The 119,321-nt window shown below is 38.9% G+C and overlaps 4 protein-coding genes across 8 annotated transcripts; 2 read left to right on the forward strand and 2 right to left on the reverse strand.

Annotated features, from left to right (window-relative positions):
* The first annotated feature begins 5,513 nt into the window (after window positions 1-5,513).
* On the forward strand, window positions 5,514-14,425 carry lrrc38a (leucine rich repeat containing 38a). The gene is made up of 2 exons (XM_053483087.1): window positions 5,514-6,412; window positions 13,294-14,425. The coding sequence occupies exons 1-2, from the start codon at window positions 5,785-5,787 to the stop codon at window positions 13,536-13,538; spliced, it is 873 nt and encodes a 290-aa protein (XP_053339062.1). The 5' UTR covers window positions 5,514-5,784; the 3' UTR covers window positions 13,539-14,425.
* A 6,393-nt stretch (window positions 14,426-20,818) lies between these two features.
* vps13d (vacuolar protein sorting 13 homolog D) lies at window positions 20,819-82,122 on the forward strand. Of its 5 annotated transcripts, XM_053482081.1 has the most exons (70): window positions 20,819-21,330; window positions 24,252-24,431; window positions 24,518-24,595; window positions 25,322-25,512; window positions 25,620-25,700; window positions 25,794-25,910; window positions 25,994-26,098; window positions 26,265-26,435; window positions 26,572-26,672; window positions 26,766-26,934; window positions 29,158-29,259; window positions 29,406-29,607; window positions 30,217-30,399; window positions 30,500-30,630; window positions 30,723-30,789; window positions 33,932-34,111; window positions 34,199-34,329; window positions 34,418-34,550; window positions 34,672-36,861; window positions 37,116-37,267; window positions 37,366-38,445; window positions 38,540-38,630; window positions 38,712-38,838; window positions 38,914-39,094; window positions 39,314-39,538; window positions 45,263-45,422; window positions 45,529-45,742; window positions 47,075-47,246; window positions 47,604-47,719; window positions 47,802-48,014; window positions 48,134-48,405; window positions 48,499-48,632; window positions 48,852-49,007; window positions 49,094-49,292; window positions 49,386-49,460; window positions 49,571-49,768; window positions 49,874-49,963; window positions 50,639-50,779; window positions 50,903-51,028; window positions 51,498-51,572; window positions 51,971-52,076; window positions 52,166-52,318; window positions 52,487-52,622; window positions 52,770-52,817; window positions 52,901-53,051; window positions 53,197-53,413; window positions 53,535-53,782; window positions 54,216-54,407; window positions 54,512-54,638; window positions 54,749-54,891; window positions 55,004-55,134; window positions 55,224-55,399; window positions 55,517-55,640; window positions 55,823-56,058; window positions 56,159-56,261; window positions 56,348-56,505; window positions 57,166-57,274; window positions 57,389-57,559; window positions 57,664-57,768; window positions 59,346-59,495; window positions 59,636-59,785; window positions 59,930-60,026; window positions 60,106-60,254; window positions 60,921-61,055; window positions 61,202-61,369; window positions 71,161-71,293; window positions 72,024-72,219; window positions 76,062-76,193; window positions 78,520-78,760; window positions 78,885-82,122. In XM_053482081.1, the coding sequence occupies exons 2-70, from the start codon at window positions 24,335-24,337 to the stop codon at window positions 79,014-79,016; spliced, it is 13,143 nt and encodes a 4,380-aa protein (XP_053338056.1). In that variant the 5' UTR covers window positions 20,819-21,330; window positions 24,252-24,334; the 3' UTR covers window positions 79,017-82,122. The 5 variants fall into 5 exon arrangements, with proteins under 5 accessions (XP_053338056.1, XP_053338052.1, XP_053338053.1 ...); XM_053482077.1 differs by lacking the exon at window positions 51,498-51,572; XM_053482078.1 differs by lacking the exon at window positions 51,498-51,572 and having other exon boundaries at window positions 51,974-52,076.
* Window positions 82,123-84,012: 1,890 nt separating this feature from the next.
* On the reverse strand, window positions 84,013-89,859 carry dhrs3a (dehydrogenase/reductase (SDR family) member 3a). Its single transcript, XM_053483327.1, has 7 exons — window positions 89,772-89,859; window positions 89,416-89,682; window positions 86,512-86,655; window positions 86,039-86,158; window positions 84,940-85,178; window positions 84,706-84,831; window positions 84,013-84,605 (listed from the first exon to the last, which is right to left on the reverse strand). The coding sequence occupies exons 2-7, from the start codon at window positions 89,608-89,610 to the stop codon at window positions 84,521-84,523; spliced, it is 909 nt and encodes a 302-aa protein (XP_053339302.1). The 5' UTR covers window positions 89,611-89,682; window positions 89,772-89,859; the 3' UTR covers window positions 84,013-84,520.
* A 1,838-nt stretch (window positions 89,860-91,697) lies between these two features.
* On the reverse strand, window positions 91,698-117,544 carry igsf21b (immunoglobin superfamily, member 21b). The gene is made up of 10 exons (XM_053481844.1): window positions 117,249-117,544; window positions 107,889-108,001; window positions 107,234-107,355; window positions 107,024-107,142; window positions 105,252-105,367; window positions 99,162-99,645; window positions 98,423-98,523; window positions 96,420-96,612; window positions 92,344-92,382; window positions 91,698-92,223 (listed from the first exon to the last, which is right to left on the reverse strand). Exons 1-10 carry the CDS (start codon window positions 117,307-117,309, stop codon window positions 92,147-92,149), a joined length of 1,425 nt encoding a protein of 474 aa, XP_053337819.1. The 5' UTR covers window positions 117,310-117,544; the 3' UTR covers window positions 91,698-92,146.
* Window positions 117,545-119,321: the final 1,777 nt, after the last annotated feature.

The raw sequence follows: 119,321 nt of genomic DNA on the forward strand, positions 1-119,321 counted from the left end.
CCTTATGGGACTGACTGAGAGAATGCCAAGAGTGTACAAAGCTGTCAACTAAACAAAAGGTGGCTACTTTGAAAATTTGATGATATAAAGAATATTTGTTCTGGCATAAGTTCTCTTTAGTGTTAATATAAAATTTTAAAAACAATAAATAATTTTTATTTTAATAAAAACATTAAATGAGAAGGTGTGACACCTAAAGAGACCGCTGTAAGGGAGGAGAAAGAAGAGGAATTGTCTTCTGCAGAAATTAGTGAAATGTGCAAAACAAGGAAGAAATTGCCTAGTGTAAGTGAGAGATTTTAATGTTTAATGACTGTCATGGGCCATTAAAGGAAAGTGTTAAGACGCTGTGAAAAATAGCAAACTATAGATGGGATCATCGTCTGACTTTCCAGGAATGAATCACAACCAGCTCCTAGTGGCCTTGCCAAGCGCCCCAGAATGGAAAAAACCTTTGAACGTGTCTGCCAGGCATTAGAATGGAAGGACACACACCTTCCAAACAGTCACCCCTCTCTTCCTCTCCACCTCCTCATCATGTTTTATATGCCAAGAGGAATCAACATTTATGGGCAAGAGAAGTTTAATGCCTGTTTGTTTAGTTTTATTATTTCATATAATTTCATGTTTTTATATGCAAAAATACTTTATGATTTTCTAGAATCATATTTTTAATGGTACTCTTTCCATATGGGAAGAAGAAAGCACAATCATAAATAAAGGTTATATGTGGTCTATTTCATATTTTACATAATTTGCAAGTTTAGATTTTATATGCAAAATGTTTTTTAAAGGTTTTGTCTTTATATGGAAAAAAATGATTGAACTGTTGAAAATTGTATTAAAATGTTCGATTATCTGCATTTACATTACTTTCTATGGGAAATAATTATATGAAATGTTGCCTTAAGAACTGTAAAATTAAGCATTTGGATTAAATCTATTTGCTGAGGTACGACTGTATTGCCAAAAAACGCTACATGGACTACTGTATATTGCCAAGAATATAGCATTCGCTCTTATATACTTATACTGTTTATAGTACAAGTATTCGCTTGCTTGCCTATGTGCATATAAACTTGAGTATCATCCAATTCTTAATCTATTGGGTTTAATATAATGTTGCCCCAACTATAACATTTTTGACCATTTTTCCAGAAGTGCATTTGTGAGGTCAGACACTGATGTTGGACGAGAAGTTCTGGCTCACAGTTTCTGCTCTAACTCATCCCAAAGGTGTTTAATTAGGTTGTGCAGGCCAGTTAAGTTTTTGACTTAAGTCTTTGACTATCTTTAAACGACGACTCAAGACGCATCTGTTTCTCCAGTACTTGGACTAGCACACACACACAAAAAAAAAACTCTTCCCAGTTGTGTTGGACTAATGGCACTTAGTTATTAACCTAGTTAACCCAGTGTAAGTATGTATCCAATGATGTAAACTTTAAAGCATTTTTTGTAAGTCGCTCTGGATAAGAGCGTCTGCCAAATGCCTAAATGTAAATGTAAGTTCTTCCACACCAAACCCGTTCATCCATGTCTTTACGGACCGTGCTTTGTGCACTGGTGCGAAGTCATGTTGGAACAGGAAGGGGCCGTCCCCAAACTCTTCCCACTCTTCCACAAAGTGAGGAGCATGAAATTGTCCAAAATGTCTGCTGAAGCATTAAGAGTTCCTTTAAGTTGGCCGAGCCCAACTCCTGACCAGTTCCAACATGACTGCAACAGACAGACATGTAATGAATCATGTGAATAAGCATGACTCTCAGACTGCCACCCTCAAAAGGCATATCCTTATCTGCTCTAAATATCCTTTTTACTAGTAACATTAGATTAAATCTCATACATGACATAATGTTGTGTGTTGTCCCAGAGTTTATCTTCGAAACAAAACTCGCAGAGGCTTCCAGGCAGCCATTAGGATTAATTACATTTGCGTTCCTGTTCCCTGCAGATGCTCCTGCTTCACCCTCTTTTCAAGGCAGCAGCAATCAAGAACTCAATGTGCTTCTTACACCCTATAATCTGCTCCAGCTTGTTAGGAGGATATTTTCAGAAAGTGAGACTGCACATCGTCAAGCCTTCATAGTGTGGCCTCGCAGCAGCAAGGCCATGTGATGTCTAAATGCTGCTGCCTGTCCAAACTTGTCGATCTATATGACGTTCGAAAGACACAAAAGGGAAGCAATCAGGGAGGGAGGTGACGGGTTATTAGCGAGTAATCAGTCAGTGGAGAAAATAATTCGAGGATTATGCATGGAAAGGAGTAAGCAACACCTGCTCCATTTAAGGTTTGGATATAAAAATTCTATCGAGTACCAGTCATGGGGAACTGGTTTTACATGGCAGAGTTTAACTTACAAGACACTACTGTTTAAACAGGAACAGATCATTTATAGAGGGTAAAAGCAATGTCAAATAGAAAACAGGAGGGACAACAGACAGAGCCCATCTGATAAACCAAAACGTCACTACTGTATGTTACTACTATTACTATTACTAGTAAGCATATATTGGTGCTGTATGGTGTCATTTATTCTCTGACATAATATAATCAATACACCGCCAGCACTGCCCAACTTTTGATCTTTCGATCCTGCATTTGAGCTAGTGAGCTTAGTGAACGTGATCTTCTGTCAACATGGTGACTGGTTCATACTGTAACTCACTTTAGTACCACTTAAAAAAGCTAATGCAAGCTAGTGATGTGTCGTTCATAAACGAGTCTTTAACGTGACTCAGGAGAACGATTTGTCTCAGACAGTGACATGTTTATTTTCTACTTGGCGCACAAAGCAACGCTAAACCTCTGTACAGGAAACAGAAACGAGTAGTTACCTTTGAGTCTTTTGGACCGAATAGTTGGTTCTTTTGTCACGTGACCCCCATAGACGCTATCCAGTTTCTCATGAGAAGAACCGCTCAATTCTGTTTGAGAGGGGGGGGGGGGGGGGGGGTCACATGACAAAAGAACCAACTATTCGGTCCAGAATGATTAGAACGAGAAGCTCATTCTGTTTATCATATGTTCTTAATGCGTTGTAATATTTTCTTTTTTTTTTTTTTTTTTTATAAATTTAGTCCTGTCCAATTCTTTTTTCCCCGATTTTTCTCCCCAATCTAGTCGTGGCCAATTACTCCCCGTCATTAGGAAGCTCCCACATTAAGGCTACTACCACCACTCAGTCGGGAGGACGAAAGCTATCCCGTGTTTCCTCCGAACCACGTGACGCGAGCCGACCGCATCTTTTCGAACTGCTCGCTCACGCACCGTTAAGGGCGGAGTAACAGACTCGGAGGAAAGCGCTAGCCGCTCCTTCCGTGTGCGCGAGCTCACAGACGCCCCTGATTGGCTGTAGAGCCGTGATTAATGTGGGAGCACAAGTACCTCTCATCCCTCCCCCCTGAGAGAGCTCGGCCAATCAGCTCTCTCTGTGCCTCCGGCTGTGAGAGGAAAACAGCATCACCCGGGGTTCGAACCAGCGATCTCCGGATGATAGGGCGAGCGCTTTTACCACTGCGCCGCATTGTAATATTTTCATTACTGGAACTATTGACAAAGTTTGGGAGGGGCTGTTTAATGAAAATGTACCATTTTATTTCATTTCTGATCAATAGAACAAAATTAACTAAATGACCCGTTCATTATGATGAACGAGATTCAATTTCCCATCACCAAAACGAAGCGAACTAGCTTCTAGCACTAGGGTGAATCCCAAATCCCTTTCTCACCTTTAAACAAGGGCATTACTTAGCGTGTGAAACAAGGCCCACATGCACCCCACATTCTACACTCCCTTCTTTCCATTTAATGCTATTTGAAATTCAAACCTGGAGTAGTTAGTCAGCTAAGGCGATCCTAACGCAGAATAAATCAAGGCATACAGTACTGTATAGCGAAACCTTGCTACTCATGCTTTATAAAAGTCATTTAATTTAAATCTAAATTATCACAATGTTAACAAATTTTGTAACGTATATTCCGTTTCATATATACAAGTTATACAAATTGCATATTTTCGTACGGTCATTCAGAACGCTGTTCCTCTCTCTCTTGCTGTATCAGGTATAATTATAGCCGCATAGTCTCACTCTTAGCTGTGTTCCCAAGTATTAAGGTGTGAGCTATCACCTTCTATAAACTGTCTCAAGGTTTCTGACCCCCTGTGCTCTTTTGAAATATGCTGGCAGTCTGTTACCTCATACACACACACACACACACACACACATGCACCACTGCCCACAGGAAGGTCATCTCATGTTTCCGATCTCCAGCCAGCTTTTAGAGGTAGATTCCAGTCTGGCTGTGAAACCCAACGGGCGTGCCACAGCAGTCTTATATGTTGACTATTATTAGGCTGTTTAGTGTTTATTGTATTTTCCACCCTGGCACTTGCTTTCGACCGCCTGCCTACTGTAATGCCTACTGTTTGCAACAGCATGCCACCCCTGACATTCATCATTTATTCACACGCTGAACATTAATAGCATATGGCATGCCCACTGGCCGGATATCCTGCACTTGCTTCTCATTCATTAATAAAAATGTCATTTCCCCCTGTGTCTGTCAAATGGGCAAGGTCAAGGTCAATGCTACAGATTTTTCCAGGGTATTTTTTTTTTTAATTGTGTCTAGTTCGTGAGCCTCCAGCCTCCAGAGAAGCACCCTTTAGTCTCATAAAATGAGTGGGTGAGCGTGTGTATGCGGGTGTTGGGCTGTAAGATTTCAGCAGTATGCACTATATATATTAAAAAAAAAAATGTATATAAATCCAATGACAGAGAACGAAAAGACAAGTCGAGAGCAGAAAAGAAATGCCATAAGAGCCGGGAGAAATAGATAGTGTCAGTTTGAAATGTGTAAACAATAGTGACTGTTACTTCTTACAGTGTGATATAAGGATTGCATGATGTACAGCTCTAAAAAAAGGTTATCCTCCCCAGCGAGGCTCGTGGTCACGTTGACACTCACTATCTCACATTCCCAGACAGTAATCTGTATGCAGATGGCGCTGGGTTTGTGCTCATCACCATGGCAATGGAGCTGGAATATGTATTTGTATGCCGACTGCATGGGGACGACAGCAGAAAGGAAGCTAAGCGTCACTGTCCGCGAGCACGGCTGTCTTCTGTGAATCTTTTCCTTCCAACTGCCTATACTGGTCGAATATTTTATAGCCAACAAGCTGTGCATCGTTTGTGCTGAACAGTAGAAGTGGATGGAATAATGGAAACCTGCTCCAATAAAGCATCACCCACAGACAGTCTATGGCATCAGCACTGACTGAGGGTTAACCCAGACATGCACACCTCCCCCTTTGTCACATCCCCTCTTCTGCCCAACCCCCCTTCACACCCCCGGCTTGCTTCTATTTACCTCTCTCCTAATCCCTAGCATCCCTCGCTCTCTCTCTCTCTCTCTCTCTCTCTCTCTCTCTCTCACACACACCCTCTCTCTCCGCTCTATCCTCCTCCTTCACGCTCAGAGCGAGCAGGCTGCCACACGACCCACACTGCCTGCTATGTGATCTCTTGGAAAACATCGTTTCGTGTCTTTCTCTGCTCTTTGATGATGCTGAACCCTTATTTACATTGTGATCTAACAGGCGAGGAAAGATGCCTTCGCAACAACCCTGACTCCTTTTTCTTCCTTATGCTCCCCCCTCCCTTCACCTCATCATCTTCCCCCTGACCCTCTCTTGCCTCCCCTTTCCTTTGCCCCTTTTCCAGACTTCCCTTTCCTTCAACCCCCTGCTCTTCCTTTCATCTTTCACCCCCTTGACAATGTTCTCATGTGTTCGTTGGCTTCAGCCTTTCCTCGCCTTGCTCTCCTCTGCCTTAGTCACTTGGGGTCAAAACTGTCCTTCCAGCTGCATGTGTCCAGACCATCACACTGTGGACTGCACCGGTCGAGGGCTCACCCGGTTACCAGACTCCTTCCCACTGGATACACGGAGACTCATTTTGTCCAATAACTGGATACCTGGGATTCCCTCCGATTTCTTAGTTCTCTATAGTGACCTGGTGTACCTGGACCTGCGGAATAACTCACTGACCAGACTGGAGCCAGGGACACTGACCAGCTCCTCCAGGTTAGTCTACTTGGACCTGGGAAGCAACAATTTAACGGAGATCTCCTCTGGGACTTTTGGAGAATCGCGCAGCCTGATCAAGCTTCGACTGGGTAACAACCCCTATCTGAGCATGGTTAGCGAGGGTGCCTTTTCAGGCCTCACTTCTTTACGAGAGCTGGAGTTGGAGAGGAATGGACTTTCTGGCCTGGATGTCAGAGTGCTGAGCCAGCTGCCTTCCTTAAGAGTAATACATCTTGAGGGAAATCCCTGGGTGTGCAACTGTCATTTTGCCAAACTGTTCTTCTGGTTGAGTGAAAATCGTCACAAGCTCTCAACAGGTAAGCTTCATGTTAAGCTTATGTACTATGGGACTCAAGATCCAGTTTGAATTCTCAAAATAAATGTACAGCCTTAGTGCTGCACTTGCCTCGGAGAACATTAGACATCTAATTTACAAGAGGTCAACTGCATTTTGGTGATGTGCATTTACAGAAATAACAACGCACCAATTTTACTTTCTATTCCAGATTTTATATGTAATACTTTCAATTGCTTTTATATGGAACTGTGATGGCCAAAACATCTGTTATCAGCAACCCTAAGGCTACTTGATTTTCACTCATCAGATACTATATACGGTTCCGTTCGTGTTGACAGAGTTCCCAGTGAACATCTCTAAAAGATAAGACAACTGACATGACATACCACTGACTAGACGACTCTTGAATAATACATGAGAATGACAAAGAGACTAGCGCAGCAGACGATTACAACACGCTACATTTTCATTCATGTGTATATAGTCCTTAACAAAATATACGGTGTACATTAATACAAATGCTCATTGCTTTGTTCCCTATATACATAAAATATGTGGGAACGTCTGAACCTGATGCTGCCGCAGACATGAAATCCCAGTTTGTTGATCACCGGTTGCATCTAATTAAGGTCAGGCGATATCAGGTGTGGTTTCGAGATCTTTCTGTTTCTTAGAGATGACCTGACAAAGTAGACATTGTGTAAAGGGATGAAGAATGGCATTCACTTTCGTTCCTTTTTTCCCCCCTCGTGTTGGTTCTTTAACTCCCTGCATGGAAAGGATTACATAATCCAACTACTACAATCAAGTATGTGGAATCAGTGTTGGATACAGTTAAAAAGATCTGATTTTATATTGCAATAGTTTATAATGTGTACCTTGGCTATCTTTACATACAGTATTCACTTTATTACTTAGTTCATTTGTAATTTATTGTAAAGTATATATATATATTGTCTCAGTATAATCCAGACAAGTTGTTCTTTTATTTAATAAATCTTGATTTTTGTTAGATTGGTCTTCTAAAATTGTGTATTATCTTCTTATTCCATTGTTTACTTTTAACAGATCCATGGTTTCCATCTATTAATAGTATACGTGGCGTTCGGGTCAAACCGGGACTTTGGATTGTGCAGAATAACAGAACACAGTTATGAGTGTAAAAACTGCTTTTATTTCTCTATATACAGTAATCCAACCCCCAGCTACACTAATGCACGTACCCAGTGGTTCATATCATCCAGTAAAAAGTTTTCCCAGTGCTGCAGCCATGATTGGACTGCTTGTTAACGTCTGAAATGCTGGCCTTCCATGTTTAATGGCTCAAACATGGAAATCATTCTAGCGACTGTACGAGGGATGTGGCAATAACTCCCAGATGAGTTCCTGTAATGTGCGATCTGTGTTCTTCCTCAAGTTGGCAACAAGTTGTCCGTCAATTTCCAAAGACCAGGTGTTCTACCTGCTGAATATTCTTAGGAACAGCTGCAGTGGCATCCCAGAAACTGCTTTAATGGCCCAAACATGTGGGAATAGCTTGGCGTGAGATCAGGACTGTACAGGGATTGAGGCAATCACTCCTAGCTGAGTTCCTGTAATCTGCAAGTGGTGCAGCTAGCAGTATGAGGTCATGCATTGTTATGCGTTTTTTGGAATGCGTTCCACTCCCTGAATGCTCGCAAAAATAACTGCAGTGAGCTCTGAGTCACCTCGGCCGGGATCGTCATGCATGGACATACAGCCTTCTTTGAAAACGTTGGCATCATTCAGATGTTTTACTGCAGCTAAGTGTCTCATTACTGTACTGTCCTTGAAGTCTTCTGTAAATGTCACCAGTTTTACACCTTCACCCACGAGAGACTTCATTACTAGTTCCCTCATAAATGGTAATGAAAATGTCAGCTAAAATTAAGATAAAGATATCACTAGACAGAGAGGTAACACTCAGTAGATGTGTGAGTTTTTAGTGTTTAAGAAGCGGAGATACTGCTGTGTGTGGGAAAGTTGTTGTGGTACTGTAGTCCCTTTCCGTTACCAGGATTTCTATAAAGCACTGTATACTGTATGATCCGACGTCATGTGAAAGGACACTAAGGCGCATAAATGCTACAGTATAAGTAAACATTGATATTTAATGTTGATTTAGGGTCATTTCATCAACCCAGATGATTTAATTCACTATCACAATGTCATTTTAGCACAAATTGCTTGGTTAAAAGAAAAAGAAAGAAAAACCTTCAATTCTTTGTTAGGTACAGACAAATATTAGTAATTAACCACTGGGAGTTACATTCAGAGCTGAGTTATGCACTCAAAGTCAGGATTTAATCCGATCATTTGTTTTTTATTCATATCATAACTGTAACAGCAGATCTAAGCTCTGTTTAAAGGTTTCACCATGACTGTGCTTGTGCCTGGTGAATAGTATTTAATTAGTTTAAATTATAAAAAGCATAAAAAAATAACTAATAAAATATTTCCTAATTTGCATACTGATGTAAATGCATATTTGCACACTCTCTGGACATTTCTATTTAAATTCTATTTCAATTTCTACAAATAAAGTTTTCTATATTTGTACAGATAATTTTTTTATATTTTATATTCTGTTTTTATCTTCTATAGCGAAAGTTTTTCTGTATTTTTAATTTTTTTTATTTAATAATTTATTTGTTATTAATAATCTTTTTTTAAGGTCACGGGCGCTCATATAAGCACTTCACTGCATATCGTACTGTGTATGACTGTGTATGTGACAAATAAAATTGAATGAATTTAAATTGTTTATATAATAATAAATACAAATTATTATTATTTTGCATGCAGCCTTACAATGGATCCATACAGGAGGTTGCTTTTAGAAGTCATCAGGACTTCTAATTACATGTGAAAGTGTTTGTGTCTGGGAGAAAAGCATGAGGAAAAGCTCAAAGCCTTGTACCAGTATTGATAAGACTTAATTGGTTTGATTAGTGCTGGCTTGTCTGCACATCTTTCCTGGCCAGTCTTTAATTCAATGGCAGTATAAAACAAGTAAAGGACAGCGTAGAGGGTGAAAGGATTCTCACATACACTGTGTTATTTGTGTAATTACCTGAGACAGGTGTTCTTCTGGGTAATTAAGAATTGTAATTAACCCTGTTTCAAAGAAAGAAAAAAACAACAACAACATTGTATTGAATGTGATAGGGTTACATCAATAACCTTGAACTCTTTGTCTCCTAAGCCTCAATTCACCTGGTGCTGGTGTTAGTATTGTGGCTGATTTATGTATATACCGTAACACCATAAGGTCTATTTGTATGAATTGCATATATTTTGTTTAAGACACTTGCAATCTTCCATGAAATATATCTAAGACTGAAAGAGTGGAGCTGAGAGGATGGCCAAGTGATAAAAGAGACTAAGGTCACTAAGTCTCTTGTGTATGGAAAAGCCCTTCTTGTTGGACTGACTCACACAGTCACTGCACCACTCCATAATATTGCCTGACGTCTGTAAAAAGAAGTATGTCAATCACACTGCCATTCTGGGATGTCGTTTAAGGATGCTTAAGGCACAAAGACATATAATAAGACTTTTTGTCATTATCACTTCCATTGACTGGTACTAAAATATTTATCATTTATCACAAAATTATATGTACTTATGATATTTTCAGCGTAAAAATAAACAGGAAGTTATGTGTCGCTTTAACCAATATATATTTTTTATAAACATCGCATTACATCTGGCATACCTTCTTATACCATATGCTGGTTTTTGAAATGATCAGCACAATTAATTCATGAATCAAACACGTTTTTCTTTGCTGTTATAAGAAAATTATGAGAGTGGTCTGATTCAGCCCATTAATGTACCAGCATGAAGTTGATTATTTTCCTACAACAATACACCCCACAGTATTTCATTCATTTTAAACAACAACAACGGACCAATATTTCAAGAGAAATCTTTGCTTTAACCATTTATAGTTACATATCATTTTACAAAACATCGAGGTTATATTTTAATGTGTTAGTAGAGGTTTCCGTGTTCATGGGGTTTACATTAAAACATAGTTTTACATGTTTTGCCTCTAAAGCAGTAACACTGGAGAATTCTTATAAAAATGCTACTTTAACATCTATCCAAAGGAAGGTATACCGCTTTATTGTGTACAGGGTCGTGGGAGGCCTGGAGCCTATCTAAGGAGACACAAGGCAGGGTACGACCTGGATGGGGTGCCAATCCATCACAGGGCACATACATACTGTATACACACACTCACACACTACGAGCACTCCGAAAACGCCAGCTACACTAATCTACATATTTTTGGACTGTGGGAGGAAACCGGAGTACCTGGAGTGAAGCCACCAAGCACGGGGAGAACATGCAAACTCAATGCACACAGAGGCAGGAGTCGAATCTGGTCAGGGATTAAACCCAGACCCTGGAGGTGCGAGGTGACAGTGCTAACCACAAAGCCACTGTGCTGCCTCCACCACAGGTTGTCACTATAAACATGATGCCATATTTGAACAAGACCTTTAATTCAATGAGCAGTGCTGATTGTTCAGTCATTGTGATTGTGCAAAACTAGTTGGAAGGTTGTGAGTTCAAATTCCACCATTGCCAGTCTACCAATGTCAGGCTCTTGATCAAATGAGGATGGGTTCCCTGTTGAGTCTGGTTCCTCTCAAGGTTCCTTCTTATTGCCATCTCAGGGAGGTTTTCCTTGCCACCGTTGCCCTCGGCCGTCATAATTTTGATTTATACACATGCACATTCCATACAAACTTTGACAAATGACGATTGTTAAAAGCTTCATACAAATAAAATTGAATTGAGTTGAATTGAACAAAGTTCCTTAACCCTTTGCCTGCTTGGTTGTGTAAATGTGACAAATACTGTACAAGTCACTCTTCATAAGGACACCAGTCAAGCATGAACAAATCTGATTTGCCTTCCAGCCTGAATTAATGTCTTGTTGTGTCTTGTTATCGAAAATGAATCAGTGCCTGCTAAAGAACCTGATTTGAGAATCCAGGGCACTGATCCTCATCCTCCTAACGCTTAACAAGGCTGGAGACACTTATAGAGAATCGTGGTCTGCGGAACATTTCCTGCTCCTTTGTACTCTTTGTTCTGTGACTGTACACTGTTCTCATTCAATTCAGGGTTTCAACAAGGTTTCAAATCCTGCAGACTGAATTGGATATTGTACAACATGATTTTCTGTACCTCAGCCATTTGGTGTTCAGCACTGCATTCTGTGGGTTGCACTCACAAAGGATTTTATTACTGCTACCGTTCCTGCAAGAACTACTTGTTCTTCCTGAGGTGGTGGCTCACAGTTTTAAAATCCGCAACAATCATCTCAACTCTTTACCGCAGTAAAACTTTGGAATTCTTTGAGGCGTTCTTTGCTGCTCTTAGCATCCTCCACACTGTGTGGGGGCTCGGTATGCTCATGCATCCATTTCCTGCCAGATCTTCAACTGCTTTGGGAAAATGAAACTTTTTTCCTCATGGCGCTGATTAAATATGTTTTACTATAGATTAGCATTTGCAGAGATTTGACAGAAAAAGGTTTGTCTTGACAGGCTTTAAAACATGGAGAAGCCTGTATTGACAACACTCTTTAAACTCATCGCTGTATATTTTTTCCCCCCAGAGAGTGGATTTCAGTGTGAATGTGATTCATCAGTAAAATGTCTGGCAGTGTGGATATGTTACGCAGGAGATGCTCCACTTTAAATCAGCTGTTATTGTTGAAAGGAGATTAAAGTAATTTCCCTTGAAACAGAGTCCAACCAGGAAATTTTTGCAAATGACAACAGAATAAAAAACCCCCCACAAAATCTCACCCACATCTTACTGCTGTGTAATGTGGAACTGATTCATAGTGATATTATTTTAAATAATATCACTAAAAAAAACTTCATGTGCACTAGGCAATAATGATATACTGTAAGGTATTTATGGCATATTCTGCACTGTAATTATACTGTAAGGTTCTTTCTCACCTGAACTTAAAATAAATGTGTGAGAGCACATCAACTCTTCGTACAAAGCTGCTGTGATGAAGGATATTCCTCTGAATCAATCTGTGTATAATAAATACAGTGTTGAAACCTTTCCTATGTAATTAGACGGAATTTACCTAGTTCCAGTTGTTTATGCCTTTACATAATATTAATATATACCTGTACATATTTAAATGCCTTTTGTTTTCAGGGTTCTGTAATTATTTGTTTATTCGCTGAGAGAACTGAAAATAAAAAATACCTTTATTTCTGTATATAAAGAACCATTGTTAAATTATACAATATGACATTTTATTATAATATTGTATTATTATTATTATTATTATTATTATTATTATTACATTATTATTGTAATATCATAATTGTTAATGGTGGTATTCAAACTTACAACCTTATAATATGATATACTATAAAATACAATTTATACAGTACTGTAAATTATTATTATTATTATTATTATTATTATTATTATTATTAGTTTATTATTATTATTATTATTATTATTATTATTATTATGTGTTTTTGCTCCATTAAAATTTAATGAGTAATGTCACCATGTTCTGTTAGTAATAATAAACATTATTTATCTCAGTGACAAAGTCTTAATGTCAATGTATTTTGTATTGTATTTTATATTTTATATATTTTGTTGTCTTTATTTTGTTTCGGGAGACAGAATTATATATTAAATTATAAAAATATGAAATGGGATGAATTGTTTATTATTCTTTTCAGAAATCTTATTAATGTTCCTATTAAAGTATTTTTAACATCTGGCACAATTATTATGGGTCTCTCTCTCTCACACACACAAAAACACACACACACACATACACACACTTTCTAATGTTTCTCTGTGTCCCTGCAGGACTGGAGGGAATGGAATGTTCACTCCCAACGGACGGACGGCAGATCTCCCTAAACCTGCTTTCTGAAGAGAGCTTCCGGGAATGTCGAGGAGTATTGTCTCTTAAAGACTATCTCATCGTTATTTTCTCTGGGATCTGTATATCCGTAGCTGCCATCATTGCCAGCTTCTTTTTGGCCTCCATCATCCACTGCTTCCAGCGGCTTAAAGCCAAGAGGACAGATGAGGAGGAGGGGGACGAGTGAGCTTCAGCCGTTCGTCAGAGCCTTGTTTTTGACACATTCACCATTACTGCACCTCACTTTGGATGACAGATAGAGCACTATGTGTCCATATAAAAAGTCCCCAGAATAATATATTGGAGTGTGTGAGGTGAGGCAGAGTAAGCCACCATATGCCCAGTGACTCACAACCTCTTTGAATGATGCAAAATTTCGGAGCAGTTTTATACTTGAATACGAATTACTTAACTAAGCCTTAAAAACGTGAACTGTTCTAGTACATCACTGCATAAATGTGTTCCAGGTTCCTGTATGCAGGCTGTTAAATACTGACGTACTGAGCAAAATTATTCATAGCATATTGTCACAGACTTGCTATTTTTATGTAAATCAGCAAGGTAACAAACAATCATTATTATTATTATTATTATTATTATTATTATTATTTTATTTTTTGTAACATAGAATTGAGTCTCACTGAAAACTTGTAAGGTTTGTAAGATTGCACTTTAAGATAGATTATTGCACATAATCCCAGTAAGCCATAAAGTAGGCTGTCATATTGACTCAGGTCACCAAAGAATTTCCTAGAAATAAGTATTTTGCTACTGAGACTGGAATGAGTGGGTGAGGGATTGAGATATGCATAATAAAGCTCTAAACACTGATGTCGATAGATATTTACAAATTGCCCACAACTGCTTAGACGCCATGCTTCCCATTTACAAGATGATGTATTTATATTTCAAGCATAACCAGTGGACAAACAGCAACGTAGGCAAGATGTTGAAAATGAAACAATGGAATCAAATGTATTGCGGCATCTTTTTTTTTTTTTTTACTTTGTGTACGATGAAATAAACGGTGACGCCAAACTGTTAACAATTGAAATATTATTTTGATGAAGGTTATTTCATACTTATAAAGTATGAACTTACAAATGAATTTTACAAATTGTATTTTATTTATTATATGATCTTTTATTATGTGAATGTGGTGATTGCAATCCCACAGCGCCTAGCAAAAAGTTGTGGCAATTATTGAAGGTGACGCTCTCTCACAGTCCTAGGACAAGCTTATCAATGTGTAGGTTAAATTAACTCTAATTCTAAATGGGTGGAGCATCATAGTAAGGCCTACTTGAAGTCTACCCTAGGAACTAACTTGCATAGGACATCAGTCTGACACAGGGCATTCATTCATTCATTCATTCATTCATGCCCAGGGGATCAAACCTGACTATTAATTAATTAATAACCAGACTATTAATTATCAGTTACCCTCTGCACCACCATTATGGATGGAGCATAATGGTTGATATTGGTTCAAAATTAGCCACAAAATTTTGTACCTTTATTTAAAGCTCTAAATAATTTGCGTAACATGTATAATTTGAGCCACTCTTAAGTAGTGGGAAGAAGTATTATCTATAAATTAAGTTTTACTTCTCTATAACTTGCTTATTGTTTTTTCGCTTTGTTTTTGTGAAAAAAATAAGAATGTAGAAAACTTAGGAGTATAGGAAAACTAAAACAACAAGAGTTGTTTGTAGTGCAGTGCTTGGGCCCTAACATGGTTCCAATGCCTTCGGTGCTTGGACCCCAAACTATTGACTAATTAATAAAAATGGAATGGATGGATCAAGAGCATCATTTAAAGTGAATGGATCTGAGCAAAACCTTTTTTTTAGTGCTTTACATCAGCACTGTTCAGCTGGTTTACTGTTCAGCTCCTGTATGTTTTCACCTGTATAGAAAACTAACAGTGTTCAGTATTGTGTAAGTAAAACAGCTCAATAAGACATTGCAATACAGGAATTAAATATGACATCATTTTAGGCCATCAGTGAGATTCTCTTATTCACTTTATGCTTCCGTTTCAACAAAGATCAGTGTCAATACAAAATAAAAATAAAAAACGAATATGACATTTTTTTCCTGCTTTTTGTAGAAAGCTGCCTAGTGTTGTGGTTTTGCTTATGCTTACTTTTCTCAGACTTAAAAATATTCAATGTGTCATAAAAAAAACACACAACTCAGCTCAGTTTGACATAAATTGTTGGTTATCTGTTGCACACAAAAAAATACACTGTTGTTTTAGGTATTTTACAATTTATAAGTATAAATAGGCCTATTAGTGTAATACAAGACACATTTTCTGAGAGAAGACCAACAAAATGAGAGGTGTACATCTGCAGTGTGTGGGAGGAATACTCTTACAGCACATGTACTGTTGCAACAGAGATCTGGTTGTGAATCTTTTGATATAAAAAAAAGAGGAGTTTGAAAGTGAGAAATGAAAAGCACAATTTATATAGTACTTTTATCATTATGCTCAGAATCACAGCACTTTGCTTTCCTTTGTCATTCACTTGCCTGTTTGCATCATTCGTACATTTTACATGTCATCAAGTTATAAAAAAAAATACATTATGGTACACGTTTGAATAGGAACATCATTACAAATGATAATAATAATAATAATAATAAATCCCATGTGAAACACATGGCAAGCTCTAATAACAAAATGTAAAAATTACATGCATTCCTCATGATCACATGATTAGATTAGGCACATGAATGGGAGAAAGATTGAGTGGATGGAGGGTGACCCAGACTGCACAGTAGAGATTTATATGCTTCAAAGCAACCTGACAGTGCACACTTCCAGCTTCAGGGCATGGTGAAGAAAACAAGACAGAGATTCAGACAAAGGAGAGTCTGGATAGAGATTCTCGACAAGCGCCATGCTGATTGGAGATTTTAAAAAAAGCACACACACACACTTACATTATTATTATTATTATTATTATTATTATTATGATTATTAACTATTTCTTCCTGCCCTCACATCCTGAGGCAGGTAATGGGATAAATCAGGAAGGTATATACAGATATGAGGATCTTTATTGGATGAATTCTTGCTGTCGCCATGGTTACATGGTTGTGGGCCAAATGTGTTAGGGAAAGATGCAGTCACCGAGGCATGAGGATTGTAGATTTGCGTTGTCATGTGTCTCACTTTGCTTTGTCTGCCATGTCAGTCTAAAAGGAGATACATGCATTAAAAAACTATAAATAATAATAATAATAATAATAATAATAATAATAAATATGCATGCCTGTATCTCAATATATAGTATATTTTAAAGATAAGGATAGGGATGGCGGTTAGATTAAGATGTTTTATTTTTAAATGTATAATTCATTTTATTGTTTTATTATTATAAAAATAAGAGAGCTGAAATTTTAATACTATTTAAATTTTTAGTTATCGAAGACTCTTAAATTAACCAACCTGTTCATGAACCTGACTAACCAGTGACACCGGTGTAAATGGATACATCAGAAATTACTGTGAACATGGGGATTAGGTCACTGATCCGACTCATCTGACTCATTATCGACACCACGAGAAGGAAACCCTGATCCCTTTGAATAACAGCAATGTGACCTTGCTTCCTGTGTCCATCTCTCGTTACTGATACAGATGCTGCTGGACTTGACACAGGTTGTGACAGGACATTCCTCTGGTGCTACCTACGCAACATGAAAGTCAAATGCTTTATGATGATATTGAAAAAGTGTTGAATTTACACAGCATTTTACAAAAGACACCTTCCAGCCAAAAAAACAAAAACAAAATAAAATAAATATAGGTATTTGAAATTATTAGATTTGGGTTAAGACTCTACCAACATATTATTGCCCCATAAAGAAATTGTGGTTGAAAAAAACAAGAATTAATGGTAATAATTTAAATGCATAGTGAAGCAGGTTAAAAACAAATAAATATGAAGTTCAAGACTTTTTTTTTTAGTGAGACTAATCAGAATTGAGTTAAAGATTGGACTTTGGAGCAATAAAAAAAGGTAATGTAGAAGTGGAATTGGGACTAAACAGCTGTGTGGCCATAAGAAAACCACTTGTTATTGAGGCTAATCATTAAATTCTTTATATATATATATATATATATATATATATATATATATATATATATATATATATATTGTTTGTCTCCTATACTAAAAGCATGATAAAAAAGTTCCTAAAATGTATAAATATGGGGAAAAAAAAAAGGCAGGGGAGTGAATGGGGCACTGCTCTGCTCTTCTGTCCAGATGTGGATCTATAAGACTGTGAGGCGAACAGATGGCCCTCTATGCCTCTGAAGCTACAGTATACTGTAGGTTATCTGATGGCACGTGAACACTCAGTAAGATGTTGAGCTCCATGCTGGCTGGGTTTATTGCTAAGGATTCTGTCTAAGAGCTGTAAGATTTAATATATTATGAGGCAGATGTAATGCCTGTTTGCATTTAAAATGTACAGTATGGGGGCTGATGGAATAACTCTGGCCTCTGGTAGGTGTCTACACCCTGGGGCACGTGGAGGGATCAGTGTGTTTCAGTATTTAGCGTTATAAATTTAGATCACACTGTAAAGCGTGTAAGATGAGTCATGAGTGAAAGGTGGTGCTGAAAGTATAGATTCATATAAGAGACTGTGTAAAGAAACAAACAAATAGTACTGAGACAGTAACAGAGCAAATGTATTTTGTGTTATGATGCTTATTAAAATAGATTACACATACATATCAGCCTAATATTTCATAATGACTCAGTAGTTTTCCATCTGCCATATGTTCTTCATTTTTCCTAAAATAACATTTTCAGCACTCAAGGCCTGGTTTAAAGAAATAAATAACATTTCCCGTTTTAACTCATAACTTATTAAAAGACACACACACACACACAATTTTTTATATGCATACATGTGCACAAGAATCCTTTTTTTATTGCGCCACAGTATGTACAACACTGGGACTACATATCTACACAAAGATCTTTTTTACTGTAGTTTTTTGTGTACTGCATGGCCTTTTTTAAATCTGACACTAGTAATTTTTTTAAAGTCTCATTTATGAGGTGGCTCAGTGGTAGTTTTTTTTTTTGCCTGCCTGGGTTCTATTCCCTCCCAGTGCATAAACCCCAGCCACAGTGCAATTCCAGTCCCAGCCTAGATGATACAGCCTGTCATATGAGTTAGTTGGGGTGAGAGAAGAGGATGCAGAGGATAGGGTTAGATAGAAGCAGATGAAAGACAAAGAAGACTGAAATGAACGTCGCGTCCCCCCCTCCGCGATAATCTCTTTAAACTCCTGGGCCTGTATTCACAAAGCTTCTTAGAATTCTCTCAGAGAGCTCCTATCATAACTTAACAAAATCCTATCTGGGAGTCCTAGACTTAAAGCAATTTGGGAAACTTCTCAGAGCAACTCCGAGTAAGGAAAGTACAAAAACCTTTATCTTAGCGAGGAGGTGTGGTTGACCCTGTTGCTAGGGGTGATGCAGGAATTCAAGGACTGTGATTGGTTAATAAATAACCTCTGTAAAGGTTTTTGCAAATGTGCTCTTTGTGAAAATAGAATATATGATATTAGAAAAGACAGTAAAATCATTATGTTTGTATATAGAGAAATTGTATAATCATAACTACAGGCAACTTTATGCAAAGTTTCTACTAATTAAAACAGCCAAATGTTGAAAATGTGTTCGTTTTTGAAGCAACCGCAGTGGAATAGTTACTGTATTTAAGTTCTTACATTTATTTACCATACTGATTTTATTACTTGTAATCCATTTTGAGTGATGGGAGCAAAATGGCTCACCTTTTACCGAATAAATGATTGCAGGACAGTTTATTTAAGTTGCACTTTTGGATAGTATGTACTGTAGTCAACAATCCAAGAGCGATGAAAGGAAGTAAAACATCAAGACAACCAAATTGGACAGGAAAATGTTTACTTTTAGTGTTATTTTTAGTATATATTAAGAGGTTTCATGAATTTAGTCCTAAATTTGAGGAGAAATTCTAAAAAAATGTCATACACTTGCAATTAGAAATATTCAACCCCCTCACCTCAAAAGACAATATAGTGATGTTGATGAAAGATAATGAAAATAAATAAATAAAAAACTCGTGAAATAAACAATATTAATTGATAGATATATTAATTGAGTTATTTTGACAACAGAAGTTGATTTAACTTTAAAGTTCAAATGAAAATTGTAAGTGTTGTAACACATGAGCATGTGTAGTATTATTCAATCCCCAGCTTCAGTACCTCGTAGAGCGGCCTTTACTTTTTATAACTTCTAACAAGCGTTTTCGATAAGTGCTGACAAGCTTCTTGCACCTTTCGATTGGAATCTTTGCCCATTCTTCATGTGCAAAAGCCTCAAACTTAGTGATTTTTAATGGCTTCCGTGCTGCAACTGCCCTCTTCAAATTTCACCAGAGATTTTTAATTGGATTTAAATCTGGTGACTGAGAAGGCCTCTTTAGGACACTCCAGCATCTTTTACCCAACCAAGCTTTGGTTAATTTGGAGGTGTGCTTGGGATCATTGTCTTGCTGGAAGATCCAATGATCACCAAGGTTTAATTTGTCAACAGGAAGGCATCACGTTCTTCTTCAAAATGACCTGGTATTTCTGGGAATCCATGATGCCAGGTACACAATCAAGATTGCCCACTTTATTATTGACCCACCTCCGTGCTTGACCATAGGGGTGGTATTCTTCTGGGGGGGCTGGGCTGGTGGTGGTGGTGGGGGGGTGGGTTATATATGCATCACAGCTGAAGCGAATGAAGGATCGTTATAGAGTTTCCAAAGGCTTAATGATGTTTTGGCTCCACTTCAGGCCATAAAAACTGTGAGAAAGCTTTAAAAACAACAATATTATATAGGGGTTGAATAATTGTGACATCGCGATCTTAACAAAATATACTGTTACACACAAATACTACATCATACATTTTCTGTGTTGATTTCATGTATCACTAAACTCATTAAGAAGCCATGCAAAGCAGAATCCTGCACTTTGAAAAGATTTTTTTAATATATATAAATCCTTAAAACTATTCAGGGGTTGAATATTTCTGACTGCAAGTGTAATTCTAAGAATTTTCTTAGAATTTCATCACTAGGAGCAACTTTTAGTCTTAAGAATCCTTGTGAATTCGGGCTCTGGTGTATCCGTGTGTGTGGGGGGGGTTGTTTTATACATTATGTTAAAGTTAAGTAAGTCTTAGCAAAAGAATTTTAAATATACATGTCTCGACAACATGAGCAAAAAACAACAACCGTGAAATAAATAAAATAATCCCCGGTCGGTTTGAGCCTCCAGACGCTAGATGGCTACAGTGACACACGCGTGGTTGCCGATAGGGGGCGGTTTTGTTTTGGCACGTGACCGGAAGAGCACCGTTGGAACTTCGGTCATTCCAGGAAGTCAGAGACTCGCCTAGGTTTGACATGTAACTACAGCTCGATAAACAGACCTACACCAGGAGTGGTGAAGTTCGCGGACACGCGTTTCGTAGAAGTCAGTAGCCGACACTTGTGACGTTCACGCAAAGCACGTTATTAGCACGTCGTTTAAGCGAGTTTAATGTCACGGGTTAAAATGTTGCTGGCTAAAGAGCCATGCTAGTCAAGTTCAGCTCACCGTCTCTGTCTCTCAGCCCACTCTCTCTCTCTCTCTCTCTCCCTGTCTCAGGGTCACGGCTCTGTCGCCGTTATTTTACTTTCGTTTTCTGTCTCTGAAATAAATTGAAAACGTATAAAACTTGCTGTACAATATGTGAAAACAACACACACAAGGAGCTGTGTTTAAGGACACCTTGCGCTCAGTCCCTGAAGTTCTCTCTCATCACTGACACAGAGACAGTCGTCTGGATTAAACAATTCACTAAACTCTTTCCTTCTAAACTGCCTGCAGAGTTTTTGTCCACACGCGACTCAATACAATGGTAAGTTAAGATAACTTTCCTGTTTCCTTAGATCTATCTGTTTCCCCCTGTACAGACACCTTCACTTTGACACTTCTTAAAGTTACACACACACACACACACACACACACACAGTGCAGACTGCTGAGCCACACCTCTGTATAGAACAACAGAGATGCTTGTTTCTTCTTTTAAAGCTGTTCACATCCAGGAAGTTGCATTAACACCACCTATAAATCTCGCAGTCCCTCATCATTCCTGACCTCTAAAAGCAGATTTTCCAGTTCAGACTTCCTTTAAAAGGCCATTTAAATTATGCGTCCTTTCCTGATCAGTGACACCCCTTGCCCATTCTAACAGACTCTCAATATTATAAAGCAGAGGACCTCTGGTCTCCTTGGTATTTACTGATTGTTGGCATTTACTTTGTAATTTCCGCCACATTCTGTTCTTAATCGCTCTAATTTTCCCTTCAGTTTAAATCCTCTTTTCTAGTCCTGACATCGTTAGTCTTTCAGCTGATCCCATTGAGGGGTCGCCACAGCATACTATCCGATCTACACAAGTTTTTACGTATGCTCTTCCTGGCGCAACTTTCTCATTTTATCCAGGTTTAAGTCCAGTGGCTGGGGTTTGGGCATTTGGTTGGAATGAAATGGGATCAGACCTTCCGCATAGCAGATGAGAAACCTACCACTGAGCCACAAATGACCTGATACCCTTAAGAAACCCATCAAATCTTTTTTTCCATATACCAAAATACTTTTCACAATGTACCGAAGCTTTTAAAATTCATGGCCACTGCAACTAAAAAGCTTCCTTTTCTTTTTGTTGTTTAACATTGGTTGGAATCCAGTAGGTTTGTTAAATTACCGTCAACTGTAGGTGTCATCCTCTCTTGCCTCCCCGGTCTCTTAAAGGAAATTTTCCAGACCTGTCTTCCTCAAAACATTTAATGAATCCTACACTGATCTTGTCTTGACTTGTTCTGTATCTTAAACTTATCTCCTTTGTCCAGTACCTCCAGACACTCTTTCTTCTTGACACATTTCCCTCTTAATACCATTTAGCATCGTGTTGTGACTTTCCAGTCTAACTGTCTCAAAAACAACATTATTACTTTTTTTCCTGATCATTGACTCCCCATTCTAAAAGACTTTTAGCATTGGTTTCATCTTTACTAATACTTTCTTATACTTTTTTATATACAGCTAATACTTTCTCTTTTCAATTTTCCCCTCCTCTACTGTATATTACATTTACTTTGTCCTGTATTGAATGCAAATGTCTCACTTTTGGTTAATTATCCCACTTCTGTTTTCACTGTTGTTTTGCTCATCTCCACATTATACCTTTGCCCTCTAACTTTGACAATTTGATATTAACCTCAATATATTTACTTTTTTTTGCTTGTTTTGCCAAACTTCTGCTGTCTCACTTTCCCGGATAAACAAATGGGCTGGGATCAACAGGAATTTTTTTCCATGTCTAATTATTCTTAAGTATTCTTTAGCTATTTTTTTAGCTCTGGTTGTACCTGTACTAATGATTAATCTTTATTACATCACTTTAAAAAATGCACTTGTAAAAATGCAACTCAGTTATTGATTGTAATTGATATAATCGGTATTCATTTTGGTTAATCGTCGGCCTATATATCTATCTTAGAAGGTCTTTATTGTATAATCTAACATAAAGAACACAGTCTATTATAGAATACTAGAGGGTACCCGCAGCTCCATTTGCATGTAGATCCTGAGGCCCTTTTTTTTCTTTTTTTCTTTTTTTACCTGAGATTGAAGTGTGTGGTCAACTCATTGCCACTTCTCATGCTGCTCCAGTGTTTCAACAGATATATTATTAACCTACAGTATGACATAAAAGTAAATGAAGACGCTATCTACTGTTATATTTGGTTACACCGGCTACTCAACACAGTGAGGGATGCCCACTTGGCAGCCTGCTACACCAGCCAAACAGAAAACATATAGATAGATAGATAGATAGATAGATAGATAGATAGATAGATAGGTAGGCCATGATTTTAATGGAATCACACATAAACTGTTATAAATACTGTAACAGACTATGAGACTATAACTAGACTATAACTATAACTAACTATAACTTTATGTTACCCATATATGGTAAATGTGTTTTTAGTTTTTTCTTAATAAAAAATGGTCCATAAGCAGATTAAATGAATTCAGGAAAAATGCATTGATGGTATAACTCGTCATTCAATAAATTCATTTCTGGCTACATTTCATTTTATTTCCACATAACATTGCTGAATTTAGATCTGACTAAATCAAGCAAGTCAGAGCCTCCGGATGTTTGTCCCCTGGGCATTAAGCATCATGGGGTCAATCCGGTCTCATTACACTACATGAACTTTTTCTATTGCTCCAAAGTCCAGTGTTTGTGCTCCCTAAGCAAACTAATAGAGTCCCTGTGAGTTTTTGTCATTTTGTGTGTGGGAATGTTCTTACATGGCTGTAACTTCTACTGACAATTTTTTAACAATGCAACTTCGCCAAGTCTTTAACTGATCTTCAATCAAAGTCATTCATAATATTTTTCTGACCACATTTTTTTCCACAAACTTGAAGGTTCAGTGCTATCATTCATTCCATGAATAATGTGTTCCACAGTTTTTAACCAATTCCAGTAATTTTAGCAACCTTCTTAGTTGTTTTCTTTTCTTGATGCAGGCCAATAATTTGAGCCTACTAAAACATATCTTTGGCAATTCTTTTAGGGTTAAACGAATTGTTCCCATGCTAAAACATATTAATCACTGCAGTCATGAAATGTTCTTGAGTATTTGCTCATTTAAGTCCAAATGTTGAATATTTGACCAGACCGTGTACACATTGATCTTAAAATATCTAAGTGGTATGAGTCTAACTCACAATGACATTTTGTTTCCCTTTTGCTAGACTTCAAATGCCTGGAGCGAGCATTGGTTGTAAGGCTTTTATCTGTTGTCACCAAGGATCACCTGCCATTTCTCCCTCTCACCATGTTAGAGGGACTTGTTGCCTGGGTACTTAACACATACCTGGGCAGATATGTCAGCAACCTTAACACTGATCAGCTTTCTGTTGCTCTTCTCAAAGGTAGGAGTCCTGTACATCCCAAACTTGTGTGACATGGTGTATATGTCAGGTGTTGAAATAATTGCGTGTGTTTATTTAAAATCCAGGAGCAGTAGAGCTTGAGAACCTTCCTTTAAGGAAAGATGCACTTCGAGAGTTTGATCTGCCCTTTGAGGTCAAAGCAGGTGAGAGCTCCCTTAACACTGCATGTATGCCACATGGTCATGATGTGCATGGTACGAAACTAGTTACAAACTTAAAAGACGCTTTGAGAACCTGACAATGACATGGTTAGGAAGTTGAGTAGACTTTATTGTCATGGCTTTATAAACTGTATGTTTATATAAGCTAAGTTATGCGAAGACAAATCATGTGCTGGTTTGCTTTGCATTACCAACCTGTGGTGTCAGTAAAGAACAAAGGAAATATGAGGCAGGAAACATGAATGCACATTACACTGATTTTCAGATGATCAGGAATTTTGCATTCGTAAGAGTATTATTCTTAATAATAAAGAATACGTAGGCTACGTAGAGAGGTGTAGGTAGCAGGTAGGATTACAGTTTCACACCTCTAGTTCCTGAGATCAGGTTACTTTCTGGGTGCAGTTTGGCACATTTTTTCAGCTTGCATTGGTTTGCAATGAGTCCTTATTACCTCTCATTCTGTAAAAGCCCGCCAACAGCTGAATTGACTGCCTGCTTCCTTTAATACCCGTACTAAATTAATTTAGAATTAATGGGTGAGTGCGTATGCATGATCCCCAGTGAGAAACTGGCATGTTGGCTTGTGCACAAAGTTCCATGAGCTCCAGATCCACCACAGTTTTGCCCAGGAAGTTAATTATTAAATATAAAATGGCCTTATTCATATTTTCATAAAACTTTTTTTTTTTTACTCATTTTATTTAGGCTGCATTGGGAAGATTGTGCTCCAGATCCCCTTCTATCGCCCTCACAGTGATCCATGGGTCATTTCCATGTCCCAGCTGAACCTGATTATTGGCCCTGCACGACCCCCAGATTATGATGAGGAACGAGAAAGAGAAGCAGAGCGAGAGCAAAAGAAACGCTTGCTCAAAGCTTTAGAGGACAAATGGAAGGTAGTGAAAATTAAAAAGGGTTATACTACACATTTATAAATACAATGAAGCTCTCTTATCTGCCTTGTGGAGGAAAAGAGAATCTACAATTTTCCTTTGTCATACAGAGTGAAGTTGGGCAGAAGGGTGAGTCATACTGGTACTCCGCCACTGCATCTGTAGTCACCAGGATAGTAGAGAATATAGAGGTAATCTTTCCCCCTACCAATATCATACTTATTGATGAGCTTGTTGTTATTTAAATACAAATCCTAGATCTGTGGCTTTTCTCTGCTTTGTAGCTTAAGATTCAAGGTGTGCACCTAAGGTTTGAGGATGACTTCTCTAACCCAGAAAAGCCCTTTGCCTTTGGAGTTTGTATAAAGAATGTCTCAGCACATAACTCCTCCAAAGAACCAGTAAGATGAATAAATATTAATCGATGTATGAGCAATACCACAGCACCTTAGACCTGATTAATCTTGCCCTTCTCATCTGATAGACTCAGAAGCTTATGCGGCAGAAGCAGCTGGAGATTGAGGAGTTCAGTGTGTACTGGGACACGCAGTGCACCATGCTTGGGGATCTTCCTTTGGCCGAAATACAGGTAGGAGGCTTGGTTACATTACCAGGAATTATATGATGCTTTTATATATATAAAATATATTTTTTTACATATATATTTTGAGGTCATTACAAAAACATTGCTGATTTAAAGCTAGCTTTCTATAAACTTAATGCTTTTTTTTGACACTTTTGTAAAATCCAAATAGGAAACTATGACCACATGCATGCAGAGCAGGGAGCATCAGTATATATTTGAGCCAGTGTGTGCATCTGTCCTGCTGAGGAGAAATGCCTCTAAAGAACCGTTACGTTCTCGCAACACACCTAGAATTAAGGGCCAGGTGCAGCTGGAGCCCCTTTCGCTGCACCTTTCACAGGTAATGCATGACACACACACACATGCATTGTGCCACTTTTTATGGCTTTCATTTTGAAAGTGTTTCTAGAAAACCACTTCTTTAGCTCTTTGGTTAAAGGTCTGTATAAGTAATTTTGGTGAAATCTATTACTCAGGTTCAGTATCAGCAGATAATGGCTTTTCTCAAGGAGCTTGACAGACGAGAAAGAGAACTGCTTTACCGCAAATGGAGACCCAAAGTCCCTGTCTCAGAAAAGTAAGGCATATTACATTTAAGTGAATAAAAAAAAGAAGCAAGCTGTTTGTTATGTTAATTATATCATTGTAAATGGTGCTGTGTTTGCTGTAGTTGCCGGCAGTGGTGGATGTTTGCCATCCGTGCTAACCTGGAAGAGATCAAAGAAACGCAGAGGCGGAATAACTGGGATTTTGCACTTCAGCGAGCACGTGATGCCCAACTTTACACAAAACTATACCGCCAGCGGCTTAGGGGAGTTATCCTGAGTCCACAGGAAGAGGTAAAGTTTACTAGATAGCTGTAAGGGTTCGAGTGCTTGAAGAATATAACAACATGCAGTATATGGCAACAATTTTAAATCTTGGCTTCAACATGAATTTCTCCTAAATTGTGCTTTTAAATAAATGTTTTAATAAGTTTACTTAATAATAATGACCTTGATTGTTTAAAAACTATCTTTAAAGTTTTTAAATAATGTTTTTTTAATTTATTATGATTTGAAGCTATAAAAAAATATGCATCATTTCATTTCAATCATATATTTAATTAAAAAGATAATTTGTATAGCACATTGCCAGTGGTCATTGTTGCAGTGCAACTTTACAGAATAAAAAATTCTTTAAGGAGAAATAAAAATTAACAAAACATAAACCCCTCTAAGATGAAAAAAAACTTTAAGAGGAACCAGGCAAATTTTTGAATAAATGTATTAAATAAAACTAGAGACAGTTCTTGTAAGAATATATCACTTTTCCTGAACTGAAATGGTGAAAGAAGTTTTCTAGGCCAGATGTTTCCTAAGATATGGCCATTCACCTACTGTATCTTGGGTATGTGACTGTGTATGTATGTAAGTGGGACGGGCGGGGTTTCGACCATCTTAGTAACGCCTGTCTCATGCAAAGAATGTAACCTCACCTCATGCATAGAGACCATTAGGTAAATGACTTTGCTGCTTTTCATCCTGGTATCTTGGGAACCATTAGTGTTAGAGTGTTAAATTTTTAGATCCATTAGGAAACCCGGCTGAATGTTAATAATTTTTAATCAACATAAACTAGAGGTCTTGAGGTTTTTGACAGGTTGTGTTGTCTGGCCCATCTGTTAGTAATCTGTAAGTAATAGCGTACCCATACTAATTAATACAATTTACTAAGTAAATTGTTCTTATAAGCAGGGACGGGCTTTGAAGTTTTTTGTTATTTGCAGGAAAGTTAAAAAAGGTAGCTTTTACAGCAGCATTAATCTGAGAATTAAATTTTAAATTACTGTCAAAAATCATCTGTAACATTCTTGCAGCAGATTTGAACTGAGTAAAAAAAAGACACACAAATTGGCACTTCTAACGCCTCATAACGCCTCTAATCTGAGGTGCTGGCAATTGGTCATTTTTTAGGCTGAAAACTATAAATGAACTTCTCGTCTGCGGCAGAGGTAGGTTTTGGTCTCGCCCTCCTGGTACGGCCTTCATGAGAGCCAGTTTCATTATGGTGCTTGACGGATTTTGCAAATGCATTTGACAATACTGTTCTTGGAAGAACTTTTACAGAAAGGCTGACCTCTGTATCTTAAAATAACAACTAACTGTTGTTTTTATTGTTGTTACGTAATTACCTTATTCCATATGTGTTATTTTATAGTTTTGAAATCCCCAGTATTGTTGTAGAATGTAGAAAATAAATCACTAAACAAAAACAAAGAAATTTGCAAGTGACCCCAAACTTTTGAACTGTTAAATAATTTGCATAAAAATGAAAATAGAGATTTTGTTTTCTTGAAATCGAGCCCAATGGAAGCATATAGCCAAACACTCCACCTCCAAACACATACCCACACACACACACACACACACAACCACCCACACACACACACACACACACACACACACACACACAAACAAACTGTTCACGTGCAAAACGAAGTTTGAGTGATTCACAGTCTCAAATATAGGAGTAAGGTCAAAGATCACCAGTATAGCTGGGTTTTTGGCATTTTCAGATAACACAATATCATTCTCAACTTGCTGTCTCAGTAATATATCTAAACTTAAAACCAGATTGGAAAACTTCAAAGATAGAATTTTCTTCTTTAAAAAACGCCCTAGGTGATTAAAAACAAGTCTTTCTAAAACTTTGGAGAAAAAGGCGAATGGGAAATAGGGCTATAATTAGATAAAACTAAACAATCAAGATGAGGTTTTTAAGATGTGGAGTAACAGCAGCATGCTTAAAAGCTGTTGGAATACAGCATAAACTAAGGCAACTGTTCATAAGACCAAGACAGCAAGGCTCCACAGTATTGTATTAAAACCTCTTTAAATATCTTAACTGGAACTACATCAAGAGGTTTAGTAGGTTTTATGTGTTCCACTACTTCAGTAAGCCTTTCTTTAAATTTATATATTTAATATATATTTAATATATTAGTGCTGTCTTACGTACATTAAATCTAAATTGTCGTTAAACTACAGAATTAATGAGTGTCATCTGTCTCTCACAAACAGAGTGAGGTGGAAAGGATTGAAGATGAACAGACCCTGGAGGAATTGCAGATTCTTAGGGAAATTGTCCATGAATCCTTTCGAAAGCAGGAGGAAATTGTTGAGGTAAGGCCTTATGAATTATTTCAGTCATTAAAGTTGTTAACTTCTGGAAAATTTAAGTATGATAAGTAAAAAGTAAAAAAAAAAAAAGCAAAGTATTCTGAACTGTTTTCCAGCTACATTGTTGATTCCTGTATACCTTTTTTCAGAGTGTACGTGAGTCCATGTCAGAGCCAACAGCCTCTTCACCTTCTGGTTCCATTCCAAGAAGTGGCAGTTCTGGTATGATTCAGTACCTGCAGTCTTGGTTTCCGGGTTGGGGTGGTTGGTATGGAGGTGCTGAAAGAGGCCCCGATGGACAGTCAGTGACAGATGAACTCATGCCAGGAAGTAGCCAATGGGATATCTTGGGTAAGTTGTGATGCATTTCTATTTAAAGTACAGAGCAGGTAGTCCCCGACTTTTGAACGAGTTCTGTTCCGGGATCATGTTCTTAAGTCTGATTTGTTCTTAAGTCCGACAAATTGAGTCTTATACGCCTTTGACACCAATATACAATGCAAAGCATACCAAGCCACTTGACTAAATCTGTCCACTTTCCCCACACTGCCATCACAAGGAAAGGAATCTCAGTTGAAATATATCAGTGTTGTCTCTGCGCCTTTAAATCGTGAGGGGATTCACCATCAATATAGCTGTACAGGACAGTCCATTTTCTATTATCGTGCTTCCTGACTGATTAATTGAATCCATTGAGGCCGATGCATTTCTCCCGCACTCCCACACACGCGCAGATACAATACTTTAGACATTGGACATTTTATAGAATCACTTACACACTAAAAATATATATTGGTATCTGTTGCACTGCAGTGTCAGACTGTTTGTATCTGCGGAAATTCATAACTCAAATCTTCGTAAGTCGGAGACTAAAATAATATAATTGCTGTTATCATGACTGTTCCTCAGTAGCACAGTGCATAATGTAAACTGAATTGGAATCACCCCTTCCATCCCTAGCTGAAACAGACGACCTCTTTGACCCACTGGAAGACTCTCAAACCCTGAATACTTTCACTCGGAGGGATTATCTGTTTGCAAGACTGGATTTCTCCTTAGAGAAAGCAACCGTTACTCTTTTCCAGGAAGACAAGTTAAATCGTTTATCCAACGAGAGTGGTGTTATTCAGTTGGAGTTTTCAGGTGCAGTAATTTCCACATGCCATTTTAATTCTCTCAGCATTAAAAAGAATATCAAATGTTATCTTTCTCTAAAGCTGAATGCTTTATTTATGATTTGCAGAAGTGAAGATTGGTGTTGAGTCCCTGCCCCGCTCAGAGTCATCTTTACTTTCTGTAAAGCTTGGGGGGCTGTTTCTCAGAGACCTCACCACCCAGGGATCTATTTTCCCTGTCTTGGTGTCACCAAAATCAGTAAAGTTTGCTAAGTTCTGATTATAATTTTTTAAATTTAACAATTGACTTTTATGTGGTTCAGAGTTTAATTGTTCCTCTCTTCATTTTAGAACAAAATTGCTGTGACTATTATTCACCCATTTGGACAGAGTAGTAGCACAGACAAAGGCAGTACAGGTGAGTGTCCCTGCAAAGGAAAAAATCAACATGATTGTTTTTAACAAATCTGTGATTTTAAAAAAGGATGGCCATAAGGGGCAGCCTGCTACAATTTAAGAAAAACAATTTAGAGGCTCTATCTATGAAGAGTTTTGTGCCCTGTAAGCATTTTTTAAATATTCTGTTTGGCTATTAATTTGCTATATTACTATTCTAGTGGTCATATGTGATATTTGTGATCGGGACATATTATTTGACGTACATTAATACACCTACTAACCAGCTTAACATGATTGCCGGACTTGGAAAAAGGGACACCCATTTACACATGATGTGTCTAAATGTTCTCCCTGTTCATTGTCAGAGTTTTTATATGCTAAATAAATTAAGCCATTTTAGCATGTCCTGGTGAAATCTAGGAAAACAAAGAAAGTTAGGTTTTTATATTTTCTATATATTTCTCTTTGATATATATATATATATATATATATATTTTTTTTTTTTTTTATTTTTTTTTTTTTTTGTTCTATTTTCTTATAGTTTTAACTATTTATTTCTTATTTCTTGTTAATTGTGTCTAAATTTTTTAAAGTCACGGGCGGTCCTATAAGCATTTCACTGCATATCGTACTGTGTATGACTGTGTATGTGACAAATAAAATTTGAATTTTAAAATTTGAGTTAGTAGTATGGAGATCTGAAGACAGATGATTGGAAACACAGTAGTATGTTCTGGTTAGACAAAAGGGTTCTTGCGTAATATAAGTATTTCCATGAATATTTGTCTAGACACAGGGTATAGGAAGTACTACCATATAAGTATTGAGGAAACGCAACAAGTGGTTTGTTTTATAGACATATGACAGACCAAAAAGAGATGTAAGGGATAGGGACATGGGAACATTTAAAGAATATACATATATGTCCTTGCTGGCTAACCTAACTATCTGACTCTGTAGTTGTTTCTCCTTATCTGGTGTTGGATTTGACTCTCTGATATTGAAAAATACTTTAAAATAATTTGAAAATTAACTGTACACACATTAAGCTTTAAATAGTAGCATTATTTAAACTTAACCATAACATTATGTGATGAGCCAGCTTGCTCCTTAGATTCTGAAATAGCTATGCTGTCAGAGTAATTTGTAATAACGATAAAGTTATATCAATTATTTCTTAATTTAATATTTCCCTATTAAATATAATACATTTTAATATATTATACAGCCAGTTACGGCTGTATAACTGGCAGTGGGAGATGCCTTGCCGAGGCAACAACAGAAAAGGAATGATATTGCACGTTAGTACAAGATGTTATTACAGGAAGTGTAAAAATATTTTTGATCCACTGTGAAAATGACAGGATGAATTAGACTCTGGCAACTGGCCATAGTCTAGGTAATTAATGGGAAACACTACATGATTACAATCATGGGTAAATGCTAGTGCCCCCTCTTTTAATCCTGTGTGTTTTTTTGTGTAAAAACATAATTGAAATCATCAGATCATAGTAGGACAGTGGTGAGACCAGCGATGCTCTACGGCTTAAAGACAGTGGCGCTAAAGAAAAGACAGGAGGCAGAGTTGGAGGTAGCAGAGCTGAAGATGTTGAGGTTCTCTTTGGGAGTGACAAGGATGGATAGGATCAAGAATGAGTTTATCAGAGGGACAACCCAGGTTAGATGTTTTGGAGAAAAAGTTAGAGAGGCCAGATTGAGGTGGTTTGGACATGTTCAGAGGAGAGATTGTGAATATATCGGTAGAAGGATGCTGAGGTTGGAACTGCCAGGCAGGAGGTCTAGAGGAAGACCAAAGAGGAGATTTATGAATACAGTGAGAGAGGACATGAAGTTAGTTGGTGTGAGAGAAGAGGATGCAGAGGATAGGGTTAGATGGAGGCAGATGATTCGCTGTGGCGACCCCTGAAAGGGAACAGCCTAAAGACAAAGAAGAAGAAGAAGATAGCAGGTCTTTGTATTAGGCAAATACAACCTCAGATGAACAATATACAGCATAATAACAATTTTTTTCACAGTGCCTTTCTTTATTTACCAAAAAAAATTAGGCTCAAAAGAAAAGACATGTGGGCATTACTAAGTAACCTCTTACTGCTTGTAGTTTGTACTTAGTAGTTTGTACTTAGTAGTTTGTTGTTGGTCTGGAGCACTCAGCTGTGTGTTACAGTTACACAGTGCCAAGGGGTAAAGACATAAGCAGTGGTCTTAAAGAAGCAATTGTTGCTTCACTTTAATGTGAAAAAGGTTATAAAACACTTTCTACACAATTTGGAGTTTTATAGTGTGAAAGATTATCCACAAATGACAAGCATTCAGAAACCCAGTTGCCGATTTCCCCAGGAGTGGAGGTTCTAGCACATTCACCTCGAGGTGAGACCATGTAATGCACAGAGAAATAGAAAAAACCCAAGAGCTTCTCACACCCTACAGGCCTAAATAGTCTCACTGAGCATGTAAAATGTTAAAGTCCAGGACAGTCCAATTTGAAGAAGACTGAAAAGGTACAGGTTGCTTGGAAGGAGAAAGTCGCGTCTTTCTAAAAAGAACATAAAAGCACGAATGAGGCTTGCAAAACTGCATCTGAACAAACCACAAGGCTTTTGGAACAATGTTCTATGGACAGAGGAGAGTTCTTTGACCTATATGTGACGTGCCATGCTCAGTGCCATGCTTAGCTTTTCAACAGAAACACCTCATACCCACTGTCAAGCACGGCAGTGGGGCGGGGTCATGATTTGGGTTTGTTTTTATATCCACAGGACCCGAGCACCTTGCAGTTATTGACCTGGCATGAACTCTTCTGTATACCATATTAGTATTTGTGATGTAATTTCTCTGACTGCTAAAGCTTAGTGTAAATTCGTTCATCCAACAGGACAATAAAGTCATACAGGAAATGATTACTTCAAGATATTGTTGCTAAAGCTTGACCTTCAAGCTGTTAAATTGTGCGGGTACTTAGTACATTTGGCCTCATTATTGTTAAATAAATAATGCCACAGTTAAAAAAAAAAAAAATTCGGTCCTAATAGTAAGACCCGCTACAATCAGATGGTTTCTATTTAGTTTTTTTTCCACAAAAAAAATGAAATTAAAACATTGCACCAACTTTTACAAATGGTCTGTATTTATACTTTGTTCAGGCTCTGACATAGAGTCCTCTACATCACCTGTCTTTGAGATGATCTATGAGCGTAATCCAACAAGGAGCAGGTTTGAGAGGAGGCTGGAGGTCAATACCAGCCCTCTCAATATCATCTACAATCCCCAAGCGATCAAGAAAGTGGCTGACTTTTTCTATAAAGGAAGAGTTCATACATCAGGTATTTGTTGACCCTCATTGTCACTGTTTAAAATTTCACTATTATTCACCACATTTTTATATCTTAATGTTTTTTTTTGTCCCCCAGGATTTGGATATCAGTCAGAGTTGGAGTTGAGGGTGGCTGATGCAGTAAGGAGACAATACAATAAGCTGAAAATACAGACCAAAGCTGAAATCCGGCAGACCATTGACCAGCTGCTAATTGGAGAGTTTATAGTAAGATGTTTTAGCGTGTGCAATGGTTTCTTTGAAACTGGTAGTACTGAAAATTGAATCAATTTTGTTTCTCTTTTTTTTAATGCAGGAAAATAGTAAGCGGTGGACAATGAAGTTGGATATATGTGCACCTCAGGTTATCTTTCCTGATGATTTTCAGTCTGAAGACCCCATGCTGGTGGTCGTTGATCTTGGACGTATTCTTCTTACCAATTCCCAAGGTGAATAGTGGTAAATTGTGCTCATTTAACTAACTTTTTGTTACATTTTCTTTTTGTTGAAATGCTTCTTTAAAAACAATGCTTTATATATAACTATATTTTTCTTTTCTTGCACTTATAGAAGATCTAAATACAAACTCCAAAGACTGTCAGTCAGAAGAAGATGAGTTTAGTGACGAGGAATATACGACTCCACCTGCAACACCTCCTGAACCAGAAACGGAGTATAAAGGGCTGGAGAAGACCTCTGACTTCTGTAGCCTTAAATCAATAGAGGGAGCTCAGTCATTTGGCAGGATTCTGTATGAAAAGTATTCCTTATCATTTAAAGACTTACAAATCATGGTTGGACGTTACAAAGACAGCTGGAAACATCTGCAGGAGAATGAAGTGGGCCCCAGCCATGTTGTTGAGAAATTCAACGTGCTTTTACAGCTGGAACAGAGACTTCGTTATACCTCAGATCCTCAGCTTCCTGGCGCAGTTCTCTCAGGTACTTTACCAGACCTTAAAATACACATCAACCTGGAGAAGATGACTGCATTGAGAAGCTGTCTGGCTCGACTCAGTAGTCCAAGTTATGATGAAAACAGTAAGGGAGATACCATTAGATCACCTGAACCTTTAACGCTCCGTCATGAAAAGATCTTTGAGAGGGAGGACAGTCAATGCAAACTCCAGGAATCTGACAAAAATCTGACCAAGAGCGTGACGACTCTTGAGCAACACACACGTGAGGTGCTTGTTGAATCTAGGCTACTCCTTGCAGAGTTCAACATCAACTACATGCAGCTTGGTGTTGAAAGTGAAGGGCACTATATATCTGTCCTTAAGGTGTTGGGAACAAATGCCCATTTTGTGAAACGGCCTTATGATGCTGAGGTTTCCCTCACAGTCCACGGACTTCTCCTGGTGGATACTTTGCAGACATTTGGCTCCGATTTTGATCTGCTTGTGGCATCCCATAAGCACCTCAGTTTTGATGTGCCCACTGGCAGTCTAAGAGAGAGCCAGCCTACGTCACCAGTATCACAAGATGGGAAGTCTCCCGAGACTTCAGACATTGATGTGCCTTTTGAGAAACTCTCACCATACAGTTCATTTCTTAGAGATCAGGAAGCTCTTATTAAACTGGAGTACCAGTTTGTCAGCTCAGACTGTCCATCAATGAATTTGGAAAGTTCCCTACAGGTTACCAGCATGCAAGTCAACAATCTGGATATTATTCTCAACCCTGAAACCATTGTAAAGCTGCTAAAATTTCTTCAGCAGTCCTTTCCTAAAGAAGAAAGCACATGGACTCCGACAACACAGCATATGCCATCACTGCCAAATGAACAGGACCAAGAGGAACTCTATCAGTCTGCCTATGTCCAGAATAAAGAGTTAACTGTAGAGATCCATAGGTTAAATCTGCTGCTTTTGCGAACAGTTTCAACTGGAACTGCCTTGAGCAGTGAAAAAAAGGGCATGAAAATTGCTACAGCCAGTATAAATGGGACAAAAGTCAATATATCAATGGGAAGTCGACTAGATGTCAATGGCTCACTAGGATGTATTCAGCTTGTAGATTTGACTCAGGAAGGTGGAAGAAGTCAATCCGTGGTCAGTATTGGAAATTTAGAAGATCCTACCTCTGTCGAAGGTGTTTCTGAGGCTTTAAATTTCCACTTTTTGGAAAAATCTCAAGGAGAATGCTCTCTAGAGCTTCATATGGCATCCCTGCACTATAATCACTCAGCCAAGTTTTTGAAGGAGCTCAGTCTTTCTGCCAATGAGGTAGAAGACAACTTTCGGTCCATGCTAAAGACTGCTGCCACAAAGGTTTCAAATGTCCTGGCTACCAAAACAGCAGAATACAGCGGTATGGTGTCTCTCTTTGAGACCCCATCCAGGAAAGGTAGATCTCAGAGTCAGTGCAATTTCCAACTGGAACCCTTTGAAGACAATACCGATATCGGTAATCTTAATACAGAACCAAGTGTGGACTCCTTTCTGGTCAAGCTCATCTTGAACGTTAGTATAGAATCGCCCGTTGTGTCTATTCCTCGGAAACCCGGTCACCCAGAGCTACTTGTTGGTCATCTTGGAAGCATTGCAATTCAGAACTTTGTTGCAGGCCAAGACTCTGAGAGGGACAAATTGCAAGTTGAGGTCAAGGATATAAGGCTGTATTCTGTCAACACAAGTCACCTAGTCCTGAGGAAAGGACCCAATTCTAGTCAGTCTCCTTCTCATAAGAGTATGTTCAGTCTGGATGAGCCACAATTTACTCGCCACGATTTCTTTGAGTATCTAAGTCGTGGAAAAGGTAAGAATGCATTTAAGTTACCCTTCCTCTTTGTGATCCTGTGCAATACTAAAATAGAAGAGCTTTATTTTTAGGTTGTGATTATTCATTTAGTTTTGTTGAAATTTGTGTGTTGGCCAAGATAAAGTAGCTGATCATTTAGCTTTATCTTCTTCTGGAGAACAACCAGTAACCCTGCTAATAAGATATAGACAGTTCTTTTCTCTTATCTTTTATTATGTTTTTTTTATCTTACTTTCTATTATCTATTTCAGCCTTTCACATCCTCAAAGACACCACCATCCAGTTTACACTTGAGAAGGTTCCTGCTGTCGAATGCACACAGTTTATCTTTCAGTCAAGTGATGAGCTGTACCACAGTACAGGATTACTTAAAATTGAGGGCAAGTTTGTAAATGCTGTGCAGGTAAGAAAATCTTAAATAACAAACAGTAGGCCTGTTTTGCTATGATGTTCACATTTTTGTGGCATTTTTCATGTTTTTCCTCCGTTTTTTTTCTTCAGGTTTTTCTTTGTAAACCTGTGTATGAACAGCTCCTTCAAACTCTAGATAATCTATCTTTAATCGAGGATGAGAAAATAACTGCTCGCCAGCCTCCAACTCCACCACCCCCCACACCCTCCTCTACTAAACCACATCGCTTCCCTAATCCGCAGGGTGGGTTGTTCCATCGAGATCCTGCCTCATCTTTACCATCATCCTCTCTCTCAACCCCACTTCCTCTCCAAGATCATAGGTCTCCTGTTATGCCGCCATCTTTTACCCAGGTCAGAGCGACTTTCAAGGTGTCTGAGCTTCAGGTGCAGCTAAGCGCAGATCTTAGCCAAGGATCTCAGGATCTGGTTTGTCTGCGTTTCCAGGACTTAGAAGGAGATTTCACTAAAGACCATCCTCACACACTGTCAATCCAGCTGGCCCTTCACTCCCTGCTAATGGAAGACCTTTTGGAGCAAAATCCTGAATCAAAGCACAAGCACCTCATGGTTTCCAGAGGTGCACTCAAACCATCTACCTTCAACCCTAAAGAATACCTTTCCCAATCCTGCCCGTCATCATCCTGTGCTATATATCCAGATATGCCTCGCTCACTGCCGGCTCAAATGGAAGAAGCACAGAACGTCTTTCAGTTTTACCAGAGGCACCCCAGTACTTCTGCACCCAGTCAGAAAAGTAAGAAGGACTCTGCATGCCCCACAACCCCTCCGCCATCGCCTTCTCGTGATACACCCTCCTGTCACCCCAAGCCAGATTTGGATGACTCTTTGGTCCACATCAATGTGCTTCTGGTGGACCGAAGGCATCCTGAGTTTAAGACACGCTACAGCAGCATCAGTCGTAGTGTTGATGTAGACTTCAACTGTCTAGATGTCCTCATCTCACTGCAAACTTGGGTCGTCATTCTGGACTTCTTCGGCATTGGTTCTACAGCCAACAACCATGCTGTGAAAGTGCCTAGTACTTCTCTTCAATCGATGCCTGAACAACCTCTGTCCAACACTGCGTTTTTAGATTTAGCAGACACGTTTCCTGAGAGTGATGAAGATGAATCAAAGGAGACGATTAACACAAAGCTGGACCTAAAGGTACAAAAGTTGGTATTAATTAATATTATACAGTTGTATAATGGAAACCAAACTTTAGCCTTTTTTTTTATAAGAACTCTATCTTCTGTCCCAGGTTCATTCTTTGTGTTTAGTGTTGAATAAGAAGTCCAATGAACTTGCTAAGGCTAGTGTGTCAAAATTGTTTACACACCTAAAAATGATTGGTAAGTTTAGCTACTTAATTAGTATCATACAGCAGTTATATTCATCTGACTTCTGCGGGTAACATTTTTGCGTTATTTTAGAAGGAGATCTTGTCTTGCACGGACGTCTGGGTAGTCTGTCACTAAGTGACCTGACCCCACATGGAGATCTGTACAGGGAACGCTTCACAACACGGGGTGGAGAGGCACTCATTTTCAACATACACAAGTAATTTACGCCTGCATTCTGCACCTCACAGTACAAATTTCTATTAGAAGCTGCTAATCATGGTTATTTGTGCAGGTATGGAGAACCTGACCCTTTGCTGATACGAGAGTGTGATATGAAGATATCTCTACAGATGGCTTCAGTGCAGTATGTACACACACAGCGTTTCCAATCTGAGGTGGTGGCTTTCATCCAGCACTTCACCCAGTTACAGGACGTTCTAGGCAGGCAGAGAGCGGCTGTAGAGGGTCAGGCGGTACGCATAGTGTTTTTTTCTTTGTTTGTTTTATGTTAACCTATGACCAGGGAATGTTTTTTTTACGGTCCTTAACCTCTTTTATACTTTTTGACCTAGGTTACTGTGTCTGCCAAAATGACATTCTGTCACTGTGACTTTTGACTTTGTAATTGAAACTGAAAGAGTGTTTAAATGTCATCTGTATATTGATATTGTTAATTGTCTCTGGCACTGTAGGTGCGTGAGTGTTCACAGCGAGCCCCACGTGTGCTCTTGGATATTGAGGCAGGGGCTCCGGTTCTCCTGATTCCAGAAAGCTCCCACTCAAAACGCCTTATAGTGGCCAACTTAGGCCAGCTCAAAGTGCGCAACAGCTTCCTGTCTGCAGGCGCCCATGGCACTTTTTCTCTCAAAGACAAGGTAGAAAAACTTACCATGGCACATACCTTTTTCCCATCTCTGGTGAGTCCTGCTACCTGTCCTGATTATCTGCACTGCCTGGCCAAAAAAAAGGTCGCCATTTTAGAAAGGTTAAATCATTGGGCTGTATCAAACAAAGAAAAAACAAGATGGTTTGTAGTTACTGGAACTGGGTTGAGAACCCTTCAAAACCTTAAAAGATAGCGCTGTACTGTCAACCTCCGGAAAAAAATCATAAATGGAGATCACTTAAACACTTGATGTTCGTCTATACCGTTTTATTCGTATACAGGGTTGCGGGGGGCCTCAAGCCTATCCCAGGGTACTTGGGGTCCTTGGGGTACAAGGTAGGCTACGCTCTACACGGAGCGCCAGTCCATCGCAGGGCACACATACATATTTGGAAACACCAGGCTCTGCAACGTTATGTGGCAATAAAATTCAGAACATCATGTGACTTAATTGAACGGCTAGGCCATGCTGTGTGCTGTAATCACAGCTAAAAGTGTTAGAATGAAATATTAGTGTGTGCACCTTCTTTGGCCAGGCAGTATATACACACACGCCTGCCAATGCTACCACTCAGCACATGTTGCATTTATGTAGCATTTTTCTTCTGCAAGATTCAATAGAAGAATCGTTTATAAGGTGGGGGTTTTGTGCTTTTTTTTTTGTCATCACAGCCATTTGCAGGAAAAAATGCTTCATAGATTCAGCCCCATCTTTCTGTGCATGACTACTAATACAGGGTATTGTGCAAGCTTTAAATGAGTGGTGGGTGAAATTTGTGTTTGTGTATCTCTCATGCATTTTTTATTTAGTTTGTTTATCAGTTTATATTTATTAACATCATAAAAGTATTCTTTATATACAAACATTCACTATGTCATAATTTTGTTTCTTAAGAATTTAATTTTGCATGCTTATTCATACAAGGACCCGTGCCACTATAAGGTATTTGTCATTGGTGATATTAGGTTTTGGCATGTTTGCTTTGCAGTGTGTATTTTTTTACTCCTTGGATAGCATGTACTAATTTGCTTTTTTAATTTTAATACACTTCTCTGAGCACTGTGTGAAGTCTGGAAGCAGCTTTTTGGGGCACAAGCATCATAGAATCAGGTGTTTTGTTTTTTGCTCTGAGTTACAGGTTGAGTCAAAAATTATCCGCACTTTGGCTATATTAAAACTTCTGTTGGTCTCATCAGTGGGTTGCGTTCAAGGCTACTGTCTTTTTAGTCACTTCTGTGCAGGTGTGAACATCAGTTTATTATTAACTGTGTGCGAGCAAAAATGGATGGCCTATTTGGGATTTGTGGGAAAGAAGAGCAGCATGCAGTGATTATTTATTTATTTATTTTTTTGTTCCGGTGTGAGCGTGTACCTGGTGCCAAAAAACCCATGGAAAAGCATAACAGAAGCGTTTGGATATTTGCAAACAAAATTTGGACCTATACTTTAAGGAAGGTGGAAGTTTCCTGAAAGAGCCTTGCTTCTTCATATTTTTATTTTCCAAAGAGCCAGATTTTCTTGTACTTTGAATAAAGTCTTGATTAATAATTCTTCAATTTTACTGATAAAGTTTTTGGCTCTCATTTTCAGTCCAGTTTCAGGGGAACGTTTTTTGTTTGTTAAGCCATGTAGTGACCTAGAAATCATTTCAAGCATTAAAGAAACGGAATGGTTATGATTATAACGAATGGTTAGGACTATAACCTCTGTTCCCTGAAGAAGAGGAACGAGGTACAACACATATTATATGGGATATCACGCCCTCTTGTGTCCTGGCTGAAGCCACCTTTATTCACGCTGTAAAGGCAGGCAAACCTGTGGTGACGTAGGTGTGGCCCCGCCTACACCTATAAACCATCGTCGCCACGGTTGACCCTCTTCGCCGAGCGTAACTATGAGGCGGGGCAGCAATGTGTTGTACCTCGTTCCTCTCCTTCAGGGAACAGAGGTTATAGTCATAACCATTCGTTCCCTTTCAGTCAATTCACTCGGTACAACACATATTGTATGGGACATATATTCACGCCCCGCCGAGCATCTACCAAAGTTAGCCACAAGAACCCTGATAGCTACTCTACTGCATCATGGACCCCACAGAGAGGACACAATGAGCCACCGAATGGGCCGTTATATCAAGTCGGTAGAACCGGACAAAAGTGTGTGGTGAGGACCAACTGGCTGCCGCGCAAATATCACCCACGGACGTTCCTTTGAACAGCGCCCATGATGTTGCCATAGCTAAAGCAAAAGGAGAAGGACAAAAGCTATAAAGGTCAAAGACCATAGAGCTATAATCAGTGGAGACGACCTTTGGTACATACGTTTGGCCGCAGAGTAACCTTTAACCCATTAGCAGCAAAATGCGTACAAGATGGATGCACGGACAAAGCGTGGAGATCACCCACTCGTTTAGCAGACGCTAAATTTTCATATCTATAGACTCAACTGGCTCAAAAGGAGGACCACAGAGGGCCTAAAGCACTAACATCCCAAGACTGAAGACTGGACCTTGCAGTGGGTCGCAGACATCGCACTCCTTTTAAAAATCGTACTGCCAGCGGATGAGCCCCTGGTGACACTCCGTCAAAACCAACATGACAGGCTGATATAGCCGCCAAGTATACTTTCATAAAAGAGAAGAAAAGGCCTTTCCCTAATAGTTCTTGTAGAAAAGACAAAATCTCCACCATGGAGCACTGAAATAGAAGAGCATTACGTTCTTGACACCATTGCTCAAATGCTTGCCACTTGTAAGCATATAAACCTCTAGTTGACGAGGCCCGAGCACTTTGAATTGTCTCAACCACATTCGGGGGAAGCCCTTTTTCTAACAGATTGGCCCTTTCAACAGGTAAGCGTGCAAGTTCCACAGCTCGGGATGTGGGTGCACTACCTCTCCCCATGCCTGAGACAGAAGGTCCCTGAGGAGAGGAAGTTTCCATGGTTCTGCTGCTAGCAGGCTGACTATCTCTGCATACCACAACTTCGCCGGCCAATGAGGTGCCACCAGGATTAGGGACAGACCCTGCTGACGCACCCTCTCTGTGACAGGCAGAATCAGTTCTACTGGAGGGAAAGCATACAATAGAGCTGGGGGCCATGAGTGTGCCAGTGCATCTATCCCCAGTGGGGCATTAGGATCTGTTATGGAGAAAAATAGTGGGCAGTGAGCATTCTCTTTGGATGCAAAAAGATCCACTGCTGCCCTGCCGAAGCGCTTCCAGATCTGAGCTACCACCCATGGGTGTAACCTCCATTCCCTCACAAGCGGGCCCCCTCTGGATAGAAGGTCCGCCCCCTAGATTCAGGTGCCCTGGAATTCGAGTGGCCCTGAGTGACAGCAGAGGAAGTGAACGAGTCCCCCCTTGTTTGTTTATATATGACACCACTGTTGTATTGTCTGTCCTGATCAGAACATGATGGCCTGTCAGAGTCAGACGAAAATGTTTCAGGGCTGAAAACACTGCTATCAGCTCCAAATAGTTGATGTGAAGCCTGCGTTGTTCCTGTGACCACGCCCCCCTGACCGCGGAGCCGTCGCACAGAGCGCCCCAGCTGCTGAGGGAGGCATCAGTTGACACCACTTTGTTCTGGCCGAACCCTCAGCAGACAGCGGTTCATCCAAGTAGACGGCCCTGTCTCTATCTGGAATGTCAGAGAGCGTGAGCCATAAATGCCTTTGTGCTACCACTGCGCTCACCATCCCTCTCCCGAGGGAAAGACTGCACAACGAGACATACGCAAAATGTAGTCTGTCGTGGTCCTGACCTCGTTAAGCAGCGCACAGAACGGGCTTGAGCGCGGTAAATCTTCTTCAGCTGGGCAGAGGAGAATCTACAGTGTTTGGACGGAAGGACAGTAGGGCCAAACACTCCATGATTATGCGAGGGTGCCAAATAAGCAGCCAAAGATGGCTCCATTGGTGGTGAGATAACTAGTCCTGCTTTCTCAGCTCCGTTTAATTCCAAATACTGTCCGTAACCGGGCACTGATACACGGATTGACAGCGGCTTGCTCCATGACGACGTAAACTCGCCGACAAAGTCGGGAAACATAGTTTTTAGCGGTTGTCGGTTCAGGAAAAAGAAAAAAATCCCGCGAACCTTGACGGATTTTGAGACGGCTGCGGGGAGGGTCACTCCACCTCCAGCTTCTCGGCTGCTCGGCGGTAGAGAGCAAAAAATGAAGTGTCGTCCCGAGCGGCTAACGCAGTAGCAGCGGAGCTCTGAGCGGGCGACAAAATTTCATGCTCGTCCTCCGACAAGCCATGCATTTCTAGGCTGATGTCGAGCACGTCATCATCCTCGAAAGCATGCTGCTCGGTGCCCGGCTGCTGGCCAGCGCTGTAGGAGAGCTCACGGTCCTCCAGCCCCTCGAGATACTCCATCTGGTCCGCCCAGCTAAGTGCGGGGACTTCTGATGAAAATTCCTCGTCAGCAGACACAGGCGAAGCTGGGACTGCTAATTCAAAAAGGAGGGGGTCTTGCTGAGCGACTGTATTTCTCCCCAGGATTCTTTCCACGAACGTAACCTGTCTTTCCAGGGTTGAACGCCGGAGCTGGCGACAAAGCGCACATGACTCGGGCTCAGCTAGCGCTCTCCTAGCATGGAGAATTCCCAGACAGACGGGGCACGCTTCGTGCTGGTCCTTCTCGTGCAAGGAGAAGCTGCACTCCTGAGGACAGGGGCGAACAGCGGACCTCTACTTTGCCACATTAGCTTCCATACTCATGCCAGCTAGCACTGTTAGCACAGCTAAACAGAAGCCAAGTGAACTGAGATGTCGCTAATGTTCCGACTGACAGTGAACTTAAAAGTCAGCGCTTTGCAGGGTAGACGACTCACCAAAAAAAAGGAAAAGGTGTTCACAGCGAGGTGAAGAGTGTAAGAACTGAGGGTCAACAATGGCGACGATGGTTTATAGGTGTAGACGGGGCTACACCTACGTCACCACAGGTTTGCCTGCCTTTACGGCGTGAATAAAGGTGGCTTCAGCCAGGACACGAGAGGGCGTGATATCCGATACAATATGTGTTGTTCGGAGTAAATTGACTGAAAGGGAACCTCTGTTCTCTGAGGGAGACAAACAAGGGACAACACATGACATATGGGATATCATGCTTTTTTCTTGTCCTGGCTGAAGACATCTTTATTCAGCCACAAAGGCTGGCAAACTAACAAACCAACCAAACAAACCAAACCAACCAACTTTCAAAGGCGCAGTTAAAAGTAAAACAGCGATCATTGAAGGAAGCTGAAAGTTTCTTAAAGAAAAACATTACCGGTGATAAGACATGGATTCATCACTGACAGAAAAGGTTAAAAGGTCATCTATTAGCTGTAAAATTTAAGTTTTTAAGGATTCTCAAGGGCCAGTATTGCAACATTTATTAGGAAAAAGGTTCAACAATCAACAGTATTTGTCTTTTCTGAAAACTTATTTAAAATAAATTCTTCAGCCAGAGTGCAGATAATTTTTTTTCACTCATCCTCATGGTTCTGGAGTACCCCATGTTCTACCACATCCACTCTAACTCGGCTGGTTAGCTGAATGAGGTGTGTCGGGAGCAGAACTGGGGTCACTTCAGCACCGGAGACTGAGACCTCTAAACAAGATTATAAGGTGTGATTTTTTTTTTTTGGGGTGTGATTTCACAAACAACTCCTTGTGGTTTCATATTTCTGCATTCAATACTCTAAAAAAAAAAATTGCCCACTGTAAATTTAGTTTTAATGCTTTTGTGTTTCCCAAAGGACCGTGTGAAGAATGCACAGCCTACATCTGGGAAAGTAAGTGAAGAGGTGTCAGCAGACAAAGTCAAAGCCTCCAGTACCACCACCTCTGGCTTTACCTTAGGCAGACCTCAGCCAGTCACGGGACACAGCTCTGACACAGATGCGCTTTTAAGTCCAGGTTAATATCTGTAAACTTTTTGTGTCTATGGCATGAATTTAACATTCCACACTCTCGTTGTATGATGTGCTAGATAAGCTATGCATGTTTTTTTTTTCCCTTGTAGAGGATCACGTTTGTCTGCTGGACTGCATTTCTGTGGATCTGCAGGAGATGGATTTATTTGCTGCAGAGCGGCTGCCCTGCGAGTCATGGGACAGTGGAGTGAAGCGCCTAGACACAGATCTGGTTTTCCCCTCGTATTCAGTGCGCAGGTCAGGAGGCAGCCTGCTGAAGGAACGTTGCCGCCTTAAACTTAAAGTGGAGCGCAACCTGGACAGGTAAGAGTGCAGTTGATTGTTTTTGGAATCCCTGATCCCAATTATATTAGGTCTGCTCTTATGGTTTCAAAAAGCAAATAGAAATCTGCTCATTAATGGTCTGGTTTGCTTCTATTATCACAAGGGATAAGTAATGTAGTATAGAAACCCTGTGGAGAAAGAAAAAGACAATTTAAATGACATCAAAATGCTTTATACTCATATGGATGACTCAAAACACATTATTCTTAGATAACCATCTTGTAACGAGCAGAATATTTTAGATACACTTAGGTACATGAAATGAGCTCTTTGTCTTATTTGCTGGTGTTGCGTCAAAACCCACGGAGCAAGGACAGAGATACAAACAAGTAAACCAATTCAAAAGTGTATTATACAAAAAAAACAAAATAAAAGGATGTGCCAAAACAAATAAACAAACAATATTTACAAAATCTAAATAAGTATATGTGTATGGGTGTGAGTGTATGTAGAAATGTCCAGAGTCCGGGTTATTATGAATGGGTGTGTATGAAGAGAAATGAATCGGCCTCACCAGGTTTAATGAACAACGTCTGGGAGCACGATGACGGAGTGTGAGAAGTCCAGGAAGTTGGTACCATCGGTCATAATTCATAACAAAGAAAAATCCCCGAATAAACGTTTTCCTGGCTTTCTCTGTTTTTTTTTTTTTTTTTTGTTAAAAAAAAAACCTTTATGTAGCTGCGCTACAGTATATGCGCTAAATATTTTTATGGTTTTCCTACACACATTATCCAACTAAAGAAGGGTTTATTCATTAACCAGTGAGCTTTATCAGGTGTTTCTGGAGCAAAGGGAGCATAAGGAGCACCCGGAAGCACGTTTGTAAGTCGGATTGCAACTGAAAAACTGCGACTAAGGAAATTAATTTTGCTGTGAAATGTGAAATGAAACAGAGTTGTCTCTGCGGCTATAAATCGCAAGGGGAATCCCGAACACCATTTTGCCTTAGAGCTGTTTTCCATTGTATTGGACTGTGAACTTTTTTGTTGAGGATTTTCCCGAAATCAGGATTATTCACCATCAGGACAGCTTTACTGATTTACTCATTGAAACCAGTGAGGCCAAAACATTTTGGCTCCACCACCCCCCTCCCCCACCCACTGAAAATTTTTTATATCATTGGTCCGTTCGTATCAGCGGAAATTCGTCACTCGAATGGTTCATACCTGTAGTTTAAAATCTTTCTTTTTGAGAAAGTATGGTTAAACTTTAAAAAACTTTAATCTCCCCTTTTTTATCATCTTGTGTGTATGCATTAGTGTTTTCCACTACTTTGGCTTTAATAGCAGTTTTTTTCATGCTTATTAGGGAGCTGAGTCATGCAGTCCCAGACATGTCCATCCATGGCAGCCTGTCATCTGTTCACTGTTCTTTGGATCTGGAGAGGTATCAGCTGATCCGTGGCCTGCTTGAGCACAACCTGGGAGAGCCTGTGGAGGAGTTCCTCAGACCCTACAACCTACAAGACCCAAGCACCTATGTAAGCTCCTGATGCTAAAATCTTCTGCTTGTATGTTTTGTACTAATAGACGCTGAGTAGTAAGTTTTCACCCAGTCCTAGTCATTGGCCTTTTGGAAAAACTGTGTGACAGTATGTTTGCTTGGATGTCACCAATTATGCAGATACAGTCATGGCATAGTCTTATATTCCCTATTAAGACATTTTAGCTAAAGTGAACTATGTTTACAGATGAGTTTTTTTTCATAGTTACACCATGTTTTTGGACGTAGTGATTTGTAATAAACTGCTGGTGTTAAATTCGTATGGTCAAGCGTCACTATCAGGAGACTCATTTAAGCAGCTTAATGTCATCTCCTTTGCATTTCTCACTGACAGACGGTGCTGAGTGGTGATGTATATACAGGCTTCTCTTTCTTGGTTGACATGATGAATGTCAGTTTGGAGTTGCTGGATGGCCCCAAATCATCTAGACATAAGCAGTCTTTGGCCAGGTATTTCAGTTAACCCATATATTTCTTTTAAGTCAAGGGAATCGTTTTATGGATTACAGTGTCCTGTGTTTTTGCCCAATAGGTTTGATTTTATGAAATCCAAGTTGCTGTTTGAGAGTTTATCTGACGGATCCAAGTCAGTGAACCTGGTTTCTCATTCACTCTTGGCTTACGACACACGCTATAGTGAGTGCAACAAGGCCGCAGAGGGAAAGCATAATGTATTCGACTGCATTCTGCAGCCCTCTAGAACAGGCAACAATCGAGCTTCCCTGCAACTGGAGCTACATTACAGGTACTGGTGTGCAATATTAAATCATACAGTAGGTCAGCAATACATGATAACTGTGTATGTAGCATCAGTCCTTTGGATCATTCCCTGTTATTATTGCTTTTTATTTCTTTCTCTTCTAGATCTACGCGAGATTCCTCATGTTTCACCGTGGTACTAAACAACCTTCGAGTGTTCCTGATTTTTGACTGGCTTCAGCTGGTCAGGGATTTTCTGCACATGCCCACTGAGAAAGGAGCAGCACCTACTCGCCAGCGCTGGCCCAGCAGTGGCAGTGATCCAGGCACAGCGGGCGCTGTCATGCCCAAAACTGTCAAGAGTGGAGTAGTTACAAAGCGCTCCACTGTTCCTGTCACCCAAGATAAATATCTGGAGGTTAAACTCAATGTAACGGGTAAATCTGTTTTGTAAAATTGTTGTAAAATGTATTGCATTTCTTTGGACAATACTTTTGTCATAGTAATAGTTGCTTGTCTGGTCTGAACAGGGACTGAATTTGTGGTTGTGGAAGATTCGTCATGTTCAGATACCAATGCGATCATCTTGAAGGGCACAACTGTCCTTACTTACAAACCTCGTTTTCTGGACAGACCATTCTCTGGCAGCTTGGCTGGAATTGAGGTGAACGATTTACCATAAAGTAAATTGCTAAAGATTTTGGTGAAGTGCTCGTCCTATCACGTGATAATCTTCGGCCCCTTCCTCACTGGTAGCAGTAGCCTTGATGTAGAAGTCCCCTAGTGATGGGTGGGAATTGGATATTACTAAATTAGGGAGAAAATCCAAAAACTAAATAAAATGAAAAAAAAAGTTTTAAGACTTGTTTCCTTATAATTTCAGGTGTATTCCTGTCGGCTAGGCAGCGAGCAGGACACTGCTCTTTCTATCATCGATCCAGTTAACGTGCAGGTTGAACTCTGTGGCAGTCCATCCTATCAGAGCAGCTCCGGCCTGCTGGAAGCCTTCAACATAGAAGATTTTCCTCCCTTGCTAGAGGTAAGTCTACTTCCATAAATTATTTTTAATTCCACCAGTCTTATTTCCTTCTTTTGTAATATACTTGTCGCAACTTGCCTCCACAGATTCAGTTTCCTGCTCTGGATATCCGGCTGTCTTACAATGATGTGCAGCTCTTTCTGGCCATTGCTAGGTCCATCCCCACTGGCTCCCCAAGTGTTGCTGACACTGCCCTTGCCTCACAGGCAGCTCAATCCTCTAAAAGTCCAGAGACTACCACCAAAACAAAAGACAGCTTCAGACATAAGACAGAGGCCCTACTAGGTATATCAGAAAATCATGCTATTGTGATTTTCATAGATGATGAATTTCATGATGATGGCTTAATTTATTAAAATGCTGTGTTTGTCATTTTAGAAATGCAGCTAACACGTCTCCAGGAACTAGGATTCAGGAGGGAAGATTGCAGACGAGCTCTCATTCATTGCAAAGGTAACATGTTGTATTAGTTTGAGTACTCGGTATGTAACTTGCCTGTTACTTAAAACTCTATAGAAATGTGCACAGTAAAGATGTTGACATGCGAGATGTTGTTGCTTTAGGTCAGTTGGATCAGGCTGCTACATGGCTGCTAGAAAATGCAGAGAGCACTTCTGGTAGGAGTCGAGCTGACTCAGATTCAGGCTCTCACTCAGCTCCCTCTTTGTCTGGAGTGGAGGTCAAGGCCGAGAGTGTGTGCATCTGTTTCATCGATGACTGTTTGGACTGTGACGTCCCCCTGGCTGAACTCACTTTTTCACGTAAGAAAAATGAACTTTTATTTATTTATGCATTTTCAACTGAATAATCACAATTTGGAGAGAAGAGCGTTGGGAGTCATTGTTTTTGCCTCCTTGTTATTGAAGGGCTGTCTGTGCTGCAGAGAATTGGATCTACACTGGAAGGAAAGGCTAGTTTCAGTCTATCAGGAGATTACTACAACAGGGAGCTTTCAGGTAAGTTCAAAAGAGAATATACTGATGCAGAATTGGACATTTACTCAGTCCACCTACTTTTACTCCCAATCAAATGGTTTTAAACATGTGGAATTCTTATAAACTTCAGTTTATGATTATTGGCAGTTGGAGGCCTTTATTCAACTAAATAAATAGTTTTTCCCTACTAAAATAAAATAACATGGCCATAACTTCTCAGTGAATGGATAAAAGCCCAAAATAGTTGAACTCTGGCAGATCTTACTAATCTCTTGTAGCACAGCCCAGTCTGGGTATCTCGCATATGCGAAGCAGGACTGCTATTAATCTCAAGGCTAACAATTTAAGATTTTTTAAATTATTTTTTATTACTTTTACACCCATCACCTTTAACCTGTTTCAAATAACATTAGACTTGCTGAAACTGTTGATGGTTTTAAAATCGTTTAAAAGTAATAGACTTGCCATGTTTAGCCAGTACAGCCTTTTTTTTTTTTTTTTTTTTTTTTTTTTTTACAGTTCTTGATCATATTTCTAAATAAATGTATTGCCAAAGTAATATTATTGTTCTTTATAATTAATGGTTTGGTTATTATTATCATTAATATTATTGTTGTTGTTATGTAAAGATTTAATTAGGCATTCATTTGGAATGTAATGCAGAGGTGACATGAAGGTGTGTCTGTGTGTATGCAGGCTGGGAGCCATTTATCGAGCCCTGGCCCTGTGTCCTGGATTGGCAGCAGCAAGCAGCCGGCCGGCTCCATCCTTCTCGCCTGAAACTGGGAGTACAAGCTAAGCAGAGACTAGACATGAACATCACCTCCGTCTTACTCGGTAGCCAGTCTGGGTCAAGCACCTTATATATCTGCCTTCTTTTCTCTGACTGTTTACCTTCATATTTATGAGTGGTGTGAGATTTTTCTCACCCTGCTGTGGGCCTGTCGTTCTGTCATGCAGACCAGTACAGCACCACCAAGACTTCGTGGTTAGCAGACTACTGCAAGGAAGACGAGCAGTCGCCACAGTCCTCTGCCTCCGTGTCTTGGATGGGCTCTTCTGTGGACCCCCCCACTTTTGGACAAAGTGAGTAGCAGGCATGCATTCAATCTTGACTCAGGCTGGAAAACATTCTGTACACGTTATCCCACTGGGAGATACATTTTTTCTCGATTTCTATCGAGTGTTTTGAATGATTTTTTTTTTTTTCTCGCCACTGCCGCCTTTGGGTCTAGACCTGCATTTTTGTAAAACTGGTTTGTGGCGACTGTTAAGAGTGTAATAAATTCATAATAATTAATGAACTGAATTGCAACAACATTTTGGGGGGAATGTATTGACTTTTGTTTGAATGCAGTTTAGATGTGTTTTTGTGTTTATGTAGGGTTGAATCCAAAAAACGACGGTTTCAAAAGTTCTGAAATGTACATACACAGACTTTTTTCCTTTTAGTACTCCAGGTTTGCATCTTCCTTGCATGTCTTTTTCTATGTGTCCTAACTTGCACGTCTGTTTCTCTCTTCTTGTCCTCTTAACCTTCCCTCTGTGCTGTCAGGTGTTCCTCTTGCTCACCTTAGAACTAGGAGCACTGCCAGCTTGACTTGCCTTGAGCAACAGGTTCAATCCCGAGGTACAGGTTGTAGACTAAACGAAAACTTTTAAGCCAGCCAGTAGTCGTCGTATAATAATGATGATTCTAAGATATTTTATATTAACTTCTTCTCTGTAACATTATAATTGTTTTTTCTTACTTTGTTTATTTTCTGGAGTCGATGTCTAAACAGCATGTTTTGATTTCTCTAGCAGGTAGCGTTTATTTCATTTGCACCATCACCATTTTGAAAACTTTGAACGTCATTGCTGTTCTATCGTAATATGCTTTCTTGACTAGAGCTATGCCTGTGCATGTTCATTATTTTTAAACAAAAATGTCCAAGCTATGATTGTTATATGTAACGTATCTTTTATGCGTAAAAGTGTTCTTTTTGTCAGCGTTTTTGCTAATTACTTTCGTTCTTATGATTTAAGCGGATGTGAAGTTGTCTAAAAGGAGGCAGCCCTTTATTCCCTACGCCCTACGCAATCATACTGGCTGCACGATGTGGTTTGCCACCCTTACCACCACCCCAACAAGGTCAGAACAGCTAATTTAGTTAGTATGTTATTTCTAAAGTAACACAAAGTTGTTTGGTAAACATGATCCTTTTTACTGTATGTCCACAGGGTGGCACTGTCTCACAGCAGTAGCGCTGATTCTATATCGGATGTACACGGGTCCGGGACAGATGACACGCACAACATCAGTCAGTGGAGAGAGGTCCTGCCAGGGGAGGAGATTCCGTTTGAGTTTCAGGCCCGTGAGAAACTTAGACACAGGTGTGTGTGGCATACATCTGGATTCAGCTGATGCGAAACAATAAAATACCTTGATCTTTTAATCATAGGATTTTTCTTGCGCCTGTGTTTTTAGATTTAAATCATACTTTGCGAGATCACTTTGATAACTATTTGCCTTTTCACTGCAAAAAACTTTCCTGTTTTTAGACATACCCATGAGCTGAAGCTGCACCAGCTCCTGGTACGTGTCGGAGGCTGGGAGCAGGTGAAGCCTGTCTCAGTTGATAAGATAGGTGTGTTCTTCCGCTACGCAAATCCTGATCGCAACAACCCGTCCAACACGGTAATGTATATTATACTGTTATTCTGTTATTTTTTTATAATGAAAGAAGATTTACTGTAAATTGCCCAGGTCCTTAAACTCATAACATACCAGTCTTATTGCTCTTCTTCTGTATTAATATTTTATCCCTTTTTTTGTGGTGTCTAGGTTGGTAGTCCTATCAGCAGAACCAATATCATACATCCCCATGTATATGTAAGTCTTTTTCAGTTCTTTTTTTAACTTAATTTATTATTTTTGAGTTTAATTAAACATTAAGCTTCTGATATCATATACAGTTTTCAGCCTTGCCCCCTGTTAGAGTGGTGTTCGCCATCACTATGGAGGGTAGCGCACGCAAGGTAATTACAGTACAGTCTGCTCTCATGGTGAAAAATCGATTGGAAGTACCCATGGAGATACGACTAGACAGCCCTTCTGCTCCAGACAGTGAGTGGCTAGCTGTTCTTTTCTTTGTGTCAAGTTGGTCTCATTGACTTTAAACATGAAACACTGTTAATAAAGCATATGAAAGATACCAGGAAAGACCCTGATTGGTGCAAATTTATTACATTTGAATTAAATCTACCAACAGAGCCTGTCGTGCTACCTCCTGTGCTGCCTGGAGAAGCTTTGGCCATCCCTCTCCACCTGACTTCATGGAGACTCCAGGCTCGGCCTAAAGGTTTGGGGCTGTTCTTCTGTAAGGTTCCCATTCACTGGACCAGTGTGGAGCGTCCTGGCGAGGTCAGCAGCAGCAAGAGAGAGTGCCAGTCAGCTGACTTTGATGATCAGAACAAGCGTAGTTTCAGGTATATAATGGTTTGATTTAAGAGAGGTAGGATTGTGTTAAAACTGAATTCAGTGACAAGTTTGTGGTGTATTTTTTTATTTATTTATTTTTTGCTTTTTTTGGGGGGGGGTCCTGTTTAGGTTTTGTGTGGTGATCAAAAAAGAGAACTATCCTGATCAGCAGCCAGCTAAAATGGTCTCTGGTAGTTCTAAGCAGATTTACAGACAGCCAGGTCATACCGTCTACCTGTTACCCACCTTAGTGCTGACTAACCTGCTTCCATGTGACCTCAACTACTACATCAAAGGGACCTTAATCAAAGGAACCATGAAGCCTGGTAAAGAGGCAGTCCTTCATGGTGCAGACACCTCACAGAATATAGAATTAGGTAAGTTGAACTGTTAAAAAAAAAAATTGATAAATGAGTTATTTTTATTTAGTTAATGCTATACAATTTTTTTGTTAGATTAACTTGTCTGTTTCTTACAGATTTTATGTTAATAATTGTTTAAAATTCTCTTTTAATCAACTTTTCTATATCCATAAAATCTTAATTTTTTTTTTAACATTGTACTGATTCTCATCAGCATAATGCGCTGTAACCCTGAGCTTGCGTTCGCTTGCATTCATTAATCTTTCTGAAGATTCAAGGGAACAAACTAGAAAAATGCTTTCCTTCTATTATAAACATGACGTTGGCAGCATTAAATGAGAATCACATATTCAATATTTATAATTTAATAGTTCGTCTAATGTAACATCCTGTATTTAAACACACTGACAGGTGGCATTGCTCCTAATCCTTACCTCATCTATCTCAGGTGTTCTTCTGGAGAACTTCCCAATGTGTAAGGAGCTGTTGATTCCCTCTGGCACTCAGAACTACGTGGTGCGCATGCGTCTGTATGACACGAACAAGCGACTGCTCTGTCTCACCATCCGCATCATTCTTCGAGCAGAGGGGGCGCTCAAGATCCTCATCTCCGCTCCTTATTGGCTTCTAAACAAGACAGGTACACTACCCAGCAATCTAACTACTAAAGTGCGATTATTGGAATTAAACATGATGTAGTTGTCTGTTTGACTTCATTAACGCACTTTGCATCATGGGCTGCAGGGCTGCCTCTGGTCTTCCGCCAGGACAACAGCAAGACAGATGCCGCTGGGCAGTTTGAGGAGCATGAGTTAGCCCGGAGCTTGAGTCCACTCCTTTTCTGCTACACAGACAAAGAACAGCCTTTCATGTACGTAAACGAAAATCAATAAAATGTTTTCTGTTGATCAGTCTTTCGTTGCACTTGATCTGACATCTTAATTCCTTCTACATGTCCTTCTTTGTCTAACTGTCCATTAGGTGCACTATGCGTGTTGGTAAAGGGATCCACCCTGATGGTGTTCCAGGTTGGTGTCAGGGTTTCTCACTGGATGGTGGAAGGGGAGTCCGAGCAGTTAAAGTAATCCAACCTGGGAACAGACCAGGGCTTATCTATAATATAGGTATATTCAGGAACATTCTCTTATTTCTGTGTAATATTTGTGTAATATTATTTTAGTAATTTAGCCATTTTGAGTTACATGATTTAACAGTAATTATGTGATTTTGTTAAAGGAATTAATGTTAGAAAAGGGAAGGGACGCTACCAGGACACCCACATTGCGACTTTTGCACCTCGCTATCTACTGGACAATCGATCTTCCCACAAGCTGGCTTTCTCTCAAAGAGAGTTTGCTAGAGGAAAGGTAAAACAATCAGTTCTTTGGGTTTTTTTGTTTTTTTCTATTGCATGCCCTTATGTGATGAAAACTGTTTTATATAACATACACCATAGGGCACAGCAAATCCCGAGGGCTATATCTCCACTCTGCCAGGCTCTAGTGTGGTGTTCCACTGGCCCAGGAATGACTACGACCAACTGCTTTGTGTCCGACTCATGGACGTACCTAACTGCACCTGGTCTGGAGGGTTTGAGGTCAACAAACCCAAATCGTTCCATGTCAATATGAGGTAACAGTGATTCGATTAAACAATAATGTTAGGTACTAATGGCAGTAAAAAGATACTGTTATCCATAGTATTTCGTATGTAAAACAAATAAATATGAATGTTTATGTATTTATTTAGGGACACATTAGGCAATTGTTACTTTCTCCTTGCTGAAATTGCCTTGAAAGGAGCGACCTATCATATTTCATTCAGTGACACAGACCAGTTGCCTGCACCTTTCCGCATAGACAACATGTCAGAGGTGAGCGATTATTTCTTTAGACCTCGACTTGCTGCATCTCTAAATATGTCAAGTGCAATTTGCCTCACATGAAGAATAAAACGTCTCCTTTAATTATTTTGTAGATGCTTATATTTTCTGTGCCAGTCTACTGTTATATACTAATTTGAAGAAGATTTAGCTTTAAACTTGTATTACTTCAGGTACCGATCCAGTTCTGGCAGTATGAAGTGGCAGATATCAGACTGCACACCGAAGTGAAAGCTGGAGCGGTACTGGACTATGCCTGTGATGAGCCTGCTTTTCTTCCTTACCTTACCCTGACTGTAAAAGGAGCCGGCTCCTCTGAGGTCACTGCTGACATGAACTGCTTCAGAGAGTACAACAAACTCTATTACGAGAACTTCATCTACATTGCCGCAACTTTTACGTTTTCTCAGTGAGTTCCTTACAGACAGATGTAAACTAGAATGTGATATGCATTTCATACAGTATACAGCTTGTTGCTACTCTTGATTAAGGATTTGCTTTAATCTAAGGGATGCGAGTAAAAGGCCAGGAGCAATGAAGCATGACGCCAGCTGTGCTGAACTAGTCCTTGATGTTGAGACAAAGACACAGAGAGTCATACTTAAGAAAAAGGTGCTACTATATTCACTTTTTCTACCGTGCTACAATTCTTGGCAGACTCGTGTCTTTAACTCGTGTCTTGATTCTGGCTTTTTCAGGAACCTGGAAAGCGCTCTCAGCTGTGGCGGATGACCGGAAAAGGAATGATTTGTCATGAGGGCTCATCTCCCCCTCAGAGTAAACCTGCCCAACCCCGCCCTGTTGAATACTACATGGTGCTGGACATCGCTGGGCTTGCTGCAGTGACAGACAACAGGTCAATCAGTGTGAATTTATTTAGTTTAATTAATGTGTTTGTTTAAACATAATTTAAACATAATTTATACATCATCAGTGTAATATCTGCTTAGTGGAAAAGATTGAACTGAGATTGAACAAAAGATTGAGATGAATTGTTGCCCAGAGATTTGAAAAATACCCACAGTATCAGACAGGCCTAACCCCATTCAATAATGCGTGTTTGAGAAGATATACAGTAGTCATTGTTTAATAATGGTCATAGTAGAGAAATGCTTTTGAAAAGCCCTCAGCTTAACTGTTGTGATTGCTATCTAACAGCTAGCCGACACCCTTTGTTACAGTGGCTTATATAAAGGATGAACTATTGAAAATCTTTTATGGACTATTTAAACAAACTATTAGTCACCGTGTTTAATTTTGATATGTATTTATTGGAATTGTAGGCTGCTTGTACAGTTACAAAAATGAATAAGAGCAAAGGTATCCCTTAACTTTTATTTTAAATTATGGATGTTAATTTGTATTTTATTTATTTTACAATATGGCAATAGACTTAAATATAAGCATGTATTCATGCATTTGTGTTAAGAATTATAAAGTTTGTGCTTTCTGTTATCATGATTTTTATCTTGCCCTTTGTTTAACTATTTGTCTTTTCGTCTGTACGGTCATGCAGCTTCGAGCCATTGATGCTAAAGCGACCAGACCCTCGCCGCAGCACTACCCAGACATGGCACTTTTGCTCTGGCATGCTGACCTGTGGCTTACCCAGACTAGTGGTGCAGGTCTGTCTCTTTTTTTTTTTTCTTTTTTTTTTATCTACCATCTGCACTCATCAAATTCCCAGATTTTTATTTGAGTATTACACTAGCCTGTTATTTGTGTGATCCTCTCTTCAGGTGAAGGGAGGAGCCTCAGGTCTCTATGACGGTGCAGAGGTAGTGCTCGGGCCAGACTCAGGACTGCTCGAGAAGCCTCCAGAACAGCAGTTCATTAATCAGAAGATGAGGCCTGGCTCTGGTGTGCTGTCTGTGCAAGTTATCCCTGATGGCCCCACTCGTGTGCTGCAGGTGCACAGTTGATGATGTTTTATTGGGTGGAATAAATATTACCTGCTCAGTTAGCTCCTGGCTCGTTTGTGTTGTTAGACTAGACAGTTTTGTTTTTCTTCCAGATCAGTGACTTGAATCAACGCCGAATTAACAGAACGTCTCCCAGCACAGAGGAAAAGGAGAACAAGGACAACACCCAGAAAAAGGATACAGAGAAGGAACTCGAGGTCGGTTATATTGATATAAATAGTTTTCTGTTATGTCTGTTAACTTAAGGACTTGCATGAAATCAGTGATCCACATCGAAATCAACTGCAAGTACAAGCACAATTAGACCCTTCAGCCTGATTAACATTAAAAATTGAAAGTTATAAATTACATAAAAAATGTCAACTTAATAAAATGAGGAATTGTCACAGATATTAAAATTTTTTAAATTAATTTTGCAATAAAACGTTTTACAAACAGTTAACATTTGTACCCCTGAACAAAAACTGTTCCCTGGCACAAGTGGTGAGAATACTGAGAGAGAAAGAGAGAGAGAGAGAGATAATAAGCTAAAGGTTCACAGTTTTAGGATTGCACAAGTTAGTCAATATTTCTGCATTCCACATTTCAAAATCATCAGTAATAATTATTATCATAACAGCAAACAGCTGAATCAAAGAAGCCTTTTCTGAGAGCAATTTACAAAACACACACCCGGACTTTATTAGAAAGCATCATTAATACTGCAGGTGTCATCATGTGTTAAGAGGCAGATAAGACTGGGGAAAAATAATAATAATGGTCATGTAACAACCTTCAGTCTTTAATAATAATACTAAAAAAAAAAAATCTGTCTTCATAAAAAAGAGAGCCCTTGATACCTTGTGGAAAATATGGAAGTGGGTCAGGACCAGTGGGATATGCTTTATGGTTTTCATATGACAATTGATGGGATTATAAATCCTCCATGATATTTAAGCAGAGTATCTTGCCTCTGCCAAGATTTTTAAAGTAGATGTATTAAACATCATAAATAAATATAATATATTTCTATATATATATATATATATAAAAGAAAAGGTTAAACAAAGAACAAAATACAGTAAATGCTTTTGCAATACCTATCTCAGTCTCTGGGTTTCAACCCTACTACTGAAAAAGACCCGTGTTCAGATTTAAATAAAAAAAAAATTATGGTTTTTAAAAGGTGTTTAATTTTAATTTTATATGCTAACGTTACCTTGCATTCAATTGAACACTGTCATTCATATACTACACGTCGTCCCGTGTCAACTCCTACATTTCTTGTGGTAAGGTCAACTAGAACGATTCCAGTTTTCTGAATACCTAAAGTGATGCAAAGCCATTGCACAGCTAGTGGTTTTACGTCTGTAATGCATCTATAATTTAAATTAGCCATGCATAATTTTCTGGCGTAAAGTAATTTTAACTGATGAGTAACATTTTAAAAACTCACTCTCGTACAGCTGCCATGAATAGGAAATCTAGCTATGGATACATTATTTCTGTTAAAAAATTAGGCATTTTAGCTTGGGATTGACTCGCACAGTTAAATTTTTTGTAAATCCTAAGCAAACTCACTTTAATTTTAGGTGATTCCAAATGAGCTGTTTATTTTTCACATGGTCCACAAATGTACATGCATGCAAGTTCTCATTTCGCTTTAACATCACCATAACAACGAAAAGCTTGTTACTCAGCCATCCTAACTCAGTCAAACTAGCATGACTATCTGATTATTTCGCCTGCATGCAAACACTGTTACACAATAAAGCGTTCCTTTTGCTGTTTGTAGGTGTTGATAAACTTGGAAGATGGGATAGGTTTATCTCTGGTAAACAAGGTGCCTGAGGAGTTGGTGTTCGCCACCCTGTCTGGCATCAATCTGCACTTTACACGCACTGCCACCAGCCAGGTCCTGGAGCTCAGTGTGCAGAACATCCAGGTGACGGAATAAAAAGCAAAGCAATCTGCTTATTTCATTGCAGATTGAGGTGAAAAGTAATATTTTTAACTTCTGGTCTCTTGTGTGTATCTCTCTCTACTCTTTCTCTCTTTCTTCTCTTCTCTGTGTCTATCCCTTAGGTGGATAACCAGCTCCTGGGCACCACTCAGCCAGTGATACTGTGTTTGACTCCCAACCCCAGCGAGAACGCCGTCATGGAATCTGGACCTGCACTCCAAGTCAATGCTGTCAAAGTTCCCAGCAGTCTTATGCTTACTGAGCTCTTTAAGGTAAATCCTCATCTTTTTGTCTCGTCATGAATACTTTTCCTAAAGTAATTAGTGAGTTCATTATAAAATATTTTCACACAGTTCTGTTTTATTATTACAGTGTGTTATTGTGAATGATTTTTTTATTCTCCTGCTTTAACTCAGCATCTTATGGTCACCGCTCGGCACTTCACCATCATAGTAGAAGAGAAGATCTTGCTCAAGCTGCTGGCATTCTTTGGCTATGGGAAAACAGAAGGAGGTATGTAAAGTACCACTTATAAACTTATGTTTTAGTAAGATTATACTGTACATGACAGATGAACGGGGGTGTGTTTCAGAGGTCGAGAAGTTGGATGAGAACCTGTATGAAAAGGCCAGTGAGGAAGCAGGACCTCAAAAACGCTATTACTTTGAGAACCTGAAGATCAGTCTCCCCCAGGTTAAACTAAGTGTCTTAACTTCAAACAAGCTGCCTCCAGAGCTGAAGGTAAAATTAACACATCAGCATAGCGACTTCTATTTTATTTATTTATTTTTTTCTGAAAATCCAAGCTTTCTAGACGGTGAAGCATAGGGAGCACGTATAACAACTTTTTATGCACACGTCCAGGGCTTGACACACTTCATCACATTTTCCAGTCAATTTGCATTTTACTGCAGGCAGCCAGGTCCTGGAATTGTGCAGGATGAATATTTACGCGATTAAGCCAAGGAATTGTGAAGCGGTAACGGTGTCAGTTACAGTAATAAAATTATATTTATTCGCTTTAATAAAGCATTTAATTTGGTACGCGCCAGTGCAGTTTTGGCATGTTCTGATCCGAATGATGAGGAATGTTGTACACAGATGAGGCCATAAATAGTTTTTAAACAAGTTGAAAGCACACCTAAGTGCCTTGCATTTTGATAATATTCAGTTTCAATAACCACAGAGCTATTTATTCTAGCAGCTATATTCAGTATTTGAAATGAAAAAAAAAATGTCTACCTAATTTAGTTATAACTACATAAAAGAAGGACACAATATTAGTATTTTTTTATTTGCCAAATTGTGCCGTATTTGACCTCCTGCTGATATATATATATATATAATGTGTGTGTGTGTATGTGTGCTTAATGGACTGTGGATTAAGTCTGTTTTTACTGTGTGCAGACTCTAAAGGGAACTCTGGGTATCCCACTCATCAGATTTGAGGATGCAGTCATTAACATGTATCCCTTCACTCGAGTCCACCCATACGAAACCCAGGAAATTATCATCAATGACATACTCAAGCACTTTAGAGAGGTATGGCTCTGTTGTATCATCAGTTTCTGTATTAACATTTAGGTGCTGCTTCATTTTACATCAGATGTCTAGCAATTTTTTCTTTTTTTTTTTTTTTATTTACTTGTACATTGACACCTTTGGTGCTGGTCTTTGGTGGCATGCAGGAGCTGATAAGTCAGGCTGCTCAGATACTCGGCTCAGTGGACTTCTTGGGCAATCCCATGGGCTTGCTAAATGATGTCACAGAGGGTGTGTCTGAACTTATCAAGTATGGAAACGTAGGAGGCCTGATCCGCAATGTCACGCATGGAGTCTCCAATTCAGCAGCTAAGGTAATGCTCTACGTCTTGTAGATTCAGTTGAAGGTGGATACCTGACCATCACACCCGTATGTGGTGCTTCACTGATCTGTATTTGTGTGTCTTGCTCAAACTTTCGCCACAAATTTAGATTGTCGAGAATGTCTTTTTATTTTATTTTTTTATTTAACAATTGTTATACATAAACATATAAAAAACAATAAATTAAATTATTATTTTTACTAATATAGATCAAATGAAAAAACTCCCCACCCACCCGAACATACACTTAAACCAACACACACACACACACCCTAGCATTCTTCAGCTCAAACAAATCTGTGTGAATTAGATTGGTCATACATACGATGCATGATAAGATAATTATTCAGGCAGTACCTGTAAGTTTGCAAAGTAAGAAATAAATGGTTGCCATTTGTGAAAAAACATATTAGTAGAACCTCTCAGTGTGTATTTTATCTTCTCTAACTTAAGAAAAAATAATAAATCTTTAATCCACTAAGAGATTGAGGGACAATTAATGGACTTTCAATGTAAAATTTTTGTCCGTCTGGCCAACAAAGGTGAGAAGGAAATAACATCTGTGCAGAACTTAATGGAACGGAATCATCTGTAATGCCAAATATAGCAGGTAATAGCCATGGCTTCAACTGTACCCCAAGTATAGTGGACATGGGATTAAAAAAAACTGTCTAAAAGTTGGGCAGGTTTGGGCACAAAAACAATATATGACTTAAATTACAGGGAGAGGCATGGCACCTGTCACATCTATCCTCAACATCAGAAAATATTTCAGCGAGCCTTGATTTGGAATAATGGACTCGGAGTGTATTCTGTCTATGGCTTTCTCACAAAATTCTCCACTGAACTGCAATCCCCGTTCATTTTCCCAAGCAGAACTGGTTTTAATGATTTAACAATCACCAAAAGATAAAATAAATTTATATATTCTTGATATCACACCTCGCTATAACGGATTAAATGTGATCAGACTTTCCCAGGGCTGCTTGGGAGGTATAGAAGGAAGATTGGGAAAGAACTTGGATATAAAGTTGCGAACTTGTACTGTAGGTAACAAAAGAAATGAAGGCAGCTCATACTCCGAGGACAGACAAAGCCGAGGCAAAACTTTTAAATACTCTATCTTCATACAATTATAAAAATCTGTGACGCCTTTGTCATGCCATGATGAAAATGCTGAAACTAGAAATGACGGGAGAAACAAATGATTTTTATGCAATGGACCCATTGCTGATGCAGATCCAAATTTAAACTGCTGTCTAAACTGATAACAAATCTTAAGTGTATTAAGTACCACTGGGTTATCAGTGTATTGAGCGGGTTTGATTGAAAAGGAAGTGCAAAGTAGAGTAAAGCTCACAATATACAGGATGGTTTACAAAGACAGTAACTCTAATTTGCACCATGGGGATTCAGATGAGTTTATCCCAAAATTAAATTTTTGAATGTGCAGGCCTTTAGTAAATTTGAGTCCACTACTAAGTCTACATCTCTGTAGTAAGGTCTTACGGATTCTAGGAGGTTTCCCAGCCCAAAGAAAAGAGATTATGATTTTTATCCAAGAAATCAACAAAGTACTTAGGAAAAAAGAGCAAGTGAAAAAAAATAAAGAAATTTAGGAAGAATTTTAACTGCATTGATTTTTAAAGAAAAAGGCAAATTGCTCCATCCCTGGATATCAGATTTTACATCAGAAATAAGAGAGGAGAAGCTTGCATGAGAAAGGTCAGATAGAGAATGAGTCACTGTAATACCAAGATATTTAAAGCCTAAACAATTGAGTTTAAAAGGCAGGTTTAGATTCTGAAGTTGTAAAGCACTATTAACTGGGTAGTATTCACCCTTATGCAAGTTGGTTTATGATCTGAGAAAGAACCGAAATAATCCACACTGATGGGGATCCTTTCCCTTTTTAAGAAAAAGAGCAGTTGAGGCTTGGTTAAAAGTAGATGGTAATGAGCCCTGGTCTACGGATTTATTGAACTTACCAAGGAACAATGGTGCCAATTTGTCTATAAACTTTTTATTTTTTAATTGGAAAACTATCTGGGCCTGGAGATTTATTAGACTGCATTGCCTTAATTGAAACCATGATTTCTTCAAGAGATAATGGAGAGTCCAAGTCCCTTACAGATATTGTATCAATAACAGGAATATCAATGCTTCGAAGGAAATCATTCAATTTTATATTGTCTTTAAGGCATTCAGATTCTTAATGATAGGGGTAATATGATTTAAAAGCTGCATTGAACTCTATGGGATCAGTAGTGATAATATTTAAGTAATTTATAATTTGTGGTATTAGGCGTGAGGCATGCTGTCGTTTTAGCTGATGTGCTAACAATCTACTTGATTTAGATTCATCAACATATTCATAATACGTTCCCCGAGTCTGTAACAACATTCTGTTTCTTTTGTTCTTTCTTTGTTCAAGTTCTGTTTGTAAATCAATGCGTTTCTTGTACAACTCCGGGAAAGGATTAGATGCTTAAATATGAGCGTTGAGTTTTGTCTTGCGACTTCGATTTATAGTAAGAAATGATTTGACGTGAGAGCTAGAGCAATCCAAAACTGGATCAGAAACACAGTTTAAATCTCCCCCAAAAATTATCAAGTGGGTGTTTAAGCAGGGAAACCTACTAAGTAATTTATTCACAAAATCTATGCTCCATCGAAGTTTGGAGCATAGACATTTACCAACAAAGCCTTGGTCTGAATTTGTGTGCCTGCAAAAATAACCCAGGGACAGAGAAGCCTATGATGATCCTTAACTTGAAGTTTTGTTTCTTGAAAAACCCTATATCAGTATGTAAGCATTTCAGGTGATTAAATACCCTAGATCTTTTGATTGGGTTTTCCATACCTCTGATGTTCCAGCTGAGAAAACGGACAGGTGTACTACTCCCAGCTAAACTTGGGCCTACATAGGAATTAGCCATTTATCCAAATAAGTGTGAAAATGATAAAGATTAGCAAAAAGCCAGAAGGATAAAACCCTTCTCCCCCCACCCCCCACATGCACATGCACGCACACACACAAAACACAAATCTAGAGTCTCCATCCTAACAAACCCTAGGAGACAGCAAAATGAACTAATCAAAACAAAAGTCACTTTCACAGTATCTGTGGCCACGACTCGGAGAGTGAGCCCAATGTAGAAGGGAAAAAAAAAAAAAAAAGGAAAACAAAAAGGCTCCCACAGATTAAATAGAAAAAAAATAATGCACAAATGGAAGTAACGTAAGTCTTCTCATCCCCATCTTACAAGAATGTATAGATAAATGATTACCATCTTAAAAGAAGAAGAAAAAAGAAAAGAGAGGAAAAACAGCAACAAAAAAAAGAAAACCCTAGAGGTGAATACTCCTTGGATCACCCCTCATACATTGACCAAACATGCATAATGATACATCTTTGCATAAGTTAAATATTTGGTTCTCAAGACGACCTATGAGCTGGAGTGCAATATATCAAGACAAAGACACTAACTTTGCTAAATAAGAAGCTTGCATAGACAGAGGTAGCATCAGAAAATATAAACAGATCACACATTTCGCTTTTAAAAAGGAGAAAGAAAAGAAAACCTCTATGAAGAACTATTTAAAACACTACGAGTGCAGTTCACGCAGTTTGTATAGCTTTAATATAGTCTTTTGCTTTATCAGCCGAAAGAAAATCTTTCCCTACACCATTGTAGGTTATACTTAGCCACACTGGATAAAACAGGCCGTAGCGCGCGCCCTCAATGCCACGGAGTTGTCGTCGGACCTCATTGAAAGAAGCACAAGCTTTTGCAATTTTCGCTGTGTGGTCAGGAAAAACTAAATATACTAAAATACTAAATTCCTTGAATTTAATCTGCCTTTACTTTTTGGTATGCCGTAAAACATCAAGGCATTCATGGTAGTCGTGAAATCTGGCCACAATCGCTCGAGATCATTCACCAGGCCTTGGTAAAGGCTGTAGAGTACGGTGAGATCTGTCTGAAGTCAGCTTCTTCTCCAGGCTGAGCGCCTCTTTAAGCAACGCAGTAATGCTAGAGGTAGTGCACAGATTAGTACGCTCAGGAACACTGATTATGTCGAATCACGAATCACGCAAAGGTGAGGCCGTGACCTGTGGATTAGGCCTCAGTTGTGACTGTGTTGTGCTATGGGTTTTAGTGTTTTTACCGGACATTGTAACCACCTTTAGAGACGAATATACAAATAAAACTGTTAACGGGGAAGAATAACAGTAAAATTTAACCTGGAAAGGGGAATTTAATAACAATTATCCTCCGGAGCCTCCCAAAACATGTCCTACTCCATTACGAGCTCAACAGCGCCCCGTCAAGAATGTCTTTGTATTTTTGTCGCATTTTGGCCTTTAATTCCAGGCTATGTTGGAATTTCAAGTTGTTTTGTTTGCTAAGGGGTTATTAAAATGACATTTCTCCAAGATATTAATTGCAGTGAAAAGATCTGGATGATACTGTTGCTTTGTTTATAAATCTGTGTATTGAAAGCAGTTTCCTTATTTAGTATGTATTACAGATGGTTCTAACACCTTGAAATAACTAGACCAAAATAAATTAAAATTAGGGCTTTTAACCGCATACTGTAATCATGATACTAAAAAGGCACTGCTCCAGCCCAGCATGTCTGGTTAGGTCCAGGTCTCTCAGTGGCAGCCAGTTCCCAGTTAGCTAGCCCCCAGTTCCCAGTCAGAGTTTCCCCTTTAGTCCACATCTCCTAGTTTTTTGTTCTGACGGAGCAGGAGAGCATGCTGAGAGAGCTGGCCTCATCATTGAATCCTTCCCTTATTTTAATATACAGTGCCTTCCTTTAATAGCTTCAGCTCACGAATCTCCAAATCACAAATATGTTTTTCAGCTCGTTAGGTCGAGTCACATTGTGAACATATGTTAGAATAGACTAAAATTTATGAACCGAAGAAAAGGATTTAGAAGACCAGGTGACGTGACTCATGTCTTCTAATATTAAGTACCTGGGAAGAGTGTCTCCACCCGTTCTTAATTCTTTTTGTTGCCACTGGCAGAATTTCATAACAGAATAAAATTCAATTGTTCCCAACACACATATTTCCAAGAATGGGTCGAATAAAATGTTTTGCCAGGGCCTTTCCGTACCTCATAAAAATTGCATGCCATAATTTTCAATGGGGAATTTTCTTTTAAACGATTTAAGAGCTTTTGATGAAGTGCCTAAGAGTCTTCACTTTTATGTAATGTAATACTACAGTCATTTTTTTTTAACCTTTTAAACTTTGTAAAAGCTTCATGTTTTTCTTATGAATGTAGTCATCCATTCATCTATGCCATTATTGACTTTGACAATAGATTTTCAGTCTAAAAAGTCCCTACTGCTGCTGTAGCATATGTCGTGAATCTGTGGCATATTACACCTATACTGGTGGCTTTAAGGCACACTTAATAATTTGTACAATAGTTTTGCCATCTTTACCCCTTAGACATTCTCACCCCTCATTGCAGCTCCCTGTGAACAAGTTTATGACAGTCACAATTTGGCTGATTCCCACACACAAATGCACAACCCCACACACGCACATGCACACACATGTTCAGAGTTTCTGTTCTATAACTAAACTAAAGGAACTAATGGTTTGAGCAGGGAAATGGGAAGGCCATAAACTTGAAAGCATTCTCCTCTTGTTCACCCTTCCCCCTCAGATTCAGATCTGGTAAGTGTATTGGTTTAGTTTCACAGCAGAGCTTAAAAAAGACAGAGGAGTAGGAGGAGAGAATTGGAGCTGGCCTTCAGTTGAACTCACCAGGGACTTTGCTTTGAGAGGTCATCCCAAGTTCATGCCTGGCTCCTGCCGGAACTCTGCAGAATGCGCCTGTGTTTACCCAGAGCTTAGGCTCCAGTAGGGAGCTCTCTCAGCCTGTAACACAAACCCACTTCCAGGAGGCACCTGCTGGGGATTGGAGGGGGGCCCTTTGGGTAAAGTCAGATCGACTGTGCCGAGAGGGTGGGAAGCCACCCCGCTAGACAAATTACTGCCTGATATATTTGACAGCTGAATGAGGCGCTGTGAAAAATCAGCATCATCATAGCTCGGCATCAGAGGGGGATAGTGCAATGAGAAGAAGAACTCCACTGGTGCAGTAAATGTTTTCCTAGTCATGGGTTACTTAATGTCATGAAAGATGGATGTGTCATTTATCTTGTGAACAGCTAACACAGTGCAGAGTTTATTTTTTATCAATTACTTAGGATTGCATAGTCCTGCTCAAATTTTCTACCAAAAGCCATCTTTTTTCCCAATAATAGAACTTCTGCTGTGTTTATTACTGGACACAAAAAGCATTTTGATTGTATAACTGAATAAGATGGTTTCTGGGTCATGTGTATGGAAGGACCTTTGACTAAGACAAATGAGTTATCAATCACTTTACACTGGGAGCCACAATAAGTCATTGATGGTGTCCAAAGAAGACTGTCCACTCCTTAGGGACCCTGCAGGAGGCTTTTAACAGACTGAAAAGGCCAATGTGGGCATCACAACCGCTTGTTACTTTAACAGACAAGCTCTTGAATGGGATGAAGATTTATTGAGACATGAATTGAAAGTCATGTCACCTTGTGAGTAGCTTGAATTTGTCAGGGCAAACATTCACATTAAGAACATCCCAGCTTACACTTCTGAGATTAGTTTTATAAGATACGAATACAAATCCGCTCAAATGCTGACGTGATTTTAGGAAATGGACTAGTTGTGGGAGTTGATGAATGTTCCACAATGTGCTAGCATTTAGGGAATTGTGCAAATATAAAACACTGCCATGCTGACGGCTTACTTCTTTCGAAAAAGTACACATGGACTAGCTTGTGTAACAGCATTTGTGCATATTTGTTTAGTTTTGAGGGGAATTCTTTGAAGTACAGTAATAAAGATTTTCCTTTAGGGCAAAATGATATTCTCAGAAACTGAGCAAAACTATTAGATGTAGTACTACAGAGGCTGTAGTCACAAAACAATGTTTTTCATTATGGTTTTGCTGGCTAGCATTAGAATCATTTGCTAGCAATTGGAAATCAGTGCCTCTATTTGTAATTGTTAAAGATCACATTGCAACTTTCCAAGTATGATGCTTAGTGTTAGTGAAAAATTCAGTATGAATTATAGCATATGCTATGCTTAGAAGGTATGACTACAAGCATACTACAGTCCCTATAGTTTAATACTAAAATATTTGTCCAGTACATGCTAGAAGTTACCAATACTTCTCTTGTTACCAAGGTGCAACTGGTTTGGAAAAATGAGGCCAATGTGAAAGTGCCAAAAATACAGTTCCTTAAATGAACAATTAACAACCAATACATTCAAGGCATCGACAAAGAGTTATATTTAGATTATGAATGACAGAGGTCAATCAAATGCAAAGTAACAGCATATAGATTCGTGGCCAAAAGTTTTGAGAATGACACAAATATTAGTTTTCACAAAGTTTGCTGCTAAACTGCTTTTAGATCTTTGTTTCAGTTGTTTCTGTGATGTACTAAAATATAATTATAAGCACTTCATACGTTTCAAAGGCTTTTATTGACAATTACATGACATTAATGCAAAGAGTCAGTATTTGTAGTTTAGGCCCTTCTTTTTCAGGACCTCTGCAATTTGACTGGGCATGCCTCTCAATCAACTTCTGGGCCAAATCCTGACTGATAGCAACCCATTCTTTTATAATCACTTCTTGGAGTTTGTCAGAATTAGTGGGTTTTTGTTTGTCCACCCGTCTCTTGAGGATTGACCACAAGTTCTTAATGGGATTAAGATCTGGGGACTTTCCAGGCCATGGACCCTTATGGCACGGTGCTCCATCGTGATGAAAATGCATTGTTCTTCACCAAACTGTTGTTGGATTGTTGGAAGAAGTTGCTGTTGGAGGGTGTTTTGGTACCATTCATGGCTGTGGTTTTGGGCAAAAATGTGGGTGAGCCCATTCCCTTGGATGAGAAGCAACCCTACGCATAAATGGTCTCAGGATGCTTTACTGTTGGCATGACACAGGACTGATGGTAGCACTCACCTTTTCTTCTCCAGACAAGCCTTTTTCCACATGCCCCAAACAATCAGGAAGAGGCTTCATCAGGAAATATGACTTTTCCCCAGTCCTCAGCAGTCTATTCGCCATACTTTCTGCAGAAGATCAATTTGTCCCTGATATTTTTTTTGGAGAGAAGTCGCTTCTTTGCTGCCCTTCTTGACACCAGGCCATCTTCCAAAAGTCTTAGCCTCACTGTGCACTTAGCCTCACTGTGCACTGTGCGCATCTGCGCTCAAACCTGCCTGCTGCCATTCCTGAGCAGGCTCTGCACTGGTGGCATTCCAATCCTGCAGCTGAATCCTCTTTAGGAGATGATCCTGACGCTTGCTGGACTTTCTTAGACGCCCTGAAGCCTTCTTAACAAGAATTGAACCTCTTTCCCTAAAGTTCTTAATGATCCTATAAATTGTTGATTTTAGGTGCAATCTTAGTAGCCACAATATCCTTGTCTGTGAAGCCATTTTTATGCAACGCAATGATGGCTGCACGCGTTTCTTTGCAGGTCACCATGATTAACAATGGAAGAATAATGATTTTAAGTATCACCCTCCTTTTAACATGTCAAGTCTGCCATTTTAACCTAATCAGCCTGACATAATGATCTCCAGCCTTGTGCTCGTCAACATTCTCACCTGAGTTAACAAGACGATTACTGAAATGATTTCAGTAGGTCCTTTAATGACAGCAATGAAATGCAGTGGAAAGGTTTTTTTGGGATTAAGTTAATTTTAATGGCAAAGAAGGACTATGCAATTCATCTGATCACTCTTCATAACATTCTGGAGTATGTGCAAATTGCTATTATAAAAACTTAAGCAGCAACTTTTACAATTTCCAATATTTATGTAATTCTCAAAACATTTGGCACGACTGTACTATAAATTAAATTAATTAATCTAGCATTTAAGCTAAACAAGCTAAGTTGAGGTAACTGAGTCATGTTTAGGCCTGTTTCCTTTGACTTTCTTCACATATGGCTCTGACACATGCCTGCATTGGACAAAGAGATTCAGACTATTAAAAAAAAGGACACAAAGAATAACCATGGCATTAAAAACTGATTTTCATTCAGTTTGGCCATCACTCGTATTTCCTTTCTTATAAGGGAAGGTTTTATTGCGCTTGACAGTGACCATTTTCTGTACTAAAACTCTACCACACCTTTGATCTTTTTGTGTTTCCTGCCATTCTTCGTGTCTAGATAAACACCTCTGAACTTTTGTGTGTGTATGTGTTTAAACCTATTGTGTTACCCCGCCCCTTGAGAGAAAATGAAGAAAAAGGTATAAATGCTACTTTACCTAGGCTTTAGGGATACACTACAAAAACTCCAGCTTTTAAAAAAAAAAAAAAAATTTCAGTATTGATTACATACAGTACACAACATACAATATTTTGTATGTGCAGTATGTATATTTTGTACTAGATCTAATGATTTTTTTACCTTTTTTGTGCTGTAACACAAACTGGATGTTGTCCTGAATTATTTTTCCTCATATTATGTGTTTGCTTTCTATTGTTTATTTTAATCATGCATCCAAACATCTTGTAATTTTACACTGAATAAATATTGTTCCTAAAGAATACAGTAAATTGCAGACTGCAGCTTTTTATAGGTAAATAAACAAGGCAATAGTCTACTTTATGACCAGATAAACTCCCCAATAACTATTATTCTTTAAATTCTTACTTATTTATCTTTTGCAGTTTGCTGGTACCCTTTCAGATGGCCTTGGGAAGACCATGGACAACAGGCACCAAAGCGAGCGAGAGTACATTCGTTACCACGGAGCGACCAGCGGAGAGCACTTAGTAGCAGGCATTCATGGCCTCGCCCATGGTATATTAATGTGGCATGTGTTTTTTTTTTCCCAGCCAAATTTTATTACATTTTTATTTGTAATGTATACAAACATCAACGGTATGATATGCAGTACAATAAAAGGAGTTAAATGCTTATACAACAGTCTGTGACCTAAAATAGAAAGATAGTATAGAATAGAAAGATTCAACTCTAAGAATTTGGGAAAATCCAGGTAAATTTCTGAATAAAAAATGACATTATAAAATAAATATTTAAACATTTATTGTGGAATATGCTAATTTAATAAAGTTTCAAAATAAAATAAAATTACAATAGAAATGTATACAATTATACAGTTTGCTTAAAAGTTTTCTTTTTTGGTTGTCTTGGATAAACTGCTTATCTCATGAGCTGAGAAACTCACTAACTATTTATGCACAGACACTAAATACAAAGAGTCACAGGTGTGAAAACTTTCCTTTAATAGCCTTTTAAACCCATGTGTGTCAACCTGCGTGTTTATAATGTAGTCAAATATTCAAGGATATGTAAACTTTGGATCAGGGTTGTTAGTGACTTCGCGTGACCACTATCCTTAACAAAAAAAAATTGCATTATCAGTCATATTTCCTAATAAATGGCAATGTTTAACAATTTCTTTTGCAAAACCTATGCAAACTTTTGAGCACAACTGTAAAAGATTCACACTATTCCTATGTGCTACATTGCGGAACATTACAGGTACTGTATATTTCGTATCCTGCAGGTATTATCGGTGGCTTGACAAGTGTGATCACGTCCACTGTGGAAGGCGTAAAGACAGAGGGTGGTGTAACCGGCTTTTTCTCAGGTCTAGGCAAAGGCCTTGTTGGGACAGTGACCAAGCCAGTGGCAGGGGCGCTGGATTTTGCCTCAGAGACCGCACAGACTGTAAGAGACATGGCCAGTCTGAGCAACCACAGGTAAAGACACTATATAAGTCATCACCCCCACACACACGCCTACATCGCCTTTCGGCTCTTTTGTGGTTTCATAATGTTTACAGCATTCTGCGTGGTGGTGTGAACTGTTTCATAAACACCAGATGTACCTATAAATCCCACCTGCTTTTTAATTAGTTTTCTTTACGGCTGATGGCGTTTTCCTTTTAATGAACTCGTCCTAATGGTTTGCTCCACCGCACAAAAGCACTCAAATAGGCCCTGCTATGCTGGTTTAAGAGCCTTCCCTCTGGGTGTGACCCCCCACCTCTGATTCCAACACTGCCCTACCTGAGCTTTTATGAGGGGGCCCAAGAGCAGCTCCTGTTACACAGAGTGTCTGGTATGTAAAGCCATTTGTTCTGCATTTGCCTATGTATATGTGAGGCAGCCAGTCATCCGCGGGAATCGTACTCACTGCGCCGAGTGTTTGTATCTTTTCTGGTCCAAGTAGAGAAGGAATGAGAGTGTTTCCTGCCCTCCAACCCTGAGTGTTTGTGTGTGGGCGTGTATATGTGTGTGGGGGACCTGCTGGTGAACTGTGCAGTGGGGAACTGGGGGTAGAGTGGGTGGGGGGAAGCATTTTGGAGCGTGCCTGCCACAGTGCGTTGAGGAGTTCAGCCAGAGTTCACACCAAAAATTTGCTTGAATCATGGGTCAGAGTGGACACTGTGTGACCATTAGTACACTCACACGCAGGTACAGAAGTTTTTCAGTATTGTTTTTATGGACACACAAACACCAAACAACACTACAGATCAGTTCTATATTGCAGGTTTAAAACACACTAGTGCCCATTAAACTTCCTTTCAGGGTCATGTACCTCTTCAGTTAAACTTCTTCAATGTTTTGGTTTATTTGTGCGCAATCATAGCCGTGAAAGGGCTAAGAGGCTCACAGAGACTTGTTTATTAACGCAGGGTCCTTTGAAGTGCAACAGTCCCATTCCATCTACGTGCCCAGTCACAAACAGGAAATAAACAAGTAAATGAAAAGCAGAACGGAGCGAGTGAAGAGTAGTGCAAACGTCCACAAGCATCCATTGCTCTTTTGCCCTGCTAGTGAACTCTCCCTCCTTCATCTCTCACCGCCCCCCCACCACACACACACACACACACACTCACATATATATATACACACACACACCCTCATCACTTGACTATGCAATCCAGGCAGCCTTCCAGAGCCAGCTCAGTTACAATCCCAAAACAAAGCAGGGAAGTGCTGAAGGGGCAGCGGCAGGGGCCCAGTCTAAGGCCAAATAAGCACCTTCTTCAAGCTCATAACTGTCAGTTACTTTTGAAAAGCGTGTCGCTTTCTTTATTCTTGCACAGCATATGAAATTCTCTTTGTCACTGCCTGTGAACTTTCTTTACTGAGCTGATTGAGGCATGACTGTGATGTGGCTGAAGAATTCCTTCTCTGGCTTCTGATTAGATAGTTCTGCTTCTCTTCCCTCCTAATTATGCTGGTTCATGTTGCAGTATTATTATATACTCTACATACCTAAAGAGGAATGTCGAGACGCATCGACAAGATGAGACTGGGGTTTTTCCCTAGATAAACATGACAAGAGCCGCACATGCAAATTAGATTTCTGCCATAACACACAGGACACCTCAGTGTCACTAAAAATGTTTTTTTTATTTAATTCATTCCTTTGTGATTTTGTCAGTTATTTTCTTAGTAATGACAATGAGATTGCTTATCATTTTCTTATATGATATTCAATCTTTTCTTTAATTTTCCTTTACTACCTTGTTTAGACCAAATTAATTAAGTACATCAAGAATTATTTAAACTTTATTTGTATAGTGCTTTACAGAAAAATGTAAGTTCCGGGTGACTTAAATTCATAGATTTATCAAAAATAAGCAAGTCAGATGTGGCAAAAAATACTCCCTGAGTCAATATAAGGAAGAAACCTTTAAAGGAACCCATCTTCATCTGAGTGACATTAGATAGTGTGATAGAACTTTGTAATATATACTTAAAAAGCGCTAATTTCATATCCAGGAACCAATAGACTTCAAATTAAAACAATAATTATTTCAAATATTTTAACAAGCTCATAGGTTCCTGGATATGAAATTAGCGCTTTTTAAGTATATATTACAAAGTTCTATCACACTATTTAATGTCACTCAGATGCTTCCTTATTTTTGATAAATCTATGATAAATCTATGAATTTTAGTCATCAACTGTACAGTGATTGTTGATTGTTTAAAATGATTAAAAGCAAACTGGTTTAATATTAGTCAAACGTGTGATTATTGGTCATCCACGTAGAGCATGATAAATTCACAAGAGAACGAGGAGTGCGAACATAGCTGTGAGAGTGATTTGAAGACAGTTTGAATGCCCAGTAGTTTACCTCACCTGATCATGTGGATGTGGCATGGTGTGCTGAAAGAAACACCTCTGCTGTATCACTGGATTAGTTTCAGGCTCCGCCCTCAGGTTTGCCGGATCATGCTTTTTCTCGGCAGTAAGGACTGTTTGTTTGCGCCCATTGACAGCTGATTGGCTGGGTTCCAAGCCCTGAGTCTGACCTGAAGTTGAACTCTATTGTTCCAGCAGCACAATTGAGTATAGGACATTATGTGCAACTGCCTTTTAGAGCAATGGGTGAGGCTGGGGGGGGAGGGGGCGGGTTACAAGTCTCATTGGATACTCGGGGCCAGATCTCATAACTTATGGTTATGATTATGATCTGTGTATCAGAGAGATAGCCAAGGACATAGAAATGTTGGTTTCTCATGAAAAATAAATAACGAAATAAATCCTCAGATAACAGTTGACTTGTTGATGAGATTTTCTTTCATTTATTTTTTCCAAAACCCTCTGTACAGTTTTAGAATTTTCAAGCTTATTACTGTACGTGCCCCTTGGTTTTTTTTCCCTTGAATTTTGTAAGAAAAGATGGACTTCTGGTTTTCAGTTCATTGAGATCAGTTAGACTATTACTTATTAGTCTGTTTCCACAATTAATAATTTAACAAATGGTCAGTCTTTTTTACCAATATCTATTCTTATTTGTGTTTTATTCCCTTGTGCCTTTAATTCAGACCTCAGGTTTAGATTAGCAGCAGCTGCAGAAATGCAGGGCACAGTTTAAACAGAACAGAGAATCGAAATACACTGGCGTCTTTGTGAATCAACTGGAAACCATCAGCTCTAATCAAATGACTGTGAGCCCAGATTTAAGCCAGATGTAGGAATTTTTTTGTTCAGCCTGCGGTGGCAGCCAAGGAAAAGGGGTCAGTCTTAGGAGAAGTGAGACTCAGGTTTTGCCTTGACATTGGAACTCCTTGTCCTGTTTGACCCAAGGCATGCTGCTCCAGTGACCTGCTGAAAATGAACCATGAGTGTTCAACTGTGGGAGCTAAAAGACACTTCAACTTGTTATTCATTAGTCAAATAAGACAGAAAGAAATAACTGTGATCAATGAGTAAGCTTGTCTAGAAGTATTTGTGCATCTTTTCAGCTTTTTAGACCTCTGCTTTCAGCAACAACATGCGTTCGAATGTATAAACAGTGTCTCACAATGGGGTATTGTAATCCAGAATGGAGGTCAAACAAAATGTTGTACTGTTCATACATGTTTGTACAGTGTTCATTTTGATGGCACAAAATCAGATTCAGCCTTTATGAGACTTGAAACTGAGGTTTTTCTTTATGAAGCAGCTTGCATTCTTCCAAAGTCCAATTCTTCACTGCCACAATGTGCACCAATCACAATAATAATGGCACAGGCTTTATTTATTATTATTTTTCAATAGTTTTTAAAATTGTATGTGTGTGTGTGTGTCTGTGTTTTAGGATGAGTGTGCAGCGGGTAAGGAAACCGCGTTGCTGTAAGGGCCCTCAGGGTCTGCTGCCTCGCTTCTCCTCCACGCAGGCCGATGGACAGGAGCAACTCTTTCACCTCACAGATAACATCCACTCTGAATAGTAAGTATGCAGCTCAAATTTCTCATCCGTCCCCAGCATTACATTTTATTTATCACCTTATCAACATGTTATTTGTCTGACAAACAATATGATGGTTTTTACATTAAAAATAACATAGCAATTAAGAATAGCATGCTACTTTATAATTTGTCAGAATGCAGAATATATTTTTTCTTTTGTCTATCACAGACAAAGCATTTTATCGCCTTACTTCAAGTTACCTGGTATGATGAGCATTTATATACAGTATGAGACAAGAAAAAAAAAAGTGTTTTTTTTTTATTTTTTTACCAAGCCTTTGTTTTTAAATCCATTAAAATACCTGCAGCATCAGAGCATGTGGCAGCTTTAGATGGTTTCAGCCTTCGCTTTGCTTCTGGCCTTGTAGCTGAGCCAGAATAGGTGTTTGCTCCCTCTGTGGGGTAATTCATCCAAATCAGTACCCCTCCTGTGGCCTGGCTGACCTCTCTCCCCTCAGAGGTGCCACAGAAGCCATTATTCTCTCTAGCAGACTCTCGCACCAGATCCCCTCACACAGCCACGCTGCGCTTTTTCTATGGTCACTTCCTCCGCAGTGTCAATCTGTAATCACCTATTTTAGTATTCATTTTAAATTTGCACAAAATACCAGCCATAAAAAAAAAAGTTATCTTTTTTTTCCTGATTTGTCTTAATAATAAGCTGTTTAGTCCCAATCTCTTGAGTTTTGATCACATTTCCTCCAGGTTTTAATAATGCATTGGAGAAACCCAGTGTCAGTAGTATCAGCAATCTCATTTTCTTTACTTGATTCTGAACAATATTTCTGAAACAGAGAAACATCTTAGCCTCGATCTCACGATATGTATTAGTTAGGGTTAAATAACTTGTTGCCAGCCAAACCATATAAAGCACTGCAGTAATTATCCAGTAGAAGGCTCATAACTAGTTGAACCCGGGCGGTGGCTTTTTTTTGGCCAGACAGTGTATGTATGTAGTTTAGAAAGCTTTCCAAAAATATTCAAGTACTTGTGGTTGAGATTAGGGTCTCCATTGGGACTGGGATGAAAATAAGAACGAGACGCTAGAGTTTTAAAAGGCCATAAATCAACCTGATTCACGGTGCTTTAAAGCTACTGGTTTGTATACATTTTGATATATGGATGCAACGTTATTTGTTAGAAAATGTCATGGGGCAGATACAATTGGAAGGTGCTGCATAAGCCATACTGACTAACTGTTATGTACTACTTTCCCACGCACATCAGAGCTAGCGTCATAAAGCACTACATCGCTTATGACTACATCACTTCACTTACAATGTCTAATGGCTTCATCATTTACACCACACTGTGCTATCTGCTTCTTGCTGTTATTTTCTTTTCATGTCATTACTTTTTAATTCATTAATCATTTATTCGTGGAAATATGAGAAAACTTGGAGAGCACAGTGTCCCAGGTTTCAGTGGTTTCAGATTCAGTCATGCTTATTAACTGTTTATGGTATATAGTTGCAGGGGTATGATGCAATGTTTGACAGAGTAGGGGGTTTATTTATAATGTTATAAATAAACATTATAAATAAACTTCATATACATAATATAAAACAATACATAACATATATAAATAAACATTATAAATGAACTACATGTACACATTTTGTGTGTGTGTATAAGAATAGATCATAGCTATAGCTAATAGTGAAAGTACGAATATTTTCTCACACATACACACAATGTGATGAGAACAGGATTGGAACGGAACTTCTGTGTAGAAATAAGCAAACTACTTGACCCTAATAGGAAAAAATGCTCCAGTTTGCTACAGAGCATACAGATTAGACTTTGAAGCAATGAGTTCAGATTGAGCCTATTCCTGGGTGATGGGCATGTCAGATCAAAAAGGGAGATGATGCACCCATCATGCTAAGTGGCCACACTTCATAACACAGCCTCTGGGAGCAGTGTTATGATATGGGGTTCCTTCAGTTGGTCAACAATGTGATCAGCTGATTTAGCCTGAGCAATGTGGGTTGGCAATTAGATGAAGTCAGTTGATGTACTGAATGGCCAGGTTATTACAGCATTTTACAGTATCTTTCCTGATGGCACAGTCATATTCCAGGACTCAAATTGTGGAAACAGTGATTCTAGGAGCATAAGGAATTATTTTGACACATAAATTACTCAACTGATTGCAAGCTGTAATCATTTATCAGAATAGCAGTTAAACAAAATATTGGTGTGTGCATTTTATTTTATTATTATTATTATTATTTATTATTTTTTTTGCCCAGGCAGGGTACAATAATTCATACTGTATCTTTCATCATCTTATGTTACTTTAGCTTTATTGCTGTGGAGCCCATAGACACCTACTGTGTGCTCATCTCCTCTAAAGTTGTGTACTTCCTAAGGCCCGGGGACTATGTGGATCGGGAAAGCATTTTTCTAGAGGTAAAATATGATGATCTTTACCACTGTCTGGTGTCCAAGGATCATGGGAAAGTGTATGTTCAGCTCACCAAGAAAGCTGAAAACACTAGTAGTGGGGTAGCCATTCCAGGCCCATCGCATCAAAAGCCCATGGTAAGAAAGCTTGTTATTTATTCTGGATGTATCATGATAATTTATTTAGCGAATAAATTAACTGTCCCATGAGCACTCTTTGTCTTAAACACATCTTAAAGCGCTGATCCTTGCTTTACACCAGGTCCATGTACGGAGTGAGAGTCTGGCAGGGAAGATCTCACAAGAAATCAACTATGCCAAGAGCCTTTACTATGAGCAGCAGCTCATGTTGCCGCCCAGCGAGAATGAGGATAGTTTACTTTTGGACTCCTGATGACGTAACTCACATTTGGTAGATGTCTGTTTGTTTTTTTTGTTTTTTTGCACTGATTTTAAGGCATACATGAAGTGAGTAGACAAATTTAGGTAGACACGCTCTGACTGAAGGCATTGTTTCAACTAGTCTACTGTAATATTCTTTATTAAGCACATTTAACCGGCATATATGCAAGTTTTTACTCCTCTGTTAAACATAGAAGGTTGGTATTTTGTTTTACAGATGTTTATATAGTTTGTGAGTGGTTAATGTTGCTAAAGTTATGCATCTAACCAATCTTGTACATGTTTATAGCACAGTTATAGCCAGTATGTCATGTACATATTATAGAGAATTTTGAGGGAAAATATTATTGTACAAAACTGCCTTTAAATAGATTTCTACGTATATAAATGGGAGATTTCTGTGGTTGAGGAAATTGCACTGGTCTAGATCTAAGAAACTGCTGCTGCCCTGATTGCTTACTGTAGCAAATGTACAATTACAGTGTGTGTGAGTGTGTGTGTGTGTATACACATGATTAATAGCTACAGGGAATTGTAAATATATCTCACAGCACATTTAACTCATCATACACACAAAAAAAAACCCTGACAAAGAATCCTCGTAAATTCTATTTATTTATATCTTTTGTTTTTTTATGTAATCTATTTTCCAGGATTGTGGGATTTAGGGGGAGAGACTCATGTAAAATCATGTAAATCTTAACATGATGGTAATAATTTAAACAGTATGCCTACTGCTCGAAACACAACCAGTTCACCAAAGTCTATAGAACAGAATGTTATGAGACTCAAAAATAATAATTTAATCACTACAATAATCTGTAATACTTTGTCATTTAGCTTGGACATGTTGTGCATAGAGGTTACTACAATTAAGTGATTGAAAGTGCAAGATTTTGTGCCTTTTTGTTGCTGCTGGGTTTTGTTTGTTTGTTTGTTTGTTTTTAATAGAATTTTTTTGCTATCATACTTATTTTTAGAAACTCAAAATGTATACCTCTCATTCTGATTTTTCTTTATCGATTGTCCACCACTACATTTAATTGTGTGGTAGTTTAATTGTGTGGTAGTCTGGGTAAAAACCCTTCATATGTGTCCAACCTATATTATTTTCTACAAAGTAAAATTTTGAAAAGTTCTTATCATTCTGAACTTAAAATGACTTTAATTATGGTGATGCCCAAGCTTCAAGTTCAATGAAACACGCCAATGAATTTATCATCTAAAACATTGATTGCTTATTGGCCTGCAAATAAGCAAAGAAAAATTATCTAAATTTTGTTAAGGAATCCTTAAACCTGAAAAGATATTGTTGCCCCTTAGTATCATGGAAGAAATATACGGTCAAAACAAAATCATGAATAGAAATCACTTAAACACCTGTTGAAGTGGCATTGTAGAAACAATCAATAGTAGAAGTCGGAGCTAAATTGAATATTTAAAGTAACTGACACATTTACACATGCACAATGCGATGAGAACACAGAATTGGGAATAAACAGCTGTGTGGCCATAAGAAGTGCACTTCTTAGTGAGACTAATCAGAAAAAAAGATTTCAATTTGTAGTTAGCACTGTCGCCTTGCACCTCCAGGGTCCGGGTTCGTTTTCTGGCCAGGCTCCATTCCCGGCTTCTGTGTGCATAAAGGTTGCAAGTTCTCCCAAAAGGCGTTCCCAAATTGACCGTAGTGTGTGTATATGCATCCATATGTGTGTGGATAGATTGTCCACCCTGTCCGTTGTGTACCCCACCTCGTGCTCTAAGTCTTCTGGGATAGGCTCTACAGGATTCCCTGCGGGTTCCCTGCGACCCTGTATATAGGATAAAGTGGTATAGCCGATGAGTGAGTGAGGGAGGACAACGGTTGGACTTTGGAGCATTGGAAAAAGGTCATGGGTCTGATGAGTTCAGACTGACCCTATTACAGATTGTGGTGCATAACAGGGTAAGAAGGGAAGCACATGATGCAATGCACCCATAATGCAAACCGTAGTGGCGACTGCACTATGTGTTATGATCTGGGGTTGCTTTAGTTGGTCAGGTCTAGACTCAGCAATGTTATGGTCAGCTGTCATAAATGGTGCAAATGCTTTTGTTTGTTTTGATAATAATATGGCAGTATTGCAGCCATTTTGACAGCCGGTACTTGTTAAAAATCAAATCTGACCCGACTTTTGTACATTTTGCTGCAGCACATAAAACATCTAACAATCTGATCAGAGCATGACATTTATGCTTCATGCTGTGTAAGGAAATCACACCTCTCCAGCAAGGTTTTAGACATCATTAGGTGTACTGATTGCTGCATGTACTGCTGTTTGTTAAACTAGCTCATCACCCAGCATGATTAAAAAAACAAAACAACCTTTTTTTTTTGTCCTCTTAAGTAGCAGAAGAATAACTTACTGGCCCCTTTTTTTTTCCAGAATTTTGCCACAGTAAAATCCCACAGGTTTTCCCCGACCACCACACACATTAAGGTGAAATAGGCAAATCTACTGAATAACTGCACTCTGACAATTAGCTGAAAACCTACTTTTTTCTGCGCATTGTTTTCTTTTCTATGTATTATGCCACTGCTATTAAAATTATTTAAACTACACTGACCTATGCATATATGTGTGAGTTATGTTTACAAGATAGTCATTGTATGTTAACAGGTTTACAAATGACCAAAGACAAGATTTTAAATTTATTCAATCATCCTTTTCTTTCATACCCAGCTGTGTGTATTTGAGGTCATGTTAGCTAACCCGTCTACCAAATGTTCCAAACGTAGAAGAAGATTGCCTGATTTGGGTCGTTTTTTTTTTTTGGTTATATTAATAAAGTTAATTAAGTAGGAATCCTGTAATGCTCACTTTAGTCAACGTGAAAGTTTTTAGTAGGAAAATCAACATGTATGAAGGAACTCTTGTTGATTTCTTCCACATAAGCAAGTTGAGTAAGAGGACACGTGATGTACAAGTTCGGTACAGCAGTGTGAAATTTTACAGGAAAAGACAACTGCCCAGAATTGTCAGATGAATCACACATTGTATAAATCTCATGTTGTTCTAAGTGTATATATTGTAAATCCTAATAAAACATGGTTTTTAGATTCAGATAAAGCTTTTTGTTTCGTTTTCTGCCTCTGTACTGTTCTGTACTGTGCAAAAGTCATGGGCCACCCATCATTAATTAATATTTTGCTTCCAAAGAGCCAGACTTTTCTTGAGAAATAATTCTCCAGGCTTCCTGAATAACTTTTTTGCCTCTCATTTCTGGAAAGATTTGCTCTCATTTCCAGTCCAGTCCCTGTACCTGACCAGATTCAGAGGAATGTATTTATGTTTGTTTTGTTTGATAAGCACACACATTGACCTATGAATCAGCTTTGCTCTTTTTTTAACGATTTGTTTTATAACTGTTGATCTTTATCCCAATGCTTTCTTGCAGACTTGTGTGAACTCTTTATAAACTCGGTGACGTATAACCTTCCGGCTTAATACTTCTTCTTGACTGACAGTGTAATGGCGGCTCCAGGGTCTCCCCCTCACTGAGGAGCAGCTCAGAGAGCGTTTGTCTATCTTTCCCCCGCTTGCACATGAGGTAATGATGGATGTACACAATGCCAGCCGGCCCATGGAGCCCAGGCTGTTAACAGCGCCAAGTTTGACTTAAGGATTTCACTGTGTATTCTGGATAATCTGTCTAAATATTGTACCTTGCTATATCATGATCCAAATGGGTGGAAAAATGTTTATGGCATTTCTTTCAGCATTCTACCTGATTTCCAGGATTTGCTTGACATATCGGCTTAATGTGAATTTTTTTAAATGTGTTTTGAGGGGAAGAATGTGTTTAAGAAATTGACTTGGTAATTTCAGCTGTTCTAACTAAAACTTATTGAACCTGAAACCATATTAAAGACTGAAAAGAATGCTGTGAGGTCACAGCAATAGAATTTGAAGAAAAACGTTAAATAAAATGAAACACGTTGAAGAGAAGTTTAAATGTCAGATTTAGACCGGAGTATTTTGATGGATGTAGCAACAAGCACATAATCATACACCTAGCTCATGTCCAGGACTAACATGTAACCGTATCAAGGTTATGTACTGTAACAGGGTTATGAAGTGTGACGTGCCCCCGCGGTGCCTCTGAACAGCCGATATGGTCCGTCTTTTCCACCTGTGCTGGCTCTCATGAAGCGTTTCTATTCCCTTGACAGAGTTCATCACAGGGTGAACTGTCCATCCAACAGCCTCCTCACATTAATCTCTTATTTGGCTAACCTTGCTCTGAACTCGCCCTCTGAGATTTGAGCTAACTTTTCCAACACACATGCAGCCCATGACACAGTGATATGTCATGATCCCACATGAAAAACTTCCACTGGCAAAGGTGGCTGTGTGGAGGTCCAAAGTTTTTAAAACGCTATCTTCAATTTCGTGTCACACTGGTTAGGGGGAAAGGGGGGAAAAACTAACTGAAAACTTGTGCATTTTAACTTTGAAAGTTTCTAATCAATTGTTCAGATTTTATTATAGTCAGGAGGGGACAAATATTACAGCCTTAAACGTGTTTACATTCATGTGTTGTGCTTAAAATTAGTGAAATGTGATAGTTTAACATATTATAATGCGTCCACAATCCTCTGATCTTAAGTCTAGAAATGCTTTTTTTTTTTTTTTTTTTACCTACAGCACATTTGACAGAGCTAAAAACGATGAAGGTAAGCCATGATTATTTGCATAAACCCACTGAAAGTCATCCACTAGCCCTCCGGTGGCCGGCCCTTTGCAGCATGCTTTCCTGTTGAAGTACAGCCTGTGTTTTGACAACCCTACCATGAGCGCCATGAGCTTATATTTGGCCGGCCTGCGGCGCAGGAATGCTGACCATGAAATGCCTGTGAGTTTTGGCCTGGAAAGAACAAACTCACTGCCAGGGACGTACGTTTCTAACCCGAATGAATCCACACAAAATATTGCTCGCTGGCGCTATTGTAATATCAAATACTGTTTATTTAGTGCTGACATTAAAGTTGAGATATAGATACACTGGATTTATTTGCAACATGCCGGAGAAGGAACTTGCATCGAGTTACCTAAAAAACAAAAGCATGTAAAATTAGTAATATTCTACAACTTTTACTAAATCCGTGGCATCTGTGTGTAATTTTACTTGTAGACTTCAGATGTTTCCAGGAAAAATCGATCAGTTATGCAGTCTGTATCCCCACCAAGCTCATGGTGCAAGCTTGTCAGCAAGTCTTTCAGTCTTTCAGACTAACATGTCAAAAGTTCCACCAGACGCAACTACGAATCATGACTTCATGATGAATTACATCCATTGTAAAATCTGTGCTGGATAAACAAGCCACCGTGATACACCGATCCCTATGATCCTGGAGTCCTTAGCTACAACTTGTTCGCTGTTTCAGGGACACGGTGCTTGCGTTAAGTTTGATTAAAGGATTTTTCACATTCCATCCTCCGTGCAATTATTTATTTAAGTCCGTCCCTTGAATGTGTTCATGCATGTGTAGCTTCCTGCGAACTTGTGGATTTCCTCTAGAGCACCCTGTGGCAAGAGGCTGTGGGGGGAAAAACAAAACAAAACATTAAAGTAACTCAAGTGGTTACATGGACACTCCTTTTTCTAAAGAAATGAAACAACAGTGTTAGAAAACCGACCTCTTGAGGATGACGAGAAAGTGCATGGTCCATGGAAGAACAACGAACGCAGTGTTAGTCCTGACTGCGTCTACGGTCCTGTGAGCAACCATTTCGGGATTCAGAGGAGGAAACAGCTGGGGGAACCTGACGATCAGAAATACAGAATGATTTGACCCCAGAGTGGAAATAATGATATTCATGAAATAACCTTAATTTGCATTTGGACCGCTTGCCCGGGAAATATTAGAGTACCTGACTCGCATGCCCTGGAACATCTCCGTGTCTGTGTGGAAGGGTAGTACAGTGGTGCAGTCAACTCCTGGACAGTCAAGCAAGCCGAGAGTCAGACTCTCCATGAAGGCGTAGGCTGATGCTTTGGACGTGCAGTAGTCGATGGCCCCAGGGATGGACGAGAGCGAGAGGATGGAGTTGATGCACACCACGTGGCCGTGGCGCAGCTCCAGCATGCGAGGCAAGAAAGCCTTCGTGGTCTGTTGGGGGGAAAAGAGACGTTCCGCATTATTCAGCTTCTTCAGACTGTTCCTACAGCTAGCTTGAGGAATTTCTACTAAGGAATATACGGTGAGGATTGTTGCGAAGCCTTGGGATTTAGTAAGTCCCGAAAATCACGCGGCCTGTTAAACCGATTCGTTTAGCAGATGTTTGAATTTTGGCCATGTTTGGTGTTTGATCTCAAGTCAAAGGATTAATAGATTGCGAACTACTATTATTACATCTGTCCGCTGGCCTTGCCGTGCCCCAACATATCAAAGGCTCCTCTTTCAACCTCTTCATGTGTTTTAAATTAGGAGCTCAACAAATTAACTACCACCTTCTGCAGTGGTTTCTTAACATATATCGAAAGCATATGAACGTCACCTCTGATTATCGTCGGCTATAAATTTGTTACGAACAATGCAGACAAACATCGCGGCTGATAGAATCTATCAGATTTCCTCTAAACATTCCTGTAACTTCAGTCTCTGTGTTTTATTGGAAATGCAGCTCTGGGACGTATTTTGAAGAGCGGCCAGTTATCATGGCTGGGTTTGTTGTTTCCGAATGTCTCTATAAGGAGCCTCTTGATCGTTTTATATGAGCAATGTGATGTTTAAAACAGACTTTAATTCCCTCTTCTTGGCTATAACATTGATTAATTATGAGGGGAATATTCCAAAACAGACAAAGCAAGCCAAATGATTGGAAAAGTGTTTAAATGAGTATGGGATGTTTTGAAATGCACAAAGAAGCCCATGTGCAATTGTCGGGTTCATTAGAAGGTTACTGCAGGATAAAACTGTTGCAAGAGAACCGAACGGGCCTGAACGCTGGCGTTTGTGATTTCGCTTACCCAGAACTGGCCGAGTGTGTTGATGTGCTGGGTTTTTAGAAGGGCATCGTCGTCGCTATTCATCAGACTTTTCCCATGAACCACTGCTGCATTGTTCACCAGAATAGTCACATCGCCAACCTTTTAAAGAAGCAGAAACATTCCAGCTTATACTCGTGCTGTACATCTGCACATTAAACATTCAAAACATTTCCTTCTTCTTCAGTTAACAGGTTTCGGTTTTACCCAGTGTCCGTACTCATTTTCCTGTCGACAACTTGTTCTATAAACCCTACTCGTGCTGTATTACAACTCAAATGGAAGACCTGTTCACTAAATCTGCCTTCAGGTGTTCAGCTGTTGTAATTGAATTCCTTTAACCTAATGTTGATGGACATCATGTTCCTCAAGGCACCGCCTTTTCACGGACTGAAATAACATTCCGCTCCTTGAAGGTGCAGTGGGTAGTGCAAACATGGCGTGTTTCACGTTACCTTTTCCCTCACCACCTTGGCCTGCTCGTACACTTCCTCCCTGTTTCCCACGTCACACACAAAGTAGTGGCATTCTGTCCCCGTCGCGGAGATCTCCTCGCACGTCTCTCGCAGGCACTTCTCCGTACGGCCCCAAAGAACTATCTGAGGGGAGAATCAAAATCAGAACAGTGCAGTTTAACTTGTTTGAGGATTCTAGGAATATATTCTAAGCTTTTCTCATCCTTGTCATCATGCATGAGATTACCACAGACAAGGATTTCAACATACGTCCGGTTGATTCACATCTTAGTAATGAAAGTTCAATTGAATTAAATTGTTAGTTATAATATTTGATTATACAGCACAAATTTTAGAGTTGTACAATAAGAGAACTCCAGTTGCTCATTCTTTTTCTCAATTTTTTTTTTTTATCTATGAGCAATAAGACCAAAATTAAGGCATTTCTATGTTTACTTTGAACTGCCCAACATAAACATATTTGACATAATGATCTGACACAAATCTTTATTGACTTCGTTAACGACCTTTGACTTTAAGTCAATGTTGGAGCTTTTGCACCAACAGGTTTTCTTTCCTTTTCTTATTCCCCTGTGGAAGTTGCACATACACTATACAAGTCTTTTATAGGACTTGAGGTTGAGGAACTCGAAAGTAGTCCTTTAACACAACCCAGAACATACAGCGATCCCTGTGATCGCCAAAAATCATTACACAAACAAAGAGCCAGGGTTTCTTTGGGGGAAAAGTCCAATGATGTATTCCTGAATCTTTCTGCAGGAGAGCCAGTGAGAGTGATAGCAGACGGGGTCGGCCTGCGGGGGCTGCTCCGCTCACTGGCTATTAGATGTGTCATTCAGGGAGGGGGTCAGAGAAAGGTAACACAAGAATGAGTCCTCCTCCCTTGGCCCGTCCATCTTCATCTCTCTCACTCATACACAAACACACACGCTCAAAGGCATTACACGGTTCAGTCGCCTGATGAATTCTTTCTTGTCTGCTTAATATCTCGGCGAGCGAGAAGAGGAAAAACAGAAAGACAGAAATAGAGAAAGTACTTGGATCAGTAGGGAACAGGTGTGGGCTCTCGAAAGAACGGCAAGCCCTCCTGGCTCGTGCCCGATCAGTGTCGCAATCAACACACCCACACGCGCGCACACACACACAAACAGCATCTGATTATCAGGAAAAGTTTAAGCAGCAGGGCCACTGGAGCCTGGGGTCAGGCTTGGGCCATGGAGCTCCTGCCTCTGTGCGTTTACCCTAACATGACACCATTTACATACTCTGCAGTTTCCTTATGGAAAATCTGCTTTGAAGATAGATACACGCAATGTTTTTTCTCTTTTTCTCTCTGTCCTTCGACGAATCATTTGATGAATCAGTTTCCTAGGCATATGGGGCCTTCTGATATGTATATTGAGTAAGCATTAAGAATCTTTCCAAGAATCAAGGCTATATTTCCATTATACTTTACAGTTCACTACAGCAGATAAGCCGGAATGACTCTTTCTGACATGTGTGTGCCTGCTTCGTTTGGCTTACACACACACACACACACACACACTCACTCACTCAGCTCTATTCCTGTGGCTTTCAGTTTGAGCCTTCCTGCAGCCTGCACAATAACACTGATGACATCACCAGCCCTACTCCACTAAAACTGGCTGACCTACCAATGAACTTGGCTGTAATAACCAATCTGTAAGGTGCTTTTTTGCCTACTTCACCACCTGCATGTGATCCATTCACACACCCACACCCACCCACACACATCCACAGATGTACACACCTACACTCGGGAGCATTCACCTTTGCTCACTTTGCCTCACACACACAATCTTGTAAAGTAGAACAGTTATTCCTGCCACTCAGTCTCACTGGAAAACAAAACAAAACTTCCACCTAAATGATATCGGATATCATTCTGTAGGGTTTGGGTGAGAATTTGAAGGATTGTTTTTCGAGCTTTGAAATTTGACTGTTCTGCCAAGAAAATCGTAGCCACGATGCGTTTGAACTTTGGTGAACTTTTGGTTCAATGTAAGGTCCCCCCCACACACACAATCCCCCCCCCCCCTTGAGTACAGGGAAGTTATGAGGGAGAAGGTTAAAAAGTCACAGATCATTTAAACTCAACAAAACAGTCAGTCTTGCCTGTCAGCACTCCATTGTGGGGCATTTGTAAAGGCAGAAAGGCTTCGGAAACACCTGTGTTTGTGTGCCTGCAGAGGAGAATCTGAGGAGGCACATGAAACACAACCGAGTCTGCATTCATTGGACTCCCAAGTGCGAAGTCTAAAGTCTAGACACGTTAACTAATGCCATCACGTGGAGAAAGTATAGTGTGGATGCAAAACTTCTAAAATGAGCAAAGCGGTTACGCCATTGGACTATGGGGTTCAAGCCACCAAGTTGTCCCTGTTGGGCCCTTGAATTCTTAACTTCCTTACTGTAGATGTGTAATGAAGTAAAAACGTATGAAGTTTTGGATAAGGGCGTCTGTTACTGTAGGTGGTGTAATGTAAATGGAACATAGTGGATATGTGGAAAGATTTTGTGCAACAAGTTCACTATTTAACTTTGAAGTGTATGCAATTATTGTTTTATGATCTAGTACACTCCTTAAACTGATATTGCATGCATTTTACAAAGAGCTAAGCCAAAGTAGAAACAGATCTATCTATGTCAGTACTACATGTTACATACATTTTATCATGAGCTGAGCCAAAATAAGCTGAATCAGAATGAGTTGAGCCAGAATAGGTGTATATATATATATACTGTGTGTGTGTGTGTATATATATATACACCCTAGCCATAAGTTACCTGGAGCTGCCCATGCATTGAGGACCAACACTCCCCTATAATCCCACATGTAGCACGTGAGTGGACTTTTCGTACCTTTTTGGCTCCTTGCTTGGCGAACTCTTTGGCCAAGTGTCGCCCGATTCCTCTGCCTCCCCCGGTGATCAGCACCACATCCACGCCGAGATCTTTGCGCTTGTGCGGCATCAGCAGACGCGCCGCGGCTTTCAGGACGCAGAGGAAGATTTGGAGCGGGAAAAGCAGCGCGCAGCACAACATCTTCACATCCATCACACTGATCAACAAAAAATACGTCTAGTTTACGCGTGTTTGGAAATCCTGAGCTGTCAGCGGCTCTCGCTCCTGCAGTCAATATCAGGAAATCTCAGCGTCAAAAAAAAAAAAAGAAAGAAGAAGAAGAAGCCGCCGCGCTCGCTAGCGCGCGCACACACCTCAGGTACGGTGGAGTCGACCTGTGAGCCAGGTGTCCCGGTGGAGCTGAGTCAAGTGACGGACTGACTCAAGTCTGACTGACTGACGCGCACTGAGACCGGGTTTAGAGCTGACGCACTGAAGTGAGAGAAGTGGGACGGTGCTCTTATGTACCGCCTCAGCATCAGAGATCAGAGCGCTCGCAGGCTGATGGAGGCGCTGAGGACGCCGCAGACTCTCAGGAGCTCATCACCACTGCATGGTTCCGCGCTTGGACGATGGAAGTCAAACACACTCCACCGCTGGAAAGTTATCGAAAACTACTGTATACATTTATTCTGTGTGTGTGTGTGTGTTTTTCTTCCCTAGTTGGATCAGCAACTGAGTTAAACTACCTGAGTCTAATTCCCATATTTTAAGCAGGTAAAAAAAACAAGATTGGAAGTCATGATTTAAAGGATTTATTCCTCATTGGCAAATCCCAATCTATACTATTCTAAAAAGTAGGTCTCCTTTTATAGGCTTCAACCAAATAGAACCTGAAAATACTTCCTCCAAAAAGTCATTTCACATAGAACATCTGCTGTAGCCCTTTTTATAAAACTCTCAAAAGTTAATGAGAGATACTCCTGATTATGTTTTCTTTGTCTGTGCTAGGTAGTGCACTAATAAGACATGGTTCCATCCATTAACCTTTAGAACCATTCATTCAATCAATCAATCAATCAATCAATCATTTATTCGTCTTCAGTAACTCTTTTTATTCTTTATATAACCTTCTTTATATGACTCTCAAGGGTTCATGAGAAATACCCCTGATTATGTTTTCTATAAGTGTGTTTTCTTTGTTTGTGCTAGGTAGTGCAGTAATAAAAAAAAAAAACAGCTCCATCCATCCCCCCTAAGAGCTATTCATTCATTCATTCATTCATTTTGAGAAACTACTTTATCCTATAGATCTGGATGCCATACTGGGAACGCTGGGACACCTTAGCGCTGTCGCCTTGCACCTCTAGGGTCCGTGTTCGATTCCCACCTCCGGTCTGTGTGCATGGAGTTTGTACAGTATGTTCTGGTTTCCTCCCACAGTTCAAAGACATGCATCAGGTTAACTGGCACTCCCAAATTGCCTGTAGTGTGTGTGTGATGGGTTAGCACCCCAACCAGGGAGTACCCTAAGTCTCCTGGGTTAGGCCCTAGACCCCCCGTGACCCCGTAAACAGGATAAAGCAGTATAGATGATGAGTGAGTGAGTGAGTGTACTGACAGTTGTTTTTGACAATTAGGAGAAAACCCATGAGGATGCATGATGAACATTCACAGAATCTTCAAAAGGACAGTGTGCTGAGCTCAGGACTAAACCGTTATGAGACAGACATTATTGCTTACTCACTGTGCCACCCAGGGCTCGTCCAGGTACAAATGTCTCTTGGATATTCTTTATAGATTATTATTATTGTTATTATCATCATCATCATCATCATCATCATCATTTTTTTGCTGTTTTTGCAGTAGTGGTGAAAATGACAACCCATTATTTCAAAGAAATATTTATTATTGAGCTTTCCCTCATTATTAGCCTTTTTCACTGGTCATGTAAAATGAAAGGGGTTAAGCCAAACCTCAGTTACTCAAAAATAAGTCAAGTCGCCTATAAACAACAGCATAATGTGTTCAGTCCGTGGAAAGTTCAGGAATAAAAAGTTCTACGAGCTATAAATAGCACAACATTTGAATAGTTGGATTATGTTCATGAAATAAATCTGTACTGAAGGAGTTTGTGGAATTTCCATTTTGATCCAGGGCGCTGTATTATTTCTGTGCACTTTAAAAGATCTGTGACTGTAAAACATTAATTAACTTCTGCTGTAAAACAAAGGGTCCATTTCAGATTTTTTTTTTTTTTTTGTAAACGTAAAAAAAAAAAAAACTATTATGTGACAAAAGCAGAGTGGTTTTACTTCACACGCCAAGGTAAATCTTTAAATCATTTTATTGGGAAACCTGTAAAGGTCCTCTGTAACCCCTACAGCACAGCATCTTTCTTATTCACACACATTATCTATTACACTGACCAGCAACTCCTGCCTTTTAATAAGAGTACAATCAACTTCTTTAAAAATAAGTTGAACTGACTAAACTTGTCATGTTTGTGTCTAGAAGTCTCTACTGCCATCTACCGGTCAGACCTCGCAAGTGACACTGATGTCAGGTCCATTGTATGATGGTCTAAATGGCAAGCGTGTGGTGATTTGCACTTCCATATATATTGTAGCTGACATGCACAGGTTTTCGTTCAGGAGCAAAACCATGGCTCAGAAAGTCCTTGTTAAGTCTTTTCAAGTGAACAGAAGATGTCAAAGAGAGGAACGGTGCGCGTCTCTCCTGTGTATGTTCATGTAAACTCCAGGATCAGTGACAGCAGCAGTATGATGAGTGTGGGTGCAGATACACGTCCACTCGAGTCAGCAACTACAGGCCAGAACACAGTGATGAAAAGATGTCACTGTTTAAGCACTGTTTTTTTTTTAATATCCATTATGCAATTTTATCCATTACTGATTATGTTAGTAGCATCATCATGTGCCTTACCATTTAAGTGCAGTGTCTCCTTCCTTATTCTTGGATTCTCTATACAAACAAAAAACAAATCGTAGGACAAAATTCTGAGCAGAGCCTTACATCTACTGTCCTTATTGATTTTTTAATATTTAAATCTAAATAAACAAAGCCTCATGTGTCGCGTTTGAGTCTTTGTATAATTTAGGATACATTCCATGTCTATTAATGAAAAGCATATGTATTCAAAGTATTCTCTTTAAACATATAATATTTGACCTATAAAGGGAATGCATGGTACCATATCAGACAAATATTATGTGAATCCTGTACTTCACTTAGCTTAAAAATTGTTATAATGTCACCAGACTGTCAGTTTTTGCCACATCTGCTGTAGAGTTACGCCTTTATTCCTCACATGTGCATTACTGCACAGTGAAATTCTTTATTCTATTCATATGCCAGCTTTGTTAGTCTGAGGTCAGAGCGCAGGGTCAGCCACTATCCAGCACCCCTGGAGCAGAAGGGTATTGCGCAAAGGCACAACAGTGTCAATTTGGTGAAGCTGGGGCCTGACCCACCAACCTTCTGATCAGGAACTCAGAACCTAAACACAATGAGCTCCCACTACCCCGAACATGTTTTGGTTTCAAAATATATTAATTTAAATTTTTTTATTTCAATAGTCTTAAATACATAATTAATAATAGTAGTAATAATCATCATCATCATTTTGTCATTTGAATTATATATAAGAGTCAGCCCAAAAAATATATACACACTTCAGGAAAATAAAAATAGTATGATGTTTATTATATTAATCCAATATTATTATATATATTAATATATAACATATAGCAATAAATTTCATATAAAAAATATTTGTCCAAGTTTTTATTTTCCTGAAGTGTAAACCTTTTCCTACAATTTTTTTGACTGGCTTTGTGTCTATATACTGTATATATATATATATATATATATATATATATATATATATATACTCAGCAAAAAAAGAAACGTCCCTTTTTCAGGACTGTACATTTCAACAATATTGTTGTAAAAATCCAAATAATCCAAAAATCTTCATTGTAAAGGGTTTAAACAATGTTTTTCATGCATGTTTATTTACCATAATCAATTAATTAACATGCACCTGTGGAATGGTCGTTAAGACCTTAACAGCTTACAGAAAGTAGGCATTTAAGGTCACAGTTCTAAAAACGCAGGACACTAAAGAGACTTGTCTACCGACTGTGAAAAACACCCAAAGGAAGATGCCCAGGGTCCCTGCTCATCTGCGTGAACGTGCATTAGGCATGCTGCAGGGAGGCATGAGGACTGCTGATGTGGCTAGGGCGATAAATCGCCATGTCCGCACTGTGAGACGCCTAAGACAGCGCTACAGGGAGACAGGAAGGACAGCTGATCATCCTCGTAGTGGAAGACCACGTGTAACAACACCTGCACAGGATGGGTACATCCGAATATCACACCTGCGTGACAGGTACGGGATGGCCACAACAACTGCCCGAGTCACACCAGGAACACACAATCCCTCCATCAGTGCTCAGACTGTCCGCAATAGGCAGTCCATGAGGAGGAGATGCACTGCAGTACTTCAAGCAGCTGGTGGCCACACCAGATACTGACTGGTACTTTTGATTTTGAGCCTCCCTTCATTCAGGGACACATTGTGAAACATTTTTAGTTTGTGTCTTATGGTGTTGACTCTTTTAGTGTTCATACAAATATTTACAAATTAAGTTTACTGAAAGTAAAAACAGTTGAAAGTCAGAGGAAGCTTTTTTTTTTGCTGAGTATATATATATATATACAGTGGTGTGAAAAACTATTTGCCCCCTTCCTGATTTCTTATTCTTTTGCATGTTTGTCACACAAAATGTTTCTGATCATCAAACACATTTAACTATTAGTCAAAGATAATATAATTGAACAAAAAATGCAGTTTTTAAATGATGGTTTTTATTATTTAGGGAGAAAAAAAATCCAAACCTACATGGCCCTGTGTGAAAAAGTGATTGCCCCCCTTGTTAAAAAATAACTTAACTGTAGTTTATCATACCTGAGTTCAATTTCTGTAGTCACCCCCAGGCCTGATTACTGCCACATGTGTTTCAATCAAGAAATCACTTAAATAGAAGCTACCTGACACAGAGAAGTAGACCAAAAGCACCTCAAAAGCTAGACATCATGCCAAGATCCAAAGAAATTCAGGAACAAATGAGATCAAAAGTAATTGAGATCTATCAGTCTGGTAAAGGTTATAAAGCCATTTCTAAAGCTTTGGGCCTCCAGCGAACCACAGTGAGAGCCATTATCCACAAATGGCAAAAACATGGAACAGTGGTGAACCTTCCCAGGAGTGGGCAGCCGACCAAAATTACCCCAAGAGCGCAGAGACAACTCATCCGAGAGGCCACAAAAGACCCCAGGACAACATCTAAAGAACTGCAGGCCTCACTTGCCTCAATTAAGGTCAGTGTTCATGACTCCACCATAAGAAAGAGACTGGGCAAAAACGGCCTGCATGGCAGATTTCCAAGGCGCAAACCACTTAAGCAAAAAGAACATTAAGGCTCGTCTCAATTTTGCTAAAAAACATCTCAATGATTGCCAAGACTTTTGGGAAAATACCTTGTGGACCGACGAGACAAAAGTTGAACTTTTTGGAAGGTGCGTGTCCCGTTACAACTGGCGTAAAAGTAACACAGCATTTCAGAAAAAGAACATCATACCAACAGTAAAATATGGTGGTGGTAGTGTGATGGTCTGGGGTTGTTTTGCTGCTTCAGAACCTGGAAGGCTTGCTGTGATAGATGAAACCATGAATTCTACTGTCTACCAAAAAATCCTGAAGGAGAATGTCCGGCCATCTGTTCGTCAACTCAAGCTGAAGTGATCTTGGGTGCTGCAGCAGGACAATGACCCATAACACACCAGCAAATCCACCTCTGAATGGCTGAAGAAAAACAAAATGAAGACTTTGGAGTGGCCTAGTCAAAGTCCTGACCTGAATCCTATTGAGATGTTGTGGCATGACCTTAAAAAGGCGATTCATGCTAGAAAACCCTCAAATAAAGCTGAATTACAACAATTCTGCAAAGACGAGTGGGCCAAAATTCCTCCAGAGCGCTGTAAAAGACTCGTTGCAAGTTATAGCAAACGCTTGATTGCATTTATTGCTGCTAAGGGTGGCCCAACCAGTTATTAGGTTCAGGGGGCAATTACTTTTTCACACAGGGCCATGTAGGTTTGGATTTTTTTTCTCACTAAATAATAAAACCCATCATTTAAAAACTGCATTTTGTGTTTACTTGTGTTATCTTTGACTAATAGTTAAATGTGTTTGATGATCAGAAACATTTTGTGTGACAAACATGCAAAAGAATAAGAAATCAGGAAGGGGGCAAATAGTTTTTCACACCACTGTATATATATATACACACACACACATAGCGCATTGTCATTGACTATATTAATAGACTGACAATTTTGTCGCCTACATTGTGGTTTACAGATTCTTCTTTTTTTCAATAAATTACCTATTCAAAAATGATGTTAAACTGTTTATTAAAATGGGAAGTGTTCTACCCGGCAAGTTCACTGAAATTATGGGTCAAAATTGGGAAATTGTCAACTGTGCTACCCAGTAGTGTAGATAATCAGGCATCATTTCTACATCATTAGTGTTATCAGTCTACAAATGTCACAGCACACATTATTCACATGGCTACACTTTCACTTTCTCCCTCATCAACTCATTTTACAAATCCAACTGTTTTAAATATATTAAAAAGAGGAGATACTGGGCTGGGTGTGATGCTGGAAGGAGTGTACAGTACCTGGAGTTGCAGGATAAAGTTTTATTAGTAACATAGTTGACAACCATGAGTAGTGAAACCATCCTTTACCTTGGAAAAAGGTTTTGCAACTAGCAGATATGATACACTGATAGAACATGAACCTCGATTTGTTCTATTGAGAAAGAAACTTATTTATGTACTTACAAAATAATAAACTTATGTATCAATTTTCTTCAAAATTCCTTAAGACTATACAGTATGTGTGTGTATATTTGTGATACTAACCGAAAACTATGAGGCGTGTGTGTGCGCTGGTGGAGCCTAGCGGATTCTCAGCGGTGCAGCGATACATGGAGCTGTTCAGCTCTGCAGGCACTCTCTCAAGAACCAGCACCTTGCCTTCCCGCGCAGCACTGCCGTCCAGCAGGAGTCCACCGACACGCGTCCATGTGAACAGCGGCTCTGGAAATACCTCATTCTGTACCGAATGCAAACACACAGAAATGTCCACCTTTTTCTTATCAATCACAGACAGTACCAAAGTTTAGGTTAATAAGAGCTAATTATATATTCCAGCTTAATCCTACAGTAGTTTCATACTTTATTGATTTCTTTTCTTTCAGAAAGCTAGTTGTAAACTTGTTAGTTTTTGAACTGTGTATAGATAAGATAGACCTAGATATACTAGGTTTAAGATTTTGTTTTCAATTTTTTTCATGCATTTGCAGAAAATAACAAATCCATTGTCAAGGTTCTTAGGTTTATGCTTGCATCCCACTAGCACACCAACCCTGAAATTTTACCTTTTTTAATCATTTACTTTTCATGTCATTTGGAATATGAGGCAAAAAACATCCAAACCCATCAGTCCTAGTTAACAGGTAAAATATTTAAATTTATTCCAGTTTCAAAAAAAAAAAAAATAATATAAAGCTTGTTGTGCCTGTGAGATGCAAGGGTTGCCACATAAATCAAAGAGAACAGATATTGGATTTGTCATTTTTACTGCAAAAGCTGTATTGAAAAATAGAGCTGAAAACCGTGTAAAAAAAAATCAGTGCTGTATTTCACAAAGTTCAGTTCAGTGTATCATTGAGGACAAAAAATCCACAAGTATGAGACTATGATAAAGCTCATATACACTGTGAAAACATATTTCAGCATTAATCAAAGGCTTATTTGATAGATTAATTTTTTTAATTAAAATCCACATTTATAATTCCAAATTATATTGTAGTCATCTAAAAAAATATAGTAATAATAATAATAATACATGTGAATCAAGCATAACAACATAAATTGAGGAATCTTGTCACCCTAATAATGTCGTCGTCACCCTTGGCTTGCTCATCTGAGACATTTCATTCATTATTCATTCATCTCATTATTATCCAGACACATTTTTCTCACACATACACACTTCCAAACATTTTCTTTTCTAAAAATTTTTTTCATTTTTGTGAAGCTGCTTTGAGACAATGACCATTGTTAAAAGCGCTGTATAAATAAAATTTAATTGAATGGAATTGAATAATCTAGCACCTTTCTGTATTATAAAAAGTTTTAAAATGAGCAAAAAGATTAGTAACCTAAATTTAGATTTTATTGGCTTTTACTTCAACTTCAACTTTGGACTGCTTGACTGGACTGCTTGAAAGCTCTGCAGTGAAATTCAAGTCAAGGACGTCCTACAGCTACAGATGTACAACAAGCAACAACAAAAAAACAAAACAAAGGAGATTTAAGATTACTGGAACTGGGTTAAGAACGCTTTAACACATTATCAAAACCTTAAAGGTTAGTGCTGAACTGTCAACTTTGAGGATGAAATGTGATCGGAAAAAAATCATGGATAGAGATCACTTAAACGCTTGGTGTAGTTGAATGATAAAAAAATAAATAAATTGATTGAATCAGAAAATGTTAGTAAGCACAAATAATGCACAAACTACAGTATGACCATGGAAAAACCCAAAAGACACAAAATTTCAATCGGTTAATAATGTACTACATTTACAGAACAGTTAATACCTACATTACAAGGGAAAACTTAAGATTGTCAATTATAGATATAAAAAAAAACCTCATACAGTACATTAGCACTGATCAAGTTAATCATGCATTGTCAGGAAACCGCAGTCTTACTAGAACTTTCATTGACCTTGATCTGTTTAAACTCATGACTAATGTCACATTTTTAATGAAATATTGACTTTTAAATGTGACAGCTCCAGGCCTCTTAAAGTTACACACAGAATCAGTGAAGGATACTCAGCTGATGATCTTACCCCCTTTGTTCCCACTTGAAATCCCTCCACAGTAATGTGCACAGTGTCTCCCACTTTTATTCTGCTTGGCGTCATGGAGAGTTTTAGTCCCTTTGGAGCAGCTTGATATAAAGCAAAAGATGACAAAAATCTGGTTGGAGATTTCAATATGATGTCAATTCCTTGTACAATAAAATAAAATTTCTGTTAATTGACCTATTTGGTCACATTTTCAAAGAAGGTGAAGGTAAACTAAATAGCTGATGTTTTAGATTTTTCAGCAAACAACAGGTCTGGGGAAAAAACAAGGTACCACTATTTCATCATATAATTATTTGGACCATTTAAATGTACACTCACCAGGTTATTTGAAACACCTGTACCCCCATTTATGCAGTTATCAGCCAATCATGTGCATCAGCACAGTTCATACAATGATGAAGATGCAGATCGAGAGCTTTAGTTTACATTTAACATTAAGGGAGAAAAATTATCTCAGTAACAATACAAAATTTTGTACGAGCAGCCTTTTATAGGCTACTCATGTAAGGTAATAACTGCTATTAGTTTTTGCAAAAACAGGAAAGCTCCACTTGTCCTAAAAGGAATTCGGTCTGGTGGTTTTGCAAACTTTTACCTGTATGTGAAATGCTGTGGGTGTTATTCTAATGTATCTATCACAGATTCCCTTATTTCTTGCAGGTTTGTCGCTACACATCATTCAATCATTTTATTTTGTTGGATATGACCTTATACTCACAAAGTGTGACCTCAGCCTGCATGGGCATGGAGAGAGCTGGGTGCTTGACCTCACAGCTAAACAGGGCCTCACTGTCAATCTGAGGGTTCAGGTGCCAGGTAAGCATAGCCTGTATTTGCATGGTGCCATCAACAAGCTCAGTCTGTGTATGGTTGAAGTAGTAGAGCGGGCTGGAGCTGAGAACCCAGCGTGGGAACTCTCTGCTCACCACCGTCTCAGGGATGACCTCAGTAGTGGGACTGGCACTCTTTTGGCCCAGAGCTCCTGGAGTGAGGCTGTGACGAGAACGAGCCCGGTCCAACTTCATCGGCTTGATGTCCGGCTCCAGGTGAGAAAGGGACTTCTGGTGCTTGGTGTCATCAAGCTCTCGGCTAATTAACGGCCTGCTACGTTTGGCTGAACGCAAGCCTCTGTTCTGAGCTCCATCTGATGGCTGGGCTGAGGGAAGCACTTCGATTAACTCACCGTCTCTCTTAAAGTGCACCTGAGAGGTGAGAGACAGCAAGGTCAAGATCATTGCATGTATCCTGTGTAACTAACAACTAATACACACTGACACTTCATAGAAAAGAAACAGATCCTACTTTCCAAGTGTGAGAAGATCTCCATATTGCACTATAAAATCAATTTGCCTATGGCACTATAAAGGCTGTTAAGTGTTACTGAAGACCAGGTTGCTTTGATAGCAGCCTTCAGCTCGTCTGTATTGTTGGGATGCGTGTTTCTCATTATCCTCATGACAATAGCCTGTAGATTTTCTACAGGGTTCAGGTCAGGTGAGTTGGCTGACCAATTAAGCACAATAATATAATGGCCAGAAATTTAGTTAGTGGTAGTTTTGGGACTATGGGCAGGTGCTAAGCCCTGATGGATAAAAAAATGTATACCTCCGTAAAGCTTGTCAGCACAGAGAGGCATGACACGCTCTAAAATCTTCTCCTCGATGGCTATATTGACTATGGACTTGATTAAAATCAGTAAAAACCAACACCAGAAGATCATCCCAAATCATCCATGACTGTGGAAACTTCACATTGGACATCAAGCAACAGGGATTCTGTGCATCTCCACTTGAATCCCTAGCCCCTTGATTTTCAAAGAAAATGCAAAATTTACTTTAATGTAAAAACTGACTTAACCACTAAGCAACAGCCCAGTTATTTTTTCTTAAATAAGATGCTTCTGATGTCTGTGGTTCAGGAGTGGCCTGATACTAGGAATGCAACAGAGATTTACTGAAGACGTCTGTGTGTGGTGGCTCTTGATGCACTGACTCCAGCCTCACTCCCCTCCTTGTGAAGTTCTCCCAAATTCAATCAGCTTGCCTGACAATCGTCTTATGACTGCAGTTATTCCTGTTGCTTCTGCACCTTCTCTTATAGCACTTATCCCTTCCATCCAACTTTCCATGAATACGCTTCAATACAAACAGCCATATCCTTCATCCAGAGATGACTTTCTGTAGCACATTCTCCTTGTGGAGGGTGTTAATGATCATTTTCTGGAAAACTGTCAAATCAATAGTCTTCCCTATGCGTGTACTGAACTAGACTGTGACAAACAAGGTATTTATACTACACAAATTGTAATTTACACAAACTTAAAATAAAATATTCTTTAAAATACTGGATTTTTGATTTTTTTAATGAGCTGTAAGCCATAATGCAAAAAAAGACAAAAACTTGAAATGTTTCACTTAACATGTAATAAATCTCAAATAGATGAGTTTCACTTTTATCTTTCAGTTTGTGTGTGTCTCTGTGTGTTTGTGTGTGTGTATATATATATATATATATATATATATATATATATATAATAACATTTATTGAAAAAAAAGTGTATATATATATATATATATATATATATATATATATATATATATATATATAATTATTATTATTTAATATATTTACAAATGTATTAAATGTATATAAAAAATTTATTATTTAATAATTTTAACAAATTAATAATATGACCAACCACATGGCAAGGAATGACAGAATCAGAATGGCATTTTAAAAAATGCATAGTTTTTCTCTAAGAAGAAAATTTCACAAGCTAAATAAAACTTAAAGTTCATTAAGTAAAAATAAACTGTTAATTAAATCATAATTTAATGGACTTCGACTAGTGAAAACCAGACATTGCTTTTGAGTTGCAAGTTGCCAATTAGTTGTTACGTCTAGAAAAGACAGCCAATAAATTGACCATATTTACATGGTAATGTCCTGTAATTAACATCATAGATGTCTTCAATCTTGTAGTCAGTAAGTCAGCCTATTGAAACGGAGAGAAGTAGTCAGTTTTGTATCATGGTGTGTATTACACCAAAGAAAGCGAAGGAGAGAGTTGTATGAAGAGATCAGACAGAACGTTTTTGACAAGCACTTTATGAAGGTTATAAGACCATCTGCAAGCAGCTTAACATTCCTCCGACTACAGTTGCATATATTATTATTACTTATTATTATATTATTACCTCCATAGACGCAGCTGGGAAAATTGCCATTGAAATGAACAGAAGGATAATACGAATGGTAACCAAAGAGCCAAGGACAACTTCCAATTAACTCACCACCTCTCTTAAAGTGCACCTGAGAGGTGAGAGACAGCAAGGTCAAGATCATTGTATGTATCCTGTGTAACTAACAACTGATATACACTGACAATTCACAGAAAAGAATCAGATGCTACTTTATAAGTGTTACAAGTGTGAGGAGATCTACTTATAGTACTATGTAGGCAATTTGCCTGTGGCACTATGAAGGCCGTTAAGTGTTACTGAAGACCAGGTTGCTTAGCAGCCTTCAGCTCGTCTGTACTGTTGGGCTGGGAGCTTCCAGTGATCCAGACCCCATCTGCCCTTTGCACCTGCTGACTCATCCCTATGCTGAATTGGACTTTATGTTAATTTAAATAACTGTTATATTGAACTTTAAGCTGTGTAACACACATGATGTTATATCATCTCTATCTGTTTTCACCCAAATGAGGATGGGTTCCCTGTTGAGTCTGGTTCCTCTCAAGGTTTCTTTCTATTACCATCTCAGGGAGTTTTTCCTTGCCACCGTCGCCTTCACCCTTGGCTTGCTCATCCGAGACATTTCATTCATCATTCATTCATTTTTCTTATAATTATCTAGACGCTTTTTTCTCACACATACTTCCATAAATTTTATTTTTTTTAGGTTAGGTTTTTTTTAGGTTAGGTAAGTTGGCTGACCAATTAAGCACAATAATATAATTGCCAGAAATCTTGTTAGTGGTTGTTTTGGCACTATGGGCCAAGACCTGCTAGATAAGAAAATTAATATTTGCGTAAAGCTTGTCAGCACAGAGAGGCATGACATGCTCTAAATGCTTCTACTCTTCTCCCGAACTTAATTAAAATCAGTAAAAACTAACACCAGAAGATCATCTCAAATCATCTGTGACTGGAAATTTCACACTGGACATCAAGCAACAGGGATTCTGTGCATCTCCACTTACTTGGGACTCTGGCCCCTTGATCAATGTAAAAACTGACTTTGGACCACTAAGCAACAGTCCTGTTATTTTTCTTCTTAGCCTAAATAAGATGCTTCTGATGTCTCTGGTTCAGGAGTGGCCTGATACTAAGAATGCAACAGAAATTCAGGAGATCAAACAGAACATTTTTGAAAAGCACTTTATAGATAAAGATCGGACACTCGAAACTAAACAATCACATGTAAAGAAATGGATCATTAATACAAGTAAATTAAAATAACATCAGAGAAAAAGTGGAACCATAGTGCAACAATAACGGTTTAACGTCGGCATGAATGTTAATTGCAGAGGAACAATATATAAGGAAACATTCGGTATTATATATGTCATTTCATTTATTCCAATGTGTATGCTGATGTTTATGTATTTTTGTTTAAAAAATCATATTTTATCAGGCAGTATTAGTCTGGCATTTCTAGTTTCCAGTGTATTTTTGATCCTTTAGGCGCTGAACAGAAGGGAAGATCAATATCGTTCTACGCTTTTTGTTGCTGTGCGGCATTTTGCAATGATCCCTAAATCATTCGTTGCGCCGTAGAGAATAATGGTGTTTATGCTTTTAAACATGTATAATTTAAGGCGGATGTAGCTTAAACACAATGTAGAGAGGAAATATATATATGTGGGTATCTTTAATGGCGGGTTTATTTACGCAGCTATTGAATTCGGAGATGCAAATATAAAACTAACTTTACCGCGAACACAAACAGGTGTTATGCGCTAAAGTGCCCCCTGCCACGGATTGCCCCCCTACATAATCTCAATCAAATATTATATTAGGACATGCATTCAAAGGTTTATTATTATCAAATATATTATTACTATTATAAATAACCCTAGGCACGTGACACTCGTCGAGACGATTATTACAAATCCCCCAAAGTGATTATTTTATGGCACATTTATTTTGCAGGGGTTTGTCAATGTACAAATAACAAATTACTTATCACAAGTTACACTAAATAAATATTGTTTGTGGTGAAAAATTACAGGGAACAATTTTTATTATAATATAAGCAATATAAAGATATTCATGTTGCATATGAAAAAGAATATAATTTATATATTTTTCCCCTATACAACATTTTTTGTATTGCTTATTTTATAATTAAATTTATTTGTTATAATTTGTCATTTGTAAACCATAAACCTACGAATTTATGTTCTAATCTATTATTTGAAAGTGATTATGTAGGGGAGGCAATCCGTGACAGGGGAGGGCATTTTAGAGCATAACACCGGGTCAGTAGAGTACTGTATGTAGTGAGCAAAATAACATCAATGGATACATTTGTTACATGGACCACAAAAAAGCAGGTGATTCAGCATCATCAGTCTAATCAACCAAAAAGCCAGCCGAAAGGAAAATGATGAAGCCTATGTTGCACTTGGATTCATGGTGGGGATGGTGGGGGCAGAGGAGAGACCCGTGTGTGTTTTGTGTCTTAAACCGCTGGCAGCAGACAGCACGAGACCCAACAAAGTAGGAAGACACTTAGAAACAACACACCCTAGTCACGTTAATAAGCCACTCATCTCTTTTATAACAATAGCACGTGTATTTTATCTGTTTTGTACTTGGTGTTATTTGATCTTATTGGTTTAAAAATTGATATTTTAATAAATAGTACACTTGGCCATTTTCGTTATCATTTTGTGGACAAGTGGGGCTTGAAAATTCGCCCATCCTCTTAAGTGGGGAATGACAGAAAATGTTTGAGAACCACTGATTTAATGGAAGAAGCCACCAAAATCCATATTGACAAGCCACTATGCTTCTGGGAGAATGTCCTTTGTACAGATGAGACAAAAAACTAAAACCTTTTTAAATTCCTATCATCTGTATATTCACAGACGCAAAAATAAAACTTTCTGAAAAAGAAACACTGTACCTACCGTGAAACGTGTTATGTTCTGGGGCTGCTTGGCTGCGGCTGCCACAGGGTGTCTCAAATCTGTGCAGGGTACAATGAAATCTCAAGACTATCAAGGCATTCTGGAGTGAAACATACTGTCCAGTTTCATAAAGCTGGGTCTCAGTTGCAGGTCATGGGTCCTCCAACAGGATGAGTACCCAAGACCCGCATCTTAGAACAAAACTATCGACAATCCTGAAGTGGTGCTCTATAAGCCCTGATCTGAATCCTATATAAAATCTGTCAAAAGACCTGAAACATGCGGGATGGACAAGCCATAACTTCAAGCCCGAAACAGCTGGAGGAGTTTGCTTATGAGGCGTGGGCCAAGATACCTGTGTTGCAGCGATTGCTTGAAAAGTTTGTTTTTTATCACAACTCAAAAGCAATGTCTGATTTTCATTAGCTGTACATTACATTATTATTTATTATAACATTGCAAGTTATTTCAGTCACCATTGTGGGTTGTTCTTTCTTTAATGGAAGGGCAGCAACAAATATGTCCATATGTGTAGGAGTGCTAAATAATGATAAGAACTCAGGGTTTAATGCTGTGAAGCAGGAAAATCTCAAATTGCTAAGCAATTTCACTAATTATAATAATTATTAGGAATATTGTACTTAAAAAGATAAATCAGAGATGTACCACAGGAGCGGGTTTTCCACCAGTCACTATGCAGAGAAGTGTGAAGTTTTGAGCCGCATAGCGATTGAATCGTGATGGTTGGTCAGCTGCAATTACAGCGATGGATTTCGGTGGTGCTAAAGTCAAGAAAACAAAACATGGTTAATTTGCTTATTTAATTATCTAGAACAGAGTAATGATACAACTCCAAGTGGTCACTGCAACTGAGAAGGTTAGCATCTCACATGTTGAATTACTAAAGTTAACTAGTTAAGTTCAGCCTTTATCTATCACATACACATTACACATTACTGCACAGTGAAATTCTTTATTCTTCACATATCCCACCTTCTTGGTAGTAGGTTGGGGTCAGAGCCCAAGGTCAGCCATTATATGTCACCCCTGGAGCTGATAGGGCTAAGGGCCTTGCTTAAGGGCCCAACAGCGGCAACCTGGTAGAGCTGGATAGAGCTTAAACCGCTCACCCTTAATATCAGTAACTCATAGTCTTAAAATACTGACCAAGCAGTGAGCAGAGTCATCAGATTACCATTCGAGATAATATTTTAAGGAAGCAAGCTAAAACCATTCAAATATACACTTACCACTTTATTAGGACCTGGTCATGTCATGGCGATTGTCATGTGACGCGGAAAAATGTATAAAATGATGCACATACTGTACAGATCAAGAACTTCAGGTTACATTCACATTTCACATTATTATAAGGAAAAACTGCGATCTCAGTGACTTTGACTTACAGTATGATTGATGCTCCAACATGAGATGGTTTTAGTACTTCAACAGTCTTGAGTTTACATAGAACGGTGCAGAAAAAAAAATCTTTTGAGTGGCGGTTCTGAGAGTGGAAACAGCTTATCGATAAGAGGGGTCAGAGGAGAATTGCTAGACTGGCTCAAGCTCATAGCAAGGCTATTGTAACTCAACTAACCACTCTTAATAGTCATAGTGAGAGGAAATCTATTTAGGAAGCACCACATGTCAAACCCTGAGACAGCTGGGATTAAACAGCAAAATAACGTCTCAGGTTTCATTTCTGTATCCTCGCACCTGCAGGGTTGGGCGTTCGAATGAATTTTGCCTCCAATCCTATGTGTGTGGAGTTTTCATGTTCTCCCCATGCTTGCTGGGTTTCCTCCAGGTACTCGTTTCCAAATTGCCTAAAGTGTGTATGCTTGTCTTCTGCCCCTAATTCCTTGGATAAGCTCCAAACTTCCTACGACTCTACACCGTATAAGCAGTGTATAAGTATATACAGTATAATCGTCAATGTATGCGATTATTCACTTATAGAACATTTTATATATATATATATAGTATAATTTATTAAGCATATGCAATTTTCACTTATGAGTTATAAAAGGAGTGTCTGAACATATCAAACTCTGCTTGTCACAGCATGTTTATCTCACAAGCATTACACACTCAATTAACAAAACAAGCTAGGAGAGGGGAATTAACAGCCGGCAAGCTCCCAAGAGAGTAAAACCAACAAAAATAGCAAGATTTAAAAAAAAAAATGCATGCAACAACCACTACGTTCAGACCTGTATAGCAATCCGAGCAAGGTGGGTTTTTTTTTTTTCATCTTGTTGATTCAATTCCAAAATTGAGCTAAGGTCACTAGAGTGTACAAGGGAATTGCGCACAAGCGAGAACCGGTTGTGGATGCACTGCTTAGCTCAGACCACTGCTAATTGTGTGGGTGGCTGTAAATAAAGGCACATCTAATAATAAATGCATTAATAGACTATATACGGAGTGAAACCTACACATAACAGCAAGTGTTATGCTTCCAGACGCTAAGACCACCCTCTCTCTGGACACCCTGTCATAGATTCCCACATGACATTCGTACGGCCCGTTGTCTTCCATCTGTACTTCAGGCAGCCTAATACACACACAGAACAACAAACAAGAATAAGACCAGAGCAGATTCTCACAAGAAAGAAAGTAAGAAATAGACAGGAAATCATTTTTACCTAACAGTCGACTGGTAAACAAGATCTTCCCTTCTGCGAAAGTCCTCCATGTGAGAGAAATTGGTGTTATACATAGCGTCATAGGTAAAGATTTTCTGCTTAGAGCTCCCACCTTCTGTAACCTGTAAAACATGAAACTATTACTCAGAACAGAAGGCCAAGTATAACCGTGCGGGAAAAGTTGCATCGCAGTAATAAATACGCGCAAGAAAACAAAGCGACACTTTAATTACGACTGGCTAAAATGGGTAAAGGGTTGTGATTTATGCTTTACCATGCATTAATAAAACAAAAACTAATTCAGCTGTGTGTTTCGTAAATGAAGTAGCAGCGTTTTAATAAAAAATGTCATCACATCATAAAAGGGGAACGCACTTTCTGGCAAAAGCGCTACAGGCCTGAAATTGAATGCGCATGCACAGAAACTCATCTGTGGCCCAGCATGCCGGAAAAACCATCTAAAAAATGAAAAATGCTTGTCCTAGAACCACTGAACCATGATCTTTTAATCCTGAATATAATTTTCATATTTTAGGCACTTTCATCTCATGCTGTATCAGAAGCGGGGCAAATACAACTTACGCCAGGAATAAATGACCGCCTCTTTAGATAACTAATATAAATGATGGTGGCTGAAAGCTCGGCGTTCACTCACCCGAAACCACACGATTTCTCTCAGGTTGCCGTCAGTCCTGAAATTGCATTTCAAAGTCACTGTATCGCCCATGACCACAGGCGGGAGAGGCTCGATACTGACTGTCAAATACCCTGCAGGACAGAACAGAGATCACACACACTGAAACTCGACCCCTACACCTGAACGTCTGCACTAATTAATATCCACTAAATAATATTGATAATAAGTACAGTGTTAGACTTTCTCATCTCCACAAATTCTTTAAAAAATGGATAAATAATAATGAAATCTTATTTATAGTGAGGCTAAGAGCAGGTTAGAAAGAGGTCCCACCACTAAATGATGTCATGAATATTTCACGTGGTATGAATCCAGAAGGCACGGCTCAGCTGTTAAACTAATATTTATCTACTAGTACAAACCCAGAAATAAGATTTATACACTGGAATGCCTTTGGTTATCAATAATGCTTCATCATGAATATTTAAAAGGACTCATGAATTCCTGTTTATGACTGAATGATGTTAGTGTGTGGGTTAAAGAACAAGTCAACTTTATCTGTACACAGATGTGGAAGAAATAAACATACAGTACAAGACACCTATAGTTTTATAATAAAAACGTATGTATTGGGTGTAATGTTTATCAGTTAATACATTGGTACTGTATTAATTTGTTGATTTTCCTTTAGCAGCTTCAAAGCAGCGACTTGGACATGCATAGAAAGAGAGCGTTGTCCTTCACAGACCTTAAAAAGAGCATGAAGATGTCTTTACGAAGGCCCAGATCAAGTCCTTTTCCTTTAACTATAATTCGGATTAGATTGATGGATGCATGGATGGATGGATGAACAGATGGATGGATGAACAGATGGATGGATGGATGGATGGATGGAATTAATAAGTGAAGTTAATTCGAGTGCAACCTTGATGTACAATTTTATGTGTGGCAAAGTGACAACGGATGCAAATGTTAATAATTGTGCAAAGAACAGCATAAAAGTGATAATGAAATTGGGCCCATTTCAATATTTACTGCCTATTTACTGGCTAAGATTCCTAGCTATTTGTCTCTTGGACAGTCCACTTCCAGCATGTATAAAGATTAATCTTTTCCGATCTAAAAGAAGGAAACAAATAGTAGTCATCATAAGAGCAACAGATTTTGGTGCATATATTTTTATCATAAAACTATGAGTACCTACAGTATATACCGTACTTATTGCATGTCTGTGTATAGTGCTTTTAACTACAGCTGTTGGTGATACAGTGGCTTAACGGTTAACACTGGCGCCTTGCACCTCCAGGGTCGGGGTTCGATTCCCACCCCGGGTCTGTGTGCATGGAGTTTTGCATGTTCCTCCAGATGCTCCGATTTCCTCCCACAGTCCAAAGACATGCAGATTAGGCTAACTGGCATTCCCAAATTGCCCATAGTGTATGAATGCATGTGTGAATACTGTATTGACCGGAGGTCATACCATGGTCATAAAAATAGGAATGAATACAATGGTGGCTATTGGCCTCAACAGTCTCTTGATGGGCTACGAGTCCCTAGATGGATGATTGAACTATAAATATTGTGACAAAGCAGCTTTACACAAGTCTAAATATAGATTTAGATCCATATTGAGCACGCCAGATGTAATAGAGGCAAAATAAAATCTCAGTGTAATGTCAAAAGAAATCTTGAGAGAAATCACTTCAAAGTTAGTCTATCCTCTTTTAGATGACAAAATATAGTTGGAAAATAAATCGTTACACTAGAAAGGCAAAGTCAAAAAGTATTAAGGATGCTCAGTATGACCATGGTGTGAAAATGAGTCTTTATGACAGAATTAACTCTTCGATACGCATCTACGGTTTCCACAGGAGATTATACTTTGCAACAAAGACCAGAAATTTGATATCCTCGCATTAATTCCATATTAAGAATGGGTTTCAATGAGCTTTTAAGCTATGTATTTGCCAAACCTATTTTCTCTTAGATCCTCTGCAGCCTACAAGGTCATATATTTATCACAAAGTTTAATAGGGAAAGGAAGAGGAATAAAACACGACAGGGCATTCTGTTAAAGGAAAAAATCAATGCAGTGGCAGAGTAATGCAAAAGGAGGAAGGGCCATTGCTAGCCTGAAGTTGATTATTTCCCAAAAACAGCAAAGTGCCTTACATTCTTTATACCAGAGCAACTCCTTAACAATTGCATTTTTATTTATTTACATATTTTTGGCAAATTATATACAAAAATATTAAGAAAATCACTGAATGAAGTATATTATCATTAGATACCAGCGGAAAAGAAAAAAGAAAAGAAGAAACCCTTATTCACCCAAAACAACCAAAAACACACACACACACACACACACACACACACACACACACACACACACCCTTTAGCTCACACCTATCTGTGTGAATCAGATAGGTTATTCATACATCCATTCCGGTTTAATAATCCGGTTTAAATAATCAATTAGGCAATACCTGTAAATTTGTAAAATAAGAAATAACCGGTTGCCATTTGTAAAAGAACAACTCAGTAGAATCACTCGTTGTGTATTTAATCTTCTCCAGCTTAAGAAAGAGTAATAAATCCTTAGTTCACTGAGTGATACTGTACAGAGAAACTTGGTCTTCCAAAGTGTAGATCGTCTGGCCAACAAAGATGAGAAAGCGATAACATCTTTATGTGCAGAACTCAATACAACTGAATCATCTGGGTTGCCAAATATAGCAATTAATGGACATGGCTCCAACTGTACCCCAAGTACAGTATAGTGGACATGAGATTGAAAACAACCTGTCCAAAAATCCTGTAGATTTAGGCACAAAAATAACATTCGACTTAAAATACAGGGAGGCATTTTTATTTATTAGAGCATCACAGTAACCCGTTCACTGCTGTGAGTTAGTTCTCGCCATCACTTACGTTACATCAGCTATAAAAAGCAAACTCACCAATTTTTTATTTTTATTTTTATATCTTTCTCAAAGTTAAGACTAAATAAAAAAAAACATACATCTGGTCATCAAATCATCACAAATTCCTGGAGAATGTCTGATGAAACTCTTACTCATTCTTGCACAGACACTGGAGACTATGAGCATTATATACACTCTCTCTCTCTCTTTTGCACACTCTCTATACCTCTTCTCCTGTGCAGGGTTGGAGGGGCATTGAGCCTAGCTCAGTCAACTTGGGGCGTGAGGAACGGTACACTTGAATGGGGTGCCAATCCATTCCAGGGCACACATGAACACACCCACATTGTGGGCAATTTGGAAACACCAGTTAACCTAATCTGCATGCCTTCAGACTGGCATCTTGAGGAAACCCACCAAGCACAGGAAGAACATACACACAGGACCGGAGAAAAGATTCAGTACTAACCACTATGCCACCATGCTACTGGTAAATAGACTCACTGTATGAACAATTATGCATCTTAACTAATAATGTGTCAATATATATATATATATATATATATATATATACATACAGTACACCAATCAGCCATAACATTATGACCACGCGAGTAGGTCCCCTCCTTTTCGACTATAACATTGATGTATTGTGTGTTCTGACACCTTTCTATCACAACCAGCATTAACCCTTTCATTAATTTGACCTACTGTACACTACCTTCTGTTGGATTGGACTATACAGGCCAGCCTCCACTCCCCAAGTGCATCAGTAAGTCATGGCTATTCATGACCCTGTCGTCAGTTCACTGGTTTCCCTTCCTTGGATTACTTTTGGTAGGTCTTGACCGCTCCTGACCAGGAACATCCCACAGGAGCTGCAGTTTTGGAATTGCTCCAACCCAGTTCTCTAGCCATTTGTCCTTTGTCAAAGTCACTTAACTCCGTATGCTTGCCCATTCTTTCTGCCTCCAACACTTATGTAGACTTCAGGAAAAAAAAAATCTTCACTTACTGTCTAATATATCCCACCCTCTTCCAGCTGCAATTGTAACAGTATGTTGAAAATGTAGCTACTGTGCGAAGAGCCAGATTGTAATGGCTAGACAAATGGGTCAGAGCAGTTCCAAAACTGCAGCTCTTGTGGGATGTCCCCAGGCTGCAGTGGTCAGGACATACCCAAAGTGATCCAAGGAAGGAAAACTGGTGAACTGGCAACAGGGTCATGCGTAGCCAAGGCTCACTGATGCGTATGGGGAGTAAAGGCTGGCCTGTGTAGTCCAATCCAATAGAAGAACTCCTACAGCTCAAAATGAGGTAAAGGTTCCAGTAGAAAGATGTCAGAACACATAGGTCATTAGCAGAGGTGGAAAGAAACAAATGATATTTACTCACGTTACTGTAATTGAGTATTTTCTTTGTGTATTTCTACTTTTAAAATCTGTAATTTTACTTTTACTTAAGTATGTTTTGTTAGAAGTACTGTACTTTGCTACATTTTAAATCATATCCGTTACTCAGTAAAAAAATTAATGAAAATTAATCCCTGATCATATTTAAGAGACCACTTCAAGCACAAGAAAGGCAACAGCTTTATTATGCAAAAGTGTTTATTTACTTAAAAACAGCTAGTTTTTTTTTTATTACACAAGAATCCCCCATCCCACCCCCGCTGTTAAAAAAGGAATTTTAACTCTAAATAAATTTTTAACAAGCTACTTTTTACTTTTACTTAAGTATATTTTCATACAGGTTACTTGAGTACAAAATTTTATTACTCTTTCCACCTCTGGTCATTACTGTTTTGGTGGCAAAGGGGAGACCTACTTAAAATTAGGCAGGTGGTCATAATGTTATGGCTGATCAGTGAATAATACTACTAAAAAAACTCATGTTTTTTGGAACATTCTATAAGAATAAGAGCATTCATATAAGTGTGTAATTTGACAGACAGACAGGACTTCTGTCAGAGCCCCTACATAGTTTGCTATAATTTTCTATAAGACTAAAAATGCTCATATAAAACCTGGTGAGCAAATCCATTTAAAAAGAACTATATTTTTAGATTCACCTAAGGCATCCACCAACTGCTGACAGCTCATTTGCACTTTTATATGATTAGCAAAAATGGACTCCATTAAAATGCAATACAGAATAGCTTCCATTCTAATAAAAAAAAGAGAGATCTAATATCATATACAGAAATTTGAGCGAGATAGTTGACACAAATATAACTGCACACAATATGAGTGCAAAATCCACCACTTTCTGCATATTGGTTCATCCACCATGACGTCTGCGGACGGATTATTTCTTTCTCGTATTTTTTCCCCCTATCCCTAATCCATAAGCTCTTCCCCATCCACCAAGTGGTTCTGCAAATGCTGCCCCAAATGCAGCCGAGAGGCCGAGGCCAGAGGGTCCTGTAATCCTACAAGCACTTAATGAACCAAATAATGTAAAATACCAAAGCACCCAACCCAGAAAATTACTCTTACAGCAGATATCCAGGGTTAAAATATGAATTAACTATCGTGAAATAACGAATAACAGAAACCAATCATTTAAAACAAATACGTAGAGGTATTAGGTGTATCTTAAGACATGCTGTTTCCTAATCCAAGAGGCTGCATTGCATATTTAAACACGTTAGAATAAACTGAATCTAAGTGATACAGTATCTATAAACTGTATTTTTTTTTACTTAGATAGAAAAAAATAATTTATGCACAGTATATAGGTTTGGAAGCATGTTGCTGCTGAGCAAGAAAAAAAAAAATCCACATCAACATGTTGTTATTATCTTCAAATCCCCGTTCTACCAAATCCCAAATGTACTTGTTTTGGGTTCAAATCTGCTACCTAAGAAGCCATTAAAACTCATTGTCAAACAACTTGTGTTCTGTGACATTGTGTGCAATATTATGGTGGACATAGCCGTTAGAAGATGGATAAATTGGGGTCATAAAGGGATGCACATGGTGAGCAACAATACCTGGATGGGCTGTGGCATTCAAATGATCCCTGACTGTTATTACAAAACATTCCCCACACCATTACACCACCTCCACCCTCTTGAACTGTTGACACATGGTAGGCTGTTGATTTATGCTGTTGTTGCCAAATTCTGACACCACCATCTGCATTTCAAAGCATCGAGATTCAACTGCATCGAGATTTGTCAAACCAGACTTTTTTTTTTTTTGTTCTTCATCTGTCTAGTTTCTGTGTGCCTATGCCTATTGTCACCTTCTGTTCTTTGCTGACATGAATGGAATCCGATGTGGTCTTCTGTTCAACCCATCTGCTGCAAGGTTTGATTTGTTATGAGGTCTGTGACAGGTTTCTGCTCATTGCAGTGATTATTTGCGGTACTTTAGCCTTTATGTTGGCCGATGCCAGTCTGGCTGATCTCCTTTGACCTCTGACAACCTACAGGACTGACAATTACTAGAACTTTTCTCTATCATTTCATGCAAACTCTCGACTGTTGTGCATCAAAATGCCAGGAGATCAGCCATTTCCAAACCATCTGTCATCAACAACCATACACCATCCATGTCACTAACATCACATCTAACACTAGCTGAAACACTTGGGCGCTGTCTGCATGATTTCATTTTGTAGTATTATGTGTGGGTGTAAATTAATTCTGAAGGACTTCTCTTGCATTTTTTATGTACACACTCACTGGCCACCTACCTTTCACTTACACTCACCAGGTTCACATGCAATTGAGATTTGTATGCGTTTGAATAAATGTTATTGAGTGTAGCTCACCTGATGCCAGCACCTAAGCTGCCTGTAGAACAAAAACTACCAGCACTTCTTCATCCCAGACCAGATATTATTTGGGACAGCAGTGTCGCTGAGATGGTACCATATGTGCTGCTTATATGGGTGTATCAACCCTAGGAGTATTGTTAATGTTTTAAACACTGTATCATTATTATTATTACTGCTTACTTTAATAGACAAACATATGCTGTTGTGCCACTTTGTAGGTCTACAATAGTCCTTACAGCTAATTTTTTCCAGGCACATTTGCATGTGGGTTATTATTATTATTATTATTATTATTTTTATAATTATTAAATCAGTTTAAGTCCTTGACCACACAACTACATTGCTTGGCCATTCTACTGTCCTTTAAACGTCGATTATGACACACATAGTAGTGGCCAGATCATGTTCCCCTAACTGCTTAGTCACAATTTGAGCCCTGAAATATGTCTGTGCCAGCAAGAAAGAAAAAAGATATGTTGATTTGATACCCTTGTCATTTAGAATATTTCAGCAACAACGTTGCTGAGTCTAGACCTGACCAACTGAAGCAACCTCAGATCGTACCACTGCCGCCAGACACTTGTGCATGATGGGTGGATCGCTTCATGCTTTTTCCTTCTTACCCTGATGCACCCATCGATCTGGAATAGGGTCAATCTGAACTCATCAGACCACATGACTTTTCTCTAACCAGAGTCCAATCTTTATGCTTTCTAACTAACTGTTCTTATTAGCCTCAAAACTAGCAAGTGGTTTTCTAATAGTCACATGATAGCTGATAGTCCCAATCCTCTGAGTTCTGAGTTCTCATTGTGCTTGCAGAAATGCTGTTACTTTCATTATAACACATAGCTGTAATTCCTACTGTTTTCTCTCTCTCTTTTTTTCTGACTAAAGTTAATGGTTCAGCACTATCCTTACTGGTTTTCATAATGTTTTAAAGGGTTCTTAACCCAATTCCAGCAATTTCCAAATTCCTTAGTTGTTTCTTTGCTTGATGGATCCATTAATGTGAAGCAGCAACTTTTTCAGGGGTCAGTCGGTGTATATTTGGTGAAAAATATTGGTCGTTGGACTATTCTTAACACACCATTGACACTGAGGGGGTTTCAATTACACGGTCCACTTGATATACTTGTACCGACACCACATAGATTCCCAGGCCACCACCATGTCAGTGTCACTGCTCTCCTGATAATATCGAATCCAACGCTTAGATAACATCTAATATAATACGGTGAAACTTTCCACTAATATCTGTCATTGAGGGCTGTAATTATTAATATATAAATACTACAGTAAGTGCACCCATGTGGTGGGAGATAGCTCATAAATTACTCATACATTTCATTGGTTTGCAGTGACTCTAATGTATCATGCAAAATTCCTAATTTAAAATGTCTGACTTAGTGAATAATGATTCAAGAAGATTTAAATGTGATAAAAATGATTGCACTGCAAGTATCTAGCTACTTAACATTATTATATTGATATTATATAGGTAATAAAGTGCCACAGTTAGTACAGTTTCCCAGTTGCACATGATGAATAATGCATTCATTTAGTCAAGCTATCTTTCATTCCATCAAGATTTTCCTGTCAGTTAGAGTACTTATTACAAAATATAATATAATTATACTGTAATTAATGTTATTTCTAAACATTTGGTCTGCAGTGTAAATTTATAGTCTACAGTCATTATATTCAGCTAAAGGATATGTCTGTTCAGTTCATCACGGAAAAGCAGTGAATTACTGCTACAGTAATGCTTTTAGGAAGCTGTCACAGACTACTGTATAGTTACTGCATAATCACAACTGTCCATCAAACTCGCTCTCTCCCTATCTCTTACACAGACACACACACAAACACATAATTAATCATATTTAAAAGTTGAATGTGCGCATTGCTGTGACCTAAAATCTAACTTCATTAAATTGGATGCCAAATTCTTTAAATTATTTAACATATCATACGATTCTAACTTCTTACCAGCAAATATATAGCTACATGATAATTAGATTATTAATTCAAAGATTATAGCATCAGCACCATGTCCTAAAGATGTGGACAATTAGTTTTAGTCTCATCTTGGATTTACAAATCTGATTACGCTCCATTACGGTTAATAGACGACTAACATGCTTTTTGATGTATGAAATTTAGTTTCTCTCAATAAGATAGGATATGTGCACTCAGAAGGCATTCAGGGAAGCCCTGGGTGGCAGCTGGGACTGTAATTAGGCGAAAGAGACTAATACCATCATTACAAAGACAAGCCTATTAATGTGATTACTGTAAAACATACATGTGTAGTAGAAGATCCAATCAAAAATATGATGTGTAATGATATAATATAATATAATATAATATAATATAATATAATATAATATAATATAATATAATATAATATAATAATGTGAGCATGTCTATTAAGTAAGCAGTGAACAAACCAGTTCCATTAAATAAGAATACAAACTGGTGTCACTGGAGTAATACATAAAGTGCTGCTTTATTATTTTTCTCTTCATTCAGACATGACAATATCATTGCTTATAAAAAATGGTCACATTTCCATAAGTTGAGAGCAGCTTCAGTTTTCATTCCCTTTCACAACCTTTGACAAAAGTCCACCTAAAGAAAAGCCGCGGTGCCTATAGGAACTTACCCATCACCGAGTCCATGAAGTCGGAGCACTGAAGCAGGAAGAAAGTGAGCAGAAGCTTCATTTTGGGATTGTGAATGAATTAAACATCAAATGCCGTCTTATTCCCATCTTCTTCAGGGCTCCGCTGGCACGCGCGCCTCCGCTCTGAGATAAGCGCTGCTCATGAAGTCGGCAAGACGATCCATTTTCATTAGCTTCAGCTTAAATGCTCGTCTTGTTCGGTATTCCTGTCAGAGGATCGGGGTGTGAAGATATGCTGCTGATGGCTGCATCGGGTGGGGATTAGCGCAGAAACAGCTTTCACTGAATTCAAGTGATGGGCATTGCGAGTCACATGGATGAATCGATTCTTTTGAACTAACAGATTCATGGGATCGAACCGCAGCAGCTGAACAACAATTGCACGCCTCGAGAATTCTTTCTAACGGCTCCATATAGATTTAATGAGTCTTATCTCTGGTAATGAGTGTTGTTTAAGTCATCACTGTGGCACTGGAAGGATTTGATAAATGCCCCAGGTATCTGGAAAAAAACAAAACAAAAAAAAACACATGTTCTCCTGGTGCTTGGTGGGTTTCCTCCTGGTACTCCGGTTTCATCCTACAGCACTCTTTTAAGACATGCAGATTAAGTAAACTTTCCCAAATTGCATGTAGTGTGCGTGTGTGTGTAATAAATTGGCACTCCATCCATGGTGTACCCCGCCTCGTGCCTTAAGTCTCCTGCGATAGGTTCCAAGCTCAACCGCAACCCTATACAGGATAAAGCAGTATAAAGTCTCTCAAAGTCTCCTGGGATAGGCTCCGAGCCCTGTACAGGATAAGCAGTATTAAAGATGAATAAGGAATGAAAGGCAATGCAGATTTCTGTATTTCTGTACATTCACTTATTGTCATTGTGTTTTGTTATTGTTCCTACGACATTTTTATGCTTTCCAAATGTCATATTTCTTACAATGTAAATGGTGTTAATCGTTTAGCAGGCGACCTCCCTGATAAAAAACTGTACACCATATAAGCAAACACATGTGCCCTTGCGTGGTTCGTCACCAAGTTTTTGCCACAAGGTTGGGAAGAACACAATTATATAGAAGGTCTTGTGTTCCAAAAATGATCCAGGATGGAAATACTTCCTGTGCACAATGCGTAGGTTCAAAAAGAGGTCAGTGTGGAACTACTTCAGTGGTCTTCATTGTGCTTTGATCTCGAGGCCCACTGAACACCTTTGGGGTAATTTTTATGCGAGTTAGGTCTTCTCCCCGACATCATTTCCAAGACTTACTAATGCTCGAATTTGAATGACATGCATTTCAAAAGGTAGTGGAAACCCTTTACAGAAGAGAAAGGGAGACCAGCTACATATTTCTGGCATTAATTATGGAACAGGATGTTCAGCAAGCACATACGAGTTGATTATTAGGTGTCCAGTTACTTTTTTATATAACAAGGCTTAGTCTATTCTGGAATTTCCTTCAGGATCAATAAAGTATCTCGCTTTCTCTGTCTCTCTCTATAGTGTAGCCAACACACAGTCTGAGCTGATCGGTTATATTTTCCTTTTTCTTTTTTTAAAAGGGTGAGATTATTCAATTGTTTTACTGTTTTGTAGTTTATACTTAGCAACAAACTAAGCTGGATTTTTTTTTCAACAGGGGTATGACTTATTCTAGATGCATTTGTTTTAATGATGTGTGTCACAAAACAGTCTGATAATCTATTGACTGGTGACCTTCTAATAGTAGATTGGTCTTCATTATAAGTTTAATATAATGTATGTTATGTTTACATCAGTAATAATGAGATTCTGTAGGCTAGTGTTCAAAGTATTTAAAAAAAAAACTCTGGTGACGCATTTTTAGCTATATTTAAACAGGACAAACAAATATTACATTAGGCCTTCAGCACGTTTGAAAGATGAGGTAGTATCATGGTTTATAAACCCATTCTTTCCTTCTCCATGTTCTTCTCTTCCTAATTTAAATTCTTTTCAATTCAATTCACTTTTATATGTATAGCATTTTTTTTTTTACAATGCTCATTGTTACAAAGCAGCTTCACAGAATTAAATGTACAA

This window comes from Clarias gariepinus, chromosome 22 (assembly GCF_024256425.1).
Source record: "Clarias gariepinus isolate MV-2021 ecotype Netherlands chromosome 22, CGAR_prim_01v2, whole genome shotgun sequence".
Lineage (NCBI taxonomy): Eukaryota > Metazoa > Chordata > Actinopteri > Siluriformes > Clariidae > Clarias > Clarias gariepinus.

Bases quoted from the DNA above. Each gene is read 5' to 3' on its own strand.
- lrrc38a (XM_053483087.1), top strand. From the start codon at position 5,785: ATGTTCTCATGTGTTCGTTGGCTTCAGCCTTTCCTCGCCTTGCTCTCC. The intron at 6,413-13,293 runs GTAAGCTTCATG...GTGTCCCTGCAG, and splicing joins TCGTCACAAGCTCTCAACAG to GACTGGAGGGAATGGAATGT.
- vps13d (XM_053482081.1), top strand. From the start codon at position 24,335: ATGTTAGAGGGACTTGTTGCCTGGGTACTTAACACATACCTGGGCAGA. The intron at 49,964-50,638 runs GTAAGTTCAAAA...GTGTGTATGCAG, and splicing joins CTACAACAGGGAGCTTTCAG to GCTGGGAGCCATTTATCGAG. The intron at 56,262-56,347 runs GTGCTACTATAT...TGGCTTTTTCAG, and splicing joins GAGTCATACTTAAGAAAAAG to GAACCTGGAAAGCGCTCTCA.
- dhrs3a (XM_053483327.1), bottom strand. From the start codon at position 89,610: ATGGATGTGAAGATGTTGTGCTGCGCGCTGCTTTTCCCGCTCCAAATC. The intron at 86,656-89,415 runs GTACGAAAAGTC...TTCTCCCCTCAG, and splicing joins CCAAGCAAGGAGCCAAAAAG to ATAGTTCTTTGGGGCCGTAC. The intron at 84,832-84,939 runs GTACTCTAATAT...TCTGATCGTCAG, and splicing joins TTCCAGGGCATGCGAGTCAG to GTTCCCCCAGCTGTTTCCTC.
- igsf21b (XM_053481844.1), bottom strand. From the start codon at position 117,309: ATGAAGCTTCTGCTCACTTTCTTCCTGCTTCAGTGCTCCGACTTCATG. The intron at 107,356-107,888 runs GTGAGTGAACGC...CATGTTTTACAG, and splicing joins GAGAAATCGTGTGGTTTCGG to GTTACAGAAGGTGGGAGCTC. The intron at 98,524-99,161 runs GTGAGTATAAGG...CTTTATATCAAG, and splicing joins GCAGGCTGAGGTCACACTTT to CTGCTCCAAAGGGACTAAAA.